Source organism: Cibotium barometz, chromosome 35 (genome assembly GCF_041138505.1).
Source record: "Cibotium barometz isolate CiBa-2024 chromosome 35, ASM4113850v1, whole genome shotgun sequence".
NCBI classification, from domain to species: domain Eukaryota; kingdom Viridiplantae; phylum Streptophyta; class Polypodiopsida; order Cyatheales; family Cibotiaceae; genus Cibotium; species Cibotium barometz.
The window spans coordinates 3,456,610-3,586,385 of record NC_141080.1 but is presented as its reverse complement, the minus strand read 5'-3'; the positions used below and the strand labels follow the sequence as shown (position 1 = coordinate 3,586,385).

The 129,776-nt window shown below is 42.4% G+C and overlaps 1 protein-coding gene across 4 annotated transcripts; it reads right to left on the bottom strand.

Annotated features, from left to right (window-relative positions):
* Positions 1-18,239: 18,239 nt before the first annotated feature.
* On the bottom strand, positions 18,240-93,375 carry LOC147618064 (ATPase complex subunit). Of its 4 annotated transcripts, none has more exons than XM_086775305.1 (7): positions 93,153-93,375; positions 24,834-24,874; positions 24,447-24,510; positions 24,092-24,280; positions 23,831-23,902; positions 23,516-23,691; positions 18,240-18,576 (listed from the first exon to the last, which is right to left on the bottom strand). In XM_086775305.1, the coding sequence occupies exons 1-7, from the start codon at positions 93,243-93,245 to the stop codon at positions 18,384-18,386; spliced, it is 828 nt and encodes a 275-aa protein (XP_086631431.1). In that variant the 5' UTR covers positions 93,246-93,375; the 3' UTR covers positions 18,240-18,383. The 4 variants fall into 4 exon arrangements, with proteins under 4 accessions (XP_086631431.1, XP_086631433.1, XP_086631434.1 ...); XM_086775307.1 differs by having other exon boundaries at positions 18,374-18,576; positions 23,611-23,691; positions 93,153-93,373; XM_086775308.1 differs by lacking the exon at positions 18,240-18,576 and adding an exon at positions 20,768-21,307 and having other exon boundaries at positions 23,611-23,691; positions 93,153-93,371.
* Positions 93,376-129,776: the final 36,401 nt, after the last annotated feature.

Below are 129,776 nucleotides of genomic sequence, written 5' to 3'. Positions count from 1 at the left end.
AGTGCAAGGAGAGAATCTCCATGTTGCAAAAAAAGGTGATTTTTAAGTAGAGTGGCATATGGCGGGGGATCTTAAAATACTTAAGTGCATGTATAACGTTAGTAAAGGAGGTAACTCAAAGTCTCCTTGTCTTTACTGCAAAGAATCAGCTCAAGTAATGGATTTCAAATGGTGAAAGAGAGCACCTAATAGAGATAAAGTTGACCCTGACTTCAAGGCCATTCTTGACATTTCACTATGTAATGTTCACATATGCACATTGCATGCTCTATGTCAAATTATTGAGAAATTGGTATTTTTGTATATTGGATTTGCTTGGAAACTCCGTCCCGAAAGAAATAGAAAGGATGCTCTTCATGCATTGGAAAAAGTGTTATCCGATATAGGTCTGCATGAAGGTGATGTTCATATCACAAAGGATTTTAAAAAGTCTACCAATGGCAAGGAGGTACCAATCAAGCCCTCTATTGGTGGTGTTAAGGCAAGAAGAATCTTGTCTCGACCCAAACACAGTAGTAAGCAAGTAAGACAAGGTAGAACAGTTTCAAGGATTAGTTATGGATTGTGGAAGCAAGTCCATAATGCCGTGAAAGATCATGAGGCAGATGGGGAAGCACGAAATGTGAAGGCAGAGGTGTGGAGGTCTCTTGATCAACTCTTCATGTTCTGTGACAATGTAACATGGACAAAGAGTACAAGAACTTTGAAGAGGCAATTAAACATTTTGGGAAGTCAATGAAAGACGCGTGGACAGCCTGCAATATAACTCACTACATGGTAAAGTGATGTCTTCTTCTTTTACTTAAGTGTGATCCTCTTTTCTTTTATAACTTACTATGCATTCTTATGTCTCTGTGAAAACAGCATATCATCTACAACCACCTTCCCTATTTTGTCAAAAAGTATGGATGCCCAGCAATTTGGTCTACCCAAGGCATGGAGAAGTCTCACTACATGGCACGTAATGCATTTTTCAAACACACACAACACTATGGAGGGAGTCAAAAGGCAAATAGTCTGAAGGAAGTCTTCCAATGGTTTTACCGAGGCATTCTACAAAGGCTGCATGCTAAAAGAAAAGTTGCTAGTTCCAAAGTCAAGCTTGCTTTTATTCTAGCCCAAAAGCAAAGACGAAGACAAACTTTGGACAATCTATGGCAGCAGAGAGACATAGACAATGGAGGGATTCGAAGATATTTAGAAACCATAAATGGACAAGTAAACATGAATAGCAGTTTGTAACTTATTGGTGTTATGTCCACATGTTTTCAAACTCAATCAATAGATTTTTATTATGTGGAACAAGTGACTCTTGGTGTTATGCCTAAATGTTTTGAGACTCCATCAAAAGTATTTCTTTTGTGAAACATGTGATCTATATTAACAAGCATCAATACATCCATGAGCTACACACAAAAAATTCAATCAATACTACTTAATTATGCTAGACACACTATTGATCCTTACCAATAAGGTACTGAGTGTCAAACGCTTTTAGAAGCTACTGAGTGTGGGAAGAGTACTGAAGTGTTGTACGGTGATGGGACAAATGCAAAAGGGTACTGATCGTCCGTACGAACAAGGAACTGATGAGGATCAAAGACTTTGTACAAATCAGTTCAACTTCAACATAATGTTTGTGCTATATTTGATGACTAAATCCTATTACTCCCAAGGCCTGCCAGTCGGAACTCTCTTTTTGAACTTGATTGGACTCTTTTTCTTCCTTGTTGGCTTGATGTCGATTGTCTGTTTATCAATGCTTGCCTCTGTTGCTTGTTTGAGAGAAGAATCCTTGTCTTCAGCTATCTCCACGTGTTCTTCTTCTTGGATTGTGTGGCCTGATGCAATCATGGGTGGCTCTCGAAACCTTATAAGCTTGTGTTTTCCATAGCCCTCCAGACATTTGGGCTCCTTAACACCACATGCTAATGCATAAGAAGTGTAAGACAAAAAGTAAGAGGCCCTAGAGGCCTGCTTATTCACATAATCCCCAAATATATCTATGGCGGACAACCTCTCTATTAAAATGATCTTTTCCTTTTGCCATGGAAGATCGTGTCCACCTAAAACCCTAGACAAACATTTAAAGAAGTAAACAATGGCTTCTCCATTGTTGCTCAACTGCCTATGGTAAATCAAGATCTTAGCACTGCCTAGATCATGAATATAATGAGCTAGGCTTGACATTTTGCCAAACCCAGCCGGCCTGCTTCCACTTGTTCTCTGGAGGAATGTGTCATTCTCAATTTGTAGCTGCCATGTATCAAAAGATTGGAGTGAGACAATAATACATAACTACAAAACATTTAAACACAAGATGATGTTGAGGTCAAATCTCTGGATAAGGTGCAAGTACTACCTCAAATTGACTCGTTGAAAGAAGATAATAATGAAAATGAACAAAACAATTTAGAGGAGGCTAATCAAGAGCATGATGAACATCAATCCAAAGAAGATAATGATATTGATATTGATATGGAACCCCATCATTTCATTAAGCTTCCATTAGATATAGACATTGATGAAGCAACACAAACGGATCTATTACAAGATGGGATAGATTCATGATTTTTTGTAATTATTTTTCTTTCAAAGTTTTCAACTATCTTTTTTTTTTTTTCAAACATGGCTTTAAGGATTCTGATGGATGTTTTTTTAAACTATTATCATTTTATGTATGTATGTCACATGTATAACCTAATTTCAATCTTCAACAACTCTCTGGAATTTTAAATCTCAGTATAGCAGTGAAATTTTGTGCTATGCTTGCTGCTTAGCAGTGAAATTAGTGTAGCAATAAAATTTCGCTGCTATACTCAGCACAGCACATGTAAAATTTCACTGCTGTTGGGCAACAAAATAGCAGCAAAATCTCACTGCTATTATCATTGTTAGGCAGCAAACTTTTGGTGCTATTGTGCTGCTGAGCAACAGTGACAAACTGCCCCAACATCTCAAAGGCCTTAACACTGTTGGAACGCTGTTAGAAAACATTTTTATGTCCTCGACGTGTTGTAGTGCTCGCTATCCTCATTAAATTCAATAAGGATAGCATCAACACATGGATGTCATGATACAACATTCTTGAATGCTACATTTAGTGCGAGCCTAATTAGTCCATTTCTATTTTAAAAGACTTAACACTACGTTCAAAAAGTTAGAAATTTAAGATCACTCACATTTACTAATCTCATCCATCCATGCCACAATGCGATGATTGTTGTCCCACACATAAAACATCTTCTTGGACAAGAATGCCCACTCCATGTCTTTGATCACATTCTCAAACTTCTCATTTTTTATTCGGTCGCCATATGTCATCCCATCTATTGAAATCATCCTGCGATACTTCTCTAACAGGATTGTGGGATGAGAAGATAAAGCAAATGAACCTACATCGATTAGCGCAACATAGCCGTTTGTGTAGAATTCCCTTGCCAGCTTCTTGTAACTAACCTGCACTCTTCTTATAGAGGAATTAGGCACAAGTCTGTATACAAGGGAATAGGTATCAAAGGAGTGGATTTCTTCACCTACATTGTACACACAGAGGTTGTGCTTGCCACTCATAATAAGACCTTATGCAAGATTACTTAAAAAGAGAATAACAATTACCTTTACTCTGTTTATACTGTCCTAATATAGGAGTTCTAGTCGTAGATGAGTTGCATGTGTGACCATGTAGTGGTCTTCATTCTCGCCTTATTTTTTAGTTTCCTCTTCCACCTCTTCCACTTTTTTTGTTTCTTTCGTGAATTTCAAAGAAGCACCTTTTTTTATAGACTTAGAAGATCGACTTGGATTTCTTCATAGAGGTACCCAATCATCATCCTCTTCTTCTTGCATTGTTTTCCTCCTCTTCTTCTTGCTTGTTACTTCTTAGCTTGCTTGTTTGGTAGTAGTGCTCTTTAAGCATGCATCAAATAGGAGATGATGATTTGAGAAGGGCTTGGGTTTGTTTTGATCATGCCAAGTGTGTGTAGGTATGGACAATAATGGCTACACATGTACATATTCCAAGGTACAGTGTGGTCTTGTAAAATTCTCAAAAATTTTAAACTTCTTTATAACTATTTTACAACTGTTATATGATGGCATGCATCTTGTAAAGAGCTTATAACAATTGCTTCTTGGCGAAATGAAAGAAGAAGACACAATGACACAAGTTCTATTCTAGGAGATAATTAGCAGTGTTGTGGTGTACAAAGGCTTTCCCAAACCAGATGTTTTGGCTTCATGGCTGATGAGGCTGGAGCCAATTGGAGGGCAATAATGATAGTATATAGCAATGGACCAGAGAATATATTAGAAGGCCATGAGCGGTCATGTCTTTTTCATTGTTGGGAACAAAGCTTGAATATCCATACAGTTTAATATCGTTGTGGGGAACCTCAGGGGGGGTTCACCTAAAAATATGTAAGTACAGTATGTGAGTTCAAATGAAGGGATTTTTAAACTCAAAGTTTTGAGGTAAATTTATAGAAATACATTTACAAAAGGGGTTTTTTAATCGATTTTGAAAAAAAAACCCGTAAGTCCATAAAGAAAAAGGGGTCATTTTATTCATGAAAAATTCACAGGTAAGGGGTTTTTTAAATACCCCTTGAACAGACGTGATACATAAGGTTTCTTAGTAGTGTACTCCCAAGTTGGGAACAAATCTTGAACATCCATACATTTCGATATATAGTCAGGAATTTTCAAAGAAGAGAAGAAGTGACTATTCTTTAGTGGCATTGTGCATTAAGTGAAGAAGAGGCACTTTTGAAATACAGACACATTAGATCGTGGTGTATGAACGATAAAGTTGCTAATGTAAACTTACCAACCATGGATTGCGATTGTGTTTCATGCCGATCAAATTGATCCAAGTGGTGGTATGTTATACAAGTTTCCCCTTGTTCAAGACATATCTTTCAAGATCAAGATGTTGAGGCCGAATCTCTAGATGAGGTCCAAGTACTGCCTTAAATTGACACATTGGAAGAAAACGATGATGAAAATGAAGAAAACAATTTAGACGAGGCTGATCAAGAGCATAAGTAACATCAATCCAAAGAAGATAATGAGTCACCTATCGATCATGACAACGGTTTATTAGACAATGATAGTGATATTGATATGGAACCCCATCTTATCATTGAGCTTCCATTAGATATAGAGATTGATGAAGCAACACAAATGGATCTATTACAAGATAGGATAGATTCATGATCTTGACATTGTTTTTGTAATTATTTTTCTTCAAAAGTTTTCAACTATCTTTATTTATTTTTTTCAAACATGGCTTTAAGGGTTTTGATGGATGTTTTTTTAAAACTAACATCATTTTCTATATGTATGTCACATGTATAGCCTAATTTCAATCTTTAATAACTCTCTAGAATTTAAATCACAGTATAGCAGTGAAATTGCGCTATTATACTCGCTGCTTAGCAATGAAATGTAGCAGTAAATTTTGCCTGCTGAGGCAACGACAGCAGTAGAAAAATTTCTTTGCTGCTATTATCGCCTAATAGGCATCAAAATTTTACAGCACTATTTCATTGCTAAGCAATGACAAAATGCCCTGACATCTTGAAGGCCTCAACGCTACTAAAAAACGTTGCTATGCCCCCGATGTGGTTGTAGTGAAGGTGCTTCCTCCAATGGGGATATCTAGTATGCCACCAAGTAAGCTATAAAATTAGAAAGCAAAGAGGTTACACTTTCATTATATACTACATCGAGATTTATCAAGATGATTGGTTGGGTTACTAACTAGTTGATAGTGTTGAGGTAGTACGAAAGTCTCTTTCTCATCATTCCAAAACTTGGTGGAATCAATTTGAAAAAACCCATTTGGATGTTTCTTCATGGTTGCTTGAGCACCTCTATATATCACCTTGAACCATTTGACATCATAGATTCATAGATGAATAGACTAAATGCTCTAAGCCCAACCTCAAGAATATCTTGAATAGTTTCACAATACTCAAGATTGTCCTCTATGACATTGGTATCATGTGTACTAGCTTATCTTTCTTGCTCAAAAGTTACCATCACATTACAATCAAATGTGTTTCTTTTAGAATCCACACGCTCCATGCGAAAGTACCTTCCCTCGGACCATATTGAATTATATAGTTTGTACTAACATTAAACAAAAGCATGATATGTAGTATAGTGCATTAAACAAGATATATAACAATCAAAGTATGAAACAGAGATGAAGAATATTCTTACTTGAAAGTCACATCCTCATGCGTACTCATGCTCCTTTCTTGTGATCATCTCTCCATTTTTTTTATGCCATCAATATTCCCTTATGAAGCCATTCTATATTGATCACATTTTGAGGTTCTAAGCCAGGTAGGAATGGCAAGCATCTATTTGCTCTTCTCTCAAACTTTCGTCTATTGATTTCATCTTTGTATCTCCCGACACACTTCTCTATGATGGGACTATTTAAAATGCAGAATGTATTCATCTTTTGGCATAATGCTTCATCCATTCTTCATTGACTTCCTTTTCCCTTGTGATTAGTCAGTCATCCTCCTCATTGCTCCACAATCATGGCAGGGAAGGATCTATACGAGAGAGATGTTTTGAGATATACACAAGGGACTCTTGCATCATCAACCATCTCTCTGCCATGCTTGCTTCTGACCTTGCTCTTTGTCTCACAAAGTCCTTTAAGGTTTTCATAAACCTTTTAAGAAAAAACATAGATCAAACATGAATAACACCACAAAGTGCCACTTCATCAACCAAATGCACCACAAGATGCAATGGCTAGTGAGAATTGTTCTAAAAAAGGTTTTCTTGATCATACACAGTGCTTCAATAGCATTGAGATGAGGCATCTCAATGGATGTAGGATCTATCTCCTTTAAGGATATGTACCTACATATATAGCAATCATATGTACTATTTATTATACATAACTTGTGAATACATGAGAATACCAAATATTAAATACAACTTAGATAGTGAATTCAAGAGAAGATTCATACCTCACCAAGCTTCCTATTTTGTAAATAGCCTTCCTCAACTTCTCGTCTCCACAACCAACTATAGCTGCTATTGGAAGAATAAACTATGCATAGAAAAAAATGGAAGTTACTATATGAGCCTACAAATTATGTACCATAAAGACAAAATGAATAAAAGGGTATTTGAATACCTGTAATATCTTGTACCAATCTTGAGGACATATAATTGTACCTTTCCTTTCTTTTTGGTTTTTGTGAAGGCACCCCTCAATGAATGCATTACTCCTGTTGGTGTATGAAAGGAGAGGTAATCACACTTTTTACCTTATGTGCTCCTTCTTGGTTAATACCCACGGTGCCTTTGGTAGGATCATGTTACCACTCTCATCTACAATTGGCCATGCACTTTGAATAAGTACTTCTCCAATGAGTCCTGAATTTTTAAAGAAGAATGGTATTCGGAGATAGTTTACATGCAGATACACTCTGCAGCAAAATGGAGTTGCTGCTGTGGGCGAAAAAACAGGCACATTGCTGAGATTGCGCGAGCATTGATGGAAGAGAAGAATATGCCGCATAGCTTTCGGACAGAATTTTTTGGGTCGAAAACGCGTTTCGGGTGCGTTACGACCTCAGTTTTTCAGAAAGCAGGCGATTTCGAGCACTGCAGGTAAGTCATCGATTCTCTACAAAACTCTGTTTTAAGAACTGCAGGAAGACAGATTGGTTGTGTAGACATTGTGTGTGCTGCAAGGAGGTCAACAGTTGCCATTGGGTGTATGTATGCACATTGAGGTCATTGGCTGTGACATTTGAGTGTAGTACAGTATCGCTGCAGAAAATACAGCAGTTTGTGCAAGACAAACTAGAGTGCTGTTTGTGGTAATTTTGTGTGTCTGGCGTCAAATGATGGCATAAACCAAATTGTTGCTGTGAAGCTTGATAAGAATAACTTCCATGCTTGGAGGTTCAGGCTGACAAATTTTGTGATGGGAAAGAATTATTGGGACTATATAGAAGGTGAGCATGAAGAGGCACCGGAGATACCGGAGATCAATCCGACTACTGCTGCAGATGTGAAAGAGTTCAAGGATAGGAACCAAGGAGCCAGAAAAGTTATGTATTGGCTCTCTATCAGTATACATGACACCATGATTGGGCACATATAGGATGCCAAATCCCCCAAGGAGGCATGGGACACCTTGGTAAAACTCTATGAAACAAATACCAAGGCATGAAAGATATAGTTGAAGAATGAACTTCATACTATGGAGAAAAAGAGTATGTCTGTGGTGAATGACTATGCATTGAAGATAAAGGGTATCGTGGAATCCCTTGCATCTATTGGTGTTTCAGTAGATGATGAGATGATAAGGTGGAAGTCTGTCTACATGGTCTCACACCACAATACAAGGCATTCAAGATGTCTATTCAGACTCGGGAAAACATTCCCAATTTTACAGATTTGTTGTCTATGTTGATCATAGAAGAGAAGAGCTTGGGTGAAGACCAACAATCTTCACAAAACAAAAACAGTTCAGAGCAACAGGCCTTCTACACTAGTTCAAGAAGAAAAGGACGAGGTAGAGGAGGCCGTGGACGCAGTCAAGGAGAGAGCCGAACAGGTTATCAGAATTATGGCCAGCAACAACAACAATAGTCCCAGAATTCACAACAACAACAACAACACGCAGGTGGAAGAGGCCAATTCAGAGGCAGGGGGAGTCAAAGAGGTCGTGGAAATTGGCAAAGGCAGTATAATGATACACGTGGATGCTTTTATTGTGGTAAGCCTGGACATGTGTGCAGGCAGATTGTTATAAGAAGCCGGCTGACATGCAAAATGGGAAATTGTAGCAAAACAGCTATGCATCCTCGAGCAGAAACAATGAGGATAATGAAAGGTTGTTTGTTATGCAGCATGTCATTAATGCCATGTCTGAAAATGTTGAAGCAGCACATAAAGATGATGTATGGTACGTTGATTCAGCTTCGAACCACATGACAAGTCATGGGGAGTGGTTCAAGGAGATGAAAAACCTTGAAAGACCAGGTTTTGTGGAAACAGGGGATGACACTGCTCATCCAATTGCCCATGTTGGAGATGTGCCATTGTCTATGCAGGATGGCAAAGTGAAGTACCTTCTTGTTGGCAGATGTACTTCATGTTTCGAACATAACAAAGAACCTGGTTTCAGTTGGTCAGATGATTGAGCAAGGTTTGCAGGTCCCTCTGACTCATGTTCTCCGATTGAGGTGAGCTTTCTCAAGCGCTTGTTGCAGGTCCCTATTCTCTGCAAATAAGCCTGTAGGGCTTAGCGTTCTCAGAAATCGCATCTGAGGTCGTTTCGGGCTCCGTTTTTGCATTGCAAGTTCTGCACAGGTGTTTTCGTTGTTGCAGAAATTTCGACAGTGCAGTTTTCTACAAAACAGGCATACGTATTCTATTGTGGACCGTGTTACATAGCACGAGTTGTTCTCTGTTCAGTCTTTGCTTTATTACAGGTAGCTTTTGCATTAGTTTCAGTCAGTGGCCATGGCTGATAACAGCAATGATGTATTTCGCATGTTGTCTGCTGAGATGACAAATTGGATGGAGACAGCAACTACCCACTTTGGGCATACATGATGCAGCATGTTTTGGTTGCAAAAGGAGTGTGGAACATTGTGCAAGGTATGGATGTACGTCCAAGTTCTGTGGATGTAGGATCTGTTGAGGATGTTGCAGGTTCTAGCAGCTCTACTGTTGCTGCTGTTTTACCCACTGCTGAACAAGCTCGTTGGGATGGTAAAGATGCGCAGGCTCATGCCTTGATTTCACTTTCTGTCAAACGTAACATCACCCCACATATTCGTTCAGCTAAAACAGCAAAACAAGCTTGGGATATTCTAGCTGGTTTGTATGCAGGTCGTAATGAGGCAAAAATCTCTTACCTGCGTAAAGAGCTAGAATCGAAGATTATGCAAGAAGATGATGACATGAATGTTTTTCTTGCTGAGATTAAAGATCTCAAGGAACAGTTGATTTCTACAGGTGAGATTATTCCAGGTCATTCTCTTGTGCAGACTGTTCTTGATGCTTTACCTGAGTCATATCAGACTTTTGCTTCCACGTGGAGACTTATTATTACTGAGGACAGACCTGATGTTGTCAAGTATGATACTTTAGTCAACAAGCTCTTGCAAAAAGCGCAGTCCAGGCAAAACAGGCTAGGCAGCGTGCAATTGATCAGGCTTTTATTGCTGCCCAGCAGAGAAGAAGTGGGAAGGCAGTCCCTTTCACTGTTTCTTCTCCTATTAGTAGGTCTGCAACTTCTTCTCCTTCCACAGGTAGCAACAATAAGTCTGAGAAGGCTCTTGATGATAAAGGCAAGAAAAAGACTAGGTGTAACTATTGTAAGGCAAATGATCATGTCATTAAGAATTGCCCTAAGCTAAAGGCTAAAGGCAAAGAAGAAAGAGTCAAATGCAGCCACAATAGCGGATGCTTCTACAAATGCAGATTCTGCAAATGTTGTGCAGGATACAGAATGGGCATTTAGCGTGTATTGCCAGTATGACCCATCTGTACATGATGCATGTTTGGCAGTTTTTGTTGACTCTCATGTATGGTATTTTGACAGTGGTGCTACAAAGCACATTACCTCACATCGTGATATGTTCACTTCTCTTGAGGCTGTCCCTAATGGGAATACTGCCACATGTGCTAATAATGCTTCTTACCCAGTGAAGGGCATTGGTAAAATTATGCTTACTGCTACTACAAATGGCAGCGCTTTCATACTTTCAGATGCTTTGTATGTGCCAAGAATAAAGAAGAATCTACTGTCTGTCTCTACGCTTGCTAGACTTGGACTTGTAGTCAAATTTGTGGATGACAGATGTACTGTTCATGATTTGACTTCTAGTGATACGATTATTATATCTGGCATCTTATTTCATGGGCTGTATAGGCTCAATTCTTATGACAAGTGTGTGGAAGATTTAGCAAATGTAGTTTTTGATGAAAAGGCAGTTTCAGATGCAAAACTATGGCATGCTCGTTTTGGTCATCTGAACTTTGCTAGTTTGCTGCGTTTGCAGAAATTTGATATGGTTGCTGCATTGCCCCCTGTTGAGGCACCATTGAAACATGTTTGTGAAGGCTCACTTATGGAGATGGCACGATGTATGGTCAAGAGCCAAGCTTTGCCACATGCGTTTTGGCTTGAGGCTGTCATGTGTGTTGCATATGTACTCAACAGGTGTCCCACTAAGGCCTTGCAGTCTATTACTCCATACAAAGCTTGGCATGGCAGGAAGCCTTCAATTGGTCACTTGCGTGTCTTTTATTGCTTGGCCTATGCTTTAGTGCCTGTGCAACAACGCAGAAAATTGGATGATAAGGCTGTCAAATGCATTTTTGTTGGTTACAGTGCTGAGAGCAAGGGTTACAGATTGTATCATCCGCAGTCAAAGCATTACAGATTGTATCATCCGTAGTCAAAGCGTATCTTGATTAGTCGAGATGTTGTTTTTGTGGAAGATGCTGTGCAGCCTTTGTTATCATGTACCAAAGAGACAGGTGTGAGCTCACGAGATGTATTTGATACATTGTTGCCTCTATTTACAGGTGGGAATTCAAATGTAAGTCCTAATGAGGCAAATATTTAGCCTATGCAAATTTCAAACGATATCATAGATCAGTCTATTTCTGATGCAGATTTACAGGATATAATTTATGAAGATAGGGCTGAAAATGAGCAAGCTAGAGGTATGCCTAAATGGCTGGTGCAAACCTTGCGTGATAGTAAAATTGATGCACCTATGTCTAGTCGTACTCGTTCAGGTTTTCAGCATGCCTCTTATGCATTAGATTGTTATGCTTTGGCTGTGTCTAGTATGTGTGAAGAGAAAGAACCTCTTTCATTTGATGAGGCACAAAAATCAAAAAATTGGTTGGCTGCAATGCAAAGTGAATATGATGCTATAAATGACAAGTCATGGGGAGTGGTTCAAGGAGATGAAAAAACTTGAAAGACCAGGTTTTGTGGAAACAGTTACGCAGAGACAGTATGGCTTGGACATATTGTCCAAGTATGGTATGATAGGTTGTAAGCCTATCTCAGTGCCATTGGATCAGAATGGCAAGTTGAGTGCAGATTCAGGAGAGATTTTGGAGGATCCTACTATGTATAGGCGCATAGTAGGAAGCTTGATCTACATGACGATCACCAGGCCAGATTTGAGCTTTGCTGTTGGGTTGGTGAGTAAGTTTATGCAGGTTCCTCAGAAGCCGCATTTGGATGAATTGAGACGCATACTGAGGTATGTGAGGTCTACTTTGCATTGTGGACTATTTTATGAAACTGGGACACAGATATGTGTACATGGGTACACAGATGATGCTGATTGGGCTGGTAGTATCTCAGAGATAAAAGATCTACTAGTGGCTTCATGTTTTCTTTGGGGAGTGCTGTTGTGACTTGGAGCAGCAAGAAGCAACCTACGGTTGCTCTATCCAGTACTACAGAGGCCGAGTACAGAGGTGCTGCTATGGCAGCATGTGAGGTAGCTTGGTTGAGAAAGCTACTTGTGCAGATTTAGGTCTATCAGTGGATAGACAAGTTGTCATTTTTTGTGATAACATTAGCAGTATACAGTTGGCCAAGAACCCAGTATTTCATGCTCGCACAAAGCATATAGAGGTCCACTAACATTAGTAGTAGATGAGAAAAAGGAAGGCCAAAGTTTGCCTCCAATGGGTCAAAACACCATCTTCTCTAAGTACAAGTTCATTACGTCCCCTACTATGAGGAACCACATCCTAGGAAAATTTTAGTACATGAAGATTGCAAGCCCTATCCCACCTTCGCGTGAGTGTGAATATTGCGGGACATAGTAGGCATCCCAACCTTCTTATCCTTGGAAGCTCAAGGTATGATCAACTCTCGAGAGACTCTTCCATGTCCAAGACTAAATGACTGCCCCGAAAGTGCCCATGAACAAGTTGGGACACTATTTTGAAAGTGATGAGCTAAATGTCATGCTACCTACCATGTTTAAAGGAAAGATAATCTTTGCAATCTTGGACGGTAATGTCGATGTCATCACAATCGCCCGCCACTTATAGGTAGCACAAGACTCATGCTCACCACTTGTGTGGGCAACCACTCAAGCTTGTTGTTGTTATCGATGGAAACACGGCTAAACCTTTGGGTGCCCTTCATGAGGTGAAAATCAAGACCTCTAGGGTGAGCATTAGTAGTAGTGATGGATTTCTCGAGAAAAGGGTCGTACACCATGATCCTTTGGAAGGCCTTACATGAGAGACGTAAGGGTGGTTCATGATTGAGAAACCAATCACATTTACATACACAAAGGGTGGTTCATGATTGGGAAACCAATCACATTTACATACACAAAGGTGACCAGCCCTTGAAGATAGACTTGAAAATAGAGTAGACTCACCCAATGGGTCGAGGCATTCTTGCAAATGAATCTATAGAGCATGCAGTAACACAGTAGCTCTAACTACTTCAATTGATATATGTAAAGCTTGTAACAAGATGTTGGATGGTGAAAACAAAGATCCAAAATATGAGCCCCTCCCAGAGCCTGACGACTCCAACGAATTAGGTTCACATTCTAGCAACCATTGACACTCTTTCACATAAGCTTGGGACAAGGTTTGCATAGTTGGATGGTGCCAAAAGAACACCCATATTCATGCTAGGTGCAGTTCAAACAACAGTGGAACCTATTGATCTTGAGCTAGAGTTCCCCTAGAAAGACCAAATAGTTGTGGCCAACACTAATGGACACAGGGGCATGTCATAACCTAATGCTTGGAAGATGTGGACCTCATTAGTCCACCACTACCTTTAACATCATTCGTTACCCTCACTGTGGTAAACAACTACCAATCCATAATTGTCAATTGTCATATGAAGAAGCATAATTCTATATTGAAACTAAACCTATGTCTTGCAAAGACCCCCACATGTACAATGGAAGGGAGCACCATCTTGCAAGAAGAATTTTGCATTGGAACTAAACCAATGCCTTGAAAGGACCCCCACATGTACAAAATGGAAGGGACAATCATCCTTAAAAGGGGATGGACGACGGCCCCACTGATAATCAGTTGGCAAAAGAGATCTGCAACACTTTATCTCCTTGATGACAGGCACTGTTACTATACCTTTGGTGGGGACAAGGACACCTCAAACTTTTCAATATCCTCAGCCTCATCTTCCAAATGCGAGCGGTCTCCACATGGAACTTCTCTAACTTAACACTCATATTGCCTCACCATGCCAAAACTACCCCCTTAAACCATTATGGTGATCCAAAACCTCATTAATAGAGACAAAGGACACCTCCCAAATAACAACCCCTCAAGGAGGCCATCTAGTAGGAGTGGATACCCAAAGAGCACCTTAGGAGTCTATAATACCCAAGAGGGCCTTGGGATTCTATGACGCCCAAAAAAAAATAGTAATCTATAACCAAAAGCCTTTCCACCCACGAGCAAAAACATGCCAAGCAGGAGTAAGCTTTAGCCACAACACATCGAGCCCTACAAGTTGTTATAAGGTCAAGGCTTCTATGAAGGGAACCCTTCCAAGCAGGAGTAAGTTTTACATCAGTGCCACCCTAGTAGCAAGATTTGTCAAAATCCAACACCCCATTGGATCTTGTCAAAGCTGCTAGAAGCTCAAGGCTTGCATGAAGGGAACCCCCACATTTAGATCCCAAAGTGAAAATAACCCTCACCACCACAACTCTCTCGAACTGGCGGTATCTTCACCACCTGATCATGGTGACATGAGGATGAGGGTATGTTAAAACCACTTTGATTAACATGGTTTCGCCCACCTATGCCCTAGATTCATGTTCTTACCCGTATATGTAACGGAAGCTTATTATTTGTAAGACGGCAGTGAAATATATGAAGGGATCTTATGTGCTTAATGCCAAATAGGGAAGTCATAGACTTCATGTATATACTTGCTTAAGGCTAGATATGGTGGCCATGGACCATTTTTAAGTTATGACCGACTAAGTGTAAACACTGGCTATTTGTATGTAAGGTAATTTTAACATTAAGAAATACACAATCATTCCCCTTGTAATAGAATAATTGCGAGCTCTCCCTCTTCTCTATGATCTCCCGCTTGCTTGTTTTTTATTGGATCCTTGCATAGATTATTGATGATTGCTTTCTCATGGATGGGGTTTGATTGAAAGCTGCCAATGATGACACTTGGTTAAACATAGGCAAGGTAAGCTCTCTTGACTTGAACAGAGGTAGAGATTGGCTCTTTGGCAGAGAGAGAGAGACAAAGAGTGCCAGGAGGCTATCTTTAAAATGAAATATTTGATATTGAATCATATATTTACCCTCAAGCCATGGTTGAGGAGACTAGGACACATAAATAATGAGTGTATTGTCTCATTGGGGACTTCCACAAGGCTTTTGACTCTTTCCCCATATCTTGGCTCCTTAGAAGCTCCACTTTCCACCTAAGATGATTTGGGAGTGACAACATTATACGAGGTTGTGAGTAGCAAGGTTCAAGGCATCACGAGGGCCTTTTTAAAGAGATGAGTAGCAATATTGAGGTCAAACAAGGCTACCCGCTGTCTCTGATGCTCTTTGGGCTATACAAAGATGAGATCACAAGATTCATTAATCAAATAAGCGCATGGCTAGCATTGATGATATCCATCCTCCTCTATGCAGATGACATAGTCCTTATTCGAGTTTTTGCAGTGATACCTAAATGCATTGCAATCCATTTGATATGAAAGGAAATCAAGATTATGCTTTTCAACACCTCATAGATTGTTGCCAGCAACACATTCATGCTTTTGATGAGACGAAACCAAGATTATGCTTTTTTAACACCTCATACTCGACAACAACACATTCTTTCACATATAGAGGAGACAAGGTTGAGCTTGTCAGGTCATATGTATATCTAGGGATGTTGGCATGCCCTTTATCATGCATATGGCCACACAAGCACATTTAGGTGGTGTTTCTAGACCAATTTTCATGACACGGTACCAAATGTTAGCTATTGATACTTTGGTTTGCCTCATAGAGATCTTGGGGTGGCTTTTTAGTGAGACCAGATTTGGGAGAGGAGGACTAACCAATAGTGGAGAGATTGAAGGTTATGATGCTTTACCGTATCATTAGCCATCATATCAACCAAGTTTGGTTCAGTTCCTCTTGTCATAGATGTCATATTCCAAACCATCACACATACAACATGTCTACGCACTTTATGGAGATTGCCTCCCATGGTTGGCTTAGCCGCTTACAACAAGGGAGTGATAGTAATTATAGTATGCATGCGCCACCAATTGGTTTAAGTAACATGGGTTTTGAGTATAGCTTGGACTCTCCCTTTATGAAAGTTTCCTCAGACTCACTAGGGATGGATTCATTGTGAGAGGCCTAGCCATCTCCATGTAGGACTAGAGCGTTCTCAAAATCTCTAGCACCATAGACAAAATTCACTCACTGGGGATGGATTCATTAAGAGGCCTAGTCATCTCCACCAGTACGTGTCCTATGACATGAGACTCACTGGGGATGGATTCATTAAGAGGCCTAGTCATCTCCACTAGTACGTGTCCTTTGACATGAACATTAACATTGGTCGATTGATTGTGTTGTCAAATTGCCTTTTGGATTAAAAAACAGGGGGACCATAGGCCATCCCATGAGATAGACACGATTGTAGGCTATGTAGCAATAGTTAGATAAAGTCAAAGGATCTCTACATTCTTAGATGCCCATTTTACTACAAGATTCACAGATGCTAGCATTGTCTCTTGAGAGAGGGATTCGAGACTTTTCCATGGGTGATGCACAAGAGTCAGAGATGACTTAGACTATCATATAAAAGCTAATGCACCGCATATACAAACTACTAAGGCAACAATCCAACAGGTGGGACACTCCATAGAGAACTATCATACAAGCTTCTTTGGCCCTCACCAAAGAGCCTCACACTCAGCCCACACCAAATCTATTAAGATAAATGGAGTAGGACAAAGCCAAGCAACCCCATAAACTGAGCACCCCCCAAGCCCCCAACATGCTGGCACCCAACACTTGTGGAGCCCTCCAAGAGAGAGCACAAGTCCTCCAGAGAGCCGAATAACCCCAACCCCAAAGACTTGGACCTTCAAACCACCAACCCCAAAGACTTGGACCTTCAAACCACCAACTCTAGATTCGAGATTTGCCTCAATGACACCACAGAGAGGCATCACCATAAGTACCACAAGGAATGCATACTAGGCCATGGACTCGAAGTAGGACACCGTATGAGTCTAGACACATGAAGTTCTTTGGTTGCGTATTGTATTGTACACATAGTAGGTTGGCCTTTTTTATTCTCCCGAGGTAACTATTTTTTACATTTACTTTTTTCTTGTCACCTTGACGTTATGGAGCTTTCGGATCTCATAGGCCCTTTGGGTCTTTAGTAGGCATTCTCTCTCTCTCTCTCTCTCTCTCTCTCTCTCTCTCTATATATATATATATATATATATATATATATATATATATATATATATAGGAGGGTAGAGGAGGGCAGCTAAATTTTGCACATAGAAGAAGGCTCCTCGCTCACATAGGAGGGCAGACGGACCTCTCATGCTCTCTCTTTCTCTGTGTTGCACATAGGAGGCCAAGCATATCTCTCTCATGCTCTCTTTTATCTCTCTGTCACACGCAGGAGGGCAAGCTTGCGGGTGTGCCATGCCGGTTCTCTCTCAAACAAGAGGGCGAGGGTCTCGCAAAGCGATCGTTAATTAAATGTGTATTGCATATACGAAATAAGGATTACATGCTTATCTAACATTTTGATGTTCAAGCCTTCGCATTGTTGGTAACATCTTCCAAGAGGGGGCATGGTAAAACAAACTACCAACATGAAGGCAAACAACAAACTACTGACATGAAGGCAACGCGCTTGTGATATAGAAGATAAGTTTTAGAGATAAACAAAGATTAACTTTTTTTTCTCCTTTTTTTTGGGGGGGGAAGGATTGGTACTAAAATTGCATGCCATCACTTCCCTCCCTAGAAATTAGATAGATCTGAACCTTGTGAAGGCACTACCATTGGGAGGCAAAGATTGGTTTTAGTTTAGAGTGAAATTACAATAAAAGGATTCATAAAAGGTGAAAATAGCTTCTTCTTTTTCATGAAGTCTTATTCCATTCCTAGTCACACACAGGAATTTCACTCGGCTAAACACACACCATACTAACCCCACACACACACACACACAAGATACCACCCTTCCAAATATTGGTCACTTTATAAGTAATGGAACAAACTTGATAAGTTAGTCGCTTGGCCAATTGGAGTGAACACCCTACCCATCTTTGGTAGAACTAGGTGTCGCAAGTTGAGTCACAATCTTTGATGTCCATGGCAACCATCATCCCTAATCCACAACGTGAGCTTGAAAGGCAACCATTGCACACTAGTGTTGCCGTAAGATCACCGGAGAGAAAGGTGGAAGTAAGCGCCATGACGATCAAACGATGCCGGTCTAAGGTGTTCGGATGGTTGCCTACGTGCCCACTGCACGCGAACACACTCTTAGTATAAGATATCCCCAAGCGGATTTGAACCCAAGATCTCCCATCAAAAATCCAAAGTCTTATCCACTAGGCTACCACCTTGGGGATTGAAAAAAACATTTTCAATTGGTTGTATTATCTATAGTAAGCTCCTTGCATGAACAAGGGAGGGAAATAAAAAGTTCCAAAAACTTTATCTTTGGGTTGACCAAAAATATGAATTGCCCAAAGTGTGGTAGGTCCTAGAGTAAACAACTACTAACATGAAGGCACTTGTGATATTGTGATATGGTCAAGATAAATTTTAGAGGTAAACAAAGATTGTGCTTATTTGATTTTGAGGATTTTTTTTTCATCCATTCCAAAACCCTTTTGTACTTGAAACTATAGGTTTTGCACAATCGTAGATACATTGGAGATTCATAGTAAGAGAAAATAATATTATTGAATCTTGTAAATTTTATGGAAGTCACGTAAGAACATTGATTCTATTTGGGTGGTTATAAAGTCGATTCACTACTTTTAAAATAGCATTAGGCTTGACTAAAAACAACTCTTAAGGTTTAGTGGTTTATTTAAAGTTACTTTGAGTGATATAGATAGGAGGTTCACCGGTAACTATTGGTTGTTCATATTTGTTAAATTATAAACTAGCCTAAATTTTCGTTTGGAATATACTTTAGAAATAATTGATCAAACATATGTTTCACTTAAGCACACAGAGCTACTAGCTACACATTATTGACCCAAAGATGGGATATCAAGCTACACATGCTACTAGTTAATTTCATATGATCTTAAGCTAAGAAAACTCATGGTCACTCCTAACATTTATTACTACGAGTTACCTAAAAGGTATTTACTTTTTTCAAACCTTTTCATGTGATCAATGATGTAGATTATCAACTCCCACCCCTTAAGGGGTTAAGGGTCACCATTCCCAGTTCAAGCAAAATTTGCATGAGGGAGAAGCTCAGGCATTAGTAGATAAGTTGGTTGAAACCAAAAATTTGAACCAAACATGAAAGACCTCTCCAAAACATCACATGGAACGAGTATTTTATGTGTTGGAAACCAGCAAATGACAAAAAAGCCTTAAGGCCTTAAAGAGCACTCTCACATAATTTAACCATGAAATGGCATGGTGAAGCATGCTACATTCTTAGCATGATTTCATAGGATTACAAAATTTCCATAAAAGTATAGTATATTGAGGGGCCTATGTAAGCAAGTGTGTTGCATGTAAGTAGGTAGAGCATGTCAATGTATAGGTCTAGGACTTAGGGTAGGCCATGAGGTTATGTATTGTCAAACCCTACAATAGCTATCATGTGGTATGGGATGCTGCTAGAGAGCAAAGTGGTCTAAGAAGAAGAATTATTCACGTTCAATGAGTACGCTAAAATCAACTCTACAATGCTCAAGACTCGCCCAGAGCCATACCTATAGTTGGGCTAGTGCAAATGTGACCTATAGTTAGTTAAAGCATGCACTCATGTATGGTGTTTAGCTCTCAGGATAGGATGATTACTAGGAAGTTGGCACACCTATGCATGTGCAAGTCTATTGAATCGCAACAGCTCTTCAGCATCCTTGATATCGCTTGACTTTTTCTTTGATGTTAGTTTTGTCCAGCATCCCTTAAAGACCAATGATGCTCAGAAAATACAATACCTGGCCCCCAAGCCCTACACAAAGGGTTTTCTAATCTAATGCCCTATAATCTGCCATACATGCCCAGCACCCATTAATTGCAAGCACCTGATTTGAGGGATTCTGGACTGCCCAACCATGCTGAAACCTGGCATTTCCTCCAACTTTCTGGGCTAATTTCAATTTCCAACATGTGAGCATTTTCACCCTATGCTTTCCTCTGCTCATTTCGCTTGCAGCTTGTTCCTTACTGAAAGGGCTTAATCATCTGTTAAGTCTTAAAAGCCCCATGGTCAAATTACATGCAGCTGTATGGAGGTCAAAGTATTTGTATGGGATTGATGCTTAGTGACACATTTGACTGAGGTGTTTTTTCTATAAATAAGACATCAATAGAAGCAGTTGTATGGGGGTCAAAGTATTTGTATGGGATTGATGCTTAGTGACACATTTGACTAAGGTGTTTTTCCTATAAATAAGACAGCAATAGAAGCAGTGATTGTGACTCATGCACTAAAGCACACGTGCACACCATCATGTCTCCACTAATAACAGTTTCTGATTTGTCGTCATATAAAGGCCATGTTGCAGACATCACCAGGACAAGTTGTCAGATGAGCCTTACATCATTAAATCTCCCAATGGATATACAGGTATTATTAAGTACTCATTAAAAAGACCTTACTTCAGTTAGTTTATCCTCTAACCTGACCAGTCTGAAACTCCTGACTTTGAGATCCCAAACAAGCCATGAGGCCCTTAAGTCAAGCAAAAGACCCACCGCCCACAAAAAAAACTGGTCGCCATATTACACTTCTCTCAGTTGAAAGCTCACAAACACGCACACACATGCAAAAATATCTGCAGTCCTTGCTGATAGACTAACCCTTCTAATTCTGACGCCTTTTTTGTTGATGTGCACCTAAGGAAGCTACATTTGAGTACTCCATCAAGCAATCTCCTTTTGTTCATCTAGAAGCTTGTGCGTGCAGGAGATCATCGATGACACCTCCTCATCAGTGGATTGCCCATAGGCTCGCCACCTGACTCTTCCTTGTTTATCTAGTAGAAAGATGTATCTGAGAAACAAATAACCAAACTTAATCTCCTCTCTCTCTCTCTCTCTCTCTCTCTCTCTCCCCCCACCCACCCTACCTAGACCCCAGGCTGATGTAGGTGTTGGAGGTGGCAATTCTCGTAGCTACTCTTGGGTTATCGCATGACTAGAAGTTGTGGTGGATTATCCCATATGCAAGAGCATGGGAAGTCGAAGAGCCATATATAGGGTGTGGTGGCACCTTGTCATAGATATCTCCTCCGGCCGGGTTTTTGGGGGAGCAACGGAAAGGAGATGGGAGCCTAGCCACCGACGTTGCTCAGTGCCCTAGTGTGGTATGCGTGCTGCTGCTGCATGACTCTGTCATGGTATCAGAGCTCGGCCTATGGGATCCTAGGCGGTCTTAACCTCTGTTTGATCGAGGTGCTCGAATTGAAGGAGGGTGTTGGAGGTGGCAATTCTCGTAGCTACTCTCGGGTTATCGCACGACTAGAAGTGGTGGATTATTATCCCATATGCAAGAGCATGGGAAGTCGAAGAGCCATATATAGGGTGTGGTGCTTTAGTGTGGTATGCGTGCTGCTGCTGCGTGACTCTGACAGTAGGAGCCCGACCCAAAGGAGTGACACTCGACAGAGCCACTGAGCTATGCAGAGGTCGACAACCTTGACCCAGTGGCCCCTGCCCATGCCCGTGCCACCGTAGGAGGATCAGGGCCATCGTCTTACACCATCACAGGCCTTCCTCACGCCGGTTCAGCTTTACCACTCTGAGTGCCATGTTACGGCACCCCATGTGGGCTATCTTAGGATGATATGTGAGCCTCATGGATCAGCCCTAGCATCTCAGCGTTAGCATTTTGGCTTTGTCATTTTCTTTCATTTTAGTACCCATGATGATGTATTCCATGGACATGATGTAATCCTTTTGGTCTCATAGGTCATTTTGGACTTTTGTAGACGTTAATATAACTTTCTTTCTTTCTCTCTCTGTTTTCGGATCTCTCACAGCAAGAGATCGACCGTCTTATACGGCTGGACTTGCTAGGGCTCCACATGAGCCGGACATGGGTGTCCCCACCAGAGCTCACCGTGAGACCTCAGTTTTAGAGAACATTTTCTGAGAATGGGTCATTGAGGGCCAGGCTACTTACAGATGCACATGTCGCATGCCATGCAGATAGCTTTTGGCCAAGGTATCTTCACATTGCCTTAGGGTTGAGTCTTGCTGAGCTGAGGGCATTTCATGAGATGCACGTGTATGCAGGGTATGCACCACTGGTGAGGTGGAGAACGAGAAGCACAAGTTGTTTCGATGCCCACCCTACTATGAGATCCAAGGGAGATTTCATTCTCTCCTCTGGGAAGGATTCCCTCTTATGGGTCATGCAGTATGATGACCAAAGATGTTTAGGCATGTATTTACTGAAACTTTACTGTCACAGAAAGCTCAGGCTTAGACAGCACTTCAAGAGAATATGTCAATGAGGCACCTCCCAGACCTCCATCACAGATTTCTTTGGGTCAGCCACCGACTATCGTGGCCCGACAGGAGCAGCAACGAGACTAGCCACATCCACGACGGCCTACATGGACACATGATCCTCTGGCACCACGTACACAGTGTGTCACTACTGAGCGTGTGCAATCCCTTCTGAGAGCTGGACACCCCAGATTTCTGAGGCTACATCCCTCCACCTGGCAGCTGCAGATCCAGGATCTCCGTTGGATATCTTGTACTACCTTTTTGGTTTCATAGACCCTCTGGGTCCTTTTTTGGAGACGTTAATCTCTCTCTCTCTCTCATGCTCGGTGACCCAGAGGAGTTCTTAGCGAGAGAGCTTGATCCATTCTACAAGACAGACGCCCCCGACATGTCATGTTCCCATCACAGAGGCCTGACCCTCTTTGTGCCCTGAGATTGGTACTGGCTGATGAGGCATCATAGGTAATCATCTGCTATCTGGATGTATACACACACTGGTTTTTTTTCCATTTTTCTTTCATTTCCTATTCAGTTCTTCCATGGCTTAGTATATCCATGGTACCATTGTATAACTTATGGTCTCATAGACCCTTGGGGTCTTCCGTAGACGTTAATATAACTTTCTTTCATTCTCTCTCACACAAAATCTATCGCGAGCAAATCAAAGAAAATGTCAAGGGACTTTCAAAATTAAGTAAAAAGAAACCTTCAAAGAGGAGAGCCCCCTTCTCTACATCATACATACCCAGTCAATAGGTTTGTGATATGGAGAGCTTTTCGGAAATCATAAGAATCTCCAAAGGCATACACAACTTGCTTCATCTCATCATCCTGACCCACCTTTTCTTTAGGCCGCATGGATCGAAGAAGCAAATAACGCACTGGTGCCAGAGAAAGAAACCATGAATCAATGTAAGAAACCTGCGACAACAAAGAATTGTTTCTTAGTACATAGGTTTTAAAAAGGGTCCCTACTAAAAGATCATGTGTAACTTCTCTCTTCTGTGTTAAGTTTTAACTCAGTGCTGAGACGAGTATCAAGGAATTGCTTGTAGCTTACCTCGTATATACGGACATTGCTCACGGCCTTGAAAGAGTTGACAAACGGCAAGATCCATGACTTGATAAGAGCCTGCATATCAAAACCCAAAAAGGTCGCATCAAGGCAAGCTAATCCAGGTTGATTACAAAAAGCTTGTGTCAACACAAGCTTATCTAACAGATAACCGAAAATTGGTCTCTTCGAAACCAATTGCAATAAAGTGACAACATATATCTAGTGTTCAGAACTTCGGATAGAAAAGCCTCCAGCACAAAGTACCTGTCCATTTCCTCGAAAGGCTAAGCACACTAGTGTGGCTGGCATACTTGTCAAAGTTTCTGTTGTTTCATTATGAAGGTTTTGTCCAGACGGAAGCGTAAAGTGCTTTCCGCTTGCCATCTTCACTGGAAGAGTGGGGAACTCAACTGAAGCAGCTATGGGAAGCAAAGATTGACTTGCGGTTGCCAACTGCATTTACAGGTAGCAGCACACACAACCTTAGCAACTCATGAATAGCGCAAACCACAACACTAGACAATGCATGCATCTATTTAATGGAAATCATGCCTCTCCTCAGTCTTATAAGCTGCATAAGAGAGCAGGCTTTCTATAAAAACCATCTTTGCAAGCTAACCTTGCCACCATGCTTCTTCAGGTCACGATAGTCGTCAAAATATCCACGGTTGAGCTCATCTGCCCTGCACTAATACACAAACAAAAGGTTGGCATGCTGTAAATAAAGAAATCATAAAATCCATAAAAGCTGACCACAATAATGGAAACTATGAAACAGTATCATGCAACATGAAATTCTTGCATAACTGTGAGTTTTGACCTGTGAGTCATGACCTGATGTAATGTGGACAGTGGGCCATGACCGCATGCAATGTAGGAAATTGACCAACACAATGTGAGTCATTGCCCAATGTGCACATGATATCACATCCATGAGTTATAAGCAAACCATGCAAACATGACATGATGCTCGCTATTATGTAGAGTAAAGAATTGTGCAAATTACAGCCTTAGGCGCTCCTTTTCAACTGCTTCCCTGCTGAAGATCTGCATCATCATACAAAAAAAGAAAATTTTGAGTAATTAGCTACTTGGACCAGTATTATCAGCAAAAATACTGCTTCAAGGATTCAAAAAAAAACCTATTTAAAACCTTTAAACAAATCTTTTTCTAAACCTATCAAAATGCCTACTATTCAAGCACATTAAGTGATATTTTTTATTAACCGCAGCCTTTGTGCATGTATTTGTGTAAAATTGAGTTTACGCATGTCTCTTTTTGCTTTTTTCTTTTTTCTTTTTTTTTTTGTAATGGTTGGTTGATTAGATTACGAAAATGTAATACAAAGCAAAGGTCGCATGACCAGCTATACAAACATGTACATAGAGGCCGTCACACTACACACACTAAAAGGCCACATGAGGCATGCCCACCGTACGAAGAGCATGTAACCAAGGGTCAGCTTGTGCCCTGGTGATAACATGTGCATCAATCAAAGAAGAACTTGCCAAAGCAATAGACTAAGAACACATTGGACATGACCTTTCACCCCTGATTGTGAATCAAAGATGTAACCCAAATCAACCACTAACCGAGATAGCCATAATGCCTCCTTGCAAGCCACTGTGGCTGCAATATACTCGGCCTCTGTAGTAGATAAGGCAGTGCACTTCTGCATCCTAGATATCCATGACACAGCACCTCCTGTGAATGTAAACACATAACCGGTAGTAGACTTCCGGTTATCTGGATGACCGGCATAATCCGAATCCGTGTAACCATGCACTAATGCATCCTGTTTGCCAAAACAAATGCACATATCCTGTGTGCCCTTCAGGTATCTCATGACACCTTTCACTGCTTCCCAATGCTTCTTGCCAGGGTTGGCCATGTATCTAGAAACCACTCCCACTGCAAATGCAATGTCCGGCCTAGTAGCAACCATGGCATACATGAGACTGCCACAAGCTGAAGCATACGGAATCTTGGCCATATCAGCCTTGCCACTATCTGATTGTGGGCTGTCCATAGCACTAAGTTTCACATATGGAGGCAAAGGAGTACTAGTCTTCTTCCCCCCGTCCATATTGAACCTCTGCAAAACTTTGCCAATGTATTCCTTCTGAGACAAATACAACACATGCTGATTTCTGTCCCGAAGTATCCGCATACCCAAAATGTGATTTGCATCACCTAAATCCTTCATATCAAAGGTTTGATGCAGCCTCTGCTTCAAGGTATCCATCTCCTTACGAGATTTCCCGGCAATCAACATATCATCAACATACAAGATGAGGATCAATAGACTGCCATCCAAAGCTTTCTTGGTGTACAAGCAGTGATCTATGTCACTTCTCCTGAATTTCTGGGATTTCATGAATGTATCAAATTTATGATACCATTCTCTTGGTGCCTGTTTGAGCCCATAAAGACTCTTTTTCAGCTTGCATACAAGCTTCTCCTTTCCACTCATTGCATAACCCTCTGGCTGTTGCATATATATCTCCTCATGGAGATCACCGTGAAGAAAAGCAGTCTTCACATCCATCTGAATCAAGTCCAGATCAACACAGCTCTAAGTGTGGTCATTTTGACCACTGGAGAGAAGATCTCATCAAAGTCCACACCATATTCCTGCTTGAAGCCCTTAGCCACTAACCTGGCTTTGTATCTTGGCTTAGCATCTGGTGCAACTTTGAGCCTGTAAACCCACTTGCAAGGCAAAACCTTCTTGCCTGCAGGCAAATGCACCAACTTCCATGTTCCATTTTTGTGCAGAGAATCCATCTCTGACTTCATGGCACGCTCCCAAAGAGCCTTGTCTGCCCTCTGTAAAGCCTCCTTATAACATGAGGGCTCCCCACAGTGAGTGAGCATCAAGTAGTCAACCCCTGGAACAAACCTGTCAGGGGCTCTGGAGTGGTTTGTGGACCTCCGTACCCAATGACCATCATTTGTAGGTTGCTGTCCAGCCTGCATATCACCTATTGGTGGCTCCTGTTCCATGCCATAAGGCTGAAAAATCATGCCCGGTATCTCCTCTAACTGTGGTATATCCATAGGGATATCTTCTGCCATCTCTGGCTGTCCATTTGGACCATTTTCAGCACCATTTAAGGACTGGTTTTGCTGCTGTAATGGCTGATTTACAGCCCTTGGTTGTTGTCCATGATGTCCATCATCATCAAAGATAACTCTGCCAGGCTCCTGTTGCCTTGCAGGCTCCTTATACATGCATGTTTCATCAAAAATGACATCATTGCTGCGTATAATCTTTCTATTCACGGGATCCCAAAGTCTATACCCCATTTCACCTCTGTCACCATATCCTAGGAATATGCATTTGTGAGACTTAGGATCAAGTTTGGTGCGCATTTCCCTGCGTATGTGCACGTACGCAACGCAACCAAACACTCTCAAGTGCTTGTATGACGGAGGCTTCCATGTCCATACTTCCTCTCGCACTTTCCCACCAAGCCTCGTGTTAGGTGACCTGTTTATAAGATGTACGCTGTCATAACAGCTTCAGCCCAAAAACCATGAGGTAACGCAGCATGTGACAACATAGAACGGACCTTCTCCTGAATGGTCCTGTTCATCCTCTCTGCTGTCCCGTTTTGTGGAGGATCATAAGGAGTAGAGAGCTCCCTCTTGATCACAAAAGTCCTGAAACTGTTTGGACATATACTCTCCACCATTGTCGGAACGCAAAGCCTTCAGTGTTTTGCCAGTTTGATTCTCAACAAGAGCAACAAACTTCTGAAACACTGAGAATGTATCACTCTTCAAACGAAGAGGATAGACCCACACCTTACGTGTGGCATCATCAATAAAAGACACAAAATATTTTGCCCCTCCCAAAGAAAGCTGAGGCATCTCACATACATCTGTATGCACAAGCTCTAACTGAGCATCTTTCTGTCCAAGAGCTTTCTTGTGGGGACACTGGAGTTGCCTGCCATATATACAATGCTCACAAAACTGAAAACTTGAAAACTTTAGAGAAGGCAAGTAACCCAAACGAGACAATTGCTCCATTCCTTTGACACTCATGTGTCCCAACCGGCTATGCCACATAGAGATTTCCGGCAGCTCGGTTGCATTTACATTAGCATGGTGACAAACACCTGCATGCATGAAGTAAAGAGTGTCCACCTTAGAGCCTCTGGCAACAACCAGTGAGCCCTTACTAATTTTCCACTTTCCACGACCAAATGTGGTAACATAATCAGCATCATCAAGCTGTCCAGTAGAAAGCAGGTTCTTCTTGATCTCAGGCACATGCCTGACATCATGGAGCATAAGCTGTGAGCCATCTGAAAATACAAGCCTCACATCACCTCTGCCAAGAATCTTGCATACATGGTTATCACCCAAATAAACTACTCCTTCATTGCCAGCAGTATACCTGACAAATAAGTCTCTGTAATCTGTGACATGAAAGGAGGCACCTGAATCAATGATCCATGAGTGCATACCATGACCACCTGTAAGAAGTGAATGGGCATCAAGTGAAGACGTAAATAGGACCTCATCCTCCCTGTCACCTGCATGTGACACATTGATTTCTTCAATCTTGACTCCACTTTTGCCCTTTGGCTTTACATCTTTGGCTTCATCTTTGTCTTTGTCTTTGCCTTTTCCCTTTTCCTTTTGATCATTTTTCCATTTGTAGCATTGCTTTTTGATGTGTCCCTTCTTGCCACAATAATGGCATTCCAAGTCCTTTTTGGAGCGGGACTTGCTCCTTCCCCGTTCTTGGCTTTTACCCCTTTGCTGGGATCTCCCACGTGCATTCATTGCATTGGACTTTCCAACAGAGTTGTTTTTCCTGTTCATCTCTTCTTGAAGAAGAGCACCCTCAACATCTGCATATGACAGCATAGCATTCGAATTGCTAGTGGCTGTCCTGAATGTGTCCCAACTCTCTGGCAAAGTGCATAACAGAAAAGTGGCTTTGAACTCATCGTCCATTGCCAACTTTTGATTTATAACTTGGCTGACAATACCATTAAACTCATTTAGATGGGCTGCCATAGACGCCCCTTCCTTCATCTGAAGACCTATGAGTTTCTTCAACCAATACACTTTGCTTGAGGCACTTTGCTGGGCATACCAAGTCCTGCAATCTCTGCCACATTCCCCAAGCTGTCTTCTCTTCACGAATGCTGAAAAGTAAAGAGTCTGACACAGATAACATGATAGTAGATCTTGCCAGCTCATCCATATCTTCCCACTCTTCAGCAGTAAGAGAAGCGGGCTTTACACCCCTTTCTTTGATAGGCTTGTGCTGCTTCTTCTGGAGCAACACATTATAGCACTGGGTTTGCCAAATATCATAGTTATGTGAGCCTTCAAGCTTCTTGATGTGAAGCAATGAAGAGCTCTCACCTGTGGTTGCCATAGCAATAAGCAACCTGTCAATGCCTGACTCCCTGCAAAATGTGCAAACACTGCACCAAAAGCACACAAAGTGCTCACAATTATTCTCCCAAGCTTTATCTCCCACTGCGGAAGCACAAATGCAACTTTTCTCCCACTGTATGTGATGAAATCACCAAAATCTGGTTGCTGCAGATTTAGGACAGCACCTTAAATGTGCTCTGTTCCCCTTCCAAAGTACTGTACAGCAGTACTAAGTGCTCACCAATGATGTACCAAACCTGTACCGGCAAGTACAGAAGCTGAAATTGAACCTTTTCCTCACTCAAATCAGTGTACAGCCATGCCAAAACTTGCACAAAGCTGTGCCAAATCTGTACCAGCAGGTACAGTAGCAATAAATGCTCTCCTGGCTGTCCAAATGAGTGGAAATCAGACTTTTACAGTCCCGAACACTGCATACAACAGTCCCGAACAAAAATTGGGCAAAAGCCCCTTGACTACAAGCTGATTTCTGAGGATTCAAGGCATAAAAGTCTTGCCTGCTGCTTTGCCGAGCTCAACAAGCATAAAATCTTGAAAAGCCCCTTGATTTAAGATCAATTGCTGATCATACATGGTACATTGACGCACATGAAGGCATCCAGAGTCTTCACAGTGCTTCCCCTTGGTCACATATACATCCAATACATGAAAGCCCCTTGATTTACAGGCACATTGAGTGCTTGTAAGGCATCAAATGCGATTGCCTGCATGCAAATCAATCCAATCGGCACAAAAGCCCCTTGATTTGCACTGCAATTTGCTGCAATTTTGCCCGAATGTGCGATTTCTCACATCATACTGCATGTATGAATGCTTAATTGCACAATTACATCAAAAGCCCCAAATTTCGACATCCAATTTCCTGCAAATTGATCCTGATTGTGACCAATGTCACCCAATTTTGCCAATTTTGCTCAAAATTTGAGCAATTTGGCACCTGACCTGCTCAATTGATGATTGTACCTGCTCAATTGCAAATTGGACATGCAAATTCCAAAAAATTGAAGCAAATACCTCAAGTAATTTTCTGATTTTTCTCTGATTTGCAGGCTGAATTTCTTTGAATTGATGCTGTTGCAAAAAGGGGGGGGCGCTTCTTGTTGATGTTGCTGAATCGGGAGTTGCTGCTGCTGTTCTGGTGAAGGACTCCTCTATACCCAGCTTCTGGGCTGCATCCAGTATTGGAGGGCAACGTGTAGGCGGCCTCTCTCACTCCACCAGGCAGCGGTGACGTGTAGGCTACCTCAGCAGGCAGCGATGGCCGATACACATCGTGTTGGCTGAAGAAGCGAGCCAACCAGAGCCAACGTTACACGGCGTTACGGGGAAGTAGAATGGATGCACGGCTCCGTGACGAGCTGCAGCTACCGATTGGAACTCACGCACGGCGGCCGACTTCTCCTGCTATGCACGAAAAGCTCCACGCTCGCCTGCCTCCCTTTCGCACTAACGGTTCGCTACGGGTACTCGCTCACGCCCAGCAGCCAACCTACGCCCAACGCTCGTGTATTTGCGCTTCGCCTCGTAGGACTCAACTCTGCTGGTCGCCCAATGTATGGACGTGTGCTGCCCAGCGCTGACACCCCTGCCTTCGCCTTCTTCTCCACCTGCGCCTGGGAGATCTGAGGGCAGCACTGCTTCGGCCTCACTCACTCACTACACGCACATTCACTGCACGTCTCACAGAAATCTGCTGACCTCTTGCAGAAAACGCAGAAGAAGCTCAAGGCATCATCCCCATCACCATTGTTGGAAGTTCAGGCTCTGATACCAGTTGAATGGGAGAGAGAATTAGGGTTAGAGTTCATGTGGGAGACATACACAGAGAAACAAGGGAGAGAGAGAGAGAGAGAGAGTTGTGGGGATAAGTCAACTCATCAAGAATGAGTGTGTGACTCCCCTATCACACATGTATATTGCACTAGTACACATAGTGCACGTAGTACATTAAAAGTACTAAGTGTACTATGTACTATAACTTATGGGCTTGTACACACTATAAGGGTGGGCATAGTGCCTTTACCCCAACACCCGCAATGGTAGATTTACTTGAGATGGCTGAGAAGCATGTGAAGATCCCGACACTCCCCACGTTCCCAGTGGACCGTCACTTGGACGGGAACAACTATGGCATATGGAAGGTAATGATGGAATCTGTTTTGGAGTCTTACGACCTTGCTAATTTCATTGTTGTTTGGGTTCCACAGCCGGAGTTAGAGGAAGGGGAGTTACCCTCGATTCGGAAGGAACGCGAGGCACAGGCATAGTTGTGGGATCGTGTCAATGCTAGGGTCCGTTCTTTCATTTTCCTCAATTGCACACCACAGGTAATCAATCATATCAAGCATATGACGCTGGCCAGAGGTATATGGCAGCATTTGGCTTCTCTTTACAACAGGGTATCGCCCATAAAGAGGATCTCCTTGGAAGTACAGATGCGGGTGATGAATCTTGCAAAGTCATCAACGATGCGGAAGCACATCAACAAGCTGCAGGCTCTTTAGCAGGAAATTCTCCACGCTGGGAAAGAGATCATCGGAGGATATGGCTATTACCTTGCTATCGCATTTGCCCTCTCAGTACTCAGCATTTTACTCTTCTTTGATTACCAGTTTGGCAGGCTCAGCACCATCACATAGAAGGAGCTTGTGCCCATGGTCTTGGACCCGGAGGAAAGATTCTTGAACCCTCCACAGGGCGGAGGTTCGGAGGCCTTAACTGGCCAGCGGTCGAAAGGCCGTAACAACAAGGGCAAAGGGAAGGCTTCATCGGAGAAGTCTTCTGAGAAGATGTCCAACTCAGACCGCGAGAAACTGAAGGTAGAGAGGACCTGTAATGATTGTGGCGAGAAAGAACACTATTGGCGACAGTGTCCCAAGCGGAGCACTGAGAAGGGTGCAGAATCCTCAGCATCAACCGTGAAGACTCCAGCTTTTGTGCACCTGGAGGTGATGGACACCGATGTTTCATTTTCTTTGGGCAAGGAGGAGGTTGGAGGACTCTCCGCTACGGATACTCAGGAGTGGATTCTAGACAGTGGTGCTTCCAGGCACATGACTCCTTCCCGTTCAGATTTAGAGGATCTCAGCAGGTATTCTGGTCACATTCTTACTGGGGATACATCCACTATCCTAGTTCACAGTGAGGGCAGGTTGGAGATAGTTCCCGATGGCAGAGGGGGGAAGCATTCCTCCCAAGTGTTGTCTGTTCCATCACTTGGTTTTCATCTGTTGTCAGTGCATCAGGTTTGCAAGACTGGCGTACGGGTGGAGTTTGATGAGCATTTTGTTGCTCTCCAAGACAAGACAACAGGCCAGGTAGTTTGGGAAGGCGGAAAGGAGAACGGAGTTTACAAGCTTTCAGCACTCTCTCTCCCTGGTCCTCAGATTTGTGATGAGTGGTAGTCTGGTAATGGCCACTTAAGTGTGGATACGCTGCAGGTGCAGGCTTTCCTGGAACAAATGGTGGATGGCTTGCCAGATGATGGCAGCAGTTGGCAGAAACTTTCCAGTACAAATGTTGGTAGTTCTTGTGTTCGTCAGTCAGAGGAAACTTTACAGGTAACCTATGCTCTGATGTCTCGTAGCATTCGGGACAAAGAAACTCCTGTAGATGAGGAAGTTCTTTCCACGGGAACCTATTGGAAGGCCAGGCAAGTGGCAGTTGATTACTTGCAAGTGGAGGTGGATGTTGCACATTCTCCAGGCTTTGTGGTTCCGGATTCAGAGGGGGTTGGTTACAGGTTTCCGAAGGCCTCGAGTGGTCTTCAGCGGGTTTCCAAGACTTGGCATCCCACCGTAACAGTTGTTGATCCTTGTGAGCAGTATGATGCCTCCTTGACTCGGAAGCAGAATGGTTCATTGATTTGGTTGCTGATTACCAGATTGGACGCGAGCTTCCTGATGAGGCTGTTGGGCTCATGTTTGCAGAGGACTCTTTGGGAGGCAGGATTGCGTATCTTGTGGTTCATGCAGCATGCGAAGGATCTTGGACTCTTTTACACAGGAGGGGGATTGATGGATGGAGTTAGACTCCACGGTTGGAGTGACTCAGTTTGGGGAGGAGAGCCAGACACGAGGACCTTGACATCAGGCTACAATTTTTCCCTTGGCTCAGGAGCTATTTTATGGAGCAATAAGAGGCAGCCATCTTTTGCCTTGTCATCGACAGAGGTAGAGTATCGGGCTACTTGTGGTGCTGCTTGTGAGGTGGTGAGGTTGCAGAGGTTAGGTGGCAGGACTGGACTCCCACTGGTGGACCCACGGTCATCCAAAGGCATTTTGTTCGTGAAAAGATCGTTGTTAATGACATCTTGCTAGAGTTCTGTTCGACGGAGGACAGTGCGGTGGACCTCTTCACGAAGTCTCTATCTCAGGCTTTGCTCCAGCGGCACTCCAGCTCCTTGGGGTTTGTTCCACATCCAGGAGCTGAGAGGGGGTGTTAGCAATCATCTCCTGTCTGTATATTTACACCAAGGCCTTTGTTGTGGGTGTGCCTGTCAAAATACGCAACAGAGATGATAACCAAATCTGAGACCACAAGAGCAAGTAGAGTGCAGAAAATAGACAGCACAAGAGAAGGAGAGAGATAGTGTGTAACTCTGCTCTATATACACAAGATCCCGAAGTGTAAACAAGACACAATGGCAAGGGGGCTATGGGGCCATTTTATATGGCCCCAAGAGAGCAGTCGGCCAGTAGAAGGGGCAGCCGACTGGGACTGTATTCTCCACGACCAGCAAAACTGCATCAATCGGCCAGCTTTATCAAGTTGGCCAGCATAAGTGAAAGGTCGTGGACCTGAATGAACAGTCAGCCAGCTCATGGTGATGAACCCATGCAGTCGGCCACCTACTGGGACATGCTGCCATCACAAGGCAACCTCCTCACAAGGATCAACACCTGTTACGGTGCAAAAACAAGTCCTGGAAACCTGATGAAGACCACGCAAGGCCTTCTGAAACCTGTCAACCACCCCCTCTGAATCCGGAACCACAAAGCCTGGAGAAACCACCTCCTTCTGCAAGTAATCAACTGCCACCTGCCTGGCTTTCCAAAAGGTCCCCGTGGAAAGAACATCCTCATCTACTGGAGGTTCTTTGTCCCGAATACGACGAGACATCAGAGCATAAGTGACCTGTTCAGTTTCCTCTGACTGACGAACACAAGAACCACCAACATCAGTACTGGGTTCCTGCCAACTGCTGCCATCTACTACTGGCAAGCTATCCACCATCTGGTCCCGGAAAGCCTGCACCTACAGCGTATCCACACTTAAGTGGCCATTACCGGACTGCCACTCATCACAAACCTGAGGACCTGGGAGAGAGAGTGCTGAAAGCTTGTAAACTCCGTTCTCCACTCCGCCTTCCCAAACCACTTGGCCTGTTGCTTTGTCCTAGAGAGCAACAAAATGCTCATCAAACTCCACCCGTACGCCAGTCTTGCAAACCTGATGCACTGACAACAGATGAAAACCAAGTGCCGGAACATACAACACCTGGGAGAAATGCTTCCCCCCTCTGCCATCGGGAACTATCTCCATCCTGCCCTCACTGTGAACTAGAATAGTGGATGTATCCCCAGTAAGAATGTGACCAGAAAGCCTGCAGAGATCCTGTACACCGGAACGGGAAGGAGTCATGTGCCTGGAAGCACCACTATCTAGAATCCACTCCCGAGTATCCGTTGCGGAGAGTCCTCCAATCTCCTCCCTGCCTGAAGAAAATGAAACATCGGTGTCCACCACCTCCAGGTGCACAAAAGCCGGAGTCTTCATGATTGCTGCTGAGGAATCTTCACCCTTCTCGGTCTTCCGCTTGGGACACTGCCTCCAATAGTGGCCTTTCGCCACAATCATTACAGGTCCTCTCTGCCTTTAGTTTCTCACGGTCAATAACGGACTTCTTCTCAGAAGACTTCTCCGACGAAGCCTTCCCTTTGCCCGTGTTACGGCCTTTCGACTGTTGGCCAGTTAAGGCCTCCAAACCTCCACCCTGAGGAGGGTTCGTGAATCGTTCCTCCTGGTCCAGGACCATGGGCACAAGCTCCTCCCACGTGATGGTGCTGAGCCTACCACTCGTAATCAAAGACGAGTAAAATGCTGAGTACGAAGAGGGCAAGTGCGACAGCAACGTTATGGCCATGTCCTCTGACGATATCTCTTTCCCAGCCTGAAGAACTTCCTGCTGAAGAGCCTGCAGCTTGTTAATATGCTCCCGCATCGTCGACGACTTTGCAGGGCTCATAACCCGCATCTGTACTTCCAAGGAAATCCTCTTCATGGGCGATACCCTGTTGTAACGAGAGGCCAAATGCTGCCATATACCTCTGGCCAGCGTCATATGCTTTACATGATTGATTACCTGCGGTGTGCAGTTGAGAAAGATAAACGAACGGACCCTGGCGTTGACATGATCCCACATCTGTGTCTGAGCCTCCCGGTCCTTTCGGATTGACGGTAACTCTCCTCTACTTCCGGTCGTGGAACCCCAACAACAACGAAATCTGCGAGGTCGTAAGACTCCAGAACAGATTCCATCATAACCTTCCATATGCCGTAGTTGCTCCAGTCCAACTGACGGTCCACCGGGAACGTGGGGAGTGTCGGGATCTTCACATGTCTCTCGGCCATCTCAAATAGATCTGCCATTGCGGGGATGTACTCTGAAAAGGGTGGGTGGGTGGAAACAAAGGAGAATTAATACCTGCAAGTGGCTGTCCAGCAAATCAGTCTGCCGTCCTCTTGCTTCTCCTCTTCCCGAACAGTCCAAAACAGTCCACCAATCAGCCACACAACAATCCCCCTCTTGCTCACACAAATCCCAAGAACTATCTAGAGCCTAGGGCTCTGATACCATGTCAGAATACGTAGCGGAGATGATGACCAGATCTGGGAACACAAGAGCAAAACGCATGCAGAAAAAATACAGCACAAGAGAGAGAGATGTAGGCGTGTAACTCTGCTCTATGTACACAAGAAAATCCCGAGGTATGATACAAAAATGGTATGGGGGCTGGGGGCCTATATATATGCCCCCACATCAGCAGTCGGCCTGCTGTAGGGCAGCCGACTGGCCACAAGAACCTCCACGACTCAATAATCACAATCGGCCAACATCAGAAGAGTCACACGACTCATGCAATGCAGTCGGCCATGTCACAGATGCAGTCGGCCAGGCTCAGGGTCCTCCTGCCACTACTAGACTGCCTCCCATGCCACAGAAAAATAGGAAAAAATAGGGGAAAAATGCGGAGAGTGGGGAAAAATGATAAAACACCTCATAAGGGCAGGCACACCCACAACAAAGGCCCTGGTGTATATAACTAGACAGGAGATGACTTCTAACAAGTCCGGCCTTTCGGCCGTTGGCCAATTAAGGCCTCCGAACCTCCGCTGTGAGGAGGGTTCGTGAATCGTTCCTCCTGGTCCAAGACCATGGGCACAAGCTCCTCCCATGTAATGGTGCTGAGCCTGCCACTAGTAATCAAAGAGTAGAAAGCGGAATACTGAGCAAGCAAGTGGGACAGCAAAGTAATGGCCATATCTTCTGATGATATCTCCTTCCCAACCTGGAGGACTTCCTGCTGAAGGGCGTGCAGCTTCTTAATGTGCTCCCGCATCGTCGACGACTTTACAGGGTTCATAACCCGCATCTGTACTACCAAGGAAATCCTCTTCATGGGCAATACCCTGTTATAAAGAGAAGCCAAGTGCTGCCATATGCCTCTGGCCAGCGTCATATGCTTTAAGTGATTGATTACTTGCGGTGTGCAATTGAGGAAGATAAATGAATGGACCCTGGCGTTGACATGATCCCACATCTGTGCCTGTGCCTCGCGGTCCTTCCTGGTTGACTGTAACTCCCCTTCCTCTGCTTCCGGCCGTGGAAGCCCGATAACGATGAAATCAGCAAGGTCATATGACTCCAGCACAGACTCCATCATAACCTTCTAGATGCCGTAATTGTTCCCGTCCATAGTCACAAGGGACGGGGGACGGTAACGGGGACGGGACGAGGGACGGTAACGGGGACGAGGGTAGGAACGGCACTTAAAAATTACTTTGTCAATACCACCCACTCGCCTATACGGGCAAAGCTTGCATGTCCATGGTTGTGCACCACCTCCATGAGGGGATGGGGTATGATTGACCTCATCCCACCATGTCCATCCCGTCGTCCTTCTCTACGGGTAGTTGGAACTTGAAGAGCCACTGCCACGAGGAGGATGCCATGGATCTCTTGGAAGAAAAGCTGATATACAACATTAGTGCAAGCCTTCAACAGCCTGGTGTTGCGACCCAACACCCAATCATCCCATGCATGAGAAGAATCCATCCTGGGAAGGCGTCCCAGAGACTACACTTGTTGCTGCAACTGCAACCAAATACACCTGTAATCTAGGGGCACACGAAATCTATGACGAGCACAGCGGAATGATAACATTTGTAGCTGCCCGGGCAACAAAGTATCAGATATCCTCACAACACCCAGTCTCACCATACGATTGAATTGCCGTCTACAATTATTCTTCTCTGGCCAAGTAATCACACGAGAGGTGGCCAACACCTCTGCAAGCACGGAGTTCTCATCTCGACGAGAATTTGGAGGTCTCCTAGAAGTGAACCGTAACACCTCCTGCCATGATTTAACCAAATGATCCAACACAGGAGAAGCAGATACACGCACAGATTGTGAAGCATTTAGAACATCCCACCAAGATGCAACAATCCAGGTCTTCCCATGGGAATCAACACACATAGCCTTAAGTAAAGTCCACCTACGGGCAAGGTGTACCCAAACATCCAACAGAGCTACCCCTCCCAATCTCTTCGGGGTGGTAATATGCTTCCATGAAACCCAAGTCAACCTTGGATTATTGCTTTTCTTTTTCAACAACATGAACCGAAGCGGCCGGGTGAGAGCTGTCAAAGCCTTTCGAGACCAAGGAAGTAAGAAGGCATAGCTAGCATAATGACCTGTGCCACTTTCAGCCAAGTGTGAAACGGCCATGCCTGAGACTTCCAGCACACAAACTTATCCCCAATACGGACTGAGATCCATTCTAAAAGTTGTTTGTTGGTGACATCCACCCCAATAGGATAGCCCAAGTGACATACAATAGTCCCACGCGGCACAACATGAACTTGCCAGCCAAGCTCCTATAAATCTCTCTCTGTGCAACTAAGAAGGGCTAACTTCTAGGTATTTATATACAACCCAGAAGCTTTCGCAACAAACAAAGACCAAGTTGCCATTGCCCTCTCAACGTTGGCTTTGTTGGCTTGAAGAAACATAAATGAATCATCAGTCAGTGCTTGACCCACCAATTGCTGAACCGAAGGCAAAGTTAGTCCAACCACCTCCCCCTCCTGAGCCAACTGAGTAAGCAAAGTAAGCATGGGATGGGTAACCAAAGCAAATAGCAAAGGGCTCAACGGACATCCTTGCCACAGAGAGCAAGTAAGGGACACTGGGGACGTAACTCCATTCATCATAATCCAAGACTGAGATCCATGGCTAAGAGTGTAGATCAGATGAGACATACGTGGCCCAAAACCCATAGAATGCATCAATTCACCAAGGAAAGATCAGCTGACATGATCAAAGGCTTTCTCCAAATCCAGCTGAACCATCACCACCTCCTGTTTTGTTTTCCTTGCATAATCAATGCCTATTTGAACATTAAGGATATTATGCAATATATTGCGCCCCTTCATAAACCCATACTCAACAGGGTGTATCAAGTCAGGCAAAAACTTGTGCAATTTGTTTGCCAAGACTTTAGAGAAAACCTTATACATACAACCCATCAAAGAGAGGCCTCCAATGTTTTAAAGCAAAGGGAGAAGGCACCTTTGGTAACAACCGAATCACCCCCACTTTCCAAGAATCAGGCATAGCTCGAGATTGCCAGATCTCCTAACAAATGGATGTCAATGGACCCTTCAACTGATCCGCATACTTGGAAAACAATTCATTAGTAATGACATCCCAACCTGGGCTCTTGTCTTTGGACAAATGAGCAAGCACAAAGCCAACCTCCTCCTCTGTAATATCAGCATCTAAAATGTTGGCCAAGTCCAAAGACACTTGATGTTGCACCAATGCTAGAATACTAGCGCGTGCTTGATGAAAATCATTGGATAGCACCTCAGGAGTGCCCAAAAGCTCCTGGTAAAAGTGAACACAAAAATCAATGATGCTATGAGGCTCTAAAATCATCTCCCAATGAATTTTCAAGCCTCACAATATTCTCTAGCATAATGCGACTCAACATAAAATTTATGTGTCTGACAATTATTATCCTTAAGGGCCTCCAACCGGGCAGATAACTTAGCCCTCGTATAACTTGCCTCCTAACATTCAACAACTCTACGAGAGAGCCAAGTAACAACAGTATCCACTCTATCATTACCCGGTGATATAGCCACCTGAGATTGCAAGGCCCTCAGTAAAGATTGCAGCAGTGTCAGCTCTTGCCTCCCTTTCGAGGCCTGATGAATACCATACTAACGAGCAAGGCATTGAACATTGTTGGGGTAAAGGCGTTATGCCCACCCTTATAGTGTGTACAAGCCCATAAGTTATAGTACATAGTACACTTAGTACTTTTAATGTACTAAGTGCACTATGTGTACTAGTGCAATATACATGTGTGATAGGGGAGTCACACACTCATGCCTCATGAGTTGACTTATCCCCACAACTCTCTCTCTCTCCCTTGCTTCTCTGTGTATGTCTCCCATGAATGATCTCTAAACCCTAATTCAGGTTTTCTCCCCATCAACAAGGGAGGCCTGATGAATACCATACTAACGAGCAAGGCATTGAACGTTGTTGGGGTAAAGGCGTTATGCCCACCCTTATAGTGTGTACAAGCCCATAAGTTATAGTACATAGTACACTTAGTACTTTTAATGTACTAAGTGCACTATGTGTACTAGTGCAATATACATGTGTGATAGGGGAGTCACACACTCATGCCTCATGAGTTGACTTATCCCCATAACTCTCTCTCTCTCCCTTGCTTCTCTGTGTATGTCTCCCATGAATGATCTCTAAACCCTAATTCAGGTTTTCTCCCCATCAACTGGTATCAGAGCAGGTGTTTGTCCCTCCCTCTCCCCCTTCTGCTGGTCGTGCTCTCCTGCTGGCTGCCCTTCTGCTGGTCGCCTCTTTCTGCTGCTGGCTGCTTCCTTTTCTGTTGGCCGCCTCTTCTCAGCTGGTCGCCTTGCTCCTGGTAGCCTCTTGAGCTGGTCGCCTAGCTCCAGCCAGCTGCCCCAGCTGTTCAGCCAGCGTGGGCTGCCCAACAGCCACGAGGTCTGGCCAAGCTTGGCGCTAGAGGGAAAACGCAAAGGCACGTTAGCGTGTAGCGCTGGCCACCACGCAGGCGGATAGGCGAAAGTCCTTCAGCGTGGAGCGAATACTAACGCTTGGCGAGCGAAGAAGCTTTGGGCGAAGGCAACAAAGCGAACCGTTAAGCGAAGGGGCAACCAAGCGTCCAGGCGAACAAAGGATTACTAGCGGGCGCATCCCCCCATTGGTATGGTGAGCGCGGACTGAACACGCGACCTTCAGATTCGGGTGGAGTTCAGTGTGGCGTCTGGCAACGCCGGCACCATCGCTCGCTAGCCGCCTACTGGAGAAGCTCTTGTCTACAGTGAAAGGTGACACCCGCCTCTCCTTCGCCCAGGACAGCCATTTCTTCCACGTAATGCGCACAGAGCAGCACCAACTCGTCTGGAAACATAATAAAAAGCAATAGCTTTCTGCAGCAGCATCAACATCAGCAAACCCCCCTCCTGCAACAGAAATCCACCTGCAAATTCAGAGGTATTTTGCTTCAATTTTTTTTTGGGACTTGCAATTGAGCAGGTACAATTATCAATTGAGCAGGTACAGGTGCCCAATTGCTCAATTTTTGAGCAAAATTGGCAAAATTGGGTGACATTGGTCACAATCAGGATAAATTTGCAGGAAATTGGTCAAATCAGGATCAATTTGCAGGAAATTGGATGTCGAAATTTGGGGCTTTTGATGTAATTGTGCAATTAAGCACTCATACATGCTGTATGATGTGAAAAAATCGCACATTTGGGCAAAATTGCAGCAAATTGCAGTGCAAATCAAGGGGCTTTTGTGCCGATTGTGTTGATTTGCATGCAGGCGATCGCATTTGATGCTGTGGTTAATGTGCTGATGACTTACAAGCACTCAATGTGCCTGTAAATCAAGGGGCTTTCATGTATTTGATGTATATGTGGCCAGGGGGAAGCATCGTGAACACTCTGGATGCCTTCATGTGCGCCAATGTACCATGCATGATCAGAAATTGATCTCAAATCAAGGGGCTTTTCGAGTTTGTATGCTTGTTGAACTTGGCAAAGCAGCAGGCAAGACATTTATGCCTTGAATCCTCAGAAATCAGCTTGCAGTCAAGGGGCTTTTGCCCAATTTCTGTTCGGAACTGTTTTATGCAGTGTTCGTGACTGTAAAAATCTGATTTTCACTCATTTGGACAGCCAGGAGAGCATTTATTGCTATTGTACCTGCTGGTACAGATTTGGCACAGCTTTGTGCATGTTTTGGCATGGCTGTACACTGTTTTGAGTGACCAAAAGGTTCAAATTCAGCTGCTGAAATTGCCGGTACAGGTTTGGTACATCATTGGAGAGCGCTTAGTACTGCTGTACAGTACTTTGGAAGGGCAAAAGAGCACATTTAAGGTGCTGTCCAAAATCTGCAGCAACCAGATTTTGGTGTTTTCATCACAAAAAGTGGGAGAAAAGTTGCATTCTTGCTTCCGCAGTGGGAGATAAAGCTTGGGAGAACATTTGTGAGCACTTTGTGTGCTTTGGGTGCAGTGTTTGCACATCTTGGGTGCAGTGTTTGCACATTTGCAGGGAGTCAGGCATTGACAGGTTGCATTTTGCTATGGCAACCACAGGTGAGAGCTCTTCATTGCTTCACATCAAGAAGCTTGAAGGCTCGCAGAATTATGACATTTGGCAAACCCAGTGCTACAATGTGTTGCTTCAGAAAAAGCAGCACAAGCCTATCAAAGAAAGGGGTGTGATGCCCGCTTCTCTTACGGCTGAAGAGTGGGAAGATATGGATGAGCTGGCAAGATCTACTATCATGTTGTCTGTGTCAGACTCATTACTTTTCAGCATTCGTGAAGAGAAGACAGCTTGGGGAATGTGGCAGAGATTGCAGGACTTGTATGCCCAACAAAGTGCCTCAAGCAAAGTGTATTGGTTGAAGAAACTCATAGGCCTTCAGATGAAGGAAGGGGCTTCTATGACAGCCCATCTCAATGAGTTTAATGGTATTGTCAGCCAGGTTATAAATCAAAAGTTGGCAATGGACGATGAGTTCAAAGCCACTTTTTTGTTATGCACTTTGCCAGAGAGTTGGGACACATTTAGGACAGCCACTAGCAATTCGAATGCTATGCTGTCATATGCAGATGTTGAGGGTGCTCTTCTTCAAGAAGAGATGAACAGGAAAAACAACTCTGTTGGCAAGTCAAATGCAATGAATGCACGTGGGAGATCCCAGCAAAGGGGGAAAAGCCAAGAAAGGGGAAGGAGCAAGTCTCGCTCCAAAAAGGATTTGGAATGCCATTATTGTGGCAAGAAGGGACACATTAAAAAGCAATGCTACAAATGGAAAAATGATCAGAAAGAAAAGGGAAAAGGCAAAGAAAAAGAGAAGGATGAAGCCAAAGATGTAAAGCCAAAGGGCAAAAGTGGAGTCAAGATCGAAGAAATCAATGTGTCACATGCAGGTGGCAGTGAGGATGAGGTCCTCTTTACGTCTTCACTTGATGCCCATTCACTTCTTACAGGTGGTCATGGTATGCACTCATGGATCATTGATTCAGGTGCCTCCTTTCATGTCACAGGTTGCAGAGACTTGTTTGTCAGGTATACTGCTGGCAATGAAGGAGTGGTTTATTTGGGTGATAACCATGCATGCAAGATACTTGGCAGAGGTGATGTGAGGCTTGTATTTTCAGATGGCTCACAGCTTATGCTCCATGATGTCAGGCATGTGCCTGAGATCAAGAAGAATCTGCTTTCGACTGGACAGCTTGATGATGCTGATTATGTTACCACATTTGGTAGTGGAAAGTGGAAGATTAGTAAGGGCTCACTGGTTGTTGCCAGAGGCTCTAAGGTGGACACTCTTTATTTCATGCATGCAGGTGTTTGTCACCATGCTAATGTAAATGCAACCGAGCTGCCGGAAATTTCTATGTGGCATAGCCGGTTGGGACACATGAGTGTCAAGGGAATGGAGCAATTGTCTCGTTTGGGTTACTTGCCTTCTCTCAAGTTTTCAAGTTTTCAGTTTTGTGAGCATTGTATATATGGTAGGCAACTACAGTGCCCCCACAAGAAAGCTCTTGGACAGAAAGATGCTCAGTTAGAGCTTGTGCATACAGATGTATGTGAGATGCCTCAGCTTTCTTTGGGAGGGGCAAAGTACTTTGTGTCTTTTATTGATGATGCCACACGCAAGGTGTGGGTTTATCCTCTTCGTTTGAAGAGTGATACATTCTCAGTGTTTGAGAAGTTTGTTGCTCTTGTTGAGAATCAAACTGGCAAAACACTGAAGGCTTTGCGTTCCGACAATGGTGGAGAGTATACGTCCAAACAGTTTCAGGACTTTTGTGATGCTAAAGGCATCAAGAGGGAGCTCTCTACTCCTTATGATCCTCCACAAAACGGGACAGCAGAGAGGATGAACAGGACCATACAGGAGAAGGTCCGTTCTATGTTGTCACATGCTGCATTACCTCATGGTTTTTGGGCTGAAGCTGTTATGACAGCCGTTCACCTTATAAACAGGTCACCTAACACGAGGCTTGGTGGGAAAGTGCCAGAAGAAGTATGGACAGGGAAGCCTCCGTCATACAAGCACTTGAGAGTGTTTGGTTGCGTTGCGTACGTGCACATACGCAGGGAAATGCGCACCAAACTTGATCCCAAGTCTCACAAATGCATATTCCTAGGATATGGTGACAGAGGTGAAATGGGGTATAGACTTTGGGATCCCATAAATAGAAAGATCATACGCAGCAATGATGTCATTTTTGATGAAACATGCATGTATAAGGAGCCTGCAAGGCAACAGGAGCCTGGCAGAGTCATCTTTGATGATGATGGACATCATGGACAACAACCAAGGGCTGTAAATCAGCCATTACAGCAGCAAAACCAGCCCTTAAATGGTGCTGAAAATGGTCCAAATGGACAGCCAGATATGGCAGAAGATATCCCTATGGATATACCACAGTTGGAGGAGATACCGGGCATGATTTTTCAGCCTTATGGCATGGAACAGGAGCCACCAATGGGTGATATGCAGGCTGGACAGCAACCTGCAAATGATGGTCATTGGGTACGGAGGTCCACAAGACCCTCCAGAGCCCCTGACAGGTTTGTTCCAGGGGTTGACTACTTGATGCTTACTGACTGTGGGGAGCCCTCATGTTACAAAGAGGCTTTACAGAGGGCAGACAAAGCTCTATGGGAGCGTGCCATGAAGTCAGAGATGGATTCTCTGCATAAAAATGGAACATGGAAGTTAATGCCTTTGCCTGCAGGCAAGAAGGTTTTGCCATGCAAGTGGGTATACAGGCTCAAAGTTGCATCAGATGCAAAGCCAAGATACAAAGCCAGGTTAGTGGCTAAGGGCTTCAAGCAGGAATATGGTGTGGACTTTGATGAGATCTTCTCTCCAGTGGTCAAAATGACCACACTTAGAGCTGTATTGGCTTTGGTTGCGCATGATGATATGGACTTGATTCAGATGGATGTGAAGACTGCTTTTCTTCACGGTGATCTCCATGAGGAGATATATATGCAGCAGCCAGAGGGTTATGCAGTGAGTGGAAAGGAGAAGCTTGTATGCAAGCTGAAAAAGAGTCTTTATGGGCTCAAACAGGCACCAAGAGAATGGTATCATAAATTTGATACATTCATGAAAACTCAGAAATTCAGGAGAAGTGACATAGATCACTGCTTGTACACCAAGAAAGCTTTGGATGGCAGTCTCTTGATTCTCATTTTGTATGTTGATGATATGTTGATTGCCGGGAAATCTCGTAAAGAGATAGATGCCTTGAAGCAGAGGCTGCATCAAACCTTTGATATGAAGGATTTGGGTGATGCAAATCACATCTTGGGTATGCGGATACTTCGGGACAGAAATCAGCATGTGTTGTATTTGTCTCAGAAGGAATACATTGGCAAAGTCTTGCAGAGGTTCAATATGGATGGGGGGAAGAAAGCTAGTACTCCTTTGCCTCCATATGTGAAACTCAGTGCTATGGACAGCCCACAGTCGGATAGTGATAGGGCTGATATGGCCAAGATTCCGTATGCTTCAGCTTGTGGCAGTCTCATGTATGCCATGGTTGCTACTAGGCCGGACATTGCATTTGCAGTGGGAGTGGTTTCTAGATACATGGCCAACCCTGGCAAGAAGCATTGGGAAGCAGTGAAAGGTGTCATGAGATACCTGAAGGGCACACAGGATTTGTGCATTTGCTTTGGCAAACAGGATGCATTAGTGCATGGTTACACGGATTCGGATTATGCCGGTCATCCAGATAACCGGAAGTCTACTACCGGTTATGTATTTACATTCACAGGAGGTGCTGTGTCATGGATATCCAGGATGCAGAAGTGCACAGCCTTATCTACTACAGAGGCCGAGTATATTGCAGCCACAGAGGCTTGCAAAGAGGCATTATGGCTATCTCGGTTAGTGGTTGATTTGGGCTATACAGGGGATATTCCATTGTTGCATTGTGACAGTCAGAGTGCCATTCAGTTGGCAAAGAACCCTGTCTTTCATGCAAAGACGAAGCATGTGGATGTGAAGTATCACTTCATCAGAGAGGTGATAGAGAACAAGCAAATTCAGCTTGTTAAGATTCATACGGATGACAACCCGGCTGATCTGTTGACGAAGAGTTTGCCTCCGGAGCGGTTTGCTCATTGCAGACACTTGATGGGCATTGGATGAGGCCAGTTTCAGCCTTGATATGGCCTTGTATATTATCATGTACATGCTGATTTTTTCTTTTCCTTTACTTAAGGGCACTTTGCCTTTAAGTGGGAGGTTGTTGGGGTAAAGGCGTTATGCCCACCCTTATAGTGTGTACAAGCCCATAAGTTATAGTACATAGTACACTTAGTACTTTTAATGTACTAAGTGCACTATGTGTACTAGTGCAATATACATGTGTGATAGGGGAGTCACACACTCATGCCTCATGAGTTGACTTATCCCCACAACTCTCTCTCTCTCCCTTGCTTCTCTGTGTATGTCTCCCATGAATGATCTCTAAACCCTAATTCAGGTTTTCTCCCCATCAAACATTAGACAAAAAACAATCCCAAGCCGACATTCCCTGATGTGTAAAACATAGCTAAAAATTATCAATCAATTGCAGCATGTATCCATGAAAGACCTTATGATCAAGAAAGCTATGATTGAAGCACAAAGGCAGCCTCCCAACCAAAGTTTTATAAAGATCCACAAGCTGATGCATTATGTCCAAGACCACTAGGAAATGATCCGAAAGAACATGATGCCTCTCACAGCCACTTTCAATATCTCAGGCAAAAGTAAATCATCGTGCATAACATACATTCTATCTCGACTGCTCCAAGTACCAGGATACTAGCAAGACTGAAAAGTAAAGCCAGAATCATAAGGATGCAGCCAGGACCAAATGTCTTATTTAAGGACTAGAGACATAAAAGAGTCCCAAACCCGCCTTTCCGGATTATCCATTATAGAGTGAGGCAAATTAGCTTGATCAGCAGAAGAGAAGATATTAAAATACCCCATGAGGAAACCTGGTTTTCCTAGCCTCAAACATTGTTGCAGATCCCGTCAAAGGGAACAACGAGCCCCTACTATATGGGGAGCATAAACACCAACCAACCAAAGAAGTTGTTCTTCATAAGTGTCACATGCACTCTGCACTATAGTGAATGGTGACAAACTGGCTCATCATCATCAGTGCAACATTGTAACAGTATTAGTTCCATTCAGGATAATATTTGTCGAACGACATGACCCCATTGTAATCCTCAGTCCAGGATAAGTCAGGCACGAGCTACGTAGATCATTCTCAGCCATAGTCAGTCAGTCAGTCAGCCTAAGTCCCTTGACCAACTTAAAGAGACGCATTCATGCATATACAGTCAGTAGAAACCTTACGGTTTGCATTAGAAAGCATCCTGCATATTGCTCAGCATCCATGCATACCATCTAGACCATTGCAGGAACCTCAGATAGCATCCAGGATTTATCTAGGATTTTTTTGGTATTTTTCCCAGCATTTCATACAGCATTTAGACATTTTATTTGGACATGGGCAATCGGCCAACACTGTAGCCAGCCGACTAGCACATCTTGTCCATATAAATAGAGGCTTTGCATAATCATTCATTCATTCATCATATTCAGCAAGAGAGCCATCAAGCACTTGTCATCCTCAGCCTCAGGAGCATAAGCGATTGCAGTTTCAGCCCTCTCTCTTCAGCGTTTGTCTCCTACAGCCCTAGGCGCCTCAAACGCATGAGCATTCAACCATCTACATCAGTAAAACGCACCAGTCCATCTTGCGTTTTTGCATCCATACAGTTTTCAGCATTCATCATATCATCGTTTTGCTCCAGCCACTTGGTGAAGGTAAAACGCAGCATTCTCATTCATATACAGTCTAGAACAGTCCCAAACAGCCCCTCTCTCAACCCTAGCTTTGCATCCCTCCCTCATACCATTGGGAAGAGTGCATAGGCTCGAGATTGGACATCTTGGTGGTTCTACAGCAGTGCACAGTTCAGCCCAACACTTGGTCTTTAGAGGTCTTGCGTTTGGCTTATCATCACACCGTCAATCTCTTTAAAGATAATAAAGCAAATACTATCTTGGTAACGGGATAGGGGGCCCTTCAGTGGGTAATTCGGGACCCCATACGGTGTACGGTTCTCATCTCTCTCTCTCTCTCATATATCTCTAAAGTTTGAAGTATTAAAGTGGATTGCTAAACTCGCGAAACTCAGGATACAAAAGACGGTGTGAGCATTTGTGTGACAGGATCCTCCAATACGAAGACTTCCGCTGCATATTACATTGGTATCAGATTCAGCTTGTCCACACACACCATATCCTAGCGTGAGGGCATCCTTGGATAGTCAGATTGCATTCCGGCATGACCACCAACTTCAACATCATGTCTACAGAGGAGAGTAGAAGACGTCTCCCCCGAAGGAGACCTTGCTCTTCCGTCTACCACAGACACCATAGCTCTTCTTAGAGCTCACAACCACCTGCTTATGGAGTGTCTCCAACTCTTGGAGGCAGCAGCAACACGTCCTCCTCCGCCTCTCTCTTCTTTCAGATGGAACAACAAAGGAGAAAGGATGAGGCCCGAAGGAGAGAAGAAAAAGCAGAAGCAGAAGCTCAAAAGCAACAAGAAAAAGTAGAAAGACGAGACTATGAGGAAGCCCAACGTAGGATCCACGAAGACCGGCATCAGGCTGAACTCGCCGCTCGGGAGTACCAACGAGAGCTCGATCGACAACGTATGTTACTCGAGCACCAACGGGAAAAGAAGGCCATCCATCTTAGATACCAGCACCTCTCTTCAGCATCCCCAGTCTCAGGTGCCACCAGCCAGCAGTCCGCAGTATCAACTACCATCATTCGAAGTCAACCTAATTTCAGTAAGTATGATGGTAAGTGTGATCATTTAGCAGTAAATCAATTTATTCATCAATTTACTGCTCATTTTCCATTAGCTAGGATCACAGATCCTCAGGATAGAGTCCACGTAGCGGCTCCCCATCTCACTGATGAGGCAGTCACTTGGTGGCAGCATTGGTCTAATCTCTATACAGACCAGACCACAAGTGTCACAGCTTTCAGCTGAGATACCTTTGTCCATGGCCTGAAAACCAGATTTCTCCCGCCCCAGTACATGACCGGTCTGGCAAATGAGTGCTATGGACTCAAACAACAGAACGGATCCCCAGTGCTTCAGTTTTCCGGCTAGGTTATCACTTTAGCACAGCAGTTAGGGTTATATGCACAGGCCAAGATGGAGCAATTCATTTGTGGGTTGGATCCTAACATTCAGTTCACAGTTCGTAACTTTGAACCCAGTACATATGACCAGGCTCTGACTCTCGCTCAGAATGAAGAAATGAAGATGAACGGAGGCAAGCCCAAGCAGTCATCACAGTCCAGTACCAAACCCCAACCGGGGAAGGGTAATTCGTCTTCTACAGACACTAAGACAGACAACAGTCCTAGCTCTAGTTCAGGGGGTAAGGAATCCAAGCCTAAGAAAACCCCTGAGGAAAAGGCTAAAGCAGGCATCACTAGAGGCTATCTTCCTCCAGAGGAGCAAAGACAGTATCAGTCAGAAAACCGATGTTTTTTATGTCATACCATTGGGCATGATAAGAAGGATTGTCCAAAAAGGCAAGCGGAGCAAGCCTCCAAGAGCCTTCTGCCACAGTTGCCGTAGTATCTTCGTAGTATCCCCCGCTCCTCCAGACCCGCCTGCTACCACAAACGCAGTTCAAATCTTACCTTCTATGCATCCCATGCCATCCGTGGTACTTGATGCTAAGCAGGAGGGTGAGGCAACCACCACACAGAAAAGCCGCTCTACCAAGGGCCGACAGTTCATAATCCTTTTTGACATGGACAGTTCTGAGGACGCCATCTCTCCCCAATTGGCATGAGCTGTACCTTAGTGCCCTATCATTTGGAGGTAGATGGGTTTACACCTGGTCTCCACATCCACATATCTCAACGGGCACAGCAGTTCTGGTCGATGGATACGTCAGTTCTATACGAAATTCCGAGATCGAGGCACCCACGAAGCCGTATGGCTAGTCGAGGAGTTCTTTCAAGAGTACCCCCAGTTGTTGGCGGACTGCTTGGAAGCCATGAACCTGCTGCCAAGCTAAGCAGGAGGGAATGTCACATGCACTCTGCACTGTAGTGCATGGTGACAAACTGGCTCATCATCATCAATGCAACATTGTAACAGTATTAGTTCCATTCACGATGATATTTGTCGTATGCCGAGACCCCATTGTAATCCTCAGTCCAGGATAAGTCAGGCACGAGCTACGTAGGTCATTCTCAACCATAGTCAGTCAGTCAATCAATCTAAGTCCCTTAACCCACTTAAAGAGATGCATTCATGAATATACATTCAGTAGAAACCTTAGGGTTTGCATTAGAAAGCATCCTGCATATTGCACAGCATTCATACATAGCATCTAGACCATTGCAGGAACCTCAGATAGCATCCACGATTTTTCTAGTATTTTTCCCAGCAATTTTTAGCATTTTATACAGCATTTAGACATTTTATTTGGACATGTCGCAGTCGGCCAGCACTGTAGCCAGCCGACTGGCACATCTTGTCCATATAAATAGAGGCTTTGCATAATTATTCATTCATTCACTATATTCAGCAAGAGAGCCATCAAGCGCTTGTCATCCTCAGCCTCAGGAGCATAAGCGATTGCAGTTTCAGCCCTCTCTTCAGCGTTTGTCTCCTGCAGCCCTAGGCGCCTCAAACGCATGAGCATTCAACCATCTACATCAGTCAAACGCAGCAGTTCAGCATTCAGCCTTCAGTCCATCTTGCGTGGGGCCCTTCAGTGGGTAATTCAGGACCCCATACAGTGTACATGAAACCGGCCTCTGATAGAAAACCAGAGTGCGGTAGGAGCAATCACCCGTCCACTTGTAGTCTAGATGAGAAACAAAACACAGATTGGAGCTAGAGTGCCCAAATCTGAATACACAGCGACACCTGTTGGCCCCAAAGCTTGGCGCCCCTTGCGGTATTTCTTTATTCCATTAAAATAATATGTATGGCTGAGTACAACACAAAAACCAGCCAAGAGTTTACACCTGTAAGTCCAATCTGACTGCCCACAAATCCTTCTCAGCACAGAGGATCTATGCACACAGATCTGTGTCCTCAAGCAACACACTGTGCCTCCCTCTGATCAGCCAAGTTCACAAAGCAGGCCAACCATGGGCATACATCTGGCATAACTCAAGAGCATGATACATCTTCTCAGCTCAAACATACATATGCTGTTCAATCCCTGTCTTAATCCCTTGTCAATCTGCCATACTCCTCCTCTCACAAGGAGCCAGATAACACATACCTGTAGCAGACATCAAGCAATAGAAAGAGAGAGAGATGAACAGAGTCAAGGCTTACCAAGTTCAGCTCGTGAAACAACACTGGAGGAAGCAACAGCACTAATCTGTGCCTGCAGGCACTTGAATCCACAATCCTGCTTCACACATGTGCTTGCACTTGCCTGTATCTTCCTCCTGATGCTCACTCCTATGCTGTCCTTGTAAAGTACAGATCTGAAAATCAGCACAGTACCCGTCTGTACCGCCTCGGGATACGTGCCAAGCGTTGTACTAGCATAAACAGCCTGCTGTCCACTTCTGTACCAGCCTGAATCAGCATACACAGGTCTGTCCAGCACCCAGAAAAGCGCCGCCTGCACCTGTATGTGCTGTATCTGACTGCCCGTACACTGTACGGCAGTCGTACAGTAGGGTATGGGCTGGAAAACAGTCTGTACAGCCTGTACAGAGCTTCTGCGCAGAGTTTCCAGCAGCAGCTCTGTGCGCCGCCAGCAACAGAGGAGAAAGAGAGAGAAAGAGAGTGCCCAGTTTCTGGCCGTACAGTGCTGTACGGCTGATTCTACTCAGAAAATCAGCTTCAGCACACAGCAAATCTGCAGTCGGCTCTTCTCTTCAGCTTCTCCACGCATGTACACAAGCGCATGAGCGCTCCTCCACGATTCCTTTCCCAAAAGCTAGAGAGAGGGGGAGGAGAGAGAAGCACTCACTCCAAAAGTGGAGTGGCCTCCTCCCCATAAAAATCCTAGGGCCCCCAAACTTTAAAAGTTCCCTAGGGCCACTAAGGCCTAGGGGCAACTTTAATAAACATTAAAACTTAATGTTTTAATGTTCCCCCTTCACACCTAGGGATGTCCACACATCTTAAACACTGTCCGGGCACCCCCCATGTGAATCATAAAATATTCTGACTCTGCAACCACCATGCACACACTTGTCCTGCTCCATTTTCACAGGGCCATGACATACCCCCCTCTTGAAAGATGGCAAGCGTCCTCGATTGCATTCTGGTGATGCATCAAAATATCCAAAGTGAAATATACAATATGGCAAGATCAGCGTCCCAATCTCTCTGAGCCATACACATGTATCATCATTCACTGCAAAGCAATGGCATAATAATAGTCCAAGTTGTATACCACTGTGAACCATACATATGCACAATAATCTCCATGTGACTAGTACACATATATCATAGAAGTCCCATAAACAGATGTACTATCAGCCTCAGTACCTTCGGGTGGGATAAAATCTGCACCAAGCGACCTCTAGATGTCATCTGAGCCTGTCTTATCAAGGGAGTGGAGGTGCTACCCCCCTCTTGAGCATCAGGTAATGCTCCAGACTCATGCTCTGCTGAACCTGAATGAGCCACAATAAGAGTCGGCTCTAACTCAAAGGCATCGAGATAAAGCTGCAAAACCTGAGGTGAATCTGTTAAGTCACCTTCCTCCATCCACTTCGCATCCATCGGTGAATAGTTCTTGAACTTCACAAGATAGCGACGGGAAACTTTGCCTCGTACCTTCCTTTCTTTATGTGCCAGTATCTGCTCTGGAATCAGAACCTCATCAAGTTCCTCAACTTCCGGCTGAGCCTCATCTGATACATCCTCAGGCACATCCCCACGGAAAGGTCTAAGAAGACTCACGTGAAAAGCATTGTGAATCCTCCAGTGATCTGGTAACTTCAAACGATAGGTTACCTCACCAATCTTTTCCAAAACCTGAAAAGGCCCATAATATCTCATGCTCAACTTAGGGAATAAGCGCTCTTTACCCTTCATCTTCTTGAGTCTAGCCTTTTCAAAGCGCAAAAGAACCCAATCACCCAATGCAAACTGTAAATCACGTCTGTGACGGTCTGCGGCTTTCTTTTGCTTCTGCTGAGTTTTCTGGAGGGCCAACTTAACTCTCCGATAAGCTTCATCCAAGCTCTCCACATACTGATCAGCCTCAAAGATCTTATCCTTTGTATGCAAAATGGGTGGTACTTTCTTCCCTCCTCCTACAATCTCAAAAGGCGCCTTGCATGTCGAGCTATGTACAGTGTTGTTATATGCAAACTCCACCAAAGGAAGATACTTTTCCCATTGTTGCTTGTGCTCTGACACATAACACTTGAGAAGATCCAACACTGTAGAGTTAGCCTCTTCTGACTGACCATCTGTCTGTGGATGAAATGACGATGAAAACTTGAGAGTTGTACCCATGTTGTCAAACAACCCTCTCCAAAACAAACTCGTCATCCGTGGATCACGGTCACTAATGATAGACGTAGGCAAGCCATGATACTTGAAGATGTTCGCCATGAACAACTTCACCATATGATCCACTTTAATTGTCTTCCTCACGGGAATGAAATGAGCCTGCTTACTGAACCTGCATATGATAGTCCAGATGCCATCATTTCCCGTTTGTGTCCGTGGAAGATCAAATAGAAAATCCATGGCAATGCTCTCCCAAGGTCTATCCGGAATAGGTAAAGGCTGTAATAACCCTGGTGTCTTCTGACGGTCAAACTTTACCTTCTGACATACGATGCATTGCCTCACAAAGGCATCAACATCTCTTCTCAAGGTTGGCCAATAAAAGAAAGTCTCCACTGCTTTGACCGTGGCGTCAATACCTCTATGACCTGCATACGGTGGAGCATGACTTTCAATCATAACCTTGAGTCGCAATGGCCTGGTAACACACAGTCTGCCATGCATCAATAAAAACCCATCTCTGAGAGTGTAATGCTCATGCCGCTGACCCTCAGACATCTGATCATATAACTTTTCAAAATCCTCATCATGGGCATACTGCTCTTTCATTTCATCAAGCTCATGATGATAAGCAAGTGAAACTGCAGAGACCTGTGGCTTGCGTGACAAAGCATCTGCCACTACATTCTTTTTGCCTTCCACATGCACAATCTGGAAGTGAAACATTGACAAAAAGTTTGCCCAACGCATATGCTTCTCTGAAAGCTTAGTCTGCGTGAGGAAATAACGCAAGGTCTGATGATCTGTCTGTACAGTAAAATCAGCCCCAAGCAAGTAGTGTTTCCATGTAGAAAGAGCGTGAATTACAGCCAACATCTCTTTCTCATACACCTGTAAATGCTTCTCAGCATCTTGCAAAACTCTACTCTCATAGGCTATCACATGTCCCTCTTGCATGAGAACTGCACCAATGCTACTTCCACATGCATCACACTGGACAACAAAAGCCTTTCGGAGGTCCGGTAACACCAATACTGGGTCCGAAGTAAGCTTTTCTTTGAGCTTTTTGAATGCTGTAATTTCCCGATCAGCCCATCTAAACGGAGTTGCTTTCTTCGTCAAAGCATGAAGAGGTGAAGCAATTTCAGCAAAGTGCCTTATGTAACGCCTGTAATAGGAACACAATCCTAGAAAGCTGCGTACATCATGCACGGTCCTCAAAGCTGGCCAATTAAGTATTGCTTCCACCTTTGCTGGATCCATACGGACTCCATGTCCAGACACAATATGCCCCAAGAAATGTATCTCCTGCAAGAAAAACTCACTCTTCTTGCCATTAACCACCAATCTATGGTTTCTGAGTTCTGCAAACACAATGGCCAAATGCCTTCTATGCTCTTCCTCAGTTCGTGAATGCACAATCATATCATCAAAGAATGTGCCCACAAACTCTCTATGAGGTCTGAAAATCCTGTCCATCATTCTGTTAAATGTGGCAGGCGCATTTGTCAAACCAAAGGGTATAACCAAGAACTCATACAACCCAAACGTGGTTCGGAATGCTGTCTTATGCACATCCTCGGGTCTAATGCGTATCTGATGATACCCGCTTTTCAAGTCAATACGACTAAAAACTGTGGAGCCCTGTAAGCGGTCCAAGATGTCATCGATCCTCGGTATGGGGAATCGATTCTTGATGGTAATCTATACACATGCGCCAAGAACCATCCTTCTTCTGTACTAAGAGCACAGGTGAGCAAAAGGGTGATGAGCTAGGCTGAATCAACCCCTTATTCAATAGCTCCTGCACCTGACTCATAATCTCTTCCTGTTGGGCTGCACTAACACGATACGGCGGTCTATTCGGTGGAGTACTACCAGGTATCAGATCTATGGCATGATCTTCTGGCCTCTCAGGAGGTAATTCTCCTGGCAATGACTCGGAAAAACAGTCTTGAAACCCACTTAAGAAATCAGCCCTGTCCTTATCTAACATTGACAAATTAGACTTAGACTCATCATCCTGTGCATCCTTTACATAAATCAAGTACGCGGAAAGATGCTTTTTCATTACTGATGAAATCGCCGAAGCGGTTACAATAGGAACAGATTCCCCTTTGAGTTTTACATCCAATACATGCTCTTTTCCTCTATGAGTCAGAGTAATTTTCCTATTGTAAGTATCCACCACCGCATGTACCCTGTGGCACCATGGCATCCCCAACAAAACATCACAGCCATCCAAAGGCATGATGAAGAACTCCTCGCTGTCCACATAACCCTGCAAATGAAGCCGAAGCTTCCCAATGATAGGAGTAACGGGTTCTGCATACCCTGGACAAGCCATATTTGCCTCATGTAACGGCCCCATCTCTTCTGCGCGAATCCCCAATCGGCCAGCCAAATCTGGTGAAATGAAGTTGGCTCTAGCACCTGTGTCAAAGAAGATCAAAGCATTCTGATCTCTCACTTTGCCCCATGCCCTGCACAACTCTGTAGCTTCACCACTTAGCTGCTCCCCCACAAGATCAGGAACTAAGCCTGCAGAAGGCTTTGGTTTCTTTGGCTTGGGCTCTCCTTTATTGTCAGGGTCCTTCTTGGACGTTCTTTTGGGACAATTGAATGACATATGCCCCTCTTCAGTACAGTAAAAACACTTTTGAGCATCTCTCAAAGCCTGTCTTTCCTCAAAAGTCCTCTTGGGCATTGGCAACTTCTTATACTTTGTCTCTGTAGACCCTTTAGCATCACGAGAAGCATGCCCAAATTTTTCAGCTTTCTTGCCCAATTTCTTACTGCCTTTAAATCCAGATGAACCACCTGTGAGTAACGCATTAGCTGTCATAGCATTTTCAATCATCTGTGACATGTTCGTTACTCTTGTCTTTATACAGTAATCTCGTACCTCCTTGGGCAGCCCACAACAATACTTCTCAACCTGCTCAGATAATGGCACGGCACGATAAGAAGTCACTGGGAGTAAAGCTTCCCAAAACTTCTTGTTGTAATCCTCCAAACTATCACACTTTGAAGCATCCAGCTTGTGCCATGCTGTCATAACATCCACCTCAAATGTAGATGTGAGCCATACGGAAGAGAAAACCTGTTTGAATTGGACCCATGTGGTGGGTGCTATGCCCTGCAAAAGAAGAGTAGACCACCACTGCAAAGCATTGCCCTTGAGAAAAGTGGCAGCTTTCCTCACCTTTGAGGACTCTGTATAATTCCCACCAGAAAAAGCAGCATCAAACTGCTGTAAAAAGGTAAGTGCCTTCAATTTATCCTTGGCCCCACTAAAAGTGTCAAACTTCACTGCAGCTCCCCCTTCCTTGTAATCCTTCGCCTTTCCCATAGGCGTTAGATTATCATATGGAAGTTGTTTCGTGAGATTGCTGCCCCCAACATTCATACCCATCATTGGGTCAACATTTCCCATTCCAGCACCAGGCATACCATACATCCCAGCCATGTTCCCATACATTCCACTATGCATACCTGGCTGCATGCCACCAAACATATTGCCTTGCATCCCAGGTTGCATGCCTCCAAACACATTTCCTTGCATACCGGACTGCATACCACCATACATATTCCCTTGCATGCCAGGCTGAAAATTGGCTCCAAAAGGCCCATACATACCCATGCCTCCCTGAGGATAACCCCCAGTCATGGATTGAAACACCGAGCCACCACCAAAATAACCTGGATGCATGTTCTGCTGAGGAATAGGTGGCTGTCCATAGAAGGAACTCTGTGGGTTAGCACCAAAAGCATGCTGCATGTTCGGAAACTGGGCAGGAGATGGATCCTGTGGAGTGGTACCACTATGACCATGAGAAAGATTCTTCGAACGAACCTTCTTCTTCTTTTTCTGGGGCTCTGAGCGGGGCTCTGTGCGAGATCTCATAAATTCAGCAAATCTCTCACTCTGAGTGAGCTGCATAAAAGTATCCATAACACCAGCCAAGCGATCTTTGAACCGAGCATCATCATCCTCTTTACTATGCACATCTTCTGGCTGTGTTACATCCTCATAAGGCTCAACATCTGCAGCCTGTTCTCCTGCAAAAATATCCTCAGATACATCTCTTTCAGGAGAAGTCTCTTGCTCTTCTTCTTCTTGATAGAAGTACTCTTCCTCTGTATCAGACATGATTGCTGAATTTTCAGCGATGGCTTTTTCCAAAGCAACCACGAGCTCACCCCCTTCAGAAAGTTGATGATTGGTCCCGGCAACGGAACCTTGAAACCGGCCTCTGATAGAAAACCAGAGTGCGGTAGGAGCAACCACCCGTCCACTTGTAGTCTAGATGAGAAACAAAACACAGATTGGAGCTAGAGTGCCCAAATCTGAATACACAGCGACACCTGTTGGCCCCAAAGCTTGGCGCCCCTTGCGGTATTTCTTTATTCCATTAAAATAATATGTATGGCTGAGTACAACACAAAAACCAGCCAAGAGTTTACACCTGTAAGTCCAATCTGACTGCCCACAAATCCTTCTCAGCACAGAGGATCTATGCACACAGATCTGTGTCCTCAAGCAACACACTGTGCCTCCCTCTGATCAGCCAAGTTCACAAAGCAGGCCAGTCATGGGCATACATCTGGCATAACTCAAGAGCATGATACATCTTCTCAGCTCAAACATACATATGCTGTTCAATCCCTGTCTTAATCCCTTGTCAATCTGCCATACTCCTCCTCTCACAAGGAGCCAGATAACACATACCTGTAGCAGACATCAAGCAATAGAAAGAGAGATAGATGAACAGAGTCAAGGCTTACCAAGTTCAGCTCGTGAAACAACACTGGAGGAAGCAACAGCACTAATCTGTGCCTGCAGGCACTTGAATCCACAATCCTGCTTCACACATGTGCTTGCACTTGCCTGTATCTTCCTCCTGATGCTCACTCCTATGCTGTCCTTGTAAAGTACAGATCTGAAAATCAGCACAGTACCCGTCTGTACCGCCTCGGGATACGTGCCAGGCGTTGTACTAGCATAAACAGCCTGCTGTCCACTTCTGTACCAGCCTGAATCAGCATACACAGGTCTGTCCAGCACCCAGAAAAGCGCCGCCTGCACCTGTATGTGCTGTATTTGACTGCCCGTACACTGTACGGCAGTCGTACAGTAGGGTATGGGCTGGAAAACAGTCTGTACAGCCTGTACAGAGCTTCTGCGCAGAGTTTCCAGCAGCAGCTCTGTGCGCCGCCAGCAACAGAGGAGAAAGAGAGAGAAAGAGAGTGCCCAGTTTCTGGCCGTACAGTGCTGTACGGCTGATTCTACTCAGAAAATCAGCTTCAGCACACAGCAAATCTGCAGTCGGCTCTTCTCTTCAGCTTCTCCACGCATGTACACAAGCGCATGAGCGCTCCTCCACGATTCCTTTCCCAAAAGCTAGAGAGAGGGGGAGGAGAGAGAAGCACTCACTCCAAAAGTGGAGTGGCCTCCTCCCCATAAAAATCCTAGGGCCCCCAAACTTTAAAAGTTCCCTAGGGCCACTAAGGCCTAGGGGCAACTTTAATAAACATTAAAACTTAATGTTTTAATGTTCCCCCTTCACACCTAGGGATGTCCACACATCTTAAACACTGTCCGGGCACCCCCCATGTGAATCATAAAATATTCTGACTCTGCAACCACCATGCACACACTTGTCCTGCTCCATTTTCACAGGGCCATGACAGTACAATTCTCATCTCTCTCTCTCTCATATCTCTCTAAAGTTTGAAGTATTAAAGTGGATTGCTAAACTCGCGAAACTCAGGATACAGAAGACGGTGTGAGCATACGAAGACTTCCGCTGCATATTACAATAAGTGATCTCCACAACCATAAATCTACCATGTACATCTTGATACACAACAGAAGGCTGAAAACAATCATGGACAATCATCATCACCCCTAACTGGGTGGAAGGGTATCCATTGAAGAAAACATGAAAACCTCTATGTATAAAACCACCACCCGGCTGACTATGTTGTTTGTGCTCAATGGCACAAAGAACATCCCATTGATCACACAACAACGTTTGCCACAAGACATACTGCTTCTTACGGGAGGAAATCCCGCGCACATTCCAATGAACCAACTTCATAAAGACAAGAAACAAAGTCAACGAGAGCGAGGCTGCGGCCTATCCAACCTTTCATTAGCAACCAACGTTGCACATACATCACCCATATTGTCACCCAAAACTACAAAAGCAGTTTGCAAAACCCCAGAAGATGGTTGACCGGATGAAGAGGGTTGATTCCATTGTTTACCTCTTTCACTCGTATACCTTCTATCCCAAGGGGTGACAACACGGCCTTGTCTATCAAAGGCCAGAAAAGAAGAAGGCTCATTAGCCCTGGTAGATCGTCCACATCCCTAGACAGAAGGCTAACAGTCCTGAGAAGGAGCACCACCCTGACATGAAGTAGCCCGACGACCATAAGTAATAGGAGGATTATGCAAATTCCAGATTTCCCCTTGGCAAGATAACTTATCCATCTTTTTGCCTTTATGACTAACCACATCTTTCCAAGGAGCCTTCTCCTGAACTACTTGTTTTCCTCTATCCTCTGAAGGGAGCTAAAGAAGCTCAGCTGAAACAGTTAGGGTTTCATGTGGGAGACACACACAGAGAAGAAGAGAGAGAGAGAGAGAGAGAGACGTGTGGGGATAAGTCAACTCACAAAGTATGAGTGTGTGACTCCCCGATCTCCCCGATCACACATGTATATTTGCTCTAGTACACATAGTGCACTTAGTACATTAAAAGTATTAAGTGTACTATGTACTATAAAACTTATGGGCTTGTACACACTACAAGGGTGGGCATAATGCCTTTACCCCAACAACCTCCCACTTAAAGGCAATGTGCCCTTAAGAGAAGGAAAAGAAAAAATCAGCATGTACATGATAATATACAAGGCCATATCAAGGCTGAACCTGGCCTGCCCATCAAGAGTCTGCAATGAGCAAACCGCTCTGGAGGCAAACTCTTTGTCAACAGATCAGCCAGGTTGTCATCCGTATGAATCTTGACAAGCTGAATCAGCTTGTTCTCTATCACCTCTCTGATGAAGTGATACTTCACATCCACATGCTTCGTCTTTGCATGAAAGACAGGGTTCTTTGCCAACTGGATGGCACTCTGACTGTCACAATGCAACAATGGAATATCCCCTATATAACCCAAATCAACCACTAACCGAGATAGCCATAATGCCTCCTTGCAAGCCTCTGTGGCTGCAATATACTCAGCCTCTGTAGTAGATAAGGCAGTGCACTTCTGCATCCTGGATATCCATGACACAGCACCTCCTGTGAATGTAAACACATAACCGGTAGTAGACTTCCGGTTATCTGGATGACCGGCATAATCCGAATCCGTGTAACCATGCACTAATGCATCCTGTTTGCCAAAGCAGATGCACATATCCTGTGTGCCCTTCAGGTATCTCATGACACCTTTCACTGCTTCCCAATGCTTCTTGCCAGGGTTGGCCATGTATCTAGTAACCACTCCCACTGCAAATGCAATGTCTGGCCTGGTAGCAACCATGGCATACATGAGACTGCCACAAGCTGAAGCATACGGAATCTTGGCCATATCAGCCCTGTCACTATCCCACTGCGGGCTGTCCATAGCACTGAGTTTCACATATGGAGGCAAAGGAATACTAGTCTTCTCCCCCCCGTCCATATTGAACCTCTGCAAAACTTTGCCAATGTATTCCTTCTGAGACAAATACAACACATGCTGATTTCTGTCCCGAAGTATCCGCATACCCAAAATGTGATTTGCATCACCCAAATTCTTCATATCAAAGGTCTGATGCAGCCTGTTCTTCAAGGCATCCATCTCTTTACGAGATTTCCCGGCAATCAACATATCATCAACATACAAGATAAGGATCAATAGACTGCCATCCAAAGCTTTCTTGGTGTCTAAGCAGTGATCTATGTCACTCCTCCTGAAATCCTGGGATTTCATGAATGTATCAAATTTATAATACCATTCCCTTGGTGCCTGTTTGAGCCCATAAAGACTCTTTTCCAACTTGCATACAAGCTTCTCCTTTCCATTCACTGCATAACCCTCTGGCTGTTGCATATATATCTCCTCATGGAGATCACCGTGAAGAAAAGCAGTCTTCACATCCATCTGAATCAAATCCAGATCATCATGAGCAACCAAAGCTAATACAGCTCTAAGTGTGGTCATTTTGACCACTGGAGAGAAGATCTCATCAAAGTCCACACCATATTCCTGCTTGAAGCCCTTAGCCACTAACCTGGCTTTGTATCTTGGCTTTGCATCAGGTGCAACTTTGAGCCTGTAAACCCACTTGCATGGCAAAACCTTCTTGCCTGTAGGCAAATGCACCAATTCCCATGTTTTTATTTTTGTGCAGAGAATCCATCTCTGACTTCATAGCACGCTCCCAAAGAGCCTTGTCTGCCCTCTATAAAGCCTCCTTATAACAAGAGGGCTCCCCACAGTCAGTGAGCATCAAGTAGTCAACCCCTGGAACAAACCTGTCAGGGGCTCTGGAGGGTCTTGTGGACCTCCGTACCCAATGATCATCATTTGCAGGTTGCTGTCCAGCCTGCATATCACCTATTGGTGGCTCCTGTTCCATGCCATAAGGTTGAAAAAGATCATGCCCGGTATCTCCTCTAACTGTGGGATATCCAAATGGATATCTTCTGCCAACTCTGGCTGTCCATTTGGACCATTTTCAGCACCATTTAAGGGCTGGTTTTGTTGCAGTAATGGCTGATTTACAGCCCTTGGTTGTTGTCCATGATGTCCATCATCATCAAAGATGACTCTGCCAGGCTTCTGTTGCCTTGCAGGCTCCTTATACATGCATGTTTCATCAAAAATGACATCATTGCTGCGTATAATCTTTCTATTCACTGGATCCCAAAGTCTATACCCCATTTCACCTCTGTCACCATATCCTAGGAATATGCATTTGTGAGACTTAGGATCAAGTTTGGTGTGTATTTCCCCGCGTATGTGCACGTACGCAACACAACCAAACACTCTCAAGTGCTTGTAGGACGGAGACTTCCCTGTCCATACTTCCTCTCGCACTTTCCCACCAAGCCTCGTGTTAGGTGACCTGTTTATAAGATGAACGGCTGTCATAACAACTTCAGCCCAAAAAACCATGAGGTAACGCATGTGACAACATAGAACGGACCTTCTCCTGAATGGTCCTGTTCATCCTCTCTGCTGTCCTGTTTTGTGGAGGATCATAAGGAGCAGTGAGCTCCCTCTTGATGCCTTTAGCATCACAAAAGTCCTGAAACTGTTTGGACAATGCTCACAAAACTGAAAACTTGAGAACTTTAGAGAAGGCAAGTAACCAAAACGAGACAATTGCTCCATTCCTTTGACACTCATGTGTCCCAACCGGCTATGCCACATAGAGATTTCCGGCAGCTCGGTTGCATTTACATTAGCATGGTAACAAACATTAGCATGCATCAAGTAAAGAGTGTCCACCTTAGAGCCTCTGGCAACAACCAGTGAGCCCTTACTAATCTTCCACTTTCCACTACCAAATGTGGTAACATAACCAGCATCATCAAGCTGTCCAGTAGAAAACAGGTTCTTCTTGATCTCAGGCACATGCCTGACATCATGGAGCATAAGCTGTGAGCCATCTGAAAACACAAGCCTCACATAACCTCTGCCAAGAATCTGGCATGCATGGTTGTCACCCAAATAAACTACTCCTTCATTGCCAGCGGTATACCTGACAAACAAGTCTCTGCAACCTGTGAAAGAAAGGAGGCACCTGAATCAATGATCCATGAGTGCATACCATGACCATCTCCTGCATGGAGTGAATGGGCATCAAGTGAAGACATGAATAGGACTTCATCCTCACTGTCACCTGCATGTGACACATTGACTTCTTCAATCTTGACTCCACTTTTGCCCTTTGGCTTTGCATCTTTGGCTTCATCTTTGTCTTTGTCTTTTCCTTTGCCCTTTTCCTTTTGATCATTCTTCCATTTGTAGCATTGCTTTTTGAAATGTCCCTTCTTGCCACAATAATGGCATTCCAAGTCCTTTTTGGAGCGGGACTTGCTCCTTCCCCGTTCTTGGCTTTTACCCCTTTGCTGGGATCTCCCACGTGCATTCATTGCATTGGACTTTCCAACAGAGTTGTTCTTCCTGTTCATCTCCTCTTAAAGGAGAGCACCCTCCACATCTGCATATGACAGCATAGCATTTGAATTGCTAGTGGCTGTCCTGAATGTGTCCCAACTCTCTGGCAAAGTGCATAAGAGAAAGGTGGCTTTGAACACATCGTCCAATGCCAACTTTTGATTGATGACCCGGCTGACAACACCATTAAACTCATTTAGATGGGCTGTCATAGATCTCCCTTCCTTCATTTAAAGACCTATGAGTTTCTTCAACCAATACACTTTGCTTGAGGCACTTTGTTGGGCATACAAGTCCTGCAATCTTTGCCACATTCCCCAAGCTGTCTTCTCTTCACGTATGCTGAAAAGTAAAGAGTCCGACACAGACAACATGATGGTGGATCTTGCCAGCTCATCCATATCTTCCCATTCTTCAGCAGTAAGAGAAGCGGGCATTACACCCCTTTCTTTGATGGGCTTGTGCTACTTCTTCTGGAGCAACACATTATAGCACTGGGTTTGCCACGCCCCTTGATTTACTGGCACATTGAGTGCTTGACAGGCATCAACACATTGCCCAAAGCATCAAATGCCAGTGCCTGCATGCAAATCAACCCAATTGACACAAAAGCCCTTTGATTTGCACTCCAATTTCTTGCAATTTAGCCCCGAATGTGAGATTGCTCACATCATACAGCATGTATGAATGCCCAATGGCACAATTACATCAAAAGCCCCAAATGTTAACACCCAATTTCCTGCCAATTGACCCGGAATGTTACCAATGTCACCCAATGTTGCCAATTGTGCTCAAATCTGAGCCATTAGGACCTGTACCTGCTCAATTGATGATAATGGACATGCAAATCCCAAAAAATTGAAGCAAATACCTCTGAAAATTTCTGATTTCTGTTGCAGAAAAGGAGGGACGTCGTATTTCAAGTTCTACGGGTAGGCGGAGGTTTTCTGTAACAGGGAGCTGGTGATGACGATAGACGGAACTGCAGGCTGGTTGCGGCGGGGATGAAACCGCAGGCTGGCAGTGTCGGGGATGGAACTGCAAGCTGGCGGAGCTTCGCTATAGGCACCTCACCTGCTGCGAGCGCTGCCCCAGCGAGTCAGGAAGAAGGCGACGGGCTTGAGGGTGGCTCGCCAAGTGGAGTCGCCCATGTAGCGGATGCGGGCGGAGTCTGGGAAAGTGATCTTCACAACACGCTCCACCTCCTTCACATACTCCTCAGGGGCCAGGGCTCCGATCTGGACGGGCACATCCAGCTGCCTCCTCGCCTTGAAGGGCACCAGCTGCGCAACCCACCTCGGCTTTCGCTGTATTGACGAAAATAGGGAGGCACCTGCTCTCACCGAAGAGTGCCCAGGTGAAACACATGTAGAAGAAGAGTACCCTAGCCTTGGGACCAAAGCTCTGATACCAGTTGAAGGGAGCTAAAGAAGCTCAGCTGAAACAGTTAGGGTTTCATGTGGGAGACACACACAGAGAAGAAGAGAGAGAGAGAGAGAGACGTGTGGGGATAAGTCAACTCACAAAGTATGAGTGTGTGACTCCCCTATCACACATGTATATTTGCTCTAGTACACATAGTGCACTTAGTACATTAAAAGTACTAAGTGTACTATGTACTATAAAACTTATGGGCTTGTACACACTACAAGGGTGGGCATAATGCCTTTACCCCAACATCCTCAACCTGGTGTACATCAACATATTGTACATCAGAAGTATTGCATGTGTGCTCCACAACCATGTAAGAAGTATCCTTGCCCACCTGAGACTCCACCTCAACAGGCACCTGTTGGGTTTTATGCTGTGTATGCACCCAGAGGAGTGCTAGTGATCATCAGTAGGTTACTGGGGCACTTTTTACTTCAGTTAGTGGAGGTTTTTTCCCCCAGTTTAGTTCAGTTTCACTTATATGCAGTTTATAAGTGTTTTGGTCCACCCGGCACATTTATGGCCGGACATGTGAACACTTATCCTTTAGGGGTCACTATCATGTGGCTTGTACTTCACTTTTCTATCATTGAGATATACTGCAGTCGTGTTCACTCCCTCTGCTTGGTTTTCCACGCCTGTTTGCTTTCTGTAAACCCTAACCCTAACCCTGTCCTGTCTTCAATTGGTATCAGAGCCATTGAAGCTCTGCTCAACACTACCCGTACATTTGTTGCTGCTGCCCGTACAGTATACGCACATTCAGTCAAGCGCCGGCTTCAGCATCTGCTGCCCGTACACCAAGCCTGCGCCGCCTTCAGCTATACGTGTGCGCCACCTGCCCGTGCCTAGTCGCCTCCAGTTCGCCTTCAGCCGGTACACCTGTGCGCCGTCAGATAGACTCTACGCCTGCTGCCCGTAATCGGTTGCCTTCAGACGGGTACTATAGTACGCCGCCTACAGCTACTACACGTGTCCTTCAGTCGGGTACAGCGCGCCGCCTTCAGCGCACGTGTACCAGCCACCGTACAGTCCTGCGCAATCATATGCCGACTGTCACCTGCGCTTCAATACAGTACCAGCTGAGTACAGCGCCGCCTTCGACTAGCTTCTGTACAGTCAGCGTTTTTTTGTCACCTGCACAGAGAAACGTGCACTGTGTACTTTCAGTGCAGCATTCAGTGCTGTGTATTTGAAGACTGTACCTGCAGAAATAACACAACCTACACAGTCATTCGGTGGTAAGCATTAAATTCAATTTTTGGGCATTTTTATTTTCTCTGTGAAAATATACAGGCACAACAGGCAGTTTTTCTAGCAAGAAAATATACAGGTTTTTTGCACAGTTTGGGTGCAGCAAATTTGGGCATTTTTGGGGCATTTTGGCATTGTGTACGCCATTTGCTGCTCTACTCAATCATTGGTGCATTAAGCTGCACATTCAGAGGATTGAGAGTGCAGGCAGATTTGGGTGAACTGTATTCAGTGGAGTACAGTTGTTATCAGGGTTTTTGCTATTGGGTTTTTTGGTAAACAGGTACAACATTGTGCGTAAAGCATAATGGCAAATCAACAGCAAAGTGATGTATTCACATATTTGTCTAAGGAAGACAAATTGGATGGCACGAACTACTCCTTGTGGAGTTTTATGCTGAAAAATGTGCTTGTGGCAAAAGGTCTTTGGGATTTTGTTAGTGGTGATGAACCACGTCCAGGTCCATTGGCTCCAGAGACTCCTCCTCAAGGGGGTGCTCGTGGACGAGGACAACAGGTACAGGCTCCAGGACAGCCATTGCCTGTTCAGAGAACAAATGCTCAAAAGACATGGGATGCCAGGGATGCACAAGCTTTGTCACTCATTGCATTGTCAGTTCAGAGGTCCATTATACCTCATATTCGTTCAGCTGGCACTTCACAGAATGCATGGGTGACTTTGGAGCAAATGTATGCTGCTCGTAATGAGGCTAGGATCTCATTTTTGAAAAGAGAGCTGGAAAATCAGAAAATGAATGAAGGAGATGATATGTCTAGCCACTTAAACAAGCTGCAGGATTTGAGAGAGCAACTCATCAATGTGGATGAGATTATTCCTGAGACACAGCTTGTGTCCACCATCTTGCACTCTTTACCAAGATCTTACTTGGCTTTCCATACCTCTTTGAACCTCAGCATGAGGAATGCTGTTGAACCCCTCAAGTATCAGGAACTTGTTGCTCTCTTACTACAAGAGGAGCAAATGAGGAAGAATATGAATATGAACACAAATGCTGAACAAGCATTTACTACAGGTCAAAAGGGGAAAGGGAAATCTCAGCCAAAGAGTGCAAATCAAAATTCAGGTGATGGTGGTTCTTCACAGGATACCAAGAAAGGTGATGGACAGCCCAAGAAGAAGGGCAAATGTCATTACTGTAAGAAGCCAGGTCACTACATCACGGAATGTAGGAAGAGGATTGCCAAAGAGAAGGCAAAGGAAGCTGGGATGTCTGTTAATGATGCTCCTAAAGCTCCTCCAGAGACTGCTTCTTTTGTTGAGGACAGGGATTACTGTTTTTTTACATGCAGCTATGATGCCTCTTGGTCTTCACAGGCACTCAGTTTGACAGAGCATGCATGTACTTGGTATTTTGATAGTGGTGCCTCAAAGCATATCACATCTCGCAGGGATTTGTTTAGTCATGTTGGCCCTGCCCCTGTTGGCAAAACTGTTCAGTGTGCCAACAATGCTTCATATCCAGTGTGTGGCATTGGGGAGATTCAGCTTACAGCCATTGATGGCTCCATTCTCCGCCTTACAGATGCCTTATATGTACCAGGGATAAAGAAGACCATTTCTTCTTTAGCACATTGTGGAATGCAAGTCCACTTTGATGATGATAAATGCATGGTCAGAGACAAAGCAAATGCCTTGACCTTGATGCTTACTGGTACATTATGTCATGGACTTTATGAGTTGGATGCATTTCAGCCAGTGGATCAGTCTGCTTATCATGCATTCACTCTTACTCCAGCTATGGTTGATGCGGAGTTATGGCATGCTCGCATGGGGCATGTAAATTTTGGTAGTCTTATGCTTATGCAGCGACATAATATGTTTACAGATCTACCTCTCATGGAGAAGCCTCCAGATCACATTTGTGAAGGATGTATTTTGGGAAAAATGCACAGGTTTTCCTTCCCACGTGATCAGGCTCTAAGCGCAACTGCAAAGTTGCAACTTATACACAGTGATCTTTGTGGTCCCATGCAGACGAAGTCATTAGGTGGTTGCTTTTATTTTGCAACATTTATTGATGACTTCTCTCGTATATGCTGGGTCTATCCTTTGACACAGAAATCACAGGTATATGATGCATTTTTGGCCTTTGTAGCACTTGCTGAGACAGAGTCAGGATGCAAGGTGAAGACTCTCCGTTCTGACCGAGGGGGGGAATATATGTCACATGTGCTGAATTCCTTTCTTGGGAGTAGAGGTATAAAACATCAGTATACTACTCCTTACACTCCACAGCAGAATGGGGTTGCAGAAAGGAAAAATCGGTCACTCATGGAGATGGCCAGATGTATGCTAAAGGCAAAAAGACTACCACATATCTTTTGGGTGGAAGCAGTAATGTGTGCTTGTCATATTTTAAATCGATGTCCCACAAAGGCATTGGTTTCTATCACTCCTTTTGAGGCTTGGCATGGCCGCAAGCCTTCTGTATCGCATTTTCGTATCTTTGGGTATCTTGCTTATGCACACATACCCAAAGAGTTGAGGAGGAAGCTTGATGATAAAGCCACAAAATGCATTTTTGTTGGGTATAGCCGTGAGAGCAAGGGCTACAGGTTATATGACCCACTATCCAGGAAGATATTCATCAGTCGGGATGTGATTTTTGATGAAAAATCAGAAATATCCATGGCTGGTTATGAGGCAAATCAGGCTGAAAATGATGTGTTTGAAGGTCTACTACCCATGGAGTTTCATTCTACAGTTGGTGATCCAACTCATGAGGGTACTGGACAGCCAGCAAATGATGTAGGTGGTGCAGAAATTCAGCAGCCAAATGAACCAGAAGCTGAACCAAATATGGGACAGCAGGCACCACAGGTCAGACATATACCTAGATGGTATTTGAGGACATTACAGGACAGCCATTTAGAGGGTCCTCTTGCTGGTCGTACTCGTAGGGAGACAAGGACCAATGAGCATGCACACATCATGGATTTGAATCTGGTTATGGCAGCCAGTTTACAGGATGATGATGAGCCTGATTCATTTGTGGATGCACGAGATAATGTGCATTGGAACAAAGCCATGCAGGATGAAATTGATTCTATTAAAAAGAATCAAACATGGGATTTGGTTGATCTGCCCAAAGGCAAGAAAGCCATTGGTACTAAATGGGTCTATAAGTTGAAAAGACATGCAGATGGATCCATTGACAGGTACAAAGCCCGTCTAGTTGCAAAGGGCTATGCACAGAAGAAGGGCATTGATTATGCACCCTTCCTTGATCAAGGCATGTCATAGTGTAATACCCTTCCTTGACCAATACATTGCATAAAAGAAAATAGCATGGCTCATAGGGAGCATAGCTCTACATTGCATGAAAGAGATAGCATAGCTCATAGGGACCATAACTCTAAAAACTGAAAAAACATAAACATGAAAACATGTCTCTCCAATACTCCATATCCATGAACATTGTGCCTCATGTGCACCATCATGTGTTGAGCATGGAAACCCAACTCCCATCAATCCCCCCTTGTGGGCTACATGGCCAACGTAGGAGAACTGTGAGCATACATCATATCACATGACCTACATCATCGGTGGTCAGAGGTGAACATACATCTTGAGTAAAGGAGTGCATCATCATGGCTTTAAAAAGCCCATTCATCATCAGGTACCTCTTCATCATCATAAGAGGTGGATATATGATTACATTGTTCGGTGGTAGTAGTGTTGGCTGCATCTTGAGTAAAGGAGTGCATCATCATGGCTTTAAAAAGCCCATTCATCATCAGGTACCTCTTCATCATCATAAGAGGTGGATATATGATTACATTGTTCGGTGGTAGTAGTGTTGGCTGCATTGGTTGAAGTGCTAGCAATGTTTGCTTCCACTTTGTTGTAGCATTTGTCTGCTAGATGTCCTGGCTTTCCACAAATGGTGCATTGACGCTTTGGTTTGTCTTTGTGGTAGCAGTTCTTTATGGGGTGTCCCATTCTTCCACAGTGTGAGCATTGAAGAGCTTTACCATTTTGTTTTTGAACAAGATATGCAGGAGTCATAAATTCTGTGGTGGCCCTTCCTTTAAGTTTCTTTTCTTCTTCTAGAAGGACACTTTCAATGCCTTCTAAAGTGGGATCATGCATATACTTCAAAGTGGGCATTATGGTGTCATATTCAGGAGGCATAGATTTGAGAAGTATAGCAATGGCATCACTTTCTTTGACTGTTTCATTTATGGCTTCTAGTTGAGCCATTATGCTCTTCATTTTGTTGATATGAGACGCAAGTGTCTCTTCCATTTTTAGCTCCAAGCTGTAAAAGTCAACCTTTAAACTGATTTTACTGTGTAGACCTTGTGCTCCAAAAGATTTGTCAAGTGTGTTCCAAGCTATTTGTGACGAGTTACCATTACCAATGTAATGAATGTAACTATCTTCCAATCCAAGAGCAATGAGAGCAAGAGCTTTCTCATCCTTGGTTTGCCATGAGATTTCCCCTTCTCTAGTGTTGGGCTTAGGTATAGATCCATTGACGATGCCCCAAACACCATCTTTCATCAACAAAAACTTCATTTTGACTTGCCATGTGTGGAAGTCATGGCCATTGAATCTTTTAATGAGGATTTGAGATGACATCTCCATGAGAAGGTCTTACCAAACAATGGCAGTGTCTAGTCTCATGAGAAATAAGAGAGTTCAAAAACTAGAAGACACCATCACCATAGAAGTGCATGTTGTTACTTAGAAATTCCCCAAACCCTAAAGCTCTAGCATGATGATAGTAGTAGGTTCTAGTTTTTACCCGCATCCTTGGCTTTCTGAATTTTCTTGTGCTTTTGAGGGATTTTCTCACATATAATTCATTTGAGGATTCTGCATCACTTTCGGTCATGATAATGTTGAAGAGGATTTTAAATTGTGATGTTTATTATTACATCATCACAATACCATATGATAGTGAAGTACAAAATCATATTGGATTAGCTCAAACCTTATCCATTCATATGAAGGCTGTCCCTAAAACAGAGTTGACTTTGAGTGTTTCATTGAAGGTCTTCCCAAATGATTCACTTAAAATGCTTTGAACACAATGAATAGCAGTGATTTGCTAAGCTATTGAGCTCAACACCATCCAAAACAAGTGAGTAAATCACTAATATGAGCCTCAACACTCCAGACACTTTGAAAACTGATGAATGACTTGAAGCAGCAGCTACAGTGCATCAATGCTCATGAAATTCAATATGTATAAGCTTCATATCATTGCTAAAGTGCTCACCAAAGGAATTAGTAAACCATGGACCATGTCTCCTGCTGTAGCCGTTTTTTGCAAAAAAAAAGCGCCGATTTGCAGGCGTAATGACGACGCGTTGCTGGCGATTGAACTCTCAGGCAGCTACACGCTGAAAGCGCCGCCTCTTAGCTTTCTTTTGCACCAAAAAGTTTGTGAAATGGTTGAGTATTCAGCCCGCAATCAGCAAAAGACCAGGGTTATGTAGTTGAAGCTTCAATGGAAAGCTTCATTTTGATGAAAATGAAGATCATGGCTTAATGCCCGATGATGATGATAACTAGGCCTAGGGATGAAATGTTGCTCTGATACCATGATAGAATACTAAATGTATGAATGAGCTTGATCTCATACTCAATGGATGAGCTATGGTGGATGGAAATGAGCCATATCATAAAGCTAGTAATTAAGCACTAGTTAAGCATGATTAGGGAGACTTAATTACAGCATAATAACAACATGAATGGGGCAGTAGAATTCGTGTTTCTTCATTAGGAATAGCCTCTTAAATAGGCATGATACAACCTTTACAAAGAGCCAAAAGGCATCTCCTAAAATCTCTCCATCTCCCCAAAGGTCATTGTCCTTTCACACACACAAGAGGTACTACATACATCATCAGTTATGTCATGACAGAATCTACCTTGTTTACTTGATCCTCTAGCTTTTACATTGCCTTTAACCTTAGGCCATGAAGTACCCTTCAACCTTAGTTCATTTGACATGACTTTGGATCATTCCTTCTAACACCCTTCCTTGATCAAGGCATGTCATAGTGTAATACCCTTCCTTGACCAATACATTGCATAAAAGAAAATAGCATGGCTCATAGGGAGCATAGCTCTACATTGCATGAAAGAGATAGCATAGCTCATAGGGAGCATAGCTCTAAAAACTGAAAAAACATAAACATGAAAACATGTCTCTCCAATACTCCATATCCATGAACATTGTGCCTCATGTGCACCATCATGTGTTGAGCATGGAAACCCAACTCCCATCAATCCCCCCTTGTGGGCTACATGGCCAACGTAGGAGAACTGTGAGCATACATCATATCACATGACCTACATCATCGGTGGTCAGAGGTGAACATACATCTTGAGTAAAGGAGTGCATCATCATGGCTTTAAAAAGCCCATTCATCATCAGGTACCTCTTCATCATCATAAGAGGTGGATATATGATTACATTGTTCGGTGGTAGTAGTGTTGGCTGCATTGGTTGAAGTGCTAGCAATGTTTGCTTCCACTTTGTTGTAGCATTTGTCTGCTAGATGTCCTGGCTTTCCACAAATGGTGCATTGACGCTTTGGTTTGTCTTTGTGGTAGCAGTTCTTTATGGTGTGTCCCATTCTTCCACAGTGTGAGCATTGAAGAGCTTTACCATTTTGTTTTTGACTTGCCATGGATATGGAGTATTGGAGAGACATGTTTTCATGTTTATGTTTTTTCAGTTTTTAGAGCTATGCTCCCTATTTGCTATGCTATCTCTTTCATGCAATGTAGAGCTATGCTCCCTATGAGCCATGCTATTTTCTTTTATGCAATCTATTGGTCAAGGAAGGGTATTACACTATGACATGCCTTGATCAAGGAAGGGTGTTAGAAGGAATGATCCAAAGTCATGTCAAATGAACTAAGGTTGAAGGGTACTTCATGGCCTAAGGTTAAAGGCAATGTAAAAGCTAGAGGATCAAGTAAACAAGGTAGATTCTGTCATGACATAACTGATGATGTACGTAGTACCTCTTGTGTGTGTGAAAGGACAATGACCTTTGGGGAGATGGAGAGATTTTAGGAGATGCCTTTTGGCTCTTTGTAAAGGTTGTATCATGCCTATTTAAGAGGCTATTCCTAATGAAGAAACACGAATTCTATTGCCCCATTCATGTTGTTATTATGCTGTAATTAAGTCTCCCTAATCATGCTTAACTAGTGCTTAATTACTAGCTTTATGATATGGCTCATTTCCATCCACCATAGCTCATCCATTGAGTATGAGATCAAGCTCATTCATACATTTAGTATTCTATCATGGTATCAGAGCATGATAGAATACTAAATGTATGAATGAGCATTGAAGAGCTTTACCATTTTGTTTTTGAACAAGATATGCAGGAGTCATAAATTCTGTGGTGGCCCTTCCTTTAAGTTTCTTTTCTTCTTCTAGAAGGACACTTTCAATGCCTTCTAAAGTGGGATCATGCATATACTTCAAAGTGGGCATTATGGTGTCATATTCAGGAGGCATAGATTTGAGAAGTATAGCAATGGCATCACTTTCTTTGACTGTTTCATTTATGGCTTCTAGTTGAGCCATTATGCTCTTCATTTTGTTGATATGAGACGCAAGTGTCTCTTCCATTTTTAGCTCCAAGCTGTAAAAGTCAACCTTTAAACTGATTTTAGTGTGTAGACCTTGTGCTCCAAAAGATTTGTCAAGTGTGTTCCAAGCTATTTGTGACGAGTTACCATTACCAATGTAATGAATGTAACTATCTTCCAATCCAAGAGCAATGAGAGCAAGAGCTTTCTCATCCTTGGTTTGCCATGAGATTTCCCCTTCTCTAGTGTTGGGCTTAGGTATAGATCCATTGACGATGCCCCAAACACCATCTTTCATCAACAAAAACTTCATTTTGACTTGCCATGTGTGGAAGTCATGGCCATTGAATTTTTTAATGAGGATTTGAGATGACATCTCCATGAGAAGGTCTTACCAAACAATGGCAGTGTCTAGTCTCATGAGAAATAAGAGAGTTCAAAAACTAGAAGGCACCATCACCATACAAGTGCATGTTGTTACTTAGAAATTCCCCAAACCCTAAAGCTCTAGCATGATGATAGTAGTAGGTTCTAGTTTTTACCCGCATCCTTGGCTTTCTGAATTTTCTTGTGCTTTTGAGGGATTTTCTCACATATGATTCATTTGAGGATTCTGCATCACTTTCCGTCATGATAATGTTGAAGAGGATTTTAAATTGTGATGTTTATTATTACATCATCACAATACCATATGATAGTGAAGTACAAAATCATATTGGATTAGCTCAAACCTTATCCATTCATATGAAGGCTGTCCCTAAAACAGAGTTGACTTTGAGTGTTTCATTGAAGGTCTTCCCAAATGATTCACTTAAAATGCTTTGAACACAATGAATAGCAGTGATTTGCTAAGCTATTGAGCTCAACACCATCCAAAACAAGTGAGTAAATCACTGATACGAGCCTCAACACTCCAGACACTTTGAAAACTGATGAATGACTTGAAGGAGCAGCTACAGTGCATCAATGCTCATGAAATTCAATATGTATAAGCTTCATATCATTGCTAAAGTGCTCACCAAAGGAATTAGTAAACCATGGACCATGTCTCCTGCTGTAGCCGTTTTTTGCAAAAAAAAAGCGCCGATTTGCAGGCGTAATGGCGACGCGATGCTGGCGATTGAACTCTCGGGCAGCTACACGCTGAAAGCGCCGCCTCTTAGCTTTCTTTTGCACCAAAAAGTTTGTGAAATGGTTGAGTATTCAGCCCGCAATCAGCAAAAGACCAGGGTTATGTAGTTGAAGCTTCAATGGAAAGCTTCATTTTGATGAAAATGAAGATCATGGTTTAATGCCTTGTAGATGATGATGATAACTAGGCCTAGGGATGAAATGTTGCTCTGATACCATGATAGAATACTAAATGTATAAAAGAGCTTGATCTCATACTCCATGGATGAGCTATGGTGGATGGAAATGAGCCATATCATAAAGCTAGTAATTAAGCACTAGTTAAGCATGATTAGGGAGACTTAATTACAGCATAATAACACCATGAATGGGGCAATAGAATTCGTGTTTCTTCATTAGGAATAGCCTCTTAAATAGGCATGATACAACCTTTACAAAGAGCCAAAAAGCATCTCCTAAAATCTCTCCATCTCCCCAAAGGTCATTGTCCTTTCACACACACAAGAGGTACTACATACATCATCAGTTATGTCATGACAGAATCTACCTTGTTTACTTGATCCTCTAGCTTTTACATTGCCTTTAACCTTAGGCCATGAAGTACCCTTCAACCTTAGTTCATTTGACATGACTTTGGATCATTCGTTCGCCATGAAGTACCCTTCAACCTTAGTTCATTTGACATGACTTTGGATCATTCCTTCTAACACCCTTCCTTGATCAAGGCATGTCATAGTGTAATACCCTTCCTTGACCAATACATTGCATAAAAGAAAATAGCATGGCTCATAGGGAGCATAGCTCTACATTGCATGAAAGAGATAGCATAGCTCATAGGGAGCATAGCTCTAAAAACTGAAAAAACATAAACATGAAAACATGTCTCTCCAATACTCCATATCCATGAACATTGTGCCTCATGTGCACCATCATGTGTTGAGCATGGAAACCCAACTCCCATCAATCCCCCCTTGTGGGCTACATGGCCAACGTAGGAGAACTGTGAGCATACATCATATCACATGACCTACATCATCGGTGGTCAGAGGTGAACATACATCTTGAGTAAAGGAGTGCATCATCATGGCTTTAAAAAGCCCATTCATCATCAGGTACCTCTTCATCATCATAAGAGGTGGATATATGATTACATTGTTCGGTGGTAGTAGTGTTGGCTGCATTGGTTGAAGTGCTAGCAATGTTTGCTTCCACTTTGTTGTAGCTTTTGTCTGCTAGATGTCCTGGCTTTCCACAAATGGTGCATTGACGCTTTGGTTTGTCTTTGTGGTAGCAGTTCTTTATGGTGTGTCCCATTCTTCCACAGTGTGAGCATTGAAGAGTTTTACCATTTTGTTTTTGAACAAGATATGCAGGAGTCATAAATTGTGTGGTGGCCCTTCCTTTAAGTTTCTTTTCTTCTTCTAGAAGGACACTTTCAATGCCTTCTAAAGTGGGATCATGCATATACTTCAAAGTGGGCATTATGGTGTCATATTCAGGAGGCATAGATTTGAGAATTATAGCAATGGCATCACTTTCTTTGACTGTTTCATTTATGGCTTCTAGTTGAGCCATTATGCTCTTCATTTTGTTGATATGAGACGCAAGTGTCTCTTCCATTTTTAGCTCCAAGCTGTAAAAGTCAACCTTTAAACTGATTTTACTGTGTAGACCTTGTGCTCCAAAAGATTTGTCAAGTGTGTTCCAAGCTATTTGTGACGAGTTACCATTACCAATGTAATGAATGTAACTATCTTCCAATCCAAGAGCAATGAGAGCAAGAGCTTTCTCATCCTTGGTTTGCCATGAGAGTTCCCCTTCTCTAGTGTTGGGCTTAGGTATAGATCCATTGACGATGCCCCAAACACCATCTTTCATCAACAAAAACTTCATTTTGACTTGCCATGTGTGGAAGTCATGGCCATTGAATTTTTTAATGAGGATTTGAGTTGACATCTCCATGAGAAGGTCTTACCAAACAATGGCAGTGTCTAGTCTCATGAGAAATAAGAGAGTTCAAAAACTAGAAGGCACCATCACCATACAAGTGCATGTTGTTACTTAGAAATTCCCCAAACCCTAAAGCTCTAGCATGATGATAGTAGTAGGTTCTAGTTTTTACCCGCATCCTTGGCTTTCTGAATTTTCTTGTGCTTTTGAGGGATTTTCTCACATATGATTCATTTGAGGATTCTGCATCACTTTCCGTCATGATAATGTTGAAGAGGATTTTAAATTGTGATGTTTATTATTACATCATCACAATACCATATGATAGTGAAGTACAAAATCATATTGGATTAGCTCAAACCTTATCCATTCATATGAAGGCTGTCCCTAAAACAGAGTTGACTTTGAGTGTTTCATTGAAGGTCTTCCCAAATGAATGCTTTGAACACAATGAATAGCAGTGATTTGCTAAGCTATTGAGCTCAACACCATCCAAAACAAGTGAGTAAATCACTGATACGAGCCTCAACACTCCAGACACTTTGAAAACTGATGAATGACTTGAAGGAGCAGCTACAGTGCATCAATGCTCATGAAATTCAATATGTATAAGCTTCATATCATTGCTAAAGTGCTCACCAAAGGAATTAGTAAACCATGGACCATGTCTCCTGCTTTAGCCGTTTTTTGCAAAAAAAAAGCGCCGATTTGCAGGCGTAATGGCGACGCGATGCTGGCGATTGAACTCTCGGACAGCTACACGCTGAAAGCGCCGCCTCTTAGCTTTCTTTTGCACCAAAAAGTTTGTGAAATGGTTGAGTATTCAGCCCGCAATCAGCAAAAGACCAGGGTTATGTAGTTGAAGCTTCAATGGAAAGCTTCATTTTGATGAAAATGAAGATCATGGTTTAATGCCTTGTAGATGATGATGATAACTAGGCCTAGGGATGAAATGTTGAGGCTCATATCAGTGATTTACTCACTTGTTTTGGATGGTGTTGAGCTCAATAGCTTAGCAAATCACTGCTATTCATTGTGTTCAAAGCATTTTAAGTGAATCATTTGGGAAGACCTTCAATGAAACACTCAAAGTCAACTCTGTTTTAGGGACAGCCTTCATATGAATGGATAAGGTTTGAGCTAATCCAATATGATTTTGTACTTCACTATCATATGGTATTGTGATGATGTAATAATAAACATCACAATTTAAAATCCTCTTCAACATTATCATGACGGAAAGTGATGCAGAATCCTCAAATGAATCATATGTGAGAAAATCCCTCAAAAGCACAAGAAAATTCAGAAAGCCAGAATGCGGGTAAAAACTAGAACCTACTACATACATCATCAGTTATGTCATGACAGAATCTACCTTGTTTACTTGATCCTCTAGCTTTTACATTGCCTTTAACCTTAGGCCATGAAGTACCCTTCAACCTTAGTTCATTTGACATGACTTTGGATCATTCCTTCTAACACCCTTCCTTGATCAAGGCATGTCATAGTGTAATACCCTTCCTTGACCAATACATTGCATAAAAGAAAATAGCATGGCTCATAGGGAGCATAGCTCTACATTGCATGAAAGAGATAGCATAGCTCATAGGGAGCATAGCTCTAAAAACTGAAAAAACATAAACATGAAAACATGTCTCTCCAATACTCCATATCCATGAACATTGTGCCTCATTGATGGGAGAAGGAACCTTGAAATTTTTTTGATTTATCTTCAATTTGCAGGCTGTTGCAGGAGATGGGGGCAATTCTTGCTGCTGTGCAGGTGGGCAATAGCAGACGCCTTCGCTTCCTCCTCCTTGGTCTTCTTGTGTTCTTTTGGTGGACTCAAGCTGCCAGCGCCGGTGTCAGGCGATGCCCAGCTTCATAGGAAGATCGCCATCGCCCACAAGGAGAACGTGTCGAGCTTGCCTTCGCCGTCTCCGTCTAGCCAGCCGTCTTTGCATGCAGGCGATCGCATTTTATGCTGTGGTTAATGTGCTGATGCCTTACAAGCACTCAATGTGCCTGTAAATCAAGGGGCTTTCATGTATTTGATGTATATGTGGCCAGGGGGAAGCATCGTGAACACTCTGGATGCCTTCATGTGCGCCAATGTACCATGCATGATCAGAAATTGATCTCAAATCAAGGGGCTTTTCAAGTTTTCATACTCGTTGAGCTTGGCAAAGCAGCAGGCAAGACATTTATGCCTTGAATCTTCAGAAATCAGCTTGCAGTCAAGGGGCTTTTGCCCAATTTCTGTTCGGGACTGTTGTATGCAGTGTACAGGACTGTAAAAGTCTGATTTTCACTCATTTGGACAACCAGGAGAGCATTTATTGCTATTGTACCTGCTGGTACAGATTTGGCACAGCTTTGTGCATGTTTTGGCATGGCTGTACACTGTTTTGAGTGACCAAAAGGTTCAATTTTAGCTGCTAAAATTGCCGATACAGGTTTGGTACATCATTGGTGAGCACTTGGTACTGCTGTACAGTACTTTGGAGAGGCAAAAGAGCACATTTAAGGTGCTGTCCAAAATCTGCAGCAACCAGATTTTGGTGTTTTCATCACAAAAAGTGGGAGAAAAGTTGCATTCTTGCTTCCGCAGTGGGAGATAAAGCTTGGGAGAACATTTGTGAGCACTTTGTGTGCTTTGGGTGCAGTGTTTGCACATTTGCAGGGAGTCAGGCATTGACAGGTTGTATTTTGCTATGGCAACCACAGGTGAGAGCTCTTCATTGCTTCACATCAAGAAGCTTGAAGGCTCGCATAACTATGATATTTGGCAAACCCAATGCTACAATGTGTTGCTTCAGAAAAAGCAGCACAAGCCTATCAAAGAAAGGGGTGTTATGCCCGCTTCTCTTACTGCTGAAGAGTGGGAAGATATGGATGAGCTGGCAAGATCTACTATCATGTTGTCTGTGTCAGACTCATTACTTTTCAGCATTCGTGAAGAGAAGACAGCTTGGGGAATGTGGCAGAGATTGCAGGACTTGTATGCCCAACAAAGTGCCTCAAGCAAAGTGTATTGGTTGAAGAAACTCATAGGCCTTCAGATGAAGGAAGGGGCTTCTATGACAGCCCATCTAAATGAGTTTAATGGTATTGTCAGCCAGGTCATTAATCAAAAGTTGGCAATGGACGATGAGTTCAAAGCCACCTTTTTGTTATGCACTTTGCCAGAGAGTTGGGACACATTCAGGACAGCCACTAGCAATTCGCATGCTATGCTGTCATATGCAGATGTTGAGGGTGCTCTTCTTCAAGAAGAGATGAACAGGAAAAACAACTCTGTTGGCAAGTCTAATGCAATGAATGCACGTGGGAGATCCCAGCAAAGGGGGAAAAGCCAAGAAAGGGGAAGGAGCAAGTCTCGCTCCAAAAAGGATTTGGAATGCCATTATTGTGGCAAGAAGGGACACATTAAAAAGCAATGCTACAAATGGAAAAATGATCAGAAAGAAAAGGGAAAAGGCAAAGACAAAGAGAAGGATGAAGCCAAAGATGTAAAGCCAAAGGGCAAAAGTGGAGTCAAGATCGAAGAAATCAATGTGTCACATGCAGGTGGCAGTGAGGATGAGGTCCTCTTTACGTCTTCACTTGATGCCCATTCACTTCTTACAGGTGGTCATGGTATGCACTCATGGATCATTGATTCAGGTGCCTCCTTTCATGTCACAGGTTGCAGAGACTTGTTTGTCAGGTACACTGCTGGCAATGAAGGAGTTGTTTATTTGGGTGATAACCATGCATGCAAAATTCTTGGCAGAGGTGATGTGAGGCTTGTATTTTCAGATGGCTCACAGCTTATGCTCCATGATGTCAGGCATGTGCCTGAGATCAAGAAGAATCTGCTTTCTACTGGACAGCTTGATGATGCTGATTATGTTACCACATTTGGTAGTGGAAAGTGGAAGATTAGTAAGGGCTCACTGGTTGTTGCCAGAGGCTCTAAGGTGGACACTCTTTATTTCATGCATGCAGGTGTTTGTCACCATGCAAATGTAAATGCAACCGAGCTGCCGGAAATCTCTATGTGGCATAGCCGGTTGGGACACATGAGTGTCAAGGGAATGGAGCAATTGTCTCGTTTGGGTTACTTGCCTTCTCTAAAGTTTTCAAGTTTTCAGTTTTGTGAGCATTGTATATATGGTAGGCAACTACAGTGCCCCCACAAGAAAGCTCTTGGACAGAAAGATGCTCAGTTAGAGCTTGTGCATACAGATGTATGTGAGATGCCTCAGCTTTCTTTGGGAGGGGCAAAATATTTTGTGTCTTTCATTGATGATGCCACACGCAAGGTGTGGGTCTATCCTCTTCGCTTGAAGAGTGATACATTCTCAGTGTTTCAGAAGTTTGTTGCTCATGTTGAGAATCAAACTGGCAAAACACTGAAGGCTTTGCGTTCCGACAATGGTGGAGAGTACATGTCCAAACAGTTTCAGGACTTTTGTGATGCTAAAGGCATCAAGAGGGAGCTCTCTACTCCTTATGATCCTCCACAAAACGGGACAGCAGAGAGGATGAACAGGACCATACAGGAGAAGGTCCGTTCTATGTTGTCACATGCTGCATTACCTCATGGTTTTTGGGCTGAAGCTCTGATACCAGTTGATGGGGAGAAACCTGAATTAGGGTTTAGAGTTCATTCATGGGAGACATACACAGAGAAGCAAGGGAGAGAGAGAGAGAGAGAGTTGTGGAGATAAGTCAACTCATGAAAAGCATGAGTGTGTGACTCCCCTATCACACATGTATATTGCACTAGTACACATAGTGCACTTAGTACATTAAAAGTACTAAGTGTACTATGTACTATAACTTATGGGCTTGTACACACTATAAGGGTGGGCATAACGCCTTTACCCCAACACTCATGTGCACCATCATGTGTTGAGCATGGAAACCCAACTCCCATCAATCCCCCCTTGTGGGCTACATGGCCAACGTAGGAGAACTGTGAGCATACATCATATCACATGACCTACATCATCGGTGGTCAGAGGTGAACATACATCTTGAGTAAAGGAGTGCATCATCATGGCTTTAAAAAGCCCATTCATCATCAGGTACCTCTTCATCATCATAAGAGGTGGATATATGATTACATTGTTCGGTGGTAGTAGTGTTGGCTGCATTGGTTGAAGTGCTAGCAATGTTTGCTTCCACTTTGTTGTAGCATTTGTCTGCTAGATGTCCTGGCTTTCCACAAATGGTGCATTGACGCTTTGGTTTGTCTTTGTGGTAGCAGTTCTCTATGGTGTGTCCCATTCTTCCACAGTGTGAGCATTGAAGAGCTTTACCATTTTGTTTTTGAACAAGATATGCAGGAGTCATAAATTGTGTGGTGGCCCTTCCTTTAAGTTTCTTTTCTTCTTCTAGAAGGACACTTTCAATGCCTTCTAAAGTGGGATCATGCATATACTTCAAAGTGGGCATTATGGTGTCATATTCAGGAGGCATAGATTTGAGAAGTATAGCAATGGCATCACTTTCTTTGACTGTTTCATTTATGGCTTCTAGTTGAGCCATTATGCTCTTCATTTTGTTGATATGAGACGCAAGTGTCTCTTCCATTTTTAGCTCCAAGCTGTAAAAGTCAACCTTTAAACTGATTTTAGTGTGTAGACCTTGTGCTCCAAAAGATTTGTCAAGTGTGTTCCAAGCTATTTGTGACGAGTTACCATTACCAATGTAATGAATGTAACTATCTTCCAATCCAAGAGCAATGAGAGCAAGAGCTTTCTCATCCTTGGTTTGCCATGAGATTTCCCCTTCTCTAGTGTTGGGCTTAGGTATAGATCCATTGACGATGCCCCAAACACCATCTTTCATCAACAAAAACTTCATTTTGACTTGCCATGTGTGGAAGTCATGGCCATTGAATTTTTTAATGAGGATTTGAGATGACATCTCCATGAGAAGGTCTTACCAAACAATGGCAGTGTCTAGTCTCATGAGGAATAAGAGAGTTCAAAAACTAGAAGGCACCATCACCATACAAGTGCATGTTGTTACTTAGAAATTCCCCAAACCCTAAAGCTCTAGCATGATGATAGTAGTAGGTTCTAGTTTTTACCCGCATCCTTGGCTTTCTGAATTTTCTTGTGCTTTTGAGGGATTTTCTCACATATGATTCATTTGAGGATTCTGCATCACTTTCCGTCATGATAATGTTGAAGAGGATTTTAAATTGTGATGTTTATTATTACATCATCACAATACCATATGATAGTGAAGTACAAAATCATATTGGATTAGCTCAAACCTTATCCATTCATATGAAGGCTGTCCCTAAAACAGAGTTGACTTTGAGTGTTTCATTGAAGGTCTTCCCAAATGATTCACTTAAAATGCTTTGAACACAATGAATAGCAGTGATTTGCTAAGCTATTGAGCTCAACACCATCCAAAACAAGTGAGTAAATCACTGATACGAGCCTCAACACTCCAGACACTTTGAAAACTGATGAATGACTTGAAGGAGCAGCTACAGTGCATCAATGCTCATGAAATTCAATATGTATAAGCTTCATATCATTGCTAAAGTGCTCACCAAAGGAATTAGTAAACCATGGACCATGTCTCCTGCTGTAGCCGTTTTTTGCAAAAAAAAAGCGCCGATTTGCAGGCGTAATGGCGACGCGATGCTGGCGATTGAACTCTCGGGCAGCTACACGCTGAAAGCGCCGCCTCTTAGCTTTCTTTTGCACCAAAAAGTTTGTGAAATGGTTGAGTATTCAGCCCGCAATCAGCAAAAGACCAGGGTTATGTAGTTGAAGCTTCAATGGAAAGCTTCATTTTGATGAAAATGAAGATCATGGTTTAATGCCTTGTAGATGATGATGATAACTAGGCCTAGGGATGAAATGTTGCTCTGATACCATGATAGAATACTAAATGTATAAAAGAGCTTGATCTCATACTCAATGGATGAGCTATGGTGGATGGAAATGAGCCATATCATAAAGCTAGTAATTAAGCACTAGTTAAGCATGATTAGGGAGACTTAATTACAGCATAATAACAACATGAATGGGGCAATAGAATTCGTGTTTCTTCATTAGGAATAGCCTGTTAAATAGGCATGATACAACCTTTACAAAGAGCCAAAAGGCATCTCCTAAAATCTCTCCATCTCCCCAAAGGTCATTGTCCTTTCACACACACAAGAGGTACTACATACATCATCAGTTATGTCATGACAGAATCTACCTTGTTTACTTGATCCTCTAGCTTTTACATTGCCTTTAACCTTAGGCCATGAAGTACCCTTCAACCTTAGTTCATTTGACATGACTTTGGATCATTCCTTCTAACACTCTGATACCATGATAGAATACTAAATGTATGAATGAGCTTGATCTCATACTCAATGGATGAGCTATGGTGGATGGAAATGAGCCATATCATAAAGCTAGTAATTAAGCACTAGTTAAGCATGATTAGGGAGACTTAATTACAGCATAATAACAACATGAATGGGGCAATAGAATTCGTGTTTCTTCATTAGGAATAGCCTCTTAAATAGGCATGATACAACCTTTACAAAGAGCCAAAAGGCATCTCCTAAAATCTCTCCATCTCCCCAAAGGTCATTGTCCTTTCACACACACAAGAGGTACTACATACATCATCAGTTATGTCATGACAGAATCTACCTTGTTTACTTGATCCTCTAACTTTTACATTGCCTTTAACCTTAGGCCATGAAGTACCCTTCAACCTTAGTTCATTTGACATGACTTTGGATCATTCCTTCTAACACCCTTCCTTGATCAAGGCATGTCATAGTGTAATACCCTTCCTTGACCAATACATTGCATAAAAGAAAATAGCATGGCTCATAGGGAGCATAGCTCTACATTGCATGAAAGAGATAGCATAGCTCATAGGGAGCATAGCTCTAAAAACTGAAAAAACATAAACATGAAAACATGTCTCTCCAATACTCCATATCCATGAACATTGTGCCTCATGTGCACCATCATGTGTTGAGCATGGAAACCCAACTCCCATCAATCCCCCCTTGTGGGCTACATGGCCAACGTAGGAGAACTGTGAGCATACATCATATCACATGACCTACATCATCTCGGTGGTCAGAGATGAACATACATCTTGAGTAAAGGAGTGCATCATCATGGCTTTAAAAAGCCCATTCATCATCAGGTACCTCTTCATCATCATAAGAGGTGGATATATGATTACATTGTTCGGTGGTAGTAGTGTTGGCTGCATTGGTTGAAGTGCTAGCAATGTTTGCTTCCACTTTGTTGTAGCATTTGTCTGCTAGATGTCCTGGCTTTCCACAAATGGTGCATTGACGCTTTGGTTTGTCTTTGTGGTAGCAGTTCTTTATGGTGTGTCCCATTCTTCCACAGTGTGAGCATTGAAGAGCTTTACCATTTTGTTTTTGAACAAGATATGCAGGAGTCATAAATTGTGTAGTGGCCCTTCCTTTAAGTTTCTTTTCTTCTTCTAGAAGGACACTTTCAATGCCTTCTAAAGTGGGATCATGCATATACTTCAAAGTGGGCATTATGGTGTCATATTCAGGAGACATAGATTTGAGAAGTATAGCAATGGCATCACTTTCTTTGACTGTTTCATTTATGGCTTCTAGTTGAGCCATTATGCTCTTCATTTTGTTGATATGAGACGCAAGTGTCTCTTCCATTGGTATCAGAGCAAATTGTGTAATACAAGGCCAGATATTCAGTATGCAGTCTCTCAGTTGAGCAGATTCATGCACAGCCCACGGTTGTCACATTGGCAAGCTGTGAAGCGTGTATTCCGTTATTTGCAGGGTACCTTGTCTCTTGGGTTGCTTTATCCTGAGGGGGGTGACATGCAGTTACATGCTTACAGTGATTCAGATTGGGCTGGTGATTTTGATACCAGACATTCCACTAGTGGGAATTGTTTCTTCCTTGGCGCTTCATGCATTTCTTGGCTAAGCAAGAAACAGACCACAGTGGCCACTTCATCTTGTGAGGCAGAGTACAGAGCAGCCTGCACTACTACTGTTGAGTGTGTTTGGCTGCGTCGTCTTATGACTGATATGGATATTTCAGTGGAGGAGCCTACACCTATCTATACTGATAGTCAGAGTGCCATTGCTGTGGCCAGGAATCCTGTGTTTCATGCTCGCACGAAACACATTGAGATTCACTATCATTTTGTTCGGGAGAGACTCCAGGCAGGAGATATCAGTCTGATCTACTGTCCTACAGATCAGAATGTGGCAAACATCTTCACCAAGGCATTACCACGTCCGAAATTTGAAGCATTCCGCAATGCTTTGAATTTGTTTCCTTTTGGTGGATGATGTACAGTGATCACATATCACTCCAGGGGGGTTTGTTGGGTTTTATGCTGTGTATGCACCCAGAGGAGTGCTAGTGATCATCAGTAGGTTACTGGGGCACTTTTTACTTCAGTTAGTGGAGGTTTTTTCCCCCAGTTTAGTTCAGTTTCACTTATATGCAGTTTATAAGTGTTTTGGTCCACCCGGCACATTTATGGCCGGACATGTGAACACTTATCCTTTAGGGGTCACTATCATGTGGCTTGTACTTCACTTTTCTATCATTGAGATATACTGCAGTCGTGTTCACTCCCTCTGCTTGGTTTTCCACGCCTGTTTGCTTTCTGTAAACCCTAACCCTAACCCTGTCCTGTCTTCAGCACCCCCTGATCTTTGTCATTGAGCTTGCACTCAGCCATGAAATGCCCCAATTGACCACATTGTAAACAGTGTCCAGCAAAAGCTCCCCAACGGAGCTTGAAATGCACACCTCATTCCTGGTGACTTAAGGCGCAACCATGGACGACGAGGACGAGCGGTATTCCATAACATACATAATCTATTCCGATTGTTGGACCTGGAACGGGGCGGAACCAAGACTTAAGATTGCATTGCATCATGCAATAGAGGCCAATACACAGCAGGGCAATTCTCCACCTCCACCCAAATGGGACATTCCTGCTCTTGAAACTCAGTCAAGGGTCTCCATGGGACGGCATGCACCAACTAGCCACCCTCAAAAAACAAAGGCACTTTCTGAAGCACCAACTGCCAAGCTTCAGGCATTTTAAACAAAATTTCAAAAAAGCCCCTGGGTCCGTTAAAAATTTCAACTACCACATTTGACTGCAAAAGGGAAGTCAACCACTAATGGATCATATGCATTGGCAGCAAGCGCCTTGTGAAAAAGAAAATTGCAAACTTCTCATGGATCACCCAACAAGGGCATATTTGTCTTTGGGGTTGCTCCCACAACCATAGCCTCATCTTCATTGTCACCGCCAGAACATTTAGGCCTCTTAGAAAGGCCTAGCTCACGAAGTTCATCCTCTATCTCGCCTTTGTAAATGTCAGGACCCAAAGCAGCCACTGTTTTGTTAATGAAATCTTCATTGAGAGTCGACATCTCTCCCACGTTCTCCTGTCTCTCCCTCTCTCTCTCTTTGTGCTGAAAGCCTAAAACAGCAGAATACAGTTGTACAAAACCCTAAAACAGCAGCCCCAAACCCTAAAGCAGCAGTTTGAAACCCTAAAACAGCAGCCCGAAACCTTAAAACAGCAGATTGAAACCCTAAAAACAGCAACCCAAAACCCTAATACAGCAGTAAGAGAGCAACTCAAAACCCTAAAACAGCAAAAAACAACAATTCAAAACCCTAAAACAGAAGCAGACAGCGATTTGAAACCCTGAAACAGCAGTAAGAGAGCAAATCAAAACCCTAAAACAGCTTCTCTTCACACAGATCGATCTCTCTCTCTCTCTCTCTCTCTCTCTCTCTCTCTCTCTCTCTCTACTTGATCTGGATGACCCTATCAAACTACAAGAGCTAGACATCACTGATACAGAGATCATCACAGGACCGTGAGGAGATCATGGTGTATGGGAGACACTTCCTAGAGCTAGGAGCTGCACATGGTCTTGTTTTCTATAACGGGATGTCCCGATGGCCCTCCTCAGACGCTCTCACCTCCTTCCCTTACTCAGGAGGTACCAACACCATGGAGTACTTGATGGGATCTCCAGCTTTGGCACACCTCCCTCACTTCTCCATCCTGCCACCCCCCTTTGAAGCTGACCATGCCTACCTCTCTTTCATCTTTGCCCCAACCACCAGATCCCTGCCCCACCACCTCCACCTTCTTCACAAAGGGCATGGTCCTCACTTTCCTTGCTAGCTATTGCCATTGTAAAGCTTCATGCTGTTATAAAAGGTGATCTTGTCCACAAGCTCTCTTTTTTTTTCGTGAAATGGTGTTTTATATTATATGTAAAAAATGTAGAGGGGCAAGCAAATCTTCATAAAACCTGATGCAATGCTGAATAACCTCAGAAGGTTGAGTAACAAGGTTGCCTTGGGCATCCATCAGCCTAACAATATTCTCACGCATATGTTTTTGATGCAACTTATCATAGAAGCGATGAGATTGACAATTAGCATCCCGCAAAGCATCAAGACGTGCAAGTAGTTTAAAGCAAACATATTGTGCTTCCTGCACCCTAGATAGCTCCTTTTTCAGCCATTCTATGGCATCCACAACTTCAGCATCCATAGAGTCAGTAAACATGAACGCCTGCAAGCCCTTTAAAAGCGACTCAAGAAGAGCCACATGCTGTTTTTGTACGGAGGCATTAGCAAGACCATAATGCCGCGCTAATTTCCGAGTTTTGGTAAGGAACACTGGCCAAGCATGATAATCAGCCATGGACACTCTTGTGGAGAAATGTCGTATCAACTGACGCATATAAACATCAAAAACTTCATGCTCCAAAAAAGTGTGATTTAAGCGCAAAGGCAAGCGTCCCAACAAGCCTTTATAAGTTTATATGCATCCACAGGATGATAGACCATTTCAAACACAAGCGGCCAATGATCCGACAAAACCTGTTGCTGATCAACCATCATAGTAAGAACCTCTAGCTAAAAGAGATCTTGATGTAAAATATACATCCTATCCAATCTAGCATAAGTGCCCCCAAACTGTTGTGAGGCATAAGAGTAACCCCTTTCATCTGGATGCAACCAAGACCACATGTCTTGTTTTAGCGACCTTGCTACAAAAGCTTCCCATGCCATTCTCTCTGGGACATCCATTACAGAATGAGGCGACGTGGCTTGCTCCCTGGAGACACACATATTAAAGTCTCCCATCACAAAGCCAGGATGAGAGATTGAAAGAGCACACAAGTCATTCCACAGCAAACAATGTGCACGAGCATTATTTGGAGCATACACCCCTAACAACCATAAAGGCGTATCATCCCAAACAATCTGTATCACTAGAAATCTTCCATGAACATCTTGAATCACAAGAGAAGGCTGAAACTGCGAACGAACAGCAAACATAACACCTGACTGCGAAGCAGGATGTCCGCTGTAGAAAACATGAAACCCGTTATATACATAGGCTTTGCCAGCCAACTTATGCTGCTTATGTTCAACTGCACACAAAACATCCCAACCATGACAAAAAGTTATACGCCAAAGCCTGAACTGCTTTTGTCGCGAAGAAATACCCTTTACATTCCATTGTACAATTTTCATAAGCCTTCCTAGAAAAGGAATCAACAAGGCCATGTACCAGGCCCAGGACAATCTGCCAAATCACGAACCTTTTGAAGCATTGCATGTTTAGACATGGTATTTGTGATCTCAGACTGCCCTTGGAGTTCCCGAGCACGTGCCGAAGGGTAATGACCATCCCATGGCGAGATCACCTCACCCTTCGAACCAAACACAAGAGGCAATTGTTGTTGTGCTTCTTTTGTTAGGCGACTTCTAATAGGATAGCGTTCTACTCTATCCACCCCAAGAGCCCCTGTACCCTAAGAAAGTTGGCCTCCCGGCCTCTCAATCCTGGTCTGTTGCTGGGCACCTGAACCCAAAGGGCGACGAGAATATGTATGTAAGGGCCCCTGATGAGTACGCAAAGGCCGCCGCCAAACAGCATCTGAGAAACCCCCCCGCGGGGCAACAAATCGTGTCTTTTTACCACGTACTTCCACCCATGGCTGCTCAACCTCATTCTGAACATCCACATGTACATCCATGTGCTGGGCATCATGTAAAGGAGCATCATGCTCATCTTCCAGGCAACTACCCATCAACGATATCCTTGGTAGCAACAACTTGTTCTTTCTTAGGGCATTCTGAGACAAAGTGGCCCATCTCACCACATTTGAAACAGTGGCCAGCAAATGTATCCCACCTCAATTCATACATTAAAGGTTGCAGCCCAGCCATATTGACACGCAAATGTGTCGGCCTAGGTCTCCCAGTATCCCACAACATGCATAGACGATTTCGGTTTCTAGATGTCATTCGAGGCACCACCAAGACATCACCGATACCTCGCATGAGACCTGGTAAAACACGCCAAAACATTGGTGGGAATTGTTTCACTTCAACCCAAACTGGGCAAGCCTGGCGCAACATATATTGGTACTCTGCCATAGGCTTTCACGGAACCACATGAACCAACTGCCCATCCAAAAAGAGTGGCACCTGCTCCAAGACTGCCCTACGGGCTTCCGAAGTGCGAAAAAGTATTTCATAAAAGCCTCTCGGACCATCATAAATCTCCTCAAGTGCCTCAGGTGACACCAAGCGGCCCAACCATGCTCTAAGACGAGGCAACAACGGAATACGCCCAATAAAGAAGAAGATAGCAGCACGATCATGAAAATTTGCTAGCTGTTGTAGCAACAAAGGAGTCTCCATGCATACATCAGCCACACCACCATTATCTACTGCAGCCATTTGCACACTATTTGCCTTCACATATTCTTGCAGAAGCTCACCAGTGATCTACAGCAAACGTGCAAACTCCGGAGAAGGTACCTGAGAACTTTCCTCTGCATTCTCTCCAACATTCACCAACATTCACCAGAGTGTAGCTTGCATCAACATCAAGCCTTTGACGTTTTTGTTGCTCCGAGGCATCTGAAGCATAACCCACATCCTTCTCGATCATCTCCTCAATAAGATCCATGTTAAGGCTATTGGCAACCATGCCACCAACAGCAACAGCCGGGTCATCCAAATCCATGTACAAAAGCAAAGAAAACCCGTTCTCTCAAACCCTAATTCAGCATCTGAAAACCCTAATTCAGCACTTGCAAACCCTAAATCAGCACCTTCATAGATCGATCCAAACCAGAATACGTTAATACCTGTACACAGACCCTCTCTCTCTCTCTCTCTCTCTCTCTCTCTCTCTCTCTCTCTCTCTCTCACACACTCAGAAAGGGATGTACAGAGAAGAGAAACGAAAGGAAGAGACGGGAAATGCTGCAGATCACCGGGGTCGCAGGACAGAGGATGCAGGTGCACAGCAGATCGCACATCTAACCGACAAGTTGCAGCTCGACAGGTCGTAGGTCGCAAGTCATAGGCGTGCAAGTCCCACAGGTGCACACAGGCGCATAGGCGAAGGTCGCACAGGTAGCAGCTCGCAGAGGCACACACAAGCGAAGGTCTCTCTCTCTCTCTCTCTCTCTCTCTCTCTCTCTCTCTCTCTCTCTCTCTCTCTCTCTCTCTCTCTCCATAAGGTCTCTATCTCCTTTGCTCTCTCTCTCTCTCTCTATTGTATTGTCTATGCTTCCACCTGTGCATACTCCAACATGCAACTCCACCATCACTCTGAAGGGGGGTTTGTTGGGTATTTCAGAGTTAGTCTATAGTCTAATCAAGTGTCCTTAGTGGTGTGAACACTCTCTTATTCAGGGTCAAAAGATAAGGCATTGATGCCTATAAAAGCATTGTACATGGTGAAAGTATGTAGTGCAACTCCTCTCTATTGTGTGTTGTCATACCTCTCTCTCTCTCTCTCTCTCTCTCTCTCTCTCTCTCTCTCCGCACCATGGTCATGGGTTGAGCTTCCATATCATCTCTCTACTTGCACTCTACTCCTACACAACTATCATGGATATCTTTCATCCTCCATAGCTCCTCCTGGGATACACTAATTCCTGCAGTCACCTGTCAGAGCAACAAGTGATAGTTGTCACGCCTACTCAACATTATTAGTGGAGTTGATGAGAGGCCATTCAGGTATGCAAGAGGATAGTTTTACTTATGCCATGTATACAGAAGAGGTACATCCATCCATCATCACTCTCCCCTTACACGGATGTTTGATGACAAATAAGAGAATGCATTATAGGTAAGGTTTGAGTCTTGACTTGCCCATCACCTTTGATAACTTGTATTCTCTTATACCACCCCAGTTCGGTCGTAGTGTCAACATGGACCCGACCATGGGGTGAGCGACATGGTCGAACTTGACCTAGCCCACCTCAGCACCCTTTATTACTCCAGATCGGTTGTACAGTCCTTTAGAGTCAACATCACCCAACCACGCCGTGGGTGACATGGTCGACCTTGACATAGCCCTCAGGTCCCATAGTGACATCCTTCCATTATCATATATTTCACTGTGATACCCTTATATCCTCTGTCCACATCAGTAGTTCATATAGACGATTGGAGGCAGGTGAACAGCAGAATCCATTCATTGTAACTAGTTGAAAGGCAGCCTAGGACATTGCATGCATGCCATGAGGGAGTCATCCGTGATTCAAACTCTCAGAGGCTATGTATGGTCACATCATTTCCCACATATTACCCCATGATTAAGAGATTGAAACAGCCATGAATTACATTGTCTTCTCGGGTAACATCGATCTATTTTTGCCATGAAGAACAGCAAACTGTCTTCAAACTCTCAGAGGCTATGTATGGTCCCATCATTTCCCACATATTACCCCATGATTAAGAGATTGAAACAGCCATGAATTACATTGTCTTCTCGGGTAACATCGATCTATTTTTGCCATGAAGAACAGCAAACTATGATAGAAAATGGAAAGACACTTACAGAAAAGATGTTTAAGGAGCGAGTGCACTGCCTCTCACAGTGTGAGGAGGCTAGCCTGGCAAGTTGTTGAGGAGTGAACCTGACCCCCATCATCGCTGTCGATCCACCTTCGTTACGACACAGAACCAACAGTTAAGCTCATTACACACTCAGACGCCGCCCATTCCAATGAAGATGCCGGAAAATTCTCATCCAATCTCATCCCTATTATACATATGGGACATTGCCCGGGCATTTGCACACCTCATGAGGGTGCTCAAAATTCTCATATAATCTCATCCCTACGTAAATATGGGACATTGCCCGGGCACATGTTGTGAAACCAACCTCACAACGATGCACGTACCGTGGATCCGAGGTTTTTCATTTTCTCTTTGTGTAAGCCTCACGTGTTCGACTCTTAGTGAAGAATTAATGTAATGCACTTGTATTCATTAGGAATTTTTTGGACCCAAAAAGGGCCTCTTAAGGATTCCTAATTTTAAGGGATTAGAGTTTAAAAAGCTGGGCGGAGACAATTTTTTGCCTTGCCACATCAGCCATATTCCCCTAGTTTCACTTTTTAAAGAGAATATTCTCATACTCTCTCTCTTACTTTTTGAATTTTTTATCTTCACTCTCTACAAATTGAATCTTTCTTGTCAGTTTAAAATCTCTTTCCTCATTAACTCCCACCATATCTCCAGCAAAACATTCTTGTGTTTAGGTGGGCCCCAAAAGGTGAAAATTTTTAGTTTTCTATTTTTTTACATTTTGAGGTGGAAAAAACACCACCCAACCAATATATATGATGAAAATACTTTTTTTCCTCCAAAAAGCTTGTAATTCAAGGGTCACATCAGAAGCCTATCAGAAGCCAGTACATCCATAACTAACTGTCAAGTCCCCACAACCCCATAAACATAACTAACTGTCAGGAACCACTACATCCATGAGATCCCAAAATTGTGGGAATCCCAAAAATTATTATTTTATTATTTTTCTCATAAATGCAATTTATTGATGAAAAACTCCATGTTAGTATATTTGTATATCAAAATTATTATTTTCTACTCAGAAAAATGGATTTGTGTTAAACCTCCAACAACAAACCTCCAACAGCAAAGTTTTAACACTCTCTCTCTCTCTCTCTCTCTCTCTCTCTCTCTCTCTCTCTCTCTCTCACAGAGAATCTCTCTGCTTAGCTATGGAGCCTTTGCAAGTTGTGTGTGTAGCCCCTTGCGAAGCTAGAAAACGGAAGGTTAATTTACACATTCATATTCCTGAAGAGTATGGCAGCTCTAAAAAAACCCATCCTACTGATGCACAATCTGTCCAAGCTCATAGGATAGCTAATGAGAAAAATATAGATCTTTGGGTTGATGGATATCTCTATCCAATTGGCCCTCCATTAAGAGCAAACCCTCCTTTCCGCGATTTATCATCTTTTATGCAATTTGTTGGTGAAGGAGAGCTTGGCTTGTTAGGATATTGCAGAAGATTGACTACAAGTGGAGTTTGGCAAACCCATATTCTCCAATAATTGCAAGCATCACAATTCACCCTTTTACAATGTCAAGAAGGACTTAAAACATCATCAGATAAAATGAAAGAGATCCTTGCAGAGAATGTGGAGAAGGATGCAAAGATTCAAAGGCTAGAGGAACTTATCAAACGACTCAAAGAAATGCCAAATGGTGCTCGTGAATGCAAAAAGACATTAGCTAGTATAGAATCTCTTGCGTTTAAAGGTGGAGCATGAAAGAAAAGAATTCATACAACAAATTAAATAACATAAACTTTCATTATGCACTCACTGATTTAAACAAAATAGTCATGATTTGTGTTCTACTGCCATGAATTTTCTGCGAGGTGTGTGGTTCTAAAACGAAGAGGGATGGAAGGATTTGGTCAAAGACATTCTGAATACCAAGGATATTCTCTCAATTATTACTGATCCTTATCGTCCTAAAATACGCCAAGCTGTTGTCAGCAATGTGGTGAGCAAGATTACCACCTCCATCGATTCTTCATCAATTCAACATGCTTGTGATGTGGCTAGAATCGGCTGGTTCCAAGCAATCCGTCAGGTTGTAAAAGATGCATTTCTAAGACAAGGGATCACTGGCACTTTATTTCCTACACTCTAGGTGATTCACAATGTCAATCGTATCAATAATGATGATGTGCAGCAAGCTATAGGATAGTTTTATCACTGGCACTTTATTTCCTACACTCTAGGTGATTCACAATGTCAATCGTATCAATAATGATGATGTGCAGCAAGCTATGGGATAGTTTTATCACGTTGAGGACACACTAACATTAGACAGGGTCGAGTAGAAAGAAAAGGAAGACAACAAGTACAGAATTTCACTATGATGTTTATAATAACATCTTTGTTCATATTGAGAGACAATAAGCTATGGTAAAGTTCCATGGCCTTTCACCAGAAGGTGAGAACTTTCAATTGCTACTATTCATGTTTTTCAGTATAAAATGAAGACGATTATTTTGTTTTGAATATTATAAATTACTGTTTATTTACACTTTTGGGGAGCACACTTTCATTTGTGCTCAAGCTAGATGAGTGCCAAATTGTGAAAGGTCGGAAGCTAGAACGTATAAGCATTATGCTCATGAATGAGGCCATGATATGTGCATGGGAAAGACTACCAAACCAAGTTTTAGTGTGCAATCTGAGAAAGAGGTCTGATGGCTTGGTGCATTCGAGGTACCGAGAAGTTTTAGTGTGCAATCTGAGAAAGAGGTCTGATGGCTTGGTGCATTCGAGGTACCGAGAAGGAGACACATGAGGTATTGACATGGATGTTTTGAAAGGACTCCTTAGATAACATATATAATCAAAAAGCAAATTGATGATCAACTTTTAGATGTAGAAAACATAGGAAAGTTCAAGGTGGATTGGCATCTTGGGAGAGATTTAAAGACAATTAAATGCATGATGGGTTGTGCCCAAAGCGCGACATCAAGATGGCCTTTTCTATACTGCAATGCTCAGATTGATATTCCTAGGCAAAAAAAGACAAATGGAAAAAGTATGTAGAAGGTTGATTATGTTGGGAAGGATGCCTCGAAAGGTCCCAAGAAAGGGAAGAAGCAATAGGAAGATGCAGTAGATCCAACCAAGTCAATTGACGATGAAGATGAGGAACAACCAAATGCAAGATGAGGAACAACCAAATGGAAGGTGTCATGTCTCCTGATATGCTAAGAGAACCAAACAGGAATTCAAATTGGAGCCCCATCATTAATTTTCCACTAAATAATATTCACTTTTGCACACTTTATACATTCATGAGAATCTTCGATCGATTGCTTAAGTGCCGTATCGATTATGCATTCACAATGCCTACACAAGAGAGGAAAGTTACAGCCCTTGGTAAATTAGAGCATTTTTGAATTCTCTGGGTTACAATGGCAGAAATGTGAAAATTGAAGTGAACAAGCAGGCCTCCGGTATGTCATATGAGGTTGCTCAAAAGGTCTCCATGACCGGAGCAAAGGTAAGGAGATTTTTGGAGAACCTAGCAAACATAGAGAATTCAAAGAAGACTTGGGGACTCTAGAGAGACCTGTGTGCAATCACCACAAATGTAGATTGTTCAATGCCAGCTCTTATAAATATGTGCAAACAGCTTTGGATAAATTTCAATAACATGGTTTGCATTATGAATCAAAGTAGCACAACTGCCCAAGAACGAGCATCATTCCAACAACATATCGTAGAATTCACCAAAAGTGTGCTAGGTGCTTGGGGAGAGAGTAAAGTAACATATTATATGGTAAGTTGTATAATTAAAAAATAAACTGGTATTTTAACCTAGACTTTTTCTAATTAAATTCTATTGTCATGTGTACAACGCATAGTTTATACGCATGGTGTGTATTTCATGAACAAGTATGGATCGCTCGACATGTGAGTACCCAAGGGATGGAGAAATCACATTATAAAGCAAGAGGGGTTTATTTCAAAAATACAAGACATGGAGGTGGAGCTTATGTAGAAGGAACACGTACAAACTATCTACAAGAGATGTTTAATTGGTTTTATCGCACAACCTTTGGAAAGGTATTGGTTATGGAGCTGGCCCAACAATCAAAGCTTGCAAAAGAGGCATGCAAGACTGCAAAAAGTCATGCTCGGCTTGAATGGTTCCAGACCAAGGCTCCCCATAGGCATAGTGCTTAGTGTGCACCGCGAATGAGGAGACAAGGGAGGCGTTGGGTTGTGCATGCACTAGCACAAATCTAGATGTAATAAGGCTAAGAAAACAAGTTTAGTTAGGTTTTTTTTTGCCCTTAAAAAAAACTATTAATAGTTCCTTCACTTACTTCATTTTCATTTCACTTTTTTAGAGAGCTTGAGCTCAAGATCTACGTAGGCACCCACGTAAGGACACCAGCACATCACCACGTTAGCATAATAGGCATAGTCGTACAGGGATATGGCACGCACCAAGAACATTGCATGTGTTACCATGCCTTCACAAAACACAGTGTAAGGCACCCAACGACCACATACTGGTGGCAACACCACGGAAGAGAGTGATCCCTGGGATTCTAGGACACGCCCAATGGGATCACCAGAGTCCAACCCTCCTCCCACAGCAACACCAATACACACACATGCAGGCCCTTTTAGTGGGAGCAAGTGCGTGAAGAAGAAGACCCCACGATGCAGCCACCCCAGAGATCAAGACAGAGACTTCGATGATGAGCAGTTTGACTGGGTTGGTGAAAACATTCCTACGTTGCGCACCACCACAGGTGGCAAGATCCTACTACCAGGATAGGGTCCCCTACCTACTTGTGAGGAACTTAATACACAGGTACCACAACAACAGGAGGAGGAGGATTCAGACTATGAGAGAGATCAAGGGGAGGTTACTGCAAGTGGCGCAAGCGCAGAAAGATCAAGCTCTTCAAGCCAAGGAAGTCCCAACCTTGCCCAATACACCAACACAACACAGAGAGCTCCAAGGAGAAGGATGCGCCAAGGACATAGGGCTCTACAAGAAATCAAGTTTTATCAGAGGAACATTGAGTTGCCGCACAGTCAAGGAGATTCTCCAACGATATAGAACATAGTTCCATGTGCAAGGGATTACCCTTGAAGCATTGCAAGAAGCCTCCGAGGCTTACCTTGTTGGGATTTTTGAAGACACCAACCTCCTTGCAAATACATGCAAAGAGGATTACCATTTCTACTAAGGACATGCAACTAGCTCGGCGTATTTGAGGTGAGCGTGATACAATCTAGAGATCTTAGATGTTAACTTGCTTTTTGAAGCAACTCTTTTGTTTCAAACTCCCCTTTGTAACAAGCCTATCTAGCTTTCATTTATAACCTTCTAATAATTTAAATTTTAAGTTTCGCTTACAATGTCTCAGTGTCATCATGTTTGCTTAACATGGAGTGTCTATCATGTGCCAGTTTGTCACCCAAGGCATCAGAACTCCCCCTGGAGGGCTGAGGAAGTTGTGCCAGAACAGTGCAAATTTGGCCTCTGCAATGGGCGATGTAGGCTAAAAAATCGCACTATTCTGGCACTTCTCCCCTAGCCACCCCACTGAGGATCATTTCTAATGTATTTATAATGAAGTTGAGTACACTGATTGTGAGAAACAATAGTTTACAAGATAAAAACACCTTTAATCATGTGTAAAAATATATTTTTTGTCATTCAATGCATCAGAATTGCTCCTGGAGGGCTGGGGAAGCTGTGCTAGAACAGTGCAAATTTGGACTCTGCAGTGGCGGTGCAAGCTTAAAATTTGCACTGTTCTGGCACTTCTCCCCTAGCCACCACTCAGGATCATTTTTGATGCATTTATAATGAAGTTAAGTACATTGATTATGAAAAACAAAAGTTTACAAGATAAAAACACCTTTAATCATGTGTAAAAATACATTGTTTGTCATCCAATGCATCAGAATTACTCCTGGAGGGCCAAGGAAGATGTGCCAGAATAGTGCGAATTTGGGCTCTACAGCAGTGGTGTAGGCTCAAAATTTGCACTGTTCTGGCACTGCTCTCCCAAGTCCCCATGGTCATTTTTGATGCATTTACAAAGAAATTGATGGTACAAACTAGAACAAACAATGATATACTTGATGAAAATAAGTTTGCAAAACTGTATTGTATTCATAATAAGAAGTGATACATCATCTTCACAAAAGCTTTTTTACAATATTGAGCTTCCTTCTCTTGTTATTGGGCAGAGTGTGCTCAAGGCGTGATTGGGCTATTTCTTGAGGATCCTTTGTGCCTATGCTTTTGGCTATACCTATACGAGCAAGAAGCTTACCCCTAAATCCAGAGCACCTTAGAGAGGGCTTTCAAAAAGAAGAGAGTGAAGGCAGATCGAGGGGTGTAGTCCCTGTGGATGATGGTGATGCTATCCACAAGGAAGCCGACCAAGATAGTGCACCAGCGCAGCATCATGTCCATGGACCTTGGCCTGGTCTCTACTGTCGCCATCTCTCCCAGAGCAAATGCGTCAATTTCAACCACCCTCTGCAATCAAAGAAAAAATTAAAATATTTTCCTATACATAATTACAAGCATTTCTAAGTTGTAAAAGATCAATTATAACCTCTTGCTCAATGTCTTATTTTGCCAAAGTGCTTGTGGGGGCGGAGAGGTCAATCGAGGACTTAGCCTTATCCTTTTTAGGTGCTTTGGTCTCCTCCATCACTCCAACAGCACAGGTATCCTTTTCAGCCTCTAGCTTGTCTCCTCCATCACTCCAACAGCACAGGTATCCTTTTCAGTCTCTAGCTTGTCTTGTAAGGTTGTGAATTCCTCCTTTGGACTAGGGCTTGCTCTGCAATCTCAACCACACTATCCTTGACCAAAGCAACTGTCTCTGCGATAGATTCTCCAAGGGGCAATATGACACTATCTAGGTGAGGACCGAGGTGGGACGTATCAAGGTCCATTTCACATCACGTGCATATAATGCCTAAGCATACATCCATTCTTAAGCCAACTGCCTTTTTAAGGTCATGAAGAAATAAGTATTCTTCACCTTCCACCACAATGGTGCTTAAGAGATTGATCTCAAGCTCTAGCAGCACCTTGCTCTCCTCGTGTGAGGAAGATGGCCCCGCATCTTCCACTATACCGAGCTCTTCAAGTTGCAGATTGTGCACCCTCTGGAAAGTGCTCTGATGCAAGCTGCTCTTCCACACCAGCACTCATACCTAGTGCCTTCACTTCCTTGTCATCCCTCAAATACCCTGCCAACTGTAATGCAGACATCTCTACCTCCTCATCTGAATCCTCATGGCACTGATGAGGAATGCAAAAGTGATGAGCCACGAGAGGAACCTAGTTCCTAAATTGCCCTTCCCCAACCTCTTCACCTCCTGCTTATTGAAGGTATAGTAAGCTTCTGCGGGGATGTAGATGTCGATGAAGCGTTCAAGGTGCTGGATGTAGGGGCGGGTGTATTGTTGAATGTACTTAAGCAGCTCAACAGGCACCCATCGATCATTGGGGCAATGGGGAAAGGAGATGGAGTGGGGAGCTAAGTACTACTCCATGTATGCAATCTGCGTCTCATAATGTTGGGATGCAAGGGCGAGCGACTTTTCAAAGTCGACTTCACGACAGAACATGGCAAAGAGCTCGCTCTTGCTCGCCCACGGGGTGGTGGAGAGGAACTCACAGAAGTCGTCAAAGTGGGTAGCCATGTGTGAATGCAAAGAGATAGTGTGAGTTCGTGCTTGGTTTCTATCGCGTGAAAATGAGTGAAAATGAGAAAGAAGGCACCTTTGGCCTATTGATAGTTAAAATTTAAAGTTTGGCCTTTTGACACTAAACCGCTAGACAAAAAAATCACAATTTACAAAAATATTAAGATTTCAATTAAATAAAGAGGGGTTAAAAAAGAGCTTGCTACAAAATTACAAGCATGTCATCTAATCTAAAATTGTTATAATGTCTTCATTTTTTGCCTCTTGTGACATTTACTTCATGTTGATCTCCATCTCCTTGTTGACTTGAAAGCTTGTCATTGCCTTTACTGCGATCCTAAAACTCTTGCCCCTCACGTGCATCAGAACAGAGGCTATTTTCCCATATACCCAGTTCATCTTCAAGATCTTCCACATGCCTACTATGTGTTGGTAGGGCTATGCACCTTGCTGTTGAAAATTCAAGGTCCCCCATTTTCCATGATTTTGAGACCATGGTTGTCCCCTCCTTACACTTCCCAATCTGTAAAAATATAGAAAGTGGCACAATAACCAGACAGTGTAAGGGTTAATTCTAGACATGTAATGGAATCAGATATACCTTTCTTATCATCAACTTGAAACTTGACTCTTCCACATTGTCAAAGCCCATGATGCTAAAGTGTTGATGCAGGTCTGCTAGGCTCCAATGTTTGCTTGCTGGCCACTCGCTCAATCCATCCATTTTGCATCATCACAGCTACCTCAATAGGCACAATTTCTTCTTCTGAGACTTGAAGTGGGATCCATGTCCCGTGCTTTTGCATCCATCTTTGGCAGTGCAGACGCATGTACAAAAATAGAGCGTGCCTTCAAGAACTTGAAAGACACTGTAGAATCTACTACATTGCACTTGTACACATCACCTTGATGTGACCCCTCATTAACCTCCCAACCCTCTCCTAGTAATCCTTGATGAGGTCAGACCATACCTCCTTACAAATATACAGTGTTTTTGTTTGGTGCATTGGCATGCAATTGAACATGTACATAAAAACATGTAAAGGACAAAACCAATTTAGCCCTACTAACCTAGATACCTTTGAAAACTTGAGTGATGTCTTGATATCACTTACCATCTTAAACTTTAAGCATAAGATGGTCCAAGCGTTAGGTTTGGGTCATTCGGGATTGTTAAGAGGGGGGTTGGGGATCTCTTCTAGCTTGCCAAATAAACCTAGTTTGTAATCTACAAAATATGAGAGAAAAGAAAAAGATATTGTTCTGTACAAGCTCACTTGGGCTTTGAGATACAAACATTGCCTCTCCAATGGATGCATGCATAGCATAGAAACCTCCAGTGAGGCTTTGGAGTGGTTGTTCCTCAACATAATTAGAGGGGAAAATATCTGCAGATAGAGACATAAGAAAATGGAGAATCATAAGAAAATTTGAAACAAAAAATCCAATATTAGCAGGTTGTTAAGGCTGCGTTTATATTACACTAACAATTTGAAGGAAACCTTGGTCGTTGGCCTTGAATGTAAACGTCTCCAAGAGTATACACATGTTGCACTATGGCAACTAGACCTTCCTTCGTAGTATGCTTGAAGCCTTGTAGCTGCCCTTCCAATGATGTAGTATATTCCCTAGTTGACGCACTCGATGTGGTCCCTTAGAGCTTGGTTGCATGTAGACCCAAGCCCCAAACCTGAAACTTGTTGGAGCCCAAACTCCATGCTCATCTCTTGTGTTATGCAGCACAAGCGCTTCCACCTTCTCCCTAGGTTTTCTCACATTACAGGAAGAGGCCATGGTGGTAAGAAAAGAGAAGAAGGGAAAAGAAAAGCTTGTTACAAAACAGAGGAGTGGAGAGGAGAGAAAGTTCATGGTTTTCAATGCAGCAATGGAAAGCTTAAAAGAGGGTTAGAGTTTGAGAATAGGCTTCCTGAACCTAGAGTAGACTAAAGAGGGATAGAGTTTTTGCAGCAATGGAGAGGGAGGGAGCTTGAAAGGGAGAGAGAGGGGGCTTGAGAGGGAGGGAGCTTGAGAAGGAGGGAGAGCTTGAGAGGGATGGAGTTTCTGCAGCAATGGAGAGCTTAGAAGAGGAAGAAAGAGGGAGAGGGAGCTTAAGAGGGAGGGAGCTTGAGAAGGAGGGAGAGCTTGAAAGGTATGGAGTTTTTGCAACAATGGAGAGCTTTGAAGAGGAAGAAAGAGGTTCAAAACGAGCTTTCCAAACCTAGAGTATGTTGTGGGGAAGTTTGAGAGGGAAAACACACTTTTGGGACAAAATTAAAAATTTTCAATTTTTAGCGCGATTCTAGGTGGGGGGACCTCTAAGTTTGGGCCTAGGAGGTAGGGGGACAAGAGTAGTAATTAGGCCCCATTAGCAAACCAAAGCCTACGCCCCCTAGGGTCAAAGAAGTCAAAAATGTGCACCCAGCCCTCTTCCTATTGGTCCATTCCTAATCAAAAGTTAATCCAAGAGGCCCTCTTTGGGTCCAAAAAATTCCTAATGTGGTCCCATATGTCATATATGGCCTCCCGTAGATGTTAGTATCATCAAATTCTTCTTCTTTTGCTCAATTGTGAGGAGAGAACTTGACCCCATTATCATTTTCGATCCAACCTTCGTGTGACAACCTTCCAAACACAGAACCAACAGTTAAGCTCATTACACACTCAGACATCACCCATTCCAATTAAGATGCCGGACTTTGGTCGGGGTCACCATCATACCTTTAATGGTGGCTCCTCATCATGGTTGATTGAGAGTGCTCAACATTCTCACACAATCTCACCCCTACATAGATATAGGACACTGCATGAGCACATATTATGAAACCAACCTCTCCACTATGATGCACACCGTGGATCCAAGGTTTTCCATTTTCTCTTCATGTGTTGGACTCTTAGTAAAGAATTGATGTAATGCACTTGTATTGGTCCCACAAGTCGTACATGGCCTCACATAGATGGAGCATAGATGTTAATATAATCAACTGCTATGGCATGTGGGACTATGAACGGAGGAATTAATGTCTCTTTAGATTTAATGAACTTCCAACTTGAGAAGTCTCAAATGTTTAATTAATGGCACCTCTCTCTCTCTCTCTCTCTCTCTCTCTCTCTCTCTCTCTCTCTCCCCCATAATAGAAATAAAGTGATGCCTTGGTAATAAAGACCAGGATCAAAAGATTGCCTGATGCATAGCTTGAATCAAGATCACGATGGAAAGATTGTCTAATACATAGCTTGAATCAAGTGTAGTAGATTAGATTTTACAAACATTTACATATGTCACACTATCCATCACAGAAGATGAGGGTGACATTGTTCCACGAGACCAACAATGCTCTAAGAGGGGCAAAAAGCCTCATTATAGAATTGTCAAAGCTAGTATAAGCTTACCTTTTATAGTCTATACATTGTTACCAGTCTTGTAAGTCATATTTGGCCTTCATGGCGGAGACTAATCTCTCTCTCTCTCTCTCTCTCTCTCTCTCTCAAAGCTAGTATAAACTTAGTCTCACAAAGCTTTAGATTCATGGGATTTTTTTCTCTTTTGTTGATGATGATCACAATAAGGACCTTTTACAATCTATGATTGCTACCAGTCTTATAAGTCATATTTGGCCTTCTCATGGAAACTAATTTATGCAGTTATCGATCGTGTAAGTCATATTTGGCCTTCTCACGAGACTAATCTCTATATATTATTATTTATATTGTAAAACATATTGGCCCTCTCACGGAGACCCTCCTTCCCTCCCTCCCTCTCTCTCTCTCTCTCTCTCTCTCTCTCTCTCTCTCTCTCTCTCTCTCTCTCTCTCTCTCTCGGCAAGGATATGACATGAGAGCAGCCTCTAATCATTAGATTCCCTGATGCCACCAACAAACATGCTTTCTTAGACAGGCGGACTACCCTCAAGGGCACATAGGTGTACATGGGAGATGATCTCACTCTAGCACAGGTGGCACACTGTGGTCGTGAGGCAATGGTGATAGTTCATGAGGCACACAGAGCAGGCAAGTGGGCTATCTAGAGAGATGGTAGGGTCATTGTCATTGAGCATCATCCCAAATAGGGACGCGAGCTCTATGAGACCAAACACGTGAGGTTAGCAGTATGGAACTATAATGGCATGCCATGGTGGTCAAATCCAGGAGGCTTGAGCAAGATTCTCACAGGCAGGGATGTCAATTTTTATACAGAGACTCATCAGAGCCCTGAGAGGGGCTTACCATACATAGCCGGGTATGAGTGGGAGTCAGCTTTTCGAGGTGAGACCGCACATCAAGAGGAGTACGTGGCTCTGAAGGGGTAGGTGTCCTTTTTAGATCCCATCTCCGACAGATTCTCAGCATCGTCTGGAAGGACAAGGATGCACGGTATCTTTGGGTGTGGCTACAACTTAGCAGTGAGACAGAGTCATCCACATTGTTGTGTGTTATTTTGCACCACACCACTCCCCTTACGCCGCACAGCATGTCCAGTCACCGTACTTACCATTATATGGGGATATCATGGAGTTCTCACATCTGGGGGAAGTCCTCCTGCTCGAGGATTTCAACACCAGAACGGGAAGTCAGTAGGTCCCACTACTCAATCTAGACGACCCTATTAGACTACAGGAGCTGGACATCACTAACACAGGGCTACAACAATCATCACAGGACCGTGAGGAGGTCACAGTGTATGGGATATATTTCTTAGAGCTGGGAGCTGCACATGGTCTCGTTATCTACCCGATGGCCCTCCTTCGGCGTCCTCACCTCCTTCCCTCACTCAGGAGAGGTACTAGCACCGTGGACTACCTTATGGGATCTCCGGATTTGGCACACCTTCTCATTGACTTCTCCATCCCACCACCCCCTTTTGAAGCTGACCATGCCTACCTCTCCTTCACTCTTACCTGTATACCACCTGTCCCTCCACCACCACCCCCCATCTCACATTACACTCGGGTCCTTTTTTATCACAAGCTTAACCTTGTTCACTCCAACCACATCTACCGCTAACTCCAGGATGTGGAACCTATTGTCCCCCTATCCACCCTCACATCACAGCTCACCACCATACTCCACACATCCACCATCGCTTCTTTCATCTGCACGTGGTAGTCCACCGCCAAGCCACCTTGCAGTTCCATGCCCCATAACTGTTGGTATGATGATGAATGCCGGGCCACACGGTCCCCTCCTAAGCATGAGGTACGGATTGGGCAAATCACAAAGCGCCAAGCTCAACAGATTTCTCAATGGCTCACCCAACGCAAGAACGGGAGTTCTATGCTCGGAAAGAGGATGAGTTATACCGACTTTTCTTAGGGTCGAACTACAAACAGGCCTGGAGGAAACTGCGAGAACACCGCCCTCCCACACCTATCACCTACCCGGACACATGGCACTCCTATGCACGCTCCCTCTATCATATCCCCCATCAACCACCCCTACCCCCACCACCAGATCCCCGTCCCACCACCTCCACCTTCTTCACAAAGGGCATGGTCCTCAAGGCCATTCGTAGACTATGCAATGGGCGAGTTCGGGATCATAAGGGACTCACTGCTGTAGAGTACATCTCGCATGCCGATGATACCATGGCGCCCCTACTAGCCTACATGTTCAATAGAGCCCTTTGTGAAGGATTTCCACCCTCTTGGTCCACCAACACCATCACCCCCATCCTCAAAGCCAGAGATCCACTTGATCTTAATAATTACATGACGATCATGACTCGCCACACATTGGCCAAACTCTATGGATCCGTGCTAGAGGCGGAGCTCAGTTCATTTGCAGACAAGCAGGGATGTAGAGCCTCAAGAGATAGGCTGGATTTCGGAGGAGCTATTCTACCCTTGACCACATCTTCACCCTTCGTGCCATCATCGAGGAGGGTAGAGCACGACATCAAAGGATTTACTGCTGCTTTGTGGATTTTTGCAAAGCCTTTGATACTGTACCCCGAGCCCGCCTCCTACACCGTCTACAAGAGATCGGAGTCCCATCTGACATGGTTTGGAGCATCATCGCCCTCCATGAGTCCGTCATCGGACAAGTGAGAGCCCCAAGAGGTACATCACAGGAGATTTCCAGCACTATTGGGTGAAATAGGGCTACCTATCACCCACTCTTTTCAGCCTCTACATTGATGAGATCTTGAGCTTCATTGTGATAGATTAGGCGGGGCTGGTCCCACACTAGTAGGCATATTGATCCCCATACTACTTTATGACATCGTCCTCCTCTCAGACTCAGCCAAAGGCCTTCAAAGACAGTTGGATGCCTTACATGACTTTTGCACTCAGCGGGACCTCTCGGGTTAACCTTGGTAAAACCAAGGTAATGGTCTTCAATACCTCTCGCCCCTTCACATCCAGATTGAGCTTCAATCATAATCCTAAAAAATATCCGGTTACATTCTAATTTCCAATCATTCTTTCATCGGTGTACCTATGGTATCATTGGCACAACCAGAACGCTGGCCTTTTCAACGGTTCCTAGCTCATAGTACCCGGAAATATACACTTATAGAAATCCAGATGGACTCTCCGTTGAAGATCGATAAGATCAACCAACAGATCCATATAAAAGAGCCATGGACTCATCCGTAGGACCAGCAAGGACAATCAACCAGATCCATGCCGAGTTCAGAAAACAACTCTAACTCCTTGTTCCATTTTCTTCCTCGACGCACGTGTGGGTATCTTCGACGACCTAGAGCCCTAGCACTGTATGGTCAGTACCCTTTAGGCTCCTTCATCTCGCAGGTCACCTAGCGCTTCACTCATAGGCCGCTTCCTTGGTCCCTCATCCACTGTACCGGAAGCTCACCATTTAAATCAAACCGCGGCTGGTCAAGACCTCGATCGACCTTGCTACGCGAGACATCCTCCGTTGACTCATCAACTCGTTGTTGCAACTTTATAACTTAGGTCTCCACAACCTCATTCACAAGATGGTCAAAATGCTTCCCCAGCATTCTTAACATAAAACAATCATTTAAAAATAGGTCATAAATACAGTTTCTAACGATCACATCATCTTTCCACATTGTTCCACATCATTTCTCGTTATTCCACATTCTTCTACATTAATTCACATTCAATTCACATCTATCCATATCCATATCACATCACATCCATTCACATCTATCCATATCCATATCACATCACATCACATCACATCACATCACATCCATTCACATTGCATCTCATCCATTCACATCTATCCCGATTTACATCACATCACATCACATCCATTTCACATCACATCTCATCCATTCACATCTATCTTGACGCACATCACATCACATCTCATTTATTCATATCTATCCCGACTCACATCATATCACATCACATCTCATCCATTCACATCTATCTCGATGCACATCACATCACATCTCATTTATTCACATCCATTTCACATCCATTCACATCACATCTCATCTATTCACATCTATTTACATCACATCACATTCACATCCATTCACATCTATTTACATCACATCACATTCACATCCATTCACATCTATTTACATCACATCACAGGTCATCCATTCACATCTCATCGCATCCATTCACATCCATCTCATTCATTACATCCACATCACATCACATACATCCCATCCACATTACATCACGTCCACATCTCATTCTCATCCATTTACATCACATCACATCCTTTCACATATCATCACATCTCAATCTCATCTCATCACATTCACATCCACATTCATTTACATCACATCACATCCCATCCACATCTCTTCACATCCACATCACATCCCATCCACATCTCTTCACATCCACATCTACATCCATTTACATCACATCACGTCATCCCATCCACTCTCATCTTATCACATCCACTCACATCCTATCACATTGCATTCACATCTTATCACATCGTATTCTCATCTTATTCACATCGTATTCACATCGTATATTCACATTTAGTAGCTTTTTCTACTTCGATACCGATGATTCGACTTTTTCTAAATTTCTGCCAATTGCTTGGCCTAGTTAAAGATACTTTTTCTCGACAGATATTTTCATATTTTTTCTTAAATTTCTCAAGTGAAATATATTCAATATTCTTCTTTTGAGTAAAAGATTCATAGGATTTACAAAAATCAATTCTACCCATATTTTCCAATAAAATTAATAATGCTCAAAATTTCACTTTTGATAAATACTCATAATTTGAATTATGCTAAAAATTCCTCTTTTTCTATTTAATTTCTTAGATCTCAAATATCATGGGAATTCCTCTTTTTGCATTTAATTGATTGAATTCCAAATGTCATGGGAATTCCTCTTTTATCATAAAATAAATTTATCTAAAATTTCTCTTTTCTTTAATAAAAATATCCATTATTTTAAATATGCCAAGAATTTCACTTTTACCATTTTAAATGATTAAATTCCAAATGTTATGGGAATTCCTCTTTTATCATTTAAATTTTCTCATACATAAAATAAATTTATCTAAAATTTCTCTTTAAATAAAAAATATTAATTATTTTAATATACCAAAATTTCTCTTTATCCATTTAATTACATGGATCTTCATTATCATGGGAATTCCTCTTTTTACATAAAAGTAAAATTACCAAAAGTTTCTCTTTTCTTTAATTAATTAATTATGCATAAATACTAAAAATTAGTTTTCCATGAATTTGATGAAAATCATTCTTTTAGGATGTCCAATCCTAGAATATGGTAGGAAGTCCGCTTTTCACATTATGCATAAAAATGAGCTATGTATTAATTTCTAAAAATTTTACCATAGCTTCACTGCTATTACTGATAATTTTTAATATTTCTAGAAAGAATAAGACTTTGTAATACAATTAATCTTTGAACTTAAATCCAATTTATGGAATTAAATCACAAATTTATCATAATTTTATTAACATAAAAGCATAAAAAGCCATTTTCTTAACCTCTAGCTTAACAAGCTTAGAGATTGATTTTGAATTAAGATTTTATCAATGAGAAGCATTCATTTGCTTAAGAATTAGTCATAGGAATGACCATTCTTTTGGGGAGAGAGAGATATACAAAAGCATCCTTAAGCATAAAGATTAATTTTTTTGTGATTAATCATTAGAATTCTTATAGAAAGCTTGATTTGCATTGAAAACAATTAATTTGAAACTTCTCAAGCTTGAGAGGGGTTGAGAAGTGAAATCTTTTGAGAATATTAATGAAAACCATGAAATTACTTCTTACCTCTAGATTTGGCTTGCTTCTTTATCTTAGAAGGAATCCCCTAACCAATCAATTGGTTTAGTATGTTTAGAAGAAAGCTCCAAGGATTGTTGAAGAGCGAGAGAAGCTCCAAGTTCTCCAAAAGTAGAGGATTTTTAAGGAATAATAGAAAATATCATTATTTTAATGTAATACTGGCATGGTATAGTTCACAATTTTTTTTACAAAAGACTAAGGATCTATTTATAGGTGAGGGAGGCCACTAACCAAGTCCGATTGGGTTCTAGAATTCTCCACGTTCAGTTTGACCCAATTTGGACAAGATCTGGATTAGTTTGGCTCCCTTTTTTATTTGGTTTGATCCAAGAGAGAGGAGAGATAAAAATATCACAATTTTTTTGAATTAAAAACTCATCCACATGTGTGAATTAGGCGCCTACCTCAAGATCCCCCTCTCCTCCTTACCAAGGTGTCAAAAATGCATCATTATTCTAAAATATCTCATTTTTTAAGTAATATCTCATAGTTTTTAACTAATAAACCTTGTACTCAGTCAACTTTTCATCTTATGTGAGCATTTACTCATTTTTGGGTATTTTCTTTTATTCTTTGGATTTATCTCATCCCAACACTTGGATTAATCCAATTGGCCCATTAGAACCTTAATTGGACCATAATCCAAAAATTTCTGAAAATGTATACCCTTATAGGCTAAGGTCCTTTATACACATTTTCAATTTATTCCAAATGCACATTGGAAAGTTCTTTTTGAATTTCTATTTAAGGGGAAACCATTTTAGACACTAGGAGGATTTTTATATCCAAAGGTATCTTAATTTAAGATTATTTCTCTCGACTTTTTCTCTCTCTAGACCAAAATAGGGTAAAACAAGATCTTTTTTCTATTACAGAGAGGGGAATGATTACAAGAACAGAAGGGGAGGTTTTTACACCTTTACACCTCAAAAGCTGGAGGAAGGAATCTTACATTCTATCCCACTTAAAAAACACGAGATGTCCTTATCTCGCAGGTGGAGTATAATCTCTTTTATCTTCTTCTTCTTCAATCACTTCGAGCGTTACTGCCTTGGAAGTGGACGGCCGATTTGGGAACATCTCTCTTTGACTTCCCCTATTCTGAGGCGCGGAGGTCTTGCATTACTTTAGATTGAAACTGAGGGTTGGTGAGAGGGTCTACCTCTGGGATTTCCCTAATTTTGACGGAAAGGAACTTGATTACTTCTAAAGGAAGGAGATGGAGTTTGGAATCTTGGTCCCTGATTTCCTCGCCCCAAAAACCTTGATCCAAAAGGAGTTGGGCAATCCATACTACGATGCCCAAATCCTTGACAGTTATTGCATTTCACTTCCTTGTTCAAGGGTGAAACTTCTGAAGTTGAATTCCAAAGGATTGAGTTCCAGGAAAAGGACCTTTCTTCCATTCTGGAACTTTCCATATCCTGAGCTTGACCTTGTTGTCTCTTAGGCGGTGGAGGGTTGGAATCACCTTTTGGAGTTAGGAATCTTTTGAAAGATGATGGTGCTGGCTTCGGCGGGACCTTGACATCAAAGGCTTTGGCGAAATCCTTTGCCATCCACACTACTTCGGCCATGGAAACTGGCTTAGCATTCTTCACTAGGATATTCAAAGGTTCGTTCAGTCCCCGAATGAACCCGACCATCAGCTATTCTTCATGCCAGCGGTGCGAGTACTTAAGGAGGAGAGCGAATGTTTGGTGATACACTTCAATAGTTCTGCTCCCCTGGGTTAACTTCAAGAATTCGTTCATCTTGGTTTCCAAAAAGCCAGGAGGATAGAATCTTTTCCTTAGGTAAATTTTGAGATCATTCCATGTCTGGTTGTTCCGATCCAGACGGTTTGTCTCGTAGTGGTTTCTCCATGCCACTCTCGTTGTTTCTACTATCTTCAGCCTTGCAAGAGTCATTTTACTCTTCTCACTGTACCCGGTGACATCGAAGTATTCTTCCATTACTTCGATCCACTTCTCCATAGCCTCGCCCAAGTTTTTCCCTTCACACTTGAAAGGTCCAGGCTGCGATCTATGAAGAGTTTTACGAACATCTGAGTCAAGATCTTCCTCATCGAGTTGGGGGTTATCATTACTACCACGAACGACCTCGATCCATGATCCTATCAATATGAAAATTCTTGTTAAGTCCCTTTATTTATAATTCAAATCCGACTTTAGATGCAACTGATTCTGGGGTTCCTTAGATTGGTCAGTCCCCCACAGAATCCTGGGATAAAAATCCCTTCTATAAGAAGAACATACAGAACTCATTATCAGAGAATAATTCATTCATATTCTTAACACAATAATGGTCCATCAGACCGAAAATTTCATCTGATCATTCCTCCACGGGAATTTCAATTATGCAGGTTTTCAATTTGTCGTTCCTTAACTACTGGGTTAAGGGTTAACAGCAACAATCTGTCATAGCACAATCCACTAATCACATAGTGATTTGCTGAATTTATAATCGTCATTCCAGTTACCAATATCATCACTGGGATTTGTTCCATTCATCCTCATTGTGGCTTTGTTCAACTTATCTCCTTTCAACTAGAATTCAGGAATCATCATCTTTCAATCAGAATCCAAATCAACTCATCAATTCTCAACTAGAATTCTAAAATCATATCAACCAGCATTCGAATTCATCATCTGGATAGCATTTTTGCTTATAATTTCAAGGTCTTAGATTTACTCATATATATTGTCAATAAAGAGCTACAGTTATACCCATAATATATACAGGTAGTCATGGTCCTTGAAATTATAAGGTAAATACTATCATATCTAGGCCTCAAGCAAGTCAGGGATTCTATACAATTGCAGTACTTCCATCTGCAGACCCCATTACCAATTTATGAAAAAGAACAAAATTTGAATATCAAATTATATGAATTTCATCACACAATTACAATCTTTTACTGTTACTTCATAAATTTTTGACATTTCTTGCTTCTTGGTTGATCCACTTTAGCCGATTCGCTCTAATACCAGCTGAAAGATCCCTGCTCCCTCTGTGCAATGAATTTGGGAGTGTTAGTAGCGGAAGTAGCACTTTTTGCGCAGGGCAGAGCTTCTCACTCGGGGCCTCGTCCATGGATATTCGAACAAGAGACTAATCCGTTCTTCCAAAATCAAACCCGAAAAAACGTTCCTCGCCCAGAAAGCATAGGCGATTCCTCTAGGATATTTTTATTCTAACGTAGTCAAGAGCCTTAAAACTAACCAAACTGATCCGACCGAACCCGTAAGTCACATGGTCAGATCAAGGAAAAGACTTGCACTTGGATCATAGAGATTTTTTCCTTATCGAGAGGCACAACCGTTGATTCTTTTCCATAGAACAAGGACTATCCAGGATTTACTTCATCTATCGTACCATAACATAATTGAGTCTCATTTTAGGGATCCATCAATCCAGCCTAACCCCAGTCCCATGGGTTAGCAACCACTCAACCACTATAGTGATAGGATCCATTTAGGAATTTGGTTATGTTTTATCTCGGGTACCAGGGAAAAGAGTTCCCAGGCCCCCTAGCCGGCGCTTCAAGCAAACTTCAAGATAGTCACACCACTTACACACCCAATATGAAATTGCATGTTTCACAGATTCAGCTGTCTTTAAAACAATCTTTTAATGAAACCATAGTATCACTGATCATAATCCTCCAAAATATCAGATTGAATTCTAATTTTCAATCATTCTTTCATCGGTGTACCTATGGCATCATTGGCAACCAGAACGCTCACCACCTATTCACTCAGGGGCCTTTTCAATAGTTCTTAGCTCATAGTACCCGAAAATATATTCACTTATAAAAATCTAGATGGACTCTCCGTTGAAGATTAGTAAGATCAACCAACAGATCCATATAAAAGAGCCATAGACTCATCCGGTGGTGAGGACCAGCAAAAGGACAATCAACTAGATCCATGCCCGAGTTCAGAAAACAACTCTAACTCCTTGTTTCATTTTCTTCCTTGACGCACGTGTGGGTATCTTCGGCGAGCACCTCTAGGCTCCTTCGCAGGTCACCTAGCGCTTCACTCATAGGCCGCTTCCTTGGTCCCTCATTCACCATACCGAAAGCTCACCATTTAAATCGAACCGAGGCTGACCTTGGTCAACCTTGCTACGCGAGACATCCTCCGTTGACTCTTTGTCAGATGTTGCAACTTTATCACTTAGGTCTCCCACGACCTCATTGTTATATGCACATTATGTGTGCATATACTAGGAGGCTAACCCACATTAGGCTTGTGAGCATGGGAGCATGGGAACAAGCTCTAGTGGAGCATGGGTTAGGACTAACCTTAAGGGTGAAGGTTAGGGTCAGGCTTCCAAGGGTCACACATGGGAAATGGAGAGTCAAGAGTCACTTGAGGGCCCTTCTATATAAAAGGGGCATGGGGCACACTCAAGGGAGGCTTGGGCTTGTGAGGCCAAGGCTATGTTATGCTCTTTTGTGTAGAGGATCATATCTACTCACTTACTATTTCACACTATAGCTACATGCTATTGGATTGGAGTTATACCTCTTGATGGTATGGAACATCAAGGTAGAGGTATGATGTATTTCATTTATAATTCATGTGTGCATCCCTTGGGCTCGGGGGTGGTGGGTGGTTGAGTTTATGCCTGATTTATGCATGTTTATGCATAACAATTATCTAGAGAGATCTTAGGGTTTTAACAGTGGTATCAGAGCAATCTCTAGTTAATTGTTGTTGATTTTTATTTTTTATTATAATTTTTGGCATTTTCTTTGAAGTAAATTTTAATATTTACTAATAAAAATGTTATTTTGTTGATTTGTGTTGATGATTTGCACATGGATCATCAATATGGTGATTGGAATGCGTGTTACTACTATTCAATGGATGAATCGATGTCACGAGGAATTCTGTGAGTTTAATGCTATTTTTTCCTATTTTTTATGGTTTAAAATAAGCATTAATGGAAATTTTTACAAAAATACCACATAGTTTATTGTGGATATTTTTGGTAGAATGGATTCTCTAAATTTTTAGAATTTTTAGGAAATTTTTTTCTATTTTTTTAGATTTTTAAAGAATTTTTTAGAACATTTTTATGGTTAAAAATATATTTTAATACATTTTTGAGGGTTTTTCCGCGGCGGGGCGGGTATGCGATCAAATTTCTGTCGATTTTCTGCTGAAATGCAGTAGGGGGTAGCATGTTGATGCATGCGTGGGACCCTCTCGCCTCTCAATTCTGATTTTTCTTTCTTTTTTCCTCTCCCCTGTGTGAATTTCTCTTAAAAAGGTTTTTTAATTAAATATTAATCATTATTAATATTTAATTATGATTAGGATTAAATTAATTAAAACAATTAATTATTGCCTAATCAGCTTCATTTCTAACAGTGAAGGAGAGGGTGGAGAGAAGAGCCATGGAAATGGTGTGAAGGAGAGAGGAGAATGAAGAGGGAAGAGAGAGATCCATCTCTCTCAAGTCTATGCACAGGCGGGAGGGGGGGCTGCGCAGCCAGCAGGCCGGCAGCAAGCAGAAAAAATGCCCCCCCCTAAAAAATTCAAAACCATAAGCTTAACCAAGCTTATTAAAATTATTTTTTTTAAATGAGTTTTTTATTACAAAAAAAAGCTTTTGAAATTGTTTCAAAAAAAGCTTTGAAAAAGCCTAAAAATTAGAGACAAATTGAAATCTGAGGAAAAAAGTTCTATGAAATTTTTTGGAAATTTTTTCTTGGTGCTTTTTGACTTTCCATCTTTCGAAAAATCTTTGGCTTTCCGCTTTCCCGAAACCTTTTGGCTTTCCGAATTCCAGAAAATCTTTTGACCTTTTGGATTCGGGAAACTTTTGATCTTTCACATTCCGATTTTTTTTTGTCTTTTCATTTTCCAAAACTATTGGCTTTCCGAGAAAACCATTGGGATTCTGAAATTTTTTTACCGTTCGTATTCAAAATACGTTCGGGGTAAATTAAATTTTTTTTGAAAATTCCTAAAAATTAGTGAAAAATTAGACAAAGGTTATTTTAAATTTCTGGAAAATGTGGGGTTGGTGTTTGGCATGTGGTGTGTCCATTTGGGCACCTGTGACCATTCAAATTCCTTTAAAAATATATTTTTTGACCCAAAAATTTAGAAAATCCATTAAAATTATAAATTTTCATTGGATTTGAGAATTGTCAGGGGCAGAATTGGAAATTTTGTGAACGATGGGATTCTCAAGAAAAATTAGGAATATTCTAGAAATTATTTTTAGAAATCCTAAAAATTGGTATTTTTAAAATATGAATGGTATTTTGGTAAAAATATTTGCTAAAAAGTTTCTGGAAAAATATAGGTTTGGAATGCCATAAGATAGGTTTGGTGGAATTCAAAATTATCATATTTTGGGGCCCTAGAAAATTAGGGAAAAATCATGATAATCCTTTTTCTCGAGAATTTAATATTTTTGAGGGTTATTTAATGTTGAAGTATGTTTTCACGTGCTGACATTAGATAGATGCAGGTTATTCGCATATTATTAATACGATTATACCTCGTATTAATGGATATTTCTATTTGGATTAATTCTAAACGATGTTTTCATGATTTTTTACCATTGTTTAGCCCTTTTTTTGGACATGTTTCTTAATTTCTTTTGATGGCTATAATTTGCTGTTTCACCTTTGACACTTTTTCATGATAATTTATTTTGCACTTGTTTAAGTGTGATTTGTGCTTAATTTCTTAAGTCTAAGACAAGTTCTATCATGGGTCAGTTGATCGGTTTGTTTTGGTGGATTTTATTGGATGTTTTCTAATTTTTATATGGACTCATCAGGTTCTACCTAGATCACTTGTGTTTAGGGGTTTTTTAATGAGTGCTACACATATGTGTTTCACTTTCTTACTTTGGAGTTTAGTTTGAACAACACCACGTTCATATACTCCGGATTGATGAGTTAGCCATCAATTTTAATGCTTCTTTTGGCATGATTAATGTCCATTAGATGGTATGCATTGATATTTATGATCAACTATGGTTTTCATGGATTTGAGGAGCCTCTATACTTTTATCCATGGTTTTATAAGGATCTTTTGATCTTTTGGATAATTTTATGTGCTTTGAAGGTAGCATTTGCCTTCCTTTCTTGCATGTAATTTTAGAGTATATTTCTTATACTCTTGTACATATTCCAACTCGGATACCTAGTTGTTTATGTATCTAGATGAGTTGTTTTTTCTACTCTAACTTTATTGAGTTTATTGGGTAGATCATTAGAAAGGCGCCAATAATTCAATTTCTTTTCTAATGATACACTCGGAAAGAGTTATTCCTTGATGTAGTCTCAGGTATATAGAGATATGTTTTAGTATGTGAAAGTCTGGATAAGGCCATCTTATTCCTTTTATACATATTTCCTAGACGGCATACTAGGGAGTTTTCAAATTGTTAAGGTATGCATGGGTGGTATCATGGTGGTATGGGACGCTAGTGATCCCTCACATATATTATCTTACGGGATAATTTGGGCTCAAGATTGTTGCTTTGCTTACATCACTTAGCATGTTGACTTCAACATTCAAAGACAATCTCGTTTTCTAAATTCACTAGAAGTTATAGTATGAGCATTCTCTAGATAAACTTCTTTTATCTATAGCCTACATGTATTGATGAGTGTAATCTCGTCGGCATATTCACTTGTTGAAATCTTTTTCTTTAGAGTTCAACGAGTTTATCTTGTTGTGTTCGGATTAAGGAAATATTTGGAATTTTCCTTTATTGGCATTTCTTTCTCTAGTTCCGTACTTTAGGTGATTTATACAATCAACCTGATGGTTTATGAAGGGACATATGTGCCTCATTGAGACGCTGATGACTCTCTATGTTGATATGGGTAACTCGGGACGTAGATTATTCCATGTGTAGATGTGGGTACATCGGGGCGCCGATGAATCCCTGGTTTCTACTATTATAATGCCATGTTTTCTTACTTTATTCCGAATGGTTTTCCTACTTTATTCCGAATGTTTTTCTACTTTATTCCAAATGGTTTACAATGAGGAAATTACTTTGAGTATGAATTCCTCTGATCATCCGATGGGCAAACAGAGTGTATGAATCAGATTGTAGAGGATATGCTTCGTGCATATGTCTCTAGAAAAGCATCAAATTGGGAAAAATATATTGCAATGATGGAATTTGCCTATAACAGTTTTAAACATACGCCTATTGGTTTTAGTCCGTTCATGCTTATGTATGGGTATTAACCCAGGGCACCTATTGATGTCGGTCTTAAGGACATCGAGCTTGATGCATCGAGGGATTTCTTGTGTAATATGCAAGAAATACTGACTGAAGCTCGGGATTCTATTAGGAGTGCTCAAGATAGGGCATGGTTTTATGCTGATAGGGGACGCTCATCTCGATCTTTTGAACCAGGAGCATTGGTTTATTTAAAAGTTTCTAAAGATTTTCAGACTTTGTCAAAAGAAAAATGCTCGAATTTATCTCCTAGATATTGTGGTCAATTTCGAGTTATACATCGGATTGGCATGATTGCGTATGAGCTATAAACTACCTCCACATGTTAGAGTTCATCCAGTCTTTCATATCAATAGATTGAAAGGGAAACTGGGAGGTGAGGATAACATAGTTACTCCTCAAGAACTCGTTGAAGTCGAAGAATTATCCTATGTTCGGAATGAACTTGATAAGGTACTTGAATTTAGGGAAAGCAAACTTTGTAGTTGACTAATCCCTGAGCTTAAATTTAGGTAGAAAGATAGGGAAATGGAGGATTCGACTTGGGAGTCGGTGGAGATTGTTCAGCGCAGTTCTTCTTCTTTTCATTGCAAGAGTGCAATGTTTTGAGAGAGGGGAAGTATGTTATATGCACATTATGTGTGCATATACTAGGAGGCCAACCCACATTAGGCTTGTGAGCATGGGAGCATGGGAACAAGCTCTAGTGGAGCATGGGTTAGGACACACCTTAAGGGTGAAGGTTAGGGTTAGGCATTCAAGGGTCACACATGGGAAATGGAGAGTCAAGAGTCGCTTGAGGGCCCTCCTATATAATAGGGGCATGGGGCACACTCAAGGGAGGCTTGGAGGCTTGGGCTTGTGAGGCCAAGGCTATGTTATGCTCTCTTGTGTAGAGGATCATATCTACTCCCTTACCATTTCACACTATAGCTACATGCTATTGGATTGGAGTTATACCTCTTGATGGTATGGGACATCAAGGTAGAGGTATGATGTATTTCATTTATAATTCATGTGTGCATCCCTTGGGCTCAGGGGTGGTTGGGTGGTTGAGTTTACGCCTGATTTATGCATGTTTATGCATAACAATTATCTAGAGAGATCTTATGGTTTTAACACTTATTCACAAGATGGTCAAAATGCTTCCCTAGCATTCTTGACATAAAATTGTCATAAAATTCTTGACATAAAATTGTCATTTAAAAACAGGTCATAAATACAGTTTCTAATAACGAACTCTCATCTTTCCACATTGTTCCACATCATTTCTCATTATTCCATATTCTTCTACATCAATTCACATTTCTTAATCCACATCCAATCATATGTATTCTCATCGTCTTTCATCCATTCGCATCTAGTCACATCATACTACATCTCATCACATCTCATCCATTCACATCTACCCATATCCATATCACATCACATAACATCCATTCACATTGCATCTCATCCAATCACATGTATCCCGATTCACACATTCACATCACATCCATTTCACATCACATCTCATCCATTCACATCTATCTCGATTCACATCATATCACATCACATCACATCACATCTCATTCATTCACATCTATCCCGATTCACATCACATCACATCACATCCATTCACATCACATCTCATCCATTCACATCTATTTACATCACATCACATGTCATTCATTCACATCTTATTGCATCCATTCACATCCATCTCATTCATTACATCCACATCACATCACATACATCCCATCCACATTACATCACGTCCACATCTCATTCTCATCCATTTACATCACATCACATCCTTTCACATATCATCACATCTCAATCTCATCTCATCACACTCACATCCACTTCCATTTACATCACATCACATCCCATCCTCATCTCTTCACATCCACATCTACATCCATTTACATCACATCCCATCCCATCCACATCTCTATCCAAAGATATCTTAATTTAGGATTATATCTCTCTAGACTTTTTCTCTCTCTAGGTCAAAATAGGGTAAACAAGATATTTCTTCTATTACAGAGAGGGGAATAATTACAAGAACAGAAGGGGAGGTTTTTACACCTTACATATGTTTTCTTTCTGTTTTATTTTGTCCAAGGTTTGTATATATGAATATATGAATATATGAATATATTATCCAAGGTTTATATTTATATTTATATATATGAATATATTTTAAATTGTCCAAGGTTAGGTCAGATGACCAAATATTTGGGCATAGCAAAGTTATATGGACAAATAGTTTGGTCATATATATGTACATATAAATTTAAATTTGAATATATATATAGATGCATTCATATTTATAATTATAATTATATATATATATAATTATAAATATATTTATAATTATATATGTATATATAATTATATATTTATAATTATATATAAATATATACATATTTAATTATAAATATGAATATATATAAAATTATAAATAAAAATATAAATATAGTTTGAATTTTCCAAGGTTTGGTTATGTGACCAAATCTTGGGACATAAACACTAAACACAATTTCAAATATTAAATTTTCTTGCTAAATATAGTTCACATCAATTTTCATATTTCTCGCCCAAATTTAAATTTCAAGTTCTTGCTCAAATTCAAATTTTGAAAATTGGCTCCCTTGAGTTGCTTGTTTCATGTAATTTGTAACCATAATCAAGTTTCGAAGGCAGTGTAAAGTAACTCAACTCATTCAGTAAGTACTTTCTTATTTGATTAATAATATTATTTAGTGTAATTAATAATTAGTATGTGTGAGATAGATAAAGAAAGATGTGTATGTGTGTGTGAGAGAAATAAAGGAGTGATTGAGAAAGATTAGATGATTAAATCAATTAATTAATTGAGAGCTTATGTTTGGGAGAGAGAGATATTAATTTTTTCTCTTAAGATTAATTAAAAATTAATTAAAGAGAGATACAGAGAAAGAAAAGTGGCTAACCTTGCCAAATCCAACTTTCTTTGCCTCTTTGAGAGAGAGATTAATTGGATCTTGATTTGCTTCCTCAAATCACCTCCTAGCAGTCTTCAAATCGACTCCACAGGCCTCAGCCTGCTCCTTCCAGTCCCGTGGTCCCTCAACGCATGTGCTCCTATCCCAGGCTGCTTCTTGCTGGCTGTGGTGCGCTTCTTGCCTGGCTGTGTGCTCGTGTTTCGTGTGCCGCTGTGTTTCGTCGTTTGTGGGTAGGATTAAAAACCAAAGCTTTAGCTTTCTTTAGTAATACTAAGCTTATTAGTATTACTAAAGCTACAAACATAGACTTTGTCATTTCAATTAAGAGGAATAAAAAGGTTCAATTTTCTAGAGGGTGTTCAGACACTGATAAGGATATGGTTATAGAACCATGCAGTCATGCTTTTAAAAAACACTTTTTGGGTGCTAAAATAATGGGTTTGTAAACTTGATGTTGAAATAATGGGATTATGCCACGCGGTCGTATTACTAAAGGTTAAACTTTTAAGCTTTTGGCCCTTTCCATTACAACCTCCTACACCCCCCCTACCACATTAATCCACATACAATTCCACCATGATCTCGACCATATCTATGAAGCTCATCTCAGTCATTCCACGTACACTAACGAGAGTTGAGTGTGCCATTAAAAATGCGGCTTATAATTTTAAGGATCTATGGAGGCTCAAAGCTTATTATTAATTCCATGATTAAGAGATAGTAAAATCACACTAATTAATTATTTAATTAAGCACAGTAATGAACACAAGATGGACTATCCAATTCAAATTTATATTCGACGCGTTCAAAATTTAAATGATTTAAGTATTGTTATCATCCATCTCTCTCTCTCTCTCTCTCTCTCTCTCACACACACACACACACACACACACACACACACACACACACACACACACACACACACACACACACATCTCTCTCTCTCTCTCTCTCTCTCTCTCTCTCTCTCTCTCTCTCTCTCACACACACACACACACACACACACACACACACACACACACACACATCGGTCTCGTCGATATATATATATATATATATATATATATATATATATATATATATATATATATGTATATCCCACACATATATATATTATATATTTGTCTCATCCAAATTGTTATATAAATATATAAATATTGGTCACTTGACCAAATCTTTGGATCCCCTACATTTGGGATCATTCTTCTCCAATGTTTTGGTTGCATGATCAAATCTATAAGTCCCATAAGATGTTAGTGGCAACCTCATGAAGATTTCTTGAGTATTCTTATGTTATCAGGTAGCTATCTGATGTGTACATGTGGTAAATTCTATTAGATTGACAAGAATTGGTCGCATGACCAAATCTTGTATCAATTAGCTACATATATTATGTGTGTATGTAAGTATATACGTATGTATGTGTTTATGTATATGTGTCTCTATCACACACACACACGTGTGTGATAGAGACACACACGTGTGTGTGATAGAGACACACACACACATGGGTGTTTGCACACTTCCATTAAGCTTGTCATAGATGCATGTGTGCGTTATTGATGCATGTTGGTGGTCCATGTTAACCTTGAGTTAACATTTCCCTCTCCTGGTTCTAGGTCCATCCTCAGACCTAGGTAATGGATGTTGGCTTTGTAAGGCTAAGAGGAAATTGTTTGAGAGGATTTTGATGTGGTGACGGTACGAAACATGTCAGTTGGTGAGCTAGTCGATGGTGGTGGGTGATGGATAGTTAATGTTTAGGGTACAAATGTCCGTGAAAATGTATGTGCATGGGAAACACAAGTAAGGGTGCTTAATGTATGTGCTTGAATGGTGCAAGCACCTACCTAATTATATGTATCACAAAATAGAACATCATGTGGTGCAAGAATGAGTTGACTAGGGAGGGCTTTCGATGTTGAGGTTCAAAGTATTATTTAAAGTAAGCCACCTGTGTAGAACTTTGAGAATAATTTTACCTGATATTATCCTCCCTTGTCTAGAAAAAATATGATTTGACTCTTATGCTTGTCCATCCGACACAAGTGATTTGACTTAGACTCCTATGCAGGTCTCTCCACAACTTGGACAATGGCGTATAATTGGAAAAGTTGAGTACAATGAGTAAAAGATAAATGATAGCTTGCCACCATGTTTGTAGCTTTAAGCAACATGACAATATAAATTTCTAACCCTTTTGCCATAGTTGTGTCTTCAAGGGAAATCATTACATTTTGTCATGGTGCCACTACCTTTCTTTGTGAGAGCTGCTGTGTTGCTCTTCATGTCATATTCCCTAAAGTGACTTTGTCAAAGTCGATGGGTTAGATATCTGGTATCTACATTTAATAAGTCAAGGATTTTTGGTTTATTTTTCTTTTTTTACATTTGACTTCCCAAGATGATGATAGGCTTTGCATCTTAACATCTTCAATTACATACTTCTTGATTGTAGCTCCTCTTTGGGATACATTCTTGCTTTGTTTGTTGGTTTGACGTGCATCATTTGGGACCCTAATTACATGGTTGAAGTTGAGATGTTGAGAAGGTTGTGTATGCAATGATTAGAGATAAGTCACTTGCCACCATGGACATTTTTTTGTGAATAGGCCACAACATTTTAGAGTGTCTAATGTGTGCACCATGTATCATAGTGCCCCTTACTCATGTAGAATGCAAATGTATCATGCTATGCAAAAAACTTAGTGAGAGGGCCTATGGGTTGTCATTGATGAGGTATCTATCTTAGATGTTTGGTTCATGAGTGAGGTATGCTTGCACAAGTTGGGATATGCAAAGGCCCATGGGGAAGCAACTTTACACCATTTTATTGCCTATATAGAACTACTCTTCTAGGGTCTATTTTCTTCCAAGACCATAATAGCTATTAGCAACTAAGAAAAAAACATGTATCACACTTAAGAGAACAAGTTATTACCTTTTAGAGTGCTTGCGAGCCAAGAGTAGTTTGATAAGTTGGAAAGATAGTCTCACCATGTTATATTTTAAGAAATCTTTGATCTTCTTGTGACACTAATATGGGAAAAATGGTTAGTAGGAATAGCCTGCATCATGCGGTTGGTAGTAGTGGGGCATGGATAAACCACCTTGTCTCAACAATTAAGATATGGCTTGGTTTAGTAAGTTTGCTATTCAACGTGTCAACCATTTTGTGTTTTGAAATCCATAAGGATCTCATCCACTCATAATAATAACATTGGGCTAAAATTAGTGCCTTATCAGGGACCCATACATGTCAAGTGTGTACCTATTCTAGTTTGTGATTTTTCAGTGGTGGGGGCTATTGGCAGGGATAGCCAACGTGACCGTTATTCATATTAGCATATTATAGACAAAGACAAAGAACATAAATGAATACATCACAAATAGAAGTAAACAAAAAACAAGTAGTCAACAAAACATCAGTATCTACATATATTCTGCTTCTTCTCTAAATACACATATGCTTGCGCTTTGCGCCATAAGATGTTATTGGTTGTGATACAAAGTGTCACATACTTTCAGTATGCTAGTTGAATAAGGAATAAGGATAAATGCATGACTATTTGGCAGATAACTATTGACAAATAGCTAAGAGTAACTATGGGTTAACACTTGGCACACCCGGTGGGTAGTCTGCCCCATGGACAAAAGACAAACCCACTTGTTGATGACAAGGATAGGTAATAATAAAACTGAATTCTATAACTTCTTGAACAAAATTCTCCTGAATAACTAATCTAGTTTTGTCTAATGTTCTTGTGTAATACTAGACTAGACACATCAATTTTTTTGTTGATGTTTTGAGCAAGTTCTCTAGCAATTCCTAGGAGAATCACTCCAAAGCATGTGGATGCTGTGACACCTCCAAGGTATATCTAAGGTACACATGGGTGCTACAATACATCCATATCCAATGTATGTAGGTGCTGTGTGATCCAAGGTACTCAGGAGTATGGAATCACCTATGCTATAGGCGAGAAGACCCTCAGTGGCTTTTATGACTCAAATTAGGTGGATGACTCTGACATCAACAAGTGCTAAGTTAATTGGGTATTAGTTCTCCTTGGTTCAGGATACATTTCTTGGATTGGCAAGAAAAATCCCACAATTGCACTCTCATCGAAGAGAGTTTGAGTATAAAGCTACATGCTTTGCAGCATGTGAGGCACTATGGTTGTGAAGGATCCTACAGGAGGATAGGGGAGTGGTGCAAAAGTACCCTACAAAACTGCAATGTGACAACTAGAGTTGCATGGACATTATTTCTTGGAATCTTATGTTTTATGCTTGCACAAAACATACTAAGATTTATTATCACTTTGTGCATGAGCTCCTCAAATTAAGGTAGGTTAAGATGGCCTATTGCCCAATAATAGAGAATTGTGTAGAAATTTTCACAAAGGGGACATCGTCATTGACTCAGCATCAATTGTGGACCGTAGAGGTATTTCACATTTGGGTGGACATTGAGGGGGGGAATTGGATATCAATGCTCCACCCTTGTATTGCATATAGACCCCCATTATGAGAAGTAGCCATCGTTGATTGAGTAGCATGGTTGCCCGAAATCCCTATATTCACACACGAGAAGGTGATATATGAGCCTAGATGGTTTAAATATGGCTTAGATTAAATTTGGTACAATGCTAAACAGGCTACATACTACACTAGACCATTATCTCATATAACAGTCCACATATGAAGTAGGTAGACCTTACTCTTTGACATTGTAAAGATGTTACGGAATAACATGCTATCTTGCACACACAAGAGTAAGAAGAAGAAGAAGATGCATGCAAGAGTCGAATTCAATGATTAGCACTTGGCCAACCCTATTAAGGTCAACTCCTCAATGTGAGGCCACTAGGGGTCACTACACACTCTCCTTGTGCCACCCAAGGAGAGATCCAAGCTAGGAAGTGAGCAAGAGGAAAGGAGCTATGGAAAGCTCAACCTCTACCTCATGCCAACAATCGTATGCAAAGAAGACATGGTAGATAAAAAATAGAAGGTAGTGAAGGAGAGAAAGGAGAACACTACCATTCCTACTCACATACACCAACAATCAAGCAAGCAAGACACAACACAAGCAAGCAAGCAACCATAAGCTCAAGAGAGTGAGTGAGAAAGAGAGAGAAAGAAAGACTCAATTGAGACAAATGGGATTGTCCCCTTTTTATATTCAATAAAATGTCTTATATACAAGAGCTCGTATTTACAATGTTCGATCACTATCCGAGATTTACTTCATCTATCGTACCATAACAGAATCCCATGGGTTAGCCAACCTCCCAACCAATGTAGTGATGGGATCCATTTAAGAATTTGGTTAGGTTTTGTCCCGGGTACCAGGGAAAAGATTTCCCAGGCCCCCTAGCCGGCGCTTCATGCAAACTTCAAGATAGTCACACCACTTACACACCCAATATGAAATTGCATGTTTCACAGATTCAGCTGACTTTAAAACAATCTTTTAATGAAACCATAGTATCACTGATCTTAATCCTCAAAAATATCCGGTTGAATTCTAATTTCCAATCACTCCTTCATCGGTGTACCTATGGCATCGTTGGCAACTAGAACACTCACCACATGTTCACTCAAGGGCCTTTTCAATAGTTCCTAGCTCATAGTACCCCGAAATATAATCACATAAGAAAATCCAGATGGACTCTCCGTTGAAGATTAGCAAGATCAAGCAACAGATCCATATAAAAGAGCCATGAACTCATCCGTTTGAGGACCAGCAAGGTCAATTAACCAAATCCATGCCCGAATTCAGAAAACAACTCTTACACCTTGTTCCAATATCTTCCTTAATGCACTCGTGGGTATCTTTGGCGACCCAGAGCCCGAGCACCGCACCCTCTAGGATCCTGTCGCAGGTCACCTAGCGTTTGACTCATAGGCCGCTTCCTTGGTCCCTCATCCAAGGTACCAGAAGCTCACCATTTAAATCGAACCGAGGCTGGTCAAGACCTCGACCGACCTTGCTAAACGAGATGTCCTCCTTTGACTCTCCGTCAGCTATTGCAAATTTATCACTTAGGTCTCCACGAGCTCATTCATCACAAGACGGTCAAAATGCTTCCCTAGCATTCTTGACATAAAACAGTCATTTAAATATAGTTTCTATAATGAACTCTCTTCTTACCCCCATCCACATCACATCACATCCCATTCATTTACATCTACCCCGATCCACATCACATCACATCCTATTCATTTACATCTACCCCGATCCACATCACATCACATCCATTTCACGTCACATCCCATTCATTCACATCTATCCCGATTCACATCCCATCACATCTCATCCATTCACATCACATCTCATTCATTCACATCTATCCCGATTTACATCACATCACATCACATATCATTCATTTACATCTATCTTGATTCACATCACATCACATCCATTCACATCACATGACATCCATTCACATCTATCCCCATTTACATCACATCACATCACATCACATCTATTTCACATCACATCTCATTCATTCACATCCCTACTCACATCACATCACATCTCATCCATTCACATCACATATCATCTATTCACATCTATCCCAATTTACATCATATCACATCACATCCATTTCACATCACATCTCACCCATTCATACTTATCCGACTCACATCACATCACATCCATTCACATTCATAACATTCATTGTATCCCCATTCCATCACATACATTCATCCACATTACATCACATCCACATCATATCTTATTCATACACATCCCATCTCATTCATCCACATCCATCCAATCATTCACATGCACGACTATCCACATCTATCCATACATTCACATCTATCACTTCACATCCACATATATTCACATCACATCTCATCTCTTTACATCACATCACATTCACATCCACACGTCTTTACATTACATCACATCTCATCCACATCCACCACAGTACATTTACATCCACCTCTCTTTTTATCTCATCACATCTCATCCATATCCGCATCACTTTCACATCCACATCCCTTTACATTACATCACATCCTTTCACATCCACATCCACATTCATTTACATCACATTCTTTCACATACTCATCCACATTCATTTACATCACATTCTTTCACATACACATCCACATCCATTTACATCATATTCTTTCAATACACATCCACATCCATTTACTTCCCATCTCATCCTTTCACATATCCTCTCATCTCATTCTCATTGTATCCCCATTCCATCACATACATTCATCCACATTACATCACATCCACATCATATCTTATTCATACACATCCCATCTCATCCATCCACATCCATCCAATCATTCACATGCACAACTATCCACATCTATCCATACATTCACATCTATCACTTCACATCCACATATATTCACATCACATCTCATCTCTTTACATCACATCACATTCACATCCACACCTCTTTACATTACGTCACATCTCATCCACATCCACCACAGTACATTCACATCCACCTCTCTTTTTATCTCATCACATCTCATCCATATCCGCATCACTTTCACATCCACATCCCTTTACATTATATCACATCCTTTCACATCCACATCCACATTCATTTACATCACATTCTTTCACATACTCATCCACATTCATTTACATCACATTCTTTCACATACACATCCACATCCATTTACATCATATTCTTTCAATACACATCCACATCCATTTACTTCCCATCTCATCCTTTCACATATCCTCTCATCTCATTCTCATCTCATCATTCACATCCACATCCATTTACTTCACATCTCATCCTTTCACATATCCTCTCATCTCAGTTTTATCTCATCATTCACATCCACATCCATTTACTTCACATCTCATCATTCACATCCACATCCATTTACTTCACATCTCATCCTCATTCATTTTCATCACACCACATCCTATCACATCCCATTCACATCTTATCGCATCCCATTTACATCTTATCACATCCATTCACATCCTATTCCTATTTAGTAGCTTTTTCTACCTCGATACCGATAATGGGACTTTTTCTAAATTTCTGCCAATTGCTTGGCCTAGATAAAGGTTTTTTTCTCTCGAGGACTATTTCCATATTCTTTCTCAATTTCTCAAATGAATTATATTCAATATTCCTCTTTTGAATAAAAGAATTCATGGGATTACAAAAATCAATTCTACCCATATTTCCACTTTTGATAAATAATCATAAATTGAATTATACTAAAAATTTCTCTTTTTTCTATTTAATTTCTTCGACCTCAAATATCATGGGAATTCCTCTTTTTGCATTTAATTATTTGCACTCCAATGTCATGGGAATTCCTCTTTTATTATAAAATAAATCTATCTAAAATTCCTCTTTTCTTTAATGAAATATCCATTAATTCAATATGCCAAGAATTTCACTTTTACTATTTAAATGATTGAATGTCAAATGTCATAGGAATTCCTCTTTTATCATTTAAATATTTC

Excerpts from the sequence above, each read along its gene's own strand:
- LOC147618064 (XM_086775305.1), bottom strand. The coding sequence starts at position 93,245 with ATGATGGGGGTCAGGTTCACTCCTCAACAACTTGCCAGGCTAGCCTCC. Across the intron at positions 24,281-24,446 it reads TGAAGAAGCATGGTGGCAAG|TTGGCAACCGCAAGTCAATC; the intron begins GTTAGCTTGCAA and ends CTGTAAATGCAG. Across the intron at positions 23,903-24,091 it reads CCTTTCGAGGAAATGGACAG|GCTCTTATCAAGTCATGGAT; the intron begins GTACTTTGTGCT and ends TTTGATATGCAG.